This window comes from Elephas maximus, chromosome 22 (genome assembly GCF_024166365.1).
Source record: "Elephas maximus indicus isolate mEleMax1 chromosome 22, mEleMax1 primary haplotype, whole genome shotgun sequence".
Lineage (NCBI taxonomy): Eukaryota > Metazoa > Chordata > Mammalia > Proboscidea > Elephantidae > Elephas > Elephas maximus.
Genome location: NC_064840.1, coordinates 19302045 through 19414525, shown reverse-complemented (window position 1 = coordinate 19414525; position 112481 = coordinate 19302045). Strand labels below are relative to the sequence as shown.

Sequence of the window (112481 nt, the reverse complement as noted above, 5' to 3'; positions counted from 1 at the left end):
TCATAAAAGGCCATAGATCTCCTTGGGGAAAGCTATGAGAAAGTTTAACAATGTAAATTTTTGGAAGTGTAGTGGGGTCCTTCCTCAAGGAGAGCTGGCCTTCCCTTCTTTCATGGGGTTATGGGTCTGTAAACTCACTCAAGTCTGGGAATTGATTGAAGAGCCATGATGCTCTCTTCTGGCAATTAGAGTTTTACTGCTGTTCACTTGACCTAGAATTCTTCTGCTTGTACAGATCGAATAAATATTTAGTAGATTTCCTATCTGTTTCACTCCTAGGCACACCACGACTAAGTAGCCAACACCATAAGTCCCCCTACGAGTCAGAGTATTCTGATCACTGCTTTGACTCCATTACGATAACCACGCCCACCTTGTCTTTGTCAATTGAGTGCTTCCACTTGGCCCCTACTACCACAGGGTCTGATCAGCCCCATTGTAATTAGATGTCTTATTCAGTTAGGGCAGTTCCCACTGTCAAATGTGACTTACATAAAGTAGCAATAACAGCAGTCTTCAAGGATGCTAGCGTTCCCTTCACAAATTTGTTCCTCACCATAGTGGTAAAGTTGTGTCCTCTGGGCACTCCGTGTTTGGGTCTGTGGGTCTAACCTGATAAATCCACTTTAACATGCCAACTTCCCTAAGCCTTTGGATACCTTCTTCTACAGTATACCAAGGCAGGTCTGGTTCTTCAGTTGGTTTAATGTAGGCCACCATGTAATCCATGCTCCAGCGACCCAGCCAAATAAACTACTAGATCCTTTCCTAACCTCTTGAACTGAAAGATTGAAAGAAGAATCTGTGCTTAACAGGACCATATCAATAAACTCAGACTGACCCATCTTTATGTTCCTTGCACCATTAGCCCAAACCCTTAATAGCCATTCCTATACATATTCCCCAGGTTTCTGTTTGTACATATTAAAAAAAGTCAAGCAGTTCTTTTGGAGTGTAGTGTACCTCCTCTTGGCTCACACTTTGTACTTCACCCTTTGGCTTGCTGGGACTTAAGTCTAGTTATAGGTCTAAAAGCCAAACTATGTGGTGGGAATGTGTTTTTGAGAAGATTCAGTGTTGTCTTCCAAGGCATCTGCCTCAGGCGATGCCCCAGGCAATGACTCAGACAAAGGCTCTTTAGACACAACCGGGTTAATCTTATCAGATGGGGGTGGAGGAACTAATGATTTTACTGGGGAGGGTGGCTTAACAGACAAAGATGCAGTAATCTCTTCAGATGGGAGTGAGAGGGCTGGTTCTGTTGGTGGGAGTGATTCAATGGAATTGGGGGTCATTGTCCCCAGTTTCCTGATTATCTGCCCATATGTCCCTATCCCAAGTTTCAGAATCCCATTTCTTCCCAATTAATACCCTCACTTTAACATCAGACACCACGCGAGGCTGAGAATTCAGCTGGTGTTGTAATTCAACCACTCTTACAATAAGACTCTGGGTGTGGTTTTCGGCAATATCAGCTCTGTTACTACGAGAAATAAGGTTTTCTTTCAAGACACAAGTGGAAATTTTGATGTCGTTTATGTGGCCCTTGAGATTTGACTATGAAGCCCTGAGCTCATCTCTTTCTTTCACCTCATGTAAAGTGATTACATCATTATGCAACGGCCACAATACATCATAACTGCCAAACCACTGAGAATCACAGCTCAGCCTAGTTGACACACAATCTTAAAGATCACAGCATTCCTGGTTAGGTTTATTCCTAAGCATTTTCTCTTCTGGGGGGCTACTGTAAATGGTATTGTTTTCCTGATTCCTTTTTCAAAGTTCTCTTTTTTAGTGTAGAGGAATCCAACTGATTTTTTGTATGTTGATCTTGTACCCTGCCACTTTGTTGAATCCTTCTGTTGGTTCCAGTAGCTTCCCTGTAGAACCTCTATGATTTCCTATGTATAGAAATCCTACTCTCTGTTTCTTCCTTGCCAATTTGTATGCCTTTTATCTCTGTTTCTTGCCTTATTGCTCTGGCTAGGGCTTCAGTACGATATTGAATAAAAGACGTGATAAAATGCATCCTTGTCTGGTTCCCATTCTCAAGGGGAATGCTTTCAACCTCTCTCCATTGAGAATAATGTTGGCTGTTGGTTTTGCATATAAACCCTTAATTATACTGAGGAATTATCAGATGCCTTTTCTGCATCAGTTGATGTGACTGTGTGCTTCTTTTCCTTTCCTTTATTTATGTGGTGGATTACATTGATTGATTCTCTAATGTTGAACCATACTTGCATGTGTCGTATGAATCCCACTTGGTCACGATGTATTAATGTTTTTGATTTGGGGTCAGATTCTATCGGCTAGGATTTTGTTGAGAATTTTTGTACCTATATATTTTTTTTATTCATGAGGGATGTTGATCTATAGTTTTCTTTTTTAGCGATGTCTTTGCCTGGGTTTGGTATCAGGGTTATGCTTGCTTCGTAGAATGAATTCAGGAATATTACATCATTTTCTATGTTCTGGAATAAGTTTGAGTAGAATTGGTATCTTCTCTTCTCTGAATGTTTGGTAGAGCTCAAGCCATCTGCGTCACAGCTTTTTTGGGGGGGGTGGAGGAAGGGAGCAGCTTTTTATGATGTGTTCAATTTCTTGTTTTGTTACAGGTCTGTTCAAATTTTCTATCTTAGTTTGTATTAGTTTGGGTAGGTAGTGTGTTTCTTGAAATTTGTCCGTTTCTTCTAGGTTTTCAAATTTGTTGGAGTACAGTTTTTCATAGTTTTCTGTTATTATCTGTCATGGACTAAATTATGTCCGCCCAAAAATGTGTGTATTTACTTGGTTAGGTCATGATTCCCAGTATTCTGTGGTTGTCCTCCATTTTGGGATTGTAATTTTATATTAAAGAGTATTAGGGTGGAATTGTAACACCCTTACCAGGTCACAGCCCTGATCCAGTGTGAAAGGAGTTTCCCTGGGGTGTGGCCTGCACCACCTTTTATCTCTCAAGAGATGAAAGGAAAGGGAAGCTAGCAGAGAGTGAGGACCTCATACCCCCAAGAAAGCAGTGCTGGGAGAACAGCATGTCCTTTGGACTTGGGGTCCCTGCACAGAGAAGCTCCTAGTCTGGGGGAAGATTGATGAAAAGGCTGACAGAGAGAGAAAGCCTTCCCCTGGAGCTGAAGCCCTAAATTTGGACTTTTAGCTTACTTTACTGTGAAAAAATAAACCCTTTATTAAAGACGTCCACTTGTGGTATTTCTGTTATAAACCCAAAAACAAACCCATTGCCATCGAGTCAATTCTGACTCATAGCAACCCTACAGGACAGAGTAGAACTGCCCCAAAGAGTTTCCGAGGAGCGCCTAGTGGATTTGAACTGCCGACCTTTTGATTAGCAGCCATAGTTCTTAACCATTATGCCACCAGGGTTTCCATTATAAACCAAAACACTAAATAAGACATTATCCTTTTTATTTCAGTTGGTTCTGTTGTAACATCACTCATCTTATTTCTTATTTGTGGTATTTGCATCTTCTCCTTTTCCTTTGTCTTTTTGGCCAGTGGTTTGTTGATCTTATTAATCTTTTCAAAGAGCCAACTTCTAGTCTTGTTGATTCTTTCTATTATTTTTCTGTTTCATTTGCTTCTGCTCTAATCTTTATTATTTCCTTTGTTCTGGTGACTATGGGCTCTTTTGCTGCCCTTTTTGTATTTGTTGGAGTTGTATGGTTAAAGTGTTGATTTTGGCTTTTCCTTTTTGACCTCTGGTCACTGTTTTTGCTGTGTCCCAAAAATTTTGGTATGTTGTGTTTTCATTCTCATTTGATTCTAGGAATTTTTGTTTTTATTTTATTTCTTCCATTATCCAGTGGTTTTTAAGAAGGGTATTATTCAGTTTCTATGTATTTGATTTTTTTACTTTGTTCTTCCTTTTATTGATTTCTAATTTTATAGCATTGTTATCCAAAAACATGCTTTGCATAATTTCATGTTTTTTAATTTATTGAGGCTTGTTTTGTGGCCTAACATATGGTCTATTCTGGAGAATGAAACGTGCGCTAGAAAAGAATGTGTACTGTGCTGTTGTTCAGTAGAGTGTTCTGTATATTTCTATGAGATCAAGTTCGTTCGTTGTGTTTAGATCTTCTGTATCTTTGTTGAGCTTCTTTCTAGTTGTTCTGTCCTTCATCAAAAGTGGTGTGCTAAAGTCTCCTACTATTATTGTGGAGTTGTCTATTTCTCTTTTCAGTTCTGCAAACTTTGCGTTATGTATCACGGAGCTGTTTCATTGGGTGCATAGATATTTATCATGGTTATGTCCTCTTTGGATTGACCCTTTAGTCATTATTTAATGCCCTTCCTTGTCTCTTATAAGGAGCCCTAGTTGCACAGTGGTTAAGAGTTTGGCTGCTAACTGAAAGGTCAGCAGTTCAAATCCATCAGCTGCTCCTTGGAAACCCTATGGGGCAGTTCTACTCTGTCTTATAGGGTTGCTATGAGTTGCTATTGACTTGCCGGCAGTACGTTTGGTTTTTGTCTCTTATGCTGGTTTTTGCCTTAAAGTCTGTTTTATCAGAGATTAATAGTGCCACTCCTGCTCTTTTTTGATTGCCATTTGCTTGATACATTTTTTTCCATCCTTTGATTTTTATCTTTGTGTCTGAAGTGTGTATTTTATAAGCAGCATAATGATGGGCCATGTTTTCTTATCCATTCTGCCACTCTCTGTCTCTTGACTGGCGCATTTAACCCATTTACATTCAGTGTAATTATCAGTAGGTATGAATTTATTGCTGTCATTTTATTGTGCTTTTTTGTGGGGCTGATGATTTCTTTGTTTCATATACTTTTCTGTGCTAAGTTCTTATTGTTTATGGATTTTCTTTTCATTTCCTTTGTTGCTGTTGACTTTGTGTTTACTGAGTCTTTCTGATTTTCTTTTTTATTTTGGTGAGAAGATTCATTAACTTTCTTTGTGGTTACCCTGACATTTACTTTTATCTTCCTAAGTATAAAACAGTCTGTTCTATCTTGATATTGCGTTGGCTTCCTCTCTACAGGAAAGTTCTGTAACTACACCACTTATTCCCTCTTCTTGTTTTGAAGTTGTTTACGGATTGACACCTCTGGTTCCCTATTTTCAGTCTTGTCTTCCAATCAGCATTCAATCTAGTTCTTTATCCTTTCATTTGATGCTCGGTGTTCCAGGATTGTCCTCTGTATCTGTTTCATTTGGTTTTTTGGGTCTTTACTGCAGAGGGACAGCATGGTATGTTTGACTAAGCCGCCATTTTGGCCAGAAGTCCTTCATAGCATTTTCAGTGGCTGTAATCTTTTTTTTTTTTTTTTACCTCTGTGCTCAGAAGTTCTCAAAGAGCCCTTCCAGCCTAGTGCTGGAATTCTGGCCAGCTTCAGGTTGTCATAGCAGAAGAGGAGCAGAAAGGCTAGTGCACCAGCCCTCCCCGGCCAGGAACAGCCTGTAGAGATTGTTTCTAGGGACAGCCCCTCACGGCAGCTGCTTGGAGCCCTGTGCGAGAAGGATTCTGAGGCTGCATCTTTCTTTTTTTTATTGTACTTTAGATGAAGGTTTACGGAACACACTAGCTTCTCATTAAACAATTAGTACATGTGTTGTTTTGTGACATTGGTTACCAACCCCATAACATGTCAACACTCTCCTTTCTTGACCTTGGGTTCCCTATTACCAGCTTTCCTGTCCCCTCCTGCTTTCTCATCCTTGCCCCTGGGCTGGTGTGCCCCTTTAGTCTCATTTTGTTTTGTGGGCCTATCTAATCTTTGAATCTGAGGAGTGACTTCATTACTGAGCTAAAAGAGTGTCTGGAAGCCATACTCTTGAGGTTTCTCCAGTCTATGTCAGGCCATCAATGGTTGCAATCTTCAGAAAGTAGTTCACCAGGCCTCTCTTCTGAAGCACCTCTGGGTGGACTCGAAGCTCCAACCTTTGGTTTAGCAGCTAAGTGCATTACCCTTTTGTACCACCCAGGCACTAACCAAAAACCAAACCTGCTGCCATCAAGTTGATTACACTCATGGTGACTCCATGTGTTGCAGGGTAGAACTGCATTCCATAGGGTTTTCAAGGCCGCGATCTTTCAGAGGCAGGTTGCCAGGCCTTTCTTCCAAGGCACCTCTGGGAAGACACAAGCCTCTATCCTTTTGGTTAATAGTTGAGTGCTTCACCATTTTCACCACCAGGGACTCCTCAGGGACTCTGAACTTCTGGCTATTGTGAGACTTAAATGAGTCACTAGCTGTAAAGTAGTTAGGACAGGGCCTGGCACATAATAAGCGCCTTAGAAGTTTCTGTATTGATATTCTATTCCATCTTTTATGAAAATCCCTATGACCTCCAGCAGTGCAGGAAACCTTTGGCTTAAGCACTAAAGGCCCACCACTGCAGAACATGTTTTACATCTGTGCAAAGGGCTAGTTCCTCCTGCTCATCAGAAGATCCTTGGTCTCTGCCAATATAATAACAAAGCTTGAAACAAAAATATTTTTTAAAAGCAAAAACAGAATTTAAAGTGAACCTATTTTGAACCCAAGAGTCCTACAAGGCTCAAAGTGCCCCCCCCCCGCCCCCACCAACACCACCAGACTCAGGGCTCCGGCCCTTGTCTTTGAACAAGGCTCTGTCTTTTGGCTAAGGCTCACCCCTCATGGTCAAGGACTCCTCACTCACCGGGAAGGCTTCACGGAAGAGGTTGTAGCCTGAGATTAGAGCCAGGCCCATTTTCTCAGCGTTGGGAGAATGGATATGGCCCAGGAGATAGTCGAAGGTCTGCTGGTTCCAATTCCTGAAAGGGACACCCAGAATCTTGGTCACCTAATACTCCCAGCTGGCAAGGAAGCTCAGAGGGTCACCTTGCATGGAGCTGTGGCCAGACTGGTGAGGAAACGCCCAAAGCCCAGAAATCTGCCATGTTCACTCCTGCAAAGGCCCAAATGCCTACAGGTCTTCCATCTCCCCCAACTTTCTTTTATCTTTCATATATGTATATATGCATACATATACACACACACACATACATACACACAGTAAAAACTCCAAAAGCCACAACTTGTGTAAGGCAGAAACCTATCAGGGAAGGAAAACTCAAAGATTTTCCACCAAAATGAGTGACAGAAAAGTGGCAAGGCTGCACCCTGTCAAAGGTGTAAAGCTTGCAACACCTGGAAAAACAAGGCAATCCCATCGAGTTCTGGCTGTCACAGGTTTCACTGCATTTTTGTTTTGTCATGCCAGGTCAGATCCTCTGCAAAGGGCTTGTTCTTGGTGATGGAACTCTGAAAGGGGCACCCCCTCTGCAGACTCAGCCTCTCAGGCCCTCGGCCACCCTCTGGGACCCCCACTCACACCTCCTGTGGGCTGCCGTGGTCAGAGAGGTAGGGCTGCCAGAGGCCAGCAGCCACGTCGGTGGTGGTGAGTGGGGTGAAGCGGTCCGCGTAAATCTTCATGTCCAGCAGCTGATGGACAGAGTGGTAGTGCTCATGGATGCAGAGAGCAGTGGACAGCCCAATGACCCCCGCTCCGATCACCACCACACGCATCGTGCCAGCCTGCGGGCAGGAAGGATAAAGGTGACATCATCACCACCATGATCTCACCACCATCAGTACCCTAGTAGAACGCTTAGAATGTGGTGACACTGTTAAATTCATTGCCAACAAGTCAATTCCAACTCATAGTGATTCTAGAGTAGAACGGTCCTACTACAGGAGTTCCCAGGCTGCCATCTTCACAGAAGCAGACAGCCACATCTTTCTCCCACAGGGCGGCTGGTGGGTTTGAACAGCCGACCTCTTGGTTAGCAGCCTAGTGCTTCATCACTGTGCCACCAGGGCCCCTGTACACCAGTAAGCCCTTTTTATATTTGATCCTCACAACGACTCCGGCAGGTGAGAATTATCATGTTCTAATTTCACAAATGGAAAAACTGAGACACAGGGAGGCATAGTCACTTGCCAAAGGTCACACAGTTGGTAAATGATGGAGCATTCTTTGGGGAGCCTCTCCAGACACCCACCAGGCTGAGAATAAAGGCCTAGCAGAGCTCCTGGCCAGCTGTAGGCTGGGTTGTCTAGTGGTTAGGACAATGAGCTCTTGCTTTGAATCTCAGTTCTGCCACCTGCTGGATGTTGATCTCGGGCAAGATGCTTCATGAGTTTTGTTACGGATGGAATTTTGTTCCCCTCCAAATCCTAACCTTATACATGCAAATGAAGCCCTGGTGGCATAGTGGTTAAGAGCTCAGCTGCTAATCAAAAGGTCAGCATTTAGAATCCACCAGCTGCTCCTTGGAAAACCTATGGGGTAGTTCTACTCTGTCCTGTAGGGTTGCTATGAGTTGGAATTGACTTAAAGGCAACAGATTGTATACCAAACCAAAACGCAAACCAATCCAAAGCCAATCACCTTCGAGATACAAAAAGAGCAGATTTGGCGCAGAGAAGAAAACACAATGGAAAGGAAGATACACACCACATGAAGATGGCCAAGGAACTGAGGAACAGGCAAGGAACTTCCCCCAGAGCCAGCAGAGAGAGAAAGCTTTCCCCTGAAGCTGACCCCTTGAATTTGGACTTCTAGACTCCTAAAATGTGAGGAAATAAATGTGTGTTAAAAAGTCACCAACTTGTGGTATTTCTGTTATAGCAGCACTAGAGGACTAAGACAACTCTCGAATTCTTCTATAAAATGAGGGAAATAATTCATACTTCAGAGGGCTGATGGGAGATTTAGCAAGACAACAAATGTAAAAAGCTTAACCCAGTGCCTGGTGCCCCATAAGTGATCTGCTGGCATTTGTAGAGCACCTACTGTGTGCAGCCCTCATGCTGAGTGCTTCACGTGCATCATTTCATCCAAGCCTCCCAACATTCCTATGAGATAGGGGCTAGGTTCTTGGCCCGGTTTTACAGATGAGGAAACTGAGGCTCAAAGGTGAAGTGACTTGCCTGAGATCACACAGCCGGGAAGTGGTGCTGCTGGAATTTCATTTCCATTCAAATAAATTCAGCAGCCATTTATTGCACACCTACTATGTCCCAGGCCGGCAGCCAGTGGAGGCAGCATGTCAGATACAGTGCCTGCCCTCAGACCTCCGTTCTACCCGGGTGCCTTCTCATCACCTGCCTTGGGGTGCTGGGCTGGCTGGCCCTCAGAAGTTTAGACAGCTGAGCAGCTTTTGCCCTTGAAGCAGCTTGGGCTGGCCCAGCAGGGAAATGTTTTGCCAGCCCCTGCTGAGGGGGAACAAGAGGACTTTTTGTGCCCCGAATGGCCAAATTCAGCTTCCCCTCCTCTTGCCTCAAACACCCCTCCCACAGACCTCAGCTCCTGGCAACTCAGGCCTATGGCCCTGCGTGGCAGGACATTCTCAATATGCCCTAGTTTTGGAAAGGGGGAAGAAACGGCTCCAGTCCACGAGAACTGGACATCATTGGGGTTTCTTCAGCCAAGTTGGGGACAGAACCAACAAATGGAAAGGCATCCGTCTTCTACAGTTCACCTTCCAGCTGCGGTCTTGGGCTTGGTTGGGGGGCAGACCCTTCAGGGGCCCCTTGCACCCTCTCCTCCCTCTTGCCCCATGTTTGCCTTGGGAGATTCGATCTTCTTGTCTATAAAATAGGGGCACCCCAATCGCATGGGGTTGTCGTAAGGATTAAATGGCAATCTTGGTGAAAGTTCCTGGTAAGGTACCTGCCACAGAGAGGCCCTCAGTAAATAGTAAGTAGCCCCCATTACAACAATAAAGAAGAAGAAGAAACACTTGTTTTAAGTCTTCAGAAAGAAATAGTAAGTTGCCTCCGTTTGCCCCCCAGCACCCTGAAAATAAAAGTGGAAAAAGCACTGGACATAGCAAGGAGGAGTGAGGAGGCGAGACAGTCTAGCCTGGATTTCCTTCTGCCTTGCTGTGTGACCTTGGCCCAGTCACCTCCCTCTCTGGGCCTTCTGATTCTGCCACCACATCGGACTGTCTCAGCAGTGATCAAGGTGTCATCTCTGGAGAGCCAACCACTCTTGTACGTTAATGAAAAGAAAGCAGAGGAGTAGAAGGGTTTTTCTGGATTTTCCAAATTCCCTGTAACGAATCCAGGGTGGCATGGCATGGGGAGGGGCAGTCTTAGCCCAGGCCGAGAGTCCGACATTGGTATACATCAGCTGTGCGGCCTGGTGAAGTCCCTTAACTTGACTGAGGGTGACCAGTCACCCGTTTGTCTGGAATTGAGGGATTTCCAGGATGAAAAGATGTTCAGTGGTGAAGCCAGGAAAGTCCCGGGCAAACCAAGACGAGTTGGTCGTCCTGACTGAGCTTCGGTTTCCTCTTCTGTAAAGTTTTAGGGCCAACGAAGCTCCTTGCCTCTTTGTCTCCCCACCTGAATAGCAGCTCTTTTTCATTCCTCTATCCCCAGGGCTGGTGGTGTAATGGTTAAGTGCTACGGCTGTTATCCAAGAAGTCGGCCATTCGAAACTACCAGGCCCTCCTTGGAAACTCTATGAGGCAGTTCTACTCTGTCTTATACTGTCGCTATGAGTCAGAATTGACTCAGTGGCAACGGGCGTGGGGTGTGTGTGTATCCCCAGGGCCTAGAACAGTGCCTGGCCCATGGCAGGGGCTTGACAAATGAATGAAAGAATGGAGTTGTATGAGGATCTAAAGAGAAAATACTTGGGAGCTCATGAATGACAGCGGTGATTGTCATTGTTTACAAATGAGCCAGCTGAAACTCTACAGAGAGCAAGCTAAAGTGTTTGAAGTCATAACAACAGTTGGAGGAAGGGGTGAGATGTGGACCCAGCTTTGGCTTTTCCAGGGCTTACCACTTTCTACAGTCTCACACCTCCTAGAAAACCAGCAAAAGGTATATAATAAGAAAAAGGAGTCTTGTGGTGCAGCAGTTAAGTGCTTGGCTGCTAACTGAAAGGTCTTCGGTTCAAACCCACCAGCTGCTCTGTGGGAGAAAGATGTGGCAGTCTGCTTCCGTAAAGATGATAGCCTTGGAAACTCTATGGGGCTGTTCTACTCCATTCTATGGAATTGCTATGAGTTGGAAGTGACTTGCTGGCAACAGGTTTTATATAAAAGAGATGTGTGAGAGGGAAGGAAAGACCCTTAAGAAGCTTTGGGACAGAAAGAAACAGGTTTCTGACCAAAGCAGAGTCCTCACGTGGAGCATCTACTAAAACAAGGCTGGCTTAGGCTAGTGTCAAAGCTGCTGGTCAGGAGAGGTGGCACAAGCCCAAGAGGAGGGCCAAGGGAAGACCCATGCCTGGCAGAAACTTCCAGAACAAGCTGTCTAGGATAAATAGGACAAGTAGAGTGTGAAAAACTAAAGATGAGCTAGCCATTGTTATACAGATGGGGAAACTGAGGCCCAGAAGAGAGGAGCGACTCAGCCCATGTCACATGGCTATGATAAAACGATTTGTGGTGACTTCGGGTTAAAAAACAGGCATTTGGAATACCTGAAACCATTGCCCTGAGGTACTCTTTAAACCTTAAACCAAAAAAATTCCCTGAAGTCTGCTTAAAGCCAAACAACAGTTTAGCTTAACTAGTTAAAAAGGTCTGCTTTGAGCATTATGCTTTTCGAAGAACTATATGGGATTAAACTGACAACAGCAATTCTAAAGATTAGATAGGAACTTTAGGGTAGAGTGTGTTTTTGTTAATGAGGGAGGAGCAACTCAGAAAATGAGGGTGAGAATAGTTGCACAACCCAAAGAATGTAATCAACGTCACTAAATTGTACACGTAGAAACTGTTAAAAAAAAAAAAAAAAGAGAGAGAGAGAGAATGTTGACAGATTGTGATAAATATGACTAATGTCACTGTGAAATCCTGGTGGTGTAGTGGTTAAGTGCTACAGCTGCTAACCAAAAGGTCAGCAGTTCGAATCTATCAGGCGCTCCTTGGAAACTGTACGGGCAGTTTTACTTTGTCCTATAGTGTTGCTATGAGTCGGAATACAATTGTCGGCAACGGGCAACGTCACTGAAAAATTTGTGTGGAAACTGTCAAGCAGGAACCTAACTTGCTGTGTGAACTTTCACCAAAAACTCAATTAAATATTCTTATTTTTTAAAATGTTATGTTAAAAAAAAAAAAAGGCAGGCCTGTGGAGGCTGATCAACAACGTCAAGAAAACAATGGCAACGTGGAGGTAACAAAAGTAGCAACAAAAACAAGAGCAAAAACCCAGTGCTGTTGAGTCGATTCTGACTTATACCAACCCTACAGGACAGAGTAGAACTGCCCCATAGTTTCCAAGGATCGCCTGGTGGATTTGAACTGCCAGCCCTTTGGTTAGCAGCCGTAGCACTTAACTACTACGCCACCAGGGTTTCCAAAATAAGAACAGCTCCAACTTTTTTAACCCCTAGTTTGTGTCAGTCACTGTGCTAAGACCTTTATCTAATTTAATCTTCATAACAACCCTGGATGTTATTATTATGCCCGTTTTACAGATGAGGCAACCAAGGCTCAGACAAATGCAGGCCATCGCCCAGGGCACCCAGCTGGTGAGTGGCAGAGCTGGGAGTCAGGCCCAGGCCAAGCCTGGCTCAAAAGTCCATGTGTTTACTGAGTTTCTGTTAATGGTGGTGGAATAATTTGGAAACGGATCGTGGTGATGGTTGTACGATATGATGAATGCAACCAATGTCACTGAATTGTACGTGTAAAAAATGCCGAATTGCCAAATGTTTTGTTTTATATATATATATATATACACACACATACATATTTACCATAACCCAACGACTTAAAAAAAAAGCCTATGTGCTCAAACCATGCTATGCTACCCCCCCCCCCCACCAAACAAGGGCAAAACACACCATTTGAAAACTCTGAGGGTCCCGCAGGTGAAGACAAACAGCCAAGGGTTCAATAACCTACATTTGAAAGAACATAAAATACGTTTGTGGGAATTTTTGTTGTGTCAGTGGTGGAAAGGAAACCCTGGTTGCATAGTGGTTAGAGCTACGGCTACTAATCAAAAGGTTGGCAGTTCAAATCCACTAGGTGCTCCTTGGAAATCCTGTGAGGCAGTGCTACTCTGTCCTATAGGGTCCCTATGAGTCGGAATCGACTCGATGGCAGTGGGGTTTTTTTTTTTTTTTTGGTTAGTGGTAGAAACAGAATTGGAAAGGAAAAATGTGTGTCCTGACTCAATTATCGTTAAAAAACAAAAACAACAACACTATGTAAATCAAATTTGATACTGATTATGGCAACTGTAAGGGTTCTTGGGTGGGTTTGAACCCACCCAGAGGCTCCTTGGAAGAAAGGCCTGGTGATCTGCTGTGGAAAGATTATAGCCAAGAAAACCCTATGGAGTAGTTCAACTCTGTAACACATAGGGTCATCATGAGTCAGAATCAACAAATGGCAACTCACAACAACAGCAACTGTCACCATTTATTAAGGCCTGGCTCTGTCCTAAGCTGAGGAAGCCCTGGTAGTGGTTAAGAGCCATGGCTGCTAACCAAAAGGTCAGCAGCTTGAATCCACCAGGCGCTGCTTGGAAACCCTGTGGGGCAGTTCTATTCCGTTCTATAAGGTTACTAGGAGTCGGAATCTACTAGACTGCACCTGTTTTTTTTTTTTTTCTGTGCTAAGCATTTTACATTCAGCGTTTCTTTTAGTGCTCAAATTAACCCTGGGAGAGATGAGTTATGATCCCCGTGTTCCAGGTGAGGAAACTGAGGCTAGGAGAGGTGAAGAGTGGTCCCAGCCACAGCTTCATCTCTCTGCTGGAAGTCTACCCCAAGAAGGCTGGGCCTGTCCTTTCCTCTGTCACCTGCCCCAGGCTCTGCTGTGGAGCCTTCTCTGGGGACACAGAAGGACATTGAGTCCTGCTGCCCACCTGCCCCAGCTCAAAGGTGGATCTGCCACTCACCTGGTGTGCCAAATTTCTGGAGAACACAGGCAGCTCAGGCGCGGGGTCCTATTTTCTGAGAGGAGGCTCCCGATTCTGGGGCGTCCTGTCCTCAGCCCTCTGCCTGCCCAGCTGGGGCTGGCGAGCAGGGTCAAAGTCTGGAACTCTGGACAGGGCACAGTGCAAAGGGGTGGAGCTGGGCGCTGGGCTGCCCACAGGGGCTGGACCCCGGCCCAGGCCTGGAGACCTCGCCTCCTCTCATTCCCAGCCCCTGAAAAGTTGCCTGACTTTTCTGGCTGACCCCAAGTCCTTGTGGAAGTGGGGGTTCTTGGAGAGCTGATGGGCACACGGAGGTCTGGCTCCCGGGCCAGCTGGAGCCTCTCCTCTTTCTTCCCTCTTCCTGCTGCCGCCACCCTGGGGGAGAGAAGAGCTGTTCCCTGAGCCACCGTGGGGCTGGTCAGCCTGGCAGCCTCTGAGCGGAGGCCAGAGGCTCAGGATGTGAGTTCCCAGGGCCAACCCAATGTCATTCTGGGAAACTAGGTGAACAAGGCCAAGGACATACTTGAGGCAAAGTCTTTTGAGGCCATGAAGATGCATGGCTCTTTGCTGGTATATCCCAGAGATGCGAGCGGCAGGACGCCAGGTCCCTCCTCAGCCAGGGCTAGACCTGGAGCCGTGATGGTTAAAGCCCAAAGAGCATCAGGTCCCTCAGCGTGTGTGGAGGAGCAGACTAAGGCTCAGAGAGTGGGACCCACCAGCCCTGGGTGATGTTATCTTTTGAGTCAGCTACGAAAATCCAGCCTCTACCCCCCCCCCACTGTCAGCATCAAATAAAAAGGTGAAGATTAAATAAGAAAAAATATGCAAAATACTTTGCTGTTGTTAGTTGCCATTAGTAGCTTCCGACTCACGGTGACCCCAATGTGTGCAGGTTAAAACTGCTCCATAGGGTTTTCAAGGCTGAGACTTTTCAGAAGCAGGTCACCAGGCCTTTCTTCTGTGGTGCCTCTGGGTGAGTTTGAACTGCCAACCTTTTGGCTAGTAGTTGAGCTCTTAACTCTTTGCACCACCAAGAGACTCCTTACAAAATACTTAGTGTGCAGTATTTTTTATTTAAGGAAAAAAAAAAGGGATGGGATGATCTCTATTTATATTCTATATACTTCCATTTTGTTAGAAATTTTTTACAATGATTATGTAACACTTATATATCAGTTGACTTTAGGAAAGTTCCTTTTGCATCTAATTCATCAGGGCAGCACTTAAAAATTCACAGTTGTTAGATATCTTCATGCCCTTCCCATCATAGCAATGATTTATGTTGTATTAATTTCTATGTGCCAGCTCTAAATACTTCACTCGTATTATCTCATTTAATCTTGCAACAGTCCTATAAGGTAAGTGCTATTATTATTATCAAGGAGCCCTGGTGGCACAGTGGTTAAAGCGATCAACTGCTAACCAAAAGGTTGGTGGTTTGAAACCACCAGAAGCTCTGTGGGAGAAAGATGTGGTAGTCTGCTTCCGCAGAAGTTTACATCTTGGAAAACCTATGGGGTCACTATGAATTGGAGTTGATTTGATGGCAGTGGGTTTGGTTTTGGTTATTATTACTTGCTCACAAAACCCAACCCATTGCTGTCAAGTTGATTCCGACTCACAGCGACCCTATATGACAAAATAGAACTGTCCCATAGGGTTTCCAAGGAATGGCTGGTGGATTTGAACTGCCAACCTTTTGGTTAGCAGCCAAGCTCATAACCACTGCATCACCAGGGCTCCAAACTTGCTCATAGTATCTACTAAAGTTAAATGTGCTCCTATCCTAAGACCCAGAAGTCCCACTCCTCAGAATACGCTAAAGAGAAATGAAAACATACACCAGCCAAAAGGCTTGTAGAAGAATGTTCACAGATCTGGACTAGAAACAATCCAAATGCCTCTCAACCAGAGAATGGATAAGCCAGTTGTGGCATATTCACACAATTCATACAATGGAATATTACACATCAAGGAAAAAAAATACTGCTACGTACAACAACCTACATGAATCTTACAGTTGTTATGTTGAGAAGAAGCCAGACACAAGACAGAATATATTGTATGATTTCATTCGTATGAAATTCAAGGACAGGTGAAACTAACCAATGGTGATAAAGGTCAGAAGGGTGATTACTTCTGGGGCAGGTATTGACTGGAAAGGGGCACAAGAAAATGTGTCCTTTAATCTGGGTGGTGCTTACATGAGTATATGCATGTAAAAATTCATCGAGCTGCACTTTTGAGATTAAGATTCAAGTATTTCACATGTAAAGGTCCCTGGGTGGTACAAATGGTATGCATGTGACTACTGTGATCACTAAGGTTGTGTGTCAACTTGGCTGGGCCATGATTCTCAGTGGTTTGGCAGTTATGATCTAGCTTGGGAGTCATATAATGGTGTGATCACCTCCATGATGAGATTTGATATAATGTGGTTACCTCCATGATGGCATCTGCTGTGAGTAGCCAGTAAGTTGAAAGGGAGTTTCCTTGGAGGTGCAGCCTGCATCCAACATAAGTGGACTTTCTATCAAGGCTCATGGGCTTTTGCTCTCTCTGGATCCTACAGCTGGTTCCTGTTTGTCTGACCTCTGGTTCTTGGGACTTAGCTAGCTGCTTCCCTGCTGTCTTGCTTGCTCATCTTGGGGTTTATCAGTCTTCACAGCCTGTGAGCCACAGCCCTGCTGTCTGACCTGCTGATCTTGGGTTCACTAGCCCCTGTAGCTACATGAATCAGGAGCGGCCTCCAGGGTGATCCACGGACTTGGGACGTTCCAACCTCCTCAACTGCATGAGGTATTTCCTTAATATAAATCTATACATATATTCTGCTGCAAATGACCTCTTTAAAGTGTTGAAAAGCAACGATGTCACTTTAAGGACTAAGGTGCGCCTGACCCAAGCCATGGTGTTTTCAATCACCTCGTATGCATGCGAAAGCTGGGCACTAAACAAGAAAGACCAAAGAAGAATTGATGCCTTTGCATTATCATGTTGGTGAAGAATATTGAATATACCGTAGACTACCAAAAGAATGAACACATCTGTCTTGGAAAAAGTACAGCTAGAATGCTCCTTAGAAGCGAGGATGGCAAGACTTTGTCTCACATACTTTGGACATGTTACCAGGAAGGATCAGTCCTGGAGGAAGACATCATGCTTGGTAAAGTAAAGGGTCAGCGAAAAAGAAGAAGACCTTTAAGGAGATGGATTGACACAGTGGCTACAACAATGTACTCAAGTGTAACAACAATCATGAGGATGGTGCAGGACTGGGCAGTATTTTGTTCTGTTGTACATAGGGTCACTACGATTTGGAGTCAACTCAATAGCACCTAACAACAAAAATAATAATTTGCTTCTCTAGAGAATCCAGCCCAAGACAACTACTAACATAAAGGTTGGTGGTTCAACCCCACTCAGTGGTGCCGTGAAAGAAAGGCCTGGCAATCTGCTTCCATAAAGCTTACAGCCAAGAAAACCCTATGGAGTGGTTCTATTCCGTAACACATGGGGTTGCTTTGAGTCAGAGTCAACTGGATGGCAACAGGTTTGGTTTTGGTTCTTTGACATGTTAAAACATGGTTGGACATTGACAACATTATACTAAGTGAAAGACGCCAACCACAAAAGGTCACACACTGTATGATCCCATCTATATGAAATGTCCAGAACAGGCAAATCCACAGACACAGAAAGTAGATTGGCGGTTGTTCTGGCTGTGGAAGGGGGGACTGGGGAGGAACGCTATTAGGGTTTCTTTTGGGAGTGATGAAAACATTCTAAAGTTAGATAATGGCAATGGTTGTATAACTCTATGAATGAACTAAAAAACATTGAAAGAGTGAATTGTATGGTATGTCAAGCATATATCAGTACATCTGTCACTAAAAAAGAAAATATCAATGTATTTGACACAATTAGAAAGAAAGAATGAAGGAAGTAAGAAAAGGAGGGAATGAGGGAGGAAGGAAGGAAGAGAACTTGTCCATAGTCACACTGCTCACAAACAGGGGCCCAGACTTGAACCAAGACTAGAATTGCCACATTTAGCAAATGAAAATTCAGGGTGACCTTTATTTTATCTGGGGACCCCCACCCAGAAGCACTCAATCACCACAGACAGAGCTTAAATGAGAGCTGGAGAAGGGCCTGAGGCACCAGTGTCTCCCCAGGTAGGGCTGTAGGTAGGGCTATCAGACAGTCTTGTGCTGTGGGCCAAAGTTATATTCAGATTATTTAATTTTGGAAAATGGGGTGGGGAGGGGGCCCCTGTTATTCTCATAATATAAATTACAAAAAAGTTCCACAGAATCTTCTTGGCTATTGGCATTAGTAGAAAATATCCCTCAGGAGGGAAGTGAAATTTTTATCTTAATCAGGAGTGGGTATGAGTTAAAAAAAAAAAAAAAAAAGGAGAAGAAAAGGTTGAGAAGTGCTGATCTGGGTGACCCTGCCCATTTTTTAGTTGACTAAACTGAAGACCAAAGAGAGAAGGGAATGTGATCCAAATTCTGCAGGAGTGTAGAACTCACTCAGAGCTCCAGGCTGGAGCCTCAGCCTGGTGTCCGGAAGGTCCTTTCCACTGTATACTCTGTGGTCCAGAGTTCATCCATCATGCAAACGGGAGGATGGATCTCAGACCTTTGGATCCCATTTCTGTTTATCTAGCTGAAATTGTACAGTCCAAGGCCCTTCTGACCCCCTGGCTGGTTGATCAACCACATGGCCTCCTAGTAGCTCTGAAATACCGGCAGGAACAGGCAGAGGAATCATTTACTTGGAGATTTCTGTGCAGAGCCCAAATTTGGAAGGGGCAAGGAAGGTTACAGAGAAACATATTAATTCCGACTCTCAAGAGTCAGAATGGACTGACTCTCAAAAAACAACTGGTGTTGTTTTTTGCTCTCTCCCTAAAATGAAATTAGCTTTATTATAACTTTTTTAATTATTAAGGTAATAGCCGTAACAATGGACTTAGACATACCAACGATCATGAAGATGGCACAGAATCCAGACATAAATCCATCCACCTATGAGCAGCTGATATTTGACAAAGGCCTAAAGTCCATTAAATGGGGAAAAGACAGTCTTTTTAACAAATAATGCTGACATAACTGGATATCCATCTGCAAGAAAATAAAACAAGACCCATACCTCACACCATGCACAAAAAGTAACTCAAAATGGATCAAAGACCTAGACAGAAAATCTAAAATGATAAAGATAATGGAAGAAAAAATAGGGACAATGCTGGAAGCCCTAATACATGGCATAAACAGTATACAAAACATTACTAACAATGCACAAACACCAGAAGAGAAACTAGATAACTGGGAGCTCCAAAAAATCAAACACTTATGCTCATCAAAAGATTTCACCAAAAGAGTAAAAAGACAACATAGAGACTGGGAAAAAAATTTTGACTATGACATATCCGATCAGGGTCTATTCTCTAAAATCTACAAGATACTACAAAACTTCAACAACAAAAAGACAAATAACCCAATTAAAAAATGGGCAAAGGATATGAATAGGCACATCACTAAGGAAGACATTCAGGCAGCTAACAGATACATGACAAAATGCTCACGATCATTTAGCCGATCATTAGCCATTAGAGAAATGCAAATCAAAACTACAATGAGATAACATCTCATTCCAACAAGGTTGGCATTAATCAAAAAAACACAAAATAATAAATGTTGGGGAGGCTGTGGAGAGATTGGAACACTTATACACTGCTGGTGGGAATGTAAAATGGTATGACCACTTTGGAAATTGATTTGGCTCTTTCTTAAAAAGCTAGAAATAGAATTACCATACAACTCAGCAATCCTACTCCTTGGAATATATCCTAGAGAAATAAGAGCCTTTACATGAACAGATATATGCACACCCATGTTCATTGCAGCACTGTTTACAATAGCAAAAAGATGGAAACAACCTAGGTGCCCATCAACAGAAGAATTATAGTATATTCACACAATGGAATACTATGCCACGATAAAGAACGATGAACCCGGGAAACATCTCGCAACATGGATGAATCTGGAAGGTATTATGCTGAGTGAAATTAGTCACAAATGGACAAATATTGTATGAGATCACAATCATAAGAACTCAAGAAATGCTTTAAACACAGAAGAAAGCATTCTTGATTACGAGGGTGAGGAGGGAGGGAGAGGGGAATTCATTAACTCGATAGTAGACAAGAATTATCTTAGGTGAAGGGAAGGACAACACAAAATACAAGGGAAGTCAGCACAACTGGATTAATCCAAAAGCTAAGAAGTTTCCCGAACACAATCAAACACTTCGAGAGACAGTGTAGTGGGGGCAGGGTCTGAGAACCATGGTTTCAGGGGATATCTAGGTCAACAGGCATAAAAAAATTTATTAAGAAAATGTTCTGCATCTCACTTTGGTGAGTGGCGTCTGGGGTCTTAAAAGCTAGCAACAGCCATCTAAGATGTGTCAATTGGTCCCAACCTACCTGGAGCAAAGGAGCATGAAGACCACCAAAGACACAAGGAAAATATTAGCCCAAGAGACAAAAGGGGCCACATAAACCAGAGACTCCATCAGCCTAAGACCAGGAGAACTAGTTGTGCCTGGCTACCACCAATAACCACCCTGACAGGGAACACAACAGAGAATCCCTGATGGAGCAGGAGAAAAGTGGGGTGCAGGATTCAAATTCTCATAAAAAGACCAGACTTAATGGTTTGTCTGATACTAGAGGAACCCCAGAAGACATGGCCCCCAGACTGTTATAGGACTACTATTTGGCTGAAGGGTGATCTCTGGGAGTGGCTTCAATTCCGGGTTAGAAAGGTGTCTGAGGTCCATAGTCTTGGGGTCCCCTGGTGATATTTGAAATATTGGTGGTATAGCTCCCAGAATCACAGCAGCATGCAAGCCACTAGAGTATGACAAACTGACAGACAGGTAGTAGTACTCCAAATTCCTAGAACAGTGCCCAGCAGTGTAGGCACTCCGTAAGTGTTTGTTGAATGAGTTGAAGGACTGAGAAAATGATATAATGTCCAGAAAGTACCTGGAACATACTGGATCGGGTATTATATTGATTTTTTTTTTTCTAACGAGTGTATGTGTAGGTCAGGTTTTGTATTAGTTTCACATTGCTACTGTAACAAATGAGCACAAACTTAGTGGCTTAAAAACAACACAGCCTTATCCCCTTACCGTTCTAGAGGTTGGAAGTCTAAACTCAAGGTGTGGGCAGGGCTGTGTTCCTTCTGGAGTATTCAGGGGAGAATTCGTTCCATTGACTTTTCTAGCTTCTAGAGGCTGCCTGCATTCCTTGGCTCACAGCCCCTTCCTCACATCACTCCAAACTCTTTTTTTCCATTATCACATCTCTTACTACTCACTCTGATTCTCCTGCTGCCCTCTTATAAGGACACTTGTGATTTACAACGGCCCACCCAGATAACCCAGGAGAATCTCCCCGTCTCAAGATCCTTAATTTAAACACCTCTGCAAAGTCCCTTTGCCAAGTAAGGTGACATATTCACAAGTTCTAGAATTAGGATGTGGTCATCTTGGGTGGGGGTGGAATTATTCAGCTTAGGTGGGGGGGGAAGAATTATTCAGCTCACCACAGTTTTATTACCTCTGAATTTCATTTCTGAATAGTTGAGGAGGAATTGCAAATTATTTGCGATTAGGGGAAGAATTATTTGCTAGCAAAAGGGAACTATCGGTAGAGTTCTGTTCCCTTCCCCCCTACTAGGTTGCCTTGGAAGAATCTCTGTCTTTTGTCTGAGTGTTAGAATCAGAAAAATATGGGTTTGAGTCCCAGCTTTGTCACTCTCTAGCTGTGTGACCTTGGGCATTTGACTTAACCACTCTGTACGTGTGTTTCCTCATCTGTGAATTGGGAATCACAGCAATGAGACATGAAATAATACACCTAAAATAGCCCAACCCAGGAATGGGCCCATAATGCCACCGCTACCAGCAGGGAAGCATGGGGGCTGCAGGAGCACAGGGAAGGGGCACCTAACCCAGCCTCAGGCCAGGAAGGCTTCCTGGAAGAGATGGCCCTTGAACAGGGGTGAGAAACGTTCACATGTTGGTAGATAGTGTCCCCAGCACCCTTGCAAAACACTTTACACAGTGCCTGGCTGAGAGCAATCACGCAGTAACTCACCATTTTTAGTAGTTGCAAATCTGAGCTGAAACCCTAATGAGGAGGTCAAAGATAATTAGACAAATTACAATACCGAATGGAAAGGGCTCCACTGGAAGAAAAAACTAGAGAGGCCTCTTGCATTTGGTCCTCCTCTTCCCCTCCTGGGGCTCTCTGGGGCCTGCACTGGGGCCAGGGGGGCTTTCACTTCTTCTTTTTCCTCCCCACTCCCTTACCAGCCAGAGCAGTTAAGCCCACAGGCTGTTCACATGAAATGGTTTAGAACCACTGGCTTGCCACCAAGCCATATTGGAGCCTGGGGCAAAAGGAAAAATCAGTAATTTTGTATTGTTCCTGTCTTTATTTAAAAATGTTGGTGTTTTGTTCATCATGGATTTTTTTGCATTAATTTTGATTTCCTGTAAGATTGTGTTAAAATATTATTTACCTTGATTATTGTTTTTTGACACCTCCCCCCTTTAATTTTGCACCCTCACCCTGTTCCCAGCCCTGCCCCTGGATGTCACATCACCATAGAACCAGGAATGGTCCCCCATTAGAGGAGACAGACACATTATCCCAAAGTAGGGTGCCATTTACTCTGTTTGGGGTAGGGTGGGAGCAGCAAACAGCTCACTTGCTAAGCTGCTGACTAAAAGGTTGGAAATTCAGGTCTACCTGGAGGTGGCTTGGAAAGAAGTCTCGGCAGTCTACTTCTGAAAAATCAGCCATTGAAAACCCTGTGGAGCACGGCTGCACTCTGCCACACGTGGGGCTGCCGGGAGTCGGAGGCCACTTGAAGGTAACTGGTGGTGGGGGCGGGGGGGGGCGAGAGAGGTGGAGAGGATGCTGCCCCCTGCCCAGGGGCAGGGAGGACTTTCTAGCGGTGGCCTCTGGCCAGAGTTAGTGGTGGGAGAGAGGAGGTCCCATTTGTTGTTGCAGGAAGTAAGGGGAGGTGGGGTGGGCTTCCGAAAGAATGGCTGCGGGTGGGTGGAGAGGCAGGCAAGGTTAGGACACGGGGATCAGGATTTAGTTCATAGGTTATGGGGAGCCAGGGATGGGTAGCCAGATCAGATTTAGGTGAGGATTTGTTGATGGATTGGAGAGGCAGAGAATGAAAGGGAGACCAGGGAAGAGGCCACAGCATTTATCTGGGACCACTAGCACTACTACCAGTTGGCCTTTGACTCAGTTCCTACTAGTGGCAACTCTCCGTGTGTCAGAGTAGACCTGTGCTCCATGGGATTTTCAGTGGCTGATTTTTTTGTAAGTAGATTGCCAGGCCTTTCTTCCAAGGCACTTCTGGGTGAACTTGAATCTCCAACCTTTCAGTTAGCCAAGCACGTTAACTGTTTGCACCATCCAGGGACTGCCCCCAAACCCAAAAACCATTGCCATCGAGTCGATTCTGACTCACAGGGACCCTATAGAACAGAGTAGAATCACCCCCATAAGGTTTCCAAGGAGCAGGTGGTGGATTCGAACTGCTGACCTTTTGGTTAGAAGCCAAGCTCTTAACCAGTATACCACCAGGGCTCCCCAGGACTGCAGTGGGGAGACTAGGGGCACAACCTGGGAACATGTTAGAAATGCAGGCGTGACTGCAGGCTGACCACATCTGAAATCTGAGCGATGGGGTTTGGCAGTCTGTCTTTCCCAGGGACTTCTCAAACACTCAAATTTGAGATTCACTTGACCCTAAACCCTTCTCCCCTCCCCCCTTTTTTACAGCAAATAGTTTGCAATACTTATTTATTAATGAAAACAAAATTCATAGATGATAAAGCCCACCTGGGTGCTGCTCGACCACTAACCTAAAGGTTGGCGGTTCAAACCCTCCCAGTGGCACCGTGGGAGAAAGGCCTGGTGATCTGCTTTCATAAAGATTACAGCCAAGGAAAACCTATGGAGCAGTTCTACTCTCTAACACATAGGGTTGCTATGATTCAGAATTGACTCAGTGGCAAAGGGTTTGGGTTTTTTGGTCACATATCTTAAGAGGGGCCCTAGTAGTTCTGTAGTTAAGTGCTCAACCGCTAGCCAAAAGGTCAATAGTTTGAACCCACCAGCGGCTCCATGAATGGAAAGGTGTGGCAGTCTGCTTCAGTAGATTTATAGCCTCGGAAACCCTACACGGGCAGTTCTACTCTATCCTTTAGGGTCACTGAGTTGGAATTGATTCGACAGCAACAGAGTTTTTTTGGTACACATCTCTTAAAAAAAAAAAAAAAAACTATAATAACCCAACCATAACAAAAAGGAAAACAAATAATAAAGAAACAATATGTATTTCAATATGTACATGCTTGAACACAACTCCCCTAGAAGATACAGCAAACTTATAGCAATTGCATTTGGATTTGAGAAGACATTCATTATTCAACTGAATTTTGAATAATTCACAATTTTGCACAATTTTGTCATATATTTGACATTTGAAAATCAGTGCTAAATAGTTATGGCTGTGTGCCCTCCAAGCGTGCGGCTACAAAGGCAGGCGCGCTGTGCTGACTGCTTTAATACCAGGCGTGGTGTTGTTATCCGTGACCTTTTCCCAAATAGTGAACAGCTCCTGACAAAGCTCTCAAACAGACCCCAGTATCTTCTTCTGTCAATTTTAACAGGAGTTATATTCCTGGAAAATTCAGTAAAATATAGAGTTAGGCTTTGGCTTCAGGTCATCATAAATGTTTTTTTCACCTACATGGGTATCTTGTGGGGGCACTCAAAAGTCCCCTAGGACATGAAACAATTGTTTTTAGAGGAGATCTTCCAATGTATTGGAGCCCTGGTGGCGCAGTAGTTAAGAGCTTGGCTGCTAATGAAAAGGTCAGTAGTTCGAATCCACCAGCCACTCCTTGGAAACCCTATGGGGCAGTTCTACCCTGTCCTGTAGGGTTGCTGTGAATCAGAATCCACTTGAGGGCAATGGGGTTGGGTTTTTTTTTGGTCCAGTGTATTGAAGGACATTTAGCATCCCTGGCTCCTGCCCTCTACATGCCAGTAGCTCCCTTCTCCCCTATCAGTGAGACAACCAAAAACATTACCGTAACTGTCCCAAAACACTCCCCAGGTGGGCTGTGTGCCCCTATTGAGAACCAGCAGGAACATGGGCCCTACCCCAGGAATATGGAGGCAGTCAAAACCCCCAGGACCTAGAGGAGGCAGGGAGAGGGAGCCAGGAGGCTGCAGTTTCCACTTGGCAGTGAGACTATGGTGGACCACTTCTCTAAGATGGGGAGCAGGACTGGACCACTAAGTTTGGGGTTCTCATGCAGGTGCACATGAAGACAGACATGAGGAAGGGCATTTGGATAAGATCTTATGTCTTGATTGCAATCACCAAGTCCAGCCAGTACTACCTTTCTAGTATCTCAACCCATGTTCTTCTCTCCATTCCCATGCTGGCCATCTCTCCTCAGGACAACAACATCAGGAGCCTCTTCCCTGGTCTCCCTCTGTCCGTCTGTCCCCCACAGTCCTTTCTCCATGCAGTAGCCACAGCAATCTTTCTTGAGCAGACCAAGACTCTGCCCACAACCCTGCCGGCCCTGGTGCCAGCCTCTAAGGGACAACCTTCCAGTCTCCGGCCCTTGTCCAGGCAATTCCCTCCCCTTAGAGAGCCACCTCGTCCTCGTTATCCTACTCATCGTTCAGGCCTCAAGTCAAACGCCACTTCCTCAGGGAAGCCTTTCCTGACACCCCCAAGAAGTTAGCTAGGCTCCTGAACACATACCAAAAAATCGTTGCCATTGAGTCCGACTCATACGGACCCTATAGGACAGAGTAGAACTGCCCCATAGAGTTTCCAAGGAGCACCTGGTGGATTTGAACTGCCGACCGTTTGGTTAGCAGTCGTAGCACTTAACCACTATGCCAGGAGGGTTTCCTGAAAACATAGAAGTAATTAATATAAAAAGATTTACCAAAAAAAAAAAAAAATGTGTTTAATCATTTGATTGACCTCCGTAACTGGGGGCGAGGTCTATTCGGTTTTGTTCACTGTTGAACACTCTACACTTAGCCGGTGCTAAGTAAACATTTCGTGAATGAGTGAATAAACGAATACGTTTCTGTAAACACTGCATTACGGGTTTTATTTTCTTGACCCCGAGTGCCCCGGGCGCAGGCCAGGCTGCGCGGCCGCCGGGCCTCAGTTTCCCCATCTGAGAGCCCCCGGGGCGGAAGTGCTCTCGGACGCGCGCCCGCCGCCCACGCGGGGGCGCGCGTGCGTGGGTACGGGAGCGGAGGCATGCGTGTTTGGGTGCCCCGAGGGCCCGCGGGACCGGCCGGGCTTCAGCAGCCTCTCGGGCCCCTGCCCCGCCTCGCGCCGCGCACGCGCCCAGGCTCCGCGCCGCCCCGCCTCCCCGCCCCGCGCTCCAGGCCGGGCGCGCGCCGGCGCCGTGGTGGGGGGGCGGGGGCGGGGCGGCGCGGCGGCCGGAGGGGGAGGGGGAGGGAAGGGGGAGGGGAGGGGCGGGCCTGGCCCGGCTCGGCCCGGCCGCCCGAGCGCGGCTGCTGGAGGGGCCCCGGGCTCGGCCCGGCGGCGGCGGCGGCGGCGGCGGCGGCTCTAGCTCTAGCCTGGGGCCTCGGCGGCGCCCTCACGCCGCGCCGCAGCCATGGCCTTGGTGACCCTGCAGCGCTCGCCCACGCCCAGCGCCGCCTCCTCCGCCAGCAACAGCGAGGTGAGCCCCGGGCCCGCCGCCCCAGCCCGGCCGAGCTGCCGCCGCACCAGGCCTGGGCCGCCGGGCCCCTCGCCCACCACGCTGCCAGGCCGGGGCCGCGATGCGGGGCGGGAGGGTGTCGGGGTTCCGCGGGGGGCGGCCGCGAGGGCCGGGGGCCTGGGAACCCCGCTGTGCGAGCCCGTCAGTGCAGCCGGACTGGGGTGATGGGGCTGAGACTGTGTGCGGGTGTGACCCCCGTTTGGGGTGACTGTGTGTGACGCTGGCGTTGTGATCCCTCATCTGGGGGTGACTTTGACACTGCGTGGTTGTAGCCCCATCTCGGGGTGACTGTATGGACAGTGTGTGTGGTTGTAGTCCCCATCTCGGGGTGACTGTATATGACACTGGGTGTGTGGTTGACCCCTATCTCGGGGTGACTGTGTGTGACCCTGAGTGTGGTTTTGGGGTTCCTACTGGATAACTGAGATGCTGGTTCTGAGGTGACCCTGTGACTGTTCTGTCCCCCTCTCCTGCATGCCTGATCTGTGTATGTGAGACTATGTGTGTGACTCTGTGACTTCTCTCCTGGGGATGGTGCTGTGTTATGCTGTGAGAGCTGTGAGAGAGGCTGGTAGGGGTGACTGTGAGTGTGTGAGGTGGTCGTTCCTGAGTGTGTGAGACCCTGTGCCGCTGGAGCTTTGGCTGTGTGTGTGGCTGTGCTTCTTGGGTGATGTGTAACTGTGTGACAGTGACTGAGTGTGCTGTGGACGCTGTGTGACCGTGTGTCTTGTGTCGGTGTGTGGCTGAGTCTGGGCTTTTCCCTTTTGTAATATTTATGACTGTATGTTTATCTGCGTCTGACCATGTGGCTGTGACCGATTTGGGGGTTTTGGAGGTTCATGGGTGCATTTGGGGACTGAGAATGAATCCCTTGATTGTAGTTGATTCTCCATTTCTCTGCACTGGTGTGGGTTTCTGTGGGTCTGTCTGCCTGTGGAAGTCCCTGGGTAGTGCATACAGTTGATTTTCTCAGCCACTAACGTAAAGGTTGGAGGTTCGAATCCACCCAGCCATTAAAAATCCGATGGAGCACAGTTCTACTCTGACACAGATGGGGTCATCATGAGTTAGAGTCACCTTGATGGTACTGGTTTGTGTTTGGTGGGTCCCTTTACTCTGAGGCAGATTGGGGGCTTGGCACCTACCTCTGAGGAGCCCTGGTGGTATAGTATTTACCAGTGAATGCTTGGCTGCTAACCAAAAGGTTGGTGGTTTGATCCCACCCAGCAGCTCTGAGGGAGAAGGACTTGACCTGGGGATCTGCTTCCATAAAGGCTGTAGCTTAGAAAATCATATGGGACAGTCCTACCCTGTCACATGCGGTCACTCTGAGTTGGAACAGACTCAATGGCACAGAACAGCAGCAACGATAATTCTGCAGAAACAAGCTGGAATGACCTAGGCTGTGGCCTCTGGGGCCGCTGAGCAGGTCACCCCTCTGCAGTGGCAGGGCTGACCCTCCTGCGCCTCCCCCTTGTACACCTGCTTTTGGAGAAGACTTCAAGGCCTCTCCGGTCTAAACTGGAACCCATGAGCAGACTGTGTTGGCCTGAGGTGAGGGCAGCTGGAAAGGAGATCATTAACTGGGTTCAGAGCAGGAGCAGGGACAAACAGCTGGAGGAGGAGCCCCGAAGGCCCAGGAAGTCATCCCACCAGCATCTGGGCTGCACAGGCTCTTTCCCTGTGAGAGAGAGAGGGGGGAAGCTGACTGATAACACTAGAAAGGGGTGGCTGTGTGTATGTCTGTGTGTGTGTGTGTGTGTGTGTGTGTGTGTGTGTGTGTGTGTGGCAGGGAGAGGTGTACTTGGTAGAGCAGCACTATCTGTCCTGCTGTCTCCTGGCCTCATTTTGCTGTGACTAACAGGAATGTTTGCAGAGTGGCTGTTAGGTTGAAACTCTGCAGCTCCCTCCTCTCCTGGGAGAGGCCATTAACGAGTTATCTTGTCTATAGACAGAAGGTTCTAGTAGTTCCTTCTCTGCACGCTGACTAGAGGCAAAGGAACACTGGTGGCGAGTTGCCTGCAGCTGAGAAGTTAGATTGCAGTAGCTTCTCTCCTCCCCACAGCGGCATCTCTTCTCTTGCATCATTCCTATGACTGCTGTCTTGCAGTTTGCAAAGCAGTGCGTGCACTTAACCTCATGTTCTCAGCACAGAATTGTGATACATGGTGAAGAACCTGGGTTCAGGCAGGGGGTGTCCAGAGAGCCTCTCAGCCAGCTCTTCTCACGCAGAAGTCCAAGATGCTTGCATTACTTAAAAAAAACAAAAAAAACTCATTGTTGCTGAGTCAATTCTGACTCATAGCAACCCTATAAGACAGAGTAGAAGTGCCCCATAGGGTATCCGAGGCAGATATCTTTATGGAAGCAGATTGCTACATCTTTCTCCTGTGGAGCACCTGGTGAGTTTGAACCACTTTTTTCAGTTAGCAGCCAAGTGCTGTAACCACTGCACCATCAGGGCATTACCTGATCTGTTCCTGTCTTAGACACATTTTTTTTAAAAAGCTATTTTATTAATTTTTCATTGAGATATGATTCACATGCCATAAAATTCACCATTTTAAAGTGTACAGTGGTTTGTAGTATATTCACAAGGCTGTGCAACCATTGGAGGCCTGGTGACACAAGTAGTTAAGAGCTCAGGCTGCTAACCAAAAGGTCGGCAGTTAGAATCCACCGCTGCTCCTTGGAAGTCCTGTGGGGCAGTTCTCCTCTATCCTGTGGTGTCACTATGAGTTGGAATCAACTCGATAGCAATGGGTTTGGTTTTTTGCTTCGTGCAACCATCACCACCATCTAATTCCAGAACATTTTATCACCCCAAGAAACCCTGTACCCTTTGGCCCTCACCCCTCATCACCCTCCAGGGTCCCCCCTTTCCCTGTTCCTTGGCCTAACCCTAGGAAACCATTGATCTACTTGCTGTCGCTGTTACCTACTTTGGACCTTTCATATAAGTGGGGTGGTATAATATGTAGCCTTTTTGTGTCTGCCTTCTTTCATGTACCATCGTGTTTTCAAGGTGTGGGTCCTTGAGTAGTACAGATGGTTCTCTGTTACTCATCTAAAGGGATTGGTGGTTCGAACCCGCCTGGCGGCACCATGGAAGAAAGGCCTGGTGATCTGCTTCGGAAAGGTCACAACCTTGCAAACCCTGTGGAGCACAGTTCTCCTCTGCACACGTGGGGTCGCGGTGAGCGGGAATCGACTTGATGGCAACTAACGACAACAGTACTCCGTTGTTTGGTTATGCCACGTTTTGTTGGACATTTCGGTTGTTTCCACTGGATGCATCTTTAATTATTTAAAGCATTATTTTAGAAAATTTTTATTGTGGTGAAATACATGTAACAAAGCCATTGCCAGTTCAGCTGTACGTGTGAATACAATTCAGTGACATTAATTATGTGCACCATGTAGTGCGACCGTCACGACTGTTTGTTTCCAAATTAAAGCATTATTTTTACTAAGTACCAGAACCCGTTGCTATCGAGTCGATTCCAACTCACAGCAACCCTATAGGACGGGGTAGAACTGCCCTGTGAAGATGGCCATGGTGGCGTCAGAAGTCTTCTAACTTCAAGATGGAGACAATCACTATCAACATTAGCCCTACGCTGATTCCTGTGAAGCGAAAGTCAAACATACTTCTACCTTCGGACCTTTTTACCAGTCCTGACACAAGCTGTCCCTCCCACGGCAGTCTCTGTTTCTCTGCTGGGTTCGATAATTTGTTATAATGGCCACACAGAACTCACAGATCATGCTCTCAGTTATGGGGTTTATTAGGGAAGTAACGGGTTACAATTCAGGATCAGGAACGCCCAGGATACAGTTCTTGGACAGGACAACCTTTTCTCGGCTGTGCCTGTAGGTAGCCCTTTCCAGCCCTCTGCCTCTCAGCCCCTTGGCCTGGCCCTGCCCTGCTCAGGCAAGTGTTACAGAGCTCTTTAGCTTGACCAGTAAGTGCCCAAAGGACCCCACTTCTGCCAGGAAGCCACCTGCCTAAAGGCGCTCAGCTCTCTAGCTCCGCAGGTTGGCATACCCGATGTAACTACCTTGCTCTATGGGCTTGCAAGCCCACTGCTTCATCTCACACCACTGCTCCTGGTTCCGCTGCCGCTGTTTCTCTGCCACCGCTTGTCACTGTTTTGCACCATCTCCAGTGTTACTGCTCGGTCTCCTGGGTCTACGAGGTTCTCCCTGCAGGGACCCTGGGTCCAAAGGATGTGCCCAGCTCCTGTCTCTTCTCGGTGGTAATGAAGTCCCCCCTTTCCGCCTCTGGGATGGCTCATGTTAAGCCTAATGGGATGTCAAAACTGACCAATCCCCTTATTAAGGTTCCATGCACCTTATTTGCATGGTCCTACCCCAACAAAGGTGCCACGTCTCTTATTTGCATTATTAGCAAGCTGTCTAATCCCCTTGGTGGGCCACAGGCACCTTATTTGCATAAAGCCACCCAATCATTTGGTGGGAGTTACAGGCCATGGTAGAAGAGCCATATAAAAGTGATCTGTCACACCGCATGCCCCGTAGGGTCTCCAAGGCAGTAAATCTTTACAGAAGCAGACTGCCACATCTTTCTCTCAGGGAGCAGCTGGTGGGTTCCAACCACCAACCTTTCGGTTAACAGCCAAGTGCTTTAACACACCAGGCCACCAGGGCTCCCCCTAAGTGCCAGTGACTTGATAAACATAGAATAAAACTTACTTGTCTTCAGGAGATGGTCAACATTAGGGGCTCAGCAAATGAGGGAGGCTGGGATGTTCCCGGGAAGGTGAGGCTTTCTTCCAGGCGGGGTTGAGCCATGAAGTGAGATAGAAGGGAAAGAGCCTGTGTGTAGGACCAGGAGACCTGGGGCCTGGCCCGGCCCTGCCTCTGGTCTGGCTTTAATCAGGTTGCCTCTCTGAGTCTCAGCTCAAACGGGAGGAGGGGACACATGCCTTGAGCATGAGAAATGGCGTGGGAAACCCAGGGAAGTCACCACAAGAGTAAAGCACCTCTCTCTTTTGATTTTTCCTCTTCAATCCTTAATCTCATTGACGTCATTTTACTGTTAACCACCTGAGCTCCTTTGTGAGACTAGGCGGAGCACAGAAGAGATACATCAATAATTTTCAGGAATGGATCATAACATTGTTATTTTTGACAAACATTCAAGGTGACTCATTTTCATGGGCAGATCTCCAGGCACTTTTTGGGGTTGGACCAGAGTTTCTCAACCTCAGCACTGCTGACATTGGAGGCTGGAAAGTTCTCTTTTGTCAGGAGCGGTCATGTGTATTGGAGGATGCTTAGCGGGCCCTACCCACTAGGTGCCAGTATCAGTCCCCCCAAAATGTCTCCAGACATTGCCCAGAGAGAGTCTCCTGGGAGGCAAACTTGCCCCCCTGGCTGGGAACTACAGGGTTGGACCCAGCGTTCACTTAGAGGTTGTTGTCGTGTGTATTGTTTTGTTTCATGTTTCACTCCAGAATCGAAGGTCCTGGCCCTATAGCTAGCAAAACTTTCCCGGGTTTTCCCACTTCCCCTTCAGTGTGGGTGGGGAAAGTGGGAACTAAGTAGCTACCAGCTGTGTGCCTCTGCATAATGCTAGACTCACACCGTTGGTTACCATGGAGTCAGCTCCGCCTCATGGAGACCCCACGCGTGCCCCGTAGAACTGTGCTCCGTGACGTTTTCAAGGCTGAGACCTTTTGGAAGCAGATCTCCAGGACTTTCTTTTGATGCACCTCTCAGTGGGTTCGAACTACCAACCTTTTAGCTAGTAGTCCAGCGTTTAACCGTTTGTGCCACCCAGGGACTCCTGCACCTACATCATCTTAATAAACTTCAGGGACTCTAGGCCTCTTTAGTTACGCCCCCTTTGGTGAAATTGCCACCTCCTGGTATGTGTCCTTGCTGCCCAGGTCCCTCCTGGCATGAGTTCCGTGTCCTTTTCCCATCACCGTTGGCTTCTGTCTCATTTCTGTCCTCGGTCAGCCTTGCATCTCTCCTAGCCATCGCTGCTTTCCAGGTTTCTCGTTCCCGCTCAGTGGGCGCCTCTGTGTAACATACAAAACATGCCAAGTCCCAGCGGTGCAGAGTTATTTGGGGTGTGTGTGTGTTCTCTTCTATTTCACTTTTCTCTCGGAAAGGAAAAATAATAAAGAAAAATCGCTATCGGGGCTTAAGTTGCAGCTACTTTTGGAGTCTAACCTCTTGGTCTTTTAGCTTTTAGAAAATATTAAATGTCCCTTACTTTCATTTATACAAATAAAGCCATTGCCTGGAAAGGTTCATATTAAACATTTAAGCCTGTTTGCAAACCACCAAAAGCTTTTGAGATCCACAGACATACCGTTGGACCCTGGCCACCTTCCATGGTGGCAGACTTGCCTGGAATCTTTTTTTTTTTCCAAATATATGATGATGATCACTTAGCTCTTGCCTGGCTTGCAGGAGAAAATGGATTCTTTTCAAATACTTTCCCCTCCCCTTAAAAAAGAAAAAAACAGGATAAGATCCAGAACAACTCTGGAAAGTTGAGACCTGTGGGCTCAAAGAGTCTGTGAGTAACAATGCCAGATAGGAAATGTTAAGTTACAAGGATCAATTCCCTCTACTGTGGCAGGAATGTGGGGAAACATTGGGGAACCTGAAAAATTCCTCCATGGAAATTACTCAGAGGAGTGGCAGACCAGGATTGGTAAGGAAAGGGCATGGCTGCTGAGAAATAGCCAGGTTTCCGGGACATCTTTATCTTTCTCGGGCACCAGAACAGAAAACATGACACTTGTGTCCTGGAGTTGTCGAGACGGGTGTCTGTGGTGTGACATTCTCTTTCTTTTCTCCGTAGCTGGAGGCTGGCAGTGATGATGATCGAAAGTTAAACCTCAGGTAAGCAGAATTTAACTTTTTGTTCTTAAGTTTTTCCTCCTAGCAGGTAAGAAATACACTTATTCCTTACTCCAAGGGAGAACATTCCATAAGAATGTATAATTTAAAAATTATATGCATAATTTAAAAATTATACATATAATAAGAAACTAATGAGCTCTGTAAGCCTTCATCTAAAGCACAGTAAAAAAAGTATATATATGTTTCATTGTAAGCAGACTTTAATAACATTGCATATCACTTGCAAAAGATATGTAATTGCCTGTCACCCTTCCACCCTTACATTATCATGACAGGCATTTTTATACATTTTCTTCTAGGGTTTACATCTACTTTTTTTTTAATTTATTTTTGTTGTTGTTGAAAATAGATGAAGCAGAGTATACACCGATTCCACAGGTTATCTGTGTACAATTCAGTGACATTGATTACATTCTGCAAGTTGCGCAATGGATCTCCCTGTCCTTTTCCAAATTGTTCCTCCCCCGTTAACATAAAGTCAGTACCCTCTAAGCTTCCTGTCTAACCTCTCTAGTTGTTATTGTCAATTTTTTGTTGTGGTGAAATATATATAACATAAAATCTGCTGTTTTCACTATTTTGAAATGTGTAATTCGGTAGCTCCTGTTTATTTGAAAAATAATCATACTACACCTTCACTTGGAAACTCTGTGGGGCGGTTCTACTCTGTCCTATAGGGTCGCTATGAGTCAGAATCGACTCCACGGCACTGGGTACTGGGTCACACCTTCACTTAAGGAGCCCTAGTGGCACAGTGGTTAAGTGCTCGGCTGCTAACCAAAAGGTCGGTTTTTCCAAGGGAGAAAGATGTGGCAGTCTGTTTCCATAAAGAGTTCACCCTAGGATACCCTGTGGGGCAGTTCTGCTCTGACCTGTAAGATCGCTGTAAGTCAGAATCGACTCAATGGCAATGTTTTTTTTTCAAATACCTTCACTGTTTCATTTTCCTTTGGATAGGGTATGCCTTTTTAGATAAGCACATCACTGATTTGAAACAGGCACACAGCCCCCCAAGTTTATCAGTTCGAGGTGTTTTTTGTGTATGTGCGTGCTTGTGAGAAATCTTTAGCTATGCTTGTTTTTAAAACTCCCGAAGCTGCAGTCCTCAGTTGCTTTATTCACTAATAGACACCAAAGGCATTTTTTGTTTTCTTTTATCAAAAAGAGTTCCTGGTGGTGCAGATGGTTAACTGCTTGACTAGTAATCCAAAGACTGGCGGTTTGAAACCCACTAGAGGCACCTTGGAAGAAGGGCCTGGTGATCTGCTTTGGTCAAGGTCACAGCCTGGAAAGCCTTGTGGAGCGCAGTTCTACTCTGTAACACATGGGTCGCCATGAGTCAGAATTGACTCAAGGGCAACTGGTTTTGGTTGGGTTTCCCTTTCTTTGGGCCTTTTGTTGGTTTTCCAAAGATTCAGCACTCCTTTTTAATTCCTCTGGAAAAGGACGCCAGTCTTAAACTCTGACTCTCAGAATTTAAAACAAGTAGACAGTTAAAGGGATATTGTTTGTTTACCAAAATGTCTGTTTCGTCTTGTGAGGAGGAGGAAAATTAATTGAAAAAGGAAGCATGTGTTCAGAAACCAGGGTCAACCATCTATTACCAAGAGCAGCAGGTTGTCTTGGTTAAACTCGTATGCAGAGGTGGTAGACGTATCCTTAGCCTTTCTTTCAAGTTTCTGTGTATTTAAGTAAAGGGAGGGAAAACATCCATTTTTATTGTGGCACCCATTATTTATAAAGATGATATGAGTAGGGAAATAAGAGGCTGAAAAACTCAAAGCATCATCTCAATTCAATTGCTGGATCCCTGTTTTTAATGCTACTCTCAAGAAGAAGGCTAGTGAAGGTGACAAATTTGCTCTTTGACCTCAGGGTTTTCAGTTGATTGGGGCTTAGAGCTCCCTGCAGGCTGGAAACAGCCAGACTCCCCATGGGGGCGGTAATGGGCTGAGTTTCTAGAAGAGACTCTGGGGGGGCGGGGAAGCGGAAGGGGAGAAGTCGGCTCTGTGGAGACTGTGGGAGGAGGAAGTAGAAGAGGAGGAACAGGGTGGGGGACTTGCTGACTGCGGCATGGGTTCATCAGCCTTCTCCAGCTTCCCTCTAGCCTGACCTGGGTTAGGAATCCCACCCACCCCTTGACCCCATCCCTTTCTTTTGGGGTACTTGCCCAGGAGATAGCATTTAGCTCTCTGATTTAGATTGTTTTGGGGGCAAAGAACTTTTTTTCAGAGAGGAAACTAATTTTTATTAACCCACACAAACAAACCCCTTGCCATCGAGTGGATTCTGACTCATAGCAACCCTAAAGGACAGAGTAGAACTTCCCCATATGGCTTCCAAGAAGCACCTGGTAGATTTGAACTGCTAACCTTTTGGTTAGCAGCCATAGCTCTTAACCACTACACCACCAGGGTTTCCAATTTTTACTAAGCACTTATTAGGTACTAGGTGCTTATTAAAAATTAGTTTCCTCTCTGGAAAAAAAATAGCCTTCAGTATGGATTACACCTCAACATAAATAAAACAAAAATCTGCATAACTGGACCAATAAGCAATATCATGATAAATGGAGAGAAGATTGAAGTTGTCAAGGATTTTCATTTTACTTAGACTCACAATCACCGCCTATGGAAGCAGAAATTAAGCATTGCATTGGTCAAATCTGCCGCAAAAGATCTCCTTAAAACGTTAAAAGGCAAAGATGTTAGTTTGAGGACTAAGGTACACCTGACCCAAGCCATGGTATTTTCGGTCGTCTCATATGCATGCAAAAGCCGGACAAGGAAGACCAAAGAAGAATTGATGCCTTTGAATTATGATGTTGGCAAAGAATATTGAATATACCGTGAACTGTCAGAAAAACAAACAAATCTATCTTGGAAGAAGTACAGCCAGAATGTTCCTTAGAAGCGAGGACGACACGACTTCATCTCACTTTGGGCTTTCTCAGGAGGGATCAGTCTATGGAGAAAGACATTATGCGTGGTAAAGTAGAGGGTCAGCGAAAAAGAGGACCCTCAAGGAGGTGGATTGACACAGTGGCTGCACCAGTGGGCTCAAGCAGCAATTGTGAAGATGGTGTAGGACTGGGCAGTGTTTTGTTCTGTTGCATATGGGGTCATTATGAGTCGGCGCTGACTCAATGGCTTCTAACAGCAACAACATGTACTAAGTAAAGAGCCTTGGTAGTACAATGATAAGAGCTCAGCCTCTAGCAGAAGGGTTGGCAGTTCAAGCCCACTAGCCACTCCACGGGAGAAAGACCTGGTGATCTGTTCCTGTGAAGATTACATCCCAGCAACCCCTATGGGGTAGTTCTGCTCTGTCCTGTAGGGTCGCTAGGAGTCAGAATCGACTCAATGGCATACAGCAACAACAACAGCATATATCAGGTACTTCATGCTTATATCTTTCCTCTCCTTTTTTTTTAATTGTAGTGAATATATAGATAGGAAAACATTTGCCATTTCTGCAGTCTTCACATGTACAGTTCAGTGACATTAGTTATGTCGCTTGTGTTGGTTCAACCATCACCATTCTCTTTTTTCCTTGATTTTTATTAGTTGACAGCATACCACTTTGAGTTGTTTACAATAAATAAGAATTTGCAAATGGCAGTGATTTGAAAATGTGTATGTGGCCCTTGTGGCTAATAAAAGGCCTCTTTCTGACTAGAAGAATCTCAGCGGTCATGGTCCCCAAACCTTCTGTTGGCCCAGGACAGGAACCATTCCCGAAGACAACTCATCACAAAATGGAAGGGACCGGACAGTGGGTTGGAGAGAGATGCTGACGAAGAGTGAGCTACTTGTATCAGATGGACACTTGAGACTGTGTTGGCATCTCCTGTCTGGAGGGGAGATAGGAGGGTAGAGAGGGTTAGAAACTGGCAAAATTGTCACGAAAGGAGAGACTGGAAGAGCTGACTCATTAGGGGGAGAGTAAGTGGGAGTATGGAGTAAAGTGTTTATAAGCTTATATGTGACAGACTGACTTGATTTGTAAACGTTCACTTAAAGCTCAATAAAAATTATTAAAAAAAAAAAAGAAGGCCTCTTTCTGGTCATAGTTTGGGGCTGCAGGGAACCTGAAAAATGGAAGGGAAGTAATACTCCTTGGCTACCACTGTATGGCAGCCTTGCACATTGCCGTATTTCATCCTCATAATAACCCTATGACGGAATGTTTTCCTAGTCTACAGGTAAGGAACCTGAGGCCCAAAGTCGTACATACCTATTACTCATAGTGACCCTATAGGACAGAGCAGAACTGCCCCACAGGGTTTCCATCTTTCCGGAAACTGACTGCCGCATCTTCTCCCACGGAGTGGGCTGGTCAGTGGGCTCCCACTGACTTTTGGTTGGCAGCCAAACGCTTAACCCCTGTACCACCAGGACTCCAGGTTGTTCATAAAAAAACAAAAACCAAACCCATTGCCACTGAGTCCATTTTGACTCATAGCGACCCTATAAGGAGCTACTGTATTGACACCAAGGCCTCTGTTGCCTCTGACACTCAAGTTTATCACCCCATGCTGCCTTGCTGGAGACCAGTTTAATTGTACAGTTGAGTCAGCCGTCTGGGACATACAGGTGAGGGAATTTGCCTAAGGTTATCTAAGTTGTTAGAGGAAGTGCCTGGGCCAGAACTGGGGACTCCTGCTAACTTAGGGTGGGTACCTTAAAGGATGTCAAACAACTCTGACCACTGTTAGTCCATCTTTGCTGCTCTCAGCAGGTCGCAACGCCATTGTGATCACTGGGAGACCCTGGGCTGGAGTCGGGGACTGGGTTCTTGTTCCAGGTGTGATGTTGCCTTCTGAGCTTGTCCTTTCAGGTTCTCTTTTAGGTCTCTTTTCAGTCATATTTCATTCCCTCTCTCTGCCCCCCTGCTCTTTTTTAGGCAAAGGACCGGTAAACCAGTTGCCACTGAGTCAGTTCTGACTCATGGCAACCCCATGTGTGTCAGAGGAGACCTGTGCTCCATAGGGTTTTCAATGCCTGATTTTTTGGAAGTAGGCAGCCAGGCCTTTCTTCTGAGGTACCTCTAGGTGGACTCTAACCTTTCAGTTAGCAGCCAAGCATGCTAACCATTTACACCACCCAGGGGCCCTCCTGCTTTCTAACCTTTCAAGCCAAACAAGAAAAGCTCTTGTGTCCCGGCGTAAGCTTTGGCTGAAGCGCTGTTACACTTGCATGTTAACATGCGTTTTCAGGCCTTTGCTCTCTAAGCCCCTCCTCGTGGAGAATTTTATGGAATAGTAAGTTGTTTTTGTTTGTTTAGAGGAAGGAAGTTTAGGGAGAGGAGATTCTCCTTGCTTCAGACGGATCCTGAAGGTAAACTGACATTATTTAGTATCTAAGAAGTGCTGTCCTTGTTGTTAGTGGCCATGGAGTCAATTCTGACTCACGGCGACCCCATGTGTGCAGAGCAGTTGCTGTATAGGGTTTTCAGAAGTATATCACCGGGCCTACCTTGCGAGATGCCTTGGGGTGGGTTTGAACCACCAACCTTTCGGCTAGTAGTTAATCACTGAACCATTTGCACCACCCACGGACTAAGGAGTACTGGTAGTAAGGAAAACTAGAGGTAGCGGGGTATTCCCCTCTCCTCCTTGCCCCCCTCCTTCTACCCTGAATGAGTAGTTTCATTGTTCTGGTCACCCAGGAAGTCATCTTTGACTCATCCATGTGCAGTACTTGCTGAGCCATGTGGATCAGCTCTTCCCAGTGCCTCACCTGTCCTCCTCTTCCCAGTCCCCCTGGTGACACCATCATTCAGGCCCTTGTACCTGCCCTGTTCCATTGCAGGCCACCCTTCCCGACTGATCCTTCTACCGCAGTACCATTCCCCCATTACACTTGAAGCACCTATCTCGCCTCCTCCTTCTGGTCCCCAGAGCCTTCTCCACACTCTGCATTCACCGTATGGTGCTGGACATTTCCTCCTACCACCCTCCCGTGTCTGCTGTTTCTCAACCTCGAGTTCAACCCCCTGCTCCCTGACCATGCTCTTTCCCTAAGCCGGGTCCTTCTTCTGAGAAACCCTAGGGGTCAGCTAAACGTTGGCTCCCACCCCACACCTTTGTGACTTCTCTCTTCAGAGAAAGCATGTCGCTCTTGGTTTATCTCTGTGTGACAGATGCCACACTTGCCTTATGTGGCAGGCACATGTGCTTTTGTCCCATCCTAAACCCTAGATGCTACCATTAGTGATGGGGCCTCAGCTATGTGCCTGCGTGTGTGTAGCATTTAATCAAGTGAAGTCTGTCAACTTTGTTGTAACTGTACAGTAAATGGCACTCACGTATGAGGAATAGAGGAGGCCCTGGGTGGTGTAAACAGTTAAGCATTTGAGTACTAACCTGAAGGTTGGCGGTTCACACCCACCTAGAGGTACCTTGGAAGAAAGGCCCGTGACCTGCTTCTGAAAGATCACAGCCTTGAAAATCCTCTGGAGCAGCCGTACTCTGTATATATGGGGGCGCCATGAGTCGGAAGTGACTCAACAGCCGTGAGTTTTTACCATGAGGCATAGGAAGGTAAAGGAAAGAGCATAGAGTTTGGAGTTGGGGACATCTAGGTTTGAAATCCGGCTTCTGCACTAGTGGACAAGTTACTTTACCACTGTGAGTTACTAGACTTCTGTACGTCTTTTTTCTTTTTCATTTGTAAAACAGAGATAACGCTACCACCTGTCAGGGTTGTTGGTGGGTAGTTTGTGTCAAGATCCTTGTACAGAGTCAGACGCACGATGGGCTCTGGGAACAGTTGCTACGTTCAGTCGTTATGAGGTGCTGCTCGTGTACAGGGTTCGTTCACAGCGTAGAAGAATTCGGGGGGCCGTGTCCACTGCGTCATGGTGGGTCCGAGCCTGAGAGGGCACCCTGTGGAGGCCCTGGCACTCGGAACAGCCTGCAGGCTTTACCCTGTGACATTCCTAGAAGACACGAATAGGAATGCATGCCTTGTAGGATCACTGTTGGAATCCCATCAGTTTCTCTTAAGGCCTTCTGGGAAATGCCTCAAGAATTGACCCTCTCATGCCCAGAACGAAGATGCCGAGTAAGGAACAGCATAGACCCAGCTCTCTCTCCCTTTCTCTGCTTTCTGCATGCGCAGACTGCTGCCGGCCTCCATCAGTGCCCCGTCGGAAGCCGTGCTGCTCAGACTGTGGGAATTGGTGAGCAGATGGCCCCGCTGGCAGCTGCTCCTGGCTCCCGCACCATCCTGGGAGCTGCCCCAGTCTGGCATGAGACATACGTGATTGTGTGCCAGGCCAGGCACTGGGGAGATATTCTGGCTGTGTTCTCCCCAGAGTGTGGGTCAGGAACGAATGCTGCTGTTGCTGTTTTCATCTAGTGTTTCCAAGTCAAGCACATGAAAATGTTCATTGGGATTCTTACAGTTTTTTCTTCTTTTCAGTCACCTGGCCGGGCACACATTTGGGCCAGAGCAGCAGAATTTTGCCCTTCTCTTTTATTTGGTTGCTTTGGTAAGCTGTAAACTCCATTACACCTCAGCCTTTTCTTCCTCACTCCCTTCTCCTTTCAGTCTGAATCTGGAGTTCCCAGGGCACACCATTTTCCTTATAACCCGACAGCATCAAGATGGTATGGGGCTGGCATGTCCTTGCTCTTTAGATTACAGTTCCCCGGCCTCATTCATCATGCCTTCTTTTGATGCCTTACCACCTTTTTGGGTTTCTCTCTGCCCATCTTTTTTTTATATATATATAATTTTTAGTGTGCTTTAAGTGAAAGTTTACAAATCAAGTCAGTCTCACACACAAAAACTTATATATACCTTGCAACACACTCCCAATTACTCTCCCCCTAATGAGACAGCCCGCTCTCTCCCTCCACTCTCTCTTTTCCTGTCTGTTTCGCCAGCTTCTAACCCCCTCTACCCTCTCATCTCCCCTCCAGGCAGGAGATGCCAACATAGTCTCAAGTGTCCACCTGATCCAAGAATCTCACTCCTCACCTGCATCCCTTTCCAACCCACTGTCCAGTCCAATCCATGTCTGGAGAGTTGTCCGTGCCCTTCTTGACGGTGTCTCTTAGCCTGAACTGTCCCTGTTGATGTTGTCGTTAGCTACCGTTGAGTCAGCCCGCCTACTCATGGTGACCCCATGCACAAAGGAATTGGACCCTTGTAATCCATAGTGTTTTCAGAAATAGATCTCCAGGCCTTTCTTCCTAGTCTCTCTGAGCTTGGAAGCGCCACTGAAATCTGTTCAGCATCACGACGACGTGTAAACCCCCACTGACAGACGGGGTGGTGGCTGTGCATGGGGTGCGTTGGCCGGGAAGCAGGCCTGGGCCTCCCGCACGGAAGGCGAGAATTTCACCACTGAACCACAGCAGCCATCCCCCGTTGATGGTCTGTCCGATTGAGTCCTGCCAGCAGTGGATGAGTACGTGCCCACTCCAGGTTCTGTAGATGGAGAAGTGTGTGACTGATTTAGTTTTCTAGCGCTGTGTAACAAGTTACCACAAACTGGGTGGCATAAAACAACATGCACGCGTTATCTCAGTTTCCATGGGTCAGGAGTCGAGCACGGCTTAGCTGGGTCCTCTGCTCAAGGTCTTACAAGGCAGCAATCAAGATGTCAGTTGGGGATGGGGCGTCATCTGAGGCTCGGGGTCCTCTTCTAAACTCACATGGTGGTTGGCAGAATTCATTTTCTTGCAGCTGTAGAAGTCATGGTGGTTTCTTCAAGACCAAGAAGGGAGTCAGCCACTATGGCGTCTTATGTAATGGAATGTAATCTCAGAGTGCTTCTCCCATCTCCTCTCTATGCAACACAGGCTAATTAAGGAAGCTGCTATCTCATCATGTTCACGGGCCCTCACTTACAGTCTCAGTCTGTGTGTGTGTTCTTTAGTTGCCCCCAGTCTATGTAGAGAAAACAGACATGTAAACAAGTAGGCTTCCATTCAGAGTTACGAATATAATGGGGATGTATTATGTAACAGCCCTAGGTGGCACAGTTTGTGCTCAGCTGCTCACCAAAAGGTTGGCAGTCTGAGTCCACCCACAGGCACCACAGAACAAAGGCCTGGCACTCTACTTCTGCAAGATCACAGCCATTGAAAACGCTCTGGAGCAGCTCTGCGCCGACTCACAATGGGTTGCCATGAGTCAGAATCGACTCGATGGCAATGGTTATTTTTGTTTGTTTGTTTTTATGTAAAGGTAATGCTGACAGGTGTGCCTAGTCTTTGTGGGAAGAGGCCAAGTGGCATTGGGGTGCCCCACAGCGTTTGACTGCCACACTAGTGAATGACAGTCTCTCCTCTCAGCAAGCTGCACGCTTGTTTGTACCTAGGGTCACAGGATCTCTTGGCGCCGCCCCCACCTTGAATATTTCAGCCTCTGAAATATCACCTCCATTGATTCTTAGTTTTTCCCATGGGAGAGACAGACCTGGGTTTGGCTACCCCGTCACTTCACCGGACCATTGTGTGGCCTTGGCCAAGGCTATTTCAGATGGGTGTAATAATATGCAGGTTGTTGGGTTGCCGTCAGAATTAAGTGTGAGAATCTCATGAACTTCTCCTCACTTAGCAGACATTGCACAGGCACCCCCTGCCCGTACCTCCTCCAGGGGGCCTCTTCTGGAGGAAGTGCGTCATCAGGCTTCCTTTTTCTCCCACAGGCATTTTCTCTCACTGGTGTTCCCTTGGGACAATATACTTGACCTGTAGTATATTTATTTAAGTGCATGAATGTCCCTCACCACCAGGACCAGCTTCATCACTTGCGGGGCCCAGTGCAAATTGAAAATGTGGATCCACTTGTCAAAAAATTATTAAGAATTTCAAGATGGTGGCCAAAAAAAACCAAACCAGTTGCTGTCAAGTCAATGCTAACTCATCGCGACCCCATAGGACAGAGCGGAGCTGCCCCATAGAGTTTCCAAGGAGCGCCTTGTGGATTCAAACTACAGACCTTTTGGTTAGCAGCTATAGCCCTTAAACACTGCGCCACCAGGGTTTCCAAGATGGTGACAGCAGAACATTAAACCAAGTGTAGAGCCTTCTGAGGGCGGGGCCTCGAGCGTCTGCTCAGGGTGCCTGTCCACGGACCTGGCCCTGCCTGCTAGGCTGTGAGCCCACCCTGAGCACAGGTCCTTCTTCGTCTCTATCCTCACAGTGCCTGGCTTGCACTGGATGGGCCAAAAACCAACCAAACCTGTTGCCATCAAGTTGTTTCTAACTCACAGCTACGCTATAGGACAGAGTAGAGCCACCCCATAGGGTTTCCAAGGAGCAGCTGGTGGATTCGAACTGCCGACCCTTTGGTTAGTAGCCGAGCTCTTAACCACTCCGTAGAAGTCTGTAAATTGAATTTTCCATTGTTTCATGTTGAGGAACTCATGGTGTTCTTGGACAACAGGAAACAACGGAGAGATCTCCCCTACAGTTGAGTGATATACATAGGCTCTGTCAGAGCAGACTCAGCAGCCCTCTGTTCTGATCTGTCTGCTTATGAGTAACTAGTCATTTGTTCAGTAAAGAATTATTGAGCTCCTGCTATGTGCAAGCACTGGTCTTGTAGCTGGGAAGATAGCAGGGAATCACATGGACAAAATCCCTGTCCTCAGGAGCTGACATTCTGCTGGGGGATACAAGACAGTAAGACCACCAAGTATGATAATAGGGTGTAACTAAGTGCTGAGGAGAAAAATAAAGCAGGGGCAGGGGATATGAACACTTTTAAAACACAGTCCAGTTTGTTAGTTGCCTTATGTGTATTATTTTATTTAATATACACAAAAAAATCGTGTAAGAAATGCACCGTTTTTGGTCCCATTCTGCGGATGAGAAGACTGAGCCTCAGAGAGTTCAGTAACTGGCCTAATTCCATATAGTAGTAAGTGCTAGAGCCAAGACCGCCATGTTTCATGTCTTTTTAACTCTAAAACTTGTGCTTTTAGCCCCACAAGCAAGAGCCATCTCCGCTTACCCTCTGGATGGTTCAGATCTCTCACTAGGAGGCAGAACCATGGCTTTGCAGTCTTCTTGCTCCCGAAACCCAGTGGTACCACCGTGAGCTGTGAGTTCTAGGCAAATCCCTTCACCTTCCTGCCCTTCCTTCTATTTAAAACGAGAATTGTTGCAGGTAAGCTAGGTGAAACCAAAAAACCAAACCTGTGGCTGCCACATCCATTCCGACTTACGGCAACCCCATGTGCTACAGAGTGGAGCTGCTCCATGGGGTTTTCTTGGCTGTAATCTTTTACAGAGGCAGATTGCCAGGCGTTTCTTCCATGGTCCCCCTGGGTGGGTCCAAACCACCAACCTTTAGGTTAGTAGTCGAGTGCAAGGGTAACCTAGCTAGTTTCTGTTAACCAGGTGCCTGTGTAGTGTGGGCATTATGCACTTTATCTGGCTTTGACATCACAAGCCTGCAAAGAAGGGACTCTCCTCATTGTAGGAAACTGCAGATCAGAGAGCCTGGTGAGAGGCCAGAGCCAGGATTTGAACACAGGTCTCTGTGCCTAAAAAAAACCCATGTTCCTCACTTTGGCTGCTCTTCCTCATGGCAGATGTGCAAATTCTTGCTCAGGCTTGTCCCTTCCCCCCTTTATAGGTAATAGCCTCCCACCGACTCCCAGTTTTAAACACTGAGATAAGATATACAAAGTGTACTCAAAATTCTGGGTCTGTTATATGGCTTTGCCGTTTCTTTCAGTTTAAACAGGTATTTGTTCTGGCAGTTTGTTGGGACATTTGATTTCTTTTTTTTTTTAGTAATATTGTGTTTTCGGTGAATGTTTACACAACAAATTAAGTTCCCATTTTTAAAAATGTATACAAATGGTTTTGTGACATTGGTTACATTTTTCACAGTGTGGCAGCATTCTCATTATTTCCATTCTGTTTGTTCTGTTTTGGTTAATCTAGCTTCCCTGCCCCTTCTTACCTCTCCTCTTTGCTTTAGGGTAAATGCTGACTGTTTGATCTAATATAGTTGAAGGGACATTTGATTTTTAGAATCAGTTTGGCCTCAGTATAAAGGAGAAACTCTTGACACCCCTCACTTTTTCTTTTTTTATAAGAAAACTCATTCTAGACAAGGGACAAATGAGAACAGAGAGGAGAAGAGTTAATTTTACGTTGATTCTGTTGAAACTTAATTAAACGTATTATTAAGGTTAACTTTAAATGAATCGCGCTCCGAGTCTAGTAGGTTTCGTTAAATGTCCGGAGTACCAGTGCTTAGACTTCAGAAGAATGCCATGGGACCCTGGGGTCCTTCTTCCTAGGTACTGTGCATGCCAGGAGAGTGTGTGTGCACGTGTGCAAATACCAGGAATGCTCATGCCAGCTCTGTGCAGGGAGGTGGTGATGGTACCAGTGATCTTCCTCATGGTACATGGGACAGAGGTGTGTGGGAGTGGGGTAGGGGGGTGTCAGGAAACCTAGATTTTGTCCTGAGGTGTACCATCTGCTGTGCAACCTTAGGCGAGTCACTTCACCTCTCTGGTCCCGTTTCCTCCTATGTACTATGAAAAAAAAAAAAAACTATGAAAAGACAGGATTAAATTATGGCCTCCAAATGCAAGATTGAGAGTCCTTGAAGCCACCAATCTGGTTCTGTGTTTATACGGTACTTCTAATCCTTCGCTGTAGGTTTGTAGCAGACCGCCGAGAGTCTTTGTTTTCCCTAAGTGAGTGAGAGCAGGTCATGCATTTGTGGGATATCCATCTGGGTCAAGGTCATGGTCTGACCCTGAGACAGAGAATTCGTCTGGCCACTGAAAGAAAGTGGGCCCCTGACTTGGGCTCTCCTCCTCCTCGGCTAAGCGGTATCAGCCACGCGTCACCCTTGGCAGCAGAGTCACACACCCTTTAGGAAGAAAGGACTCCTGCCTTTAGATCTTGTCTTTGGCATCATTTGTGCTGTGGACAGATGTCTGGACTTGGATAGCTTCTTAGGAAATTCCTTAGAGTAGGAGAACATCCAAACGGGTTGTTCTGCGTCAAAGAAAACTGAAAATGAGAAAACAGGATTAATCAAAGCACCGATGAGAAGCCATACGCAGGGCGTGCTGAGTGGTCGGGTGAGGGCAAGGGTGTGAGTCTGGACTGGGGGCTCCCACAGCCTTTGGGGGCTCAGTTGGGGTTGCTGATGGCTCCCAAGACTGAGACGAATGTGCCGATGAGAAGATTGCACTCACCTCTCTCACAGTGCTGGCATGAGAATCACCATGAGATATACAAGGGCAGTACACGGCCTTGGTGCTTGGGAAGAGCAGGGCCTCTGGAGTGAGGTTCAGGCCAGCCTCCTCCCCTCCCTGAAGCGGAAGAAAAGTCCCCTCTCTCAGGGCTGTTGTAGGCTTTGAGAGGCTCTTATACTGATAGAGTGTCATATACTCCTATAGTGTCTTCTCGTTGTTGGCCGCTGTCACGTCAGCCGCTGACTCATTGGGACCCCACGCACAATGGAACAAAATGCTGCCTGGTCCTGTGCCATCCCCACAACTGATTGCAGACCTGACCATTGTGAGCCGTAGGATTTTTATGGCTGATTTTTAGAAGTAGATCCCCAGGCCTTTCCTCCTAGTCTTAGACTAGAAGCTCCACTGAAACCTGTTCAGCATCACAGCACCACACAAGGCTCAGCTGACAGATGGGTGATGGCTGTATATGAGGTGCATTGGCTGGGAATCGAACCTGGGTCTCCTGCATGGGATGTGGGAGTTCTACCACTGAGCCACTGTGTCGGTAGGCCATCATTTTCACTGATGGTAGCAAGTGAAAGCCCTTCCTGGGTGGCGGGCAAAGCAGCCCTTCCTGACCTTCCCCTCCATGGTTGGACTTGAGACAGCTTCACCACACAAGACCCAAAGGTTAACCAAGTAGAACCTACGAGGGAAAAAGAATGAACGCTCGACCTATTTTCCCTCCAAGCTCCACTGAACCGTTCAGGCTGCGGTTGGCGCTGGACCGCAAACACGTGCTGGAAATTGGTCCAGGGCACCATGCTTTTTATCTGGGAAAAATCATGTCTCGTTTGCCATTATTTTTACAGATTTTATCTTCCTCTTTTTTTTTTCCTTGAATGGCTACTTTTGAACTGTTTTTTAAAAGACTTTTGAAGAAGGCTGTCCGGAGGCCCTGTGTTAAAACGTGTCTGGTCTTCCCCCTGCTAGGGGCCACTCTGCACCCACAAAAGTGATTCCTAGTTGAGGCTGGCCACTTGCTTGCCAAGATTTCTCAAGACATGTTTCCCCAAATCTGGGCCCAGTCAGAATTCCCAGACGGGAGGGCACCATTGGTGTGGTTTGGAGAGAGGGCCAGGCTGGCTACCACCTTTGGAAACCACTTGTCACTTCCCAGATGGCCCAGCCCTGCCTGCCCTGTGCTGTGTCTATAGCAGGTGGGGGATTTGGGAGTGGCTTTTCAGGCCTGGGGCTGAGGCCTGCCGAACCATCAGCCACCCTAAGCAGCAAGAGGCTTCCCTCAGGAACCTGCACCCCAGGCCCTCAGAACTCCCGTGCAGCCGTGCAGGTAGAAGGGAGAAGTATCGCTTGCAAAGCAACTTGAAGACAGAAGCAGTTACTATTTAGGATTATTTGCTTTATTTATCAACTCAGCCAACGTGTATTTACTGTCTGTATATGTGTTGGGTTCTGTGCTGAGTGCTAGGGATTACACATTGAGTAAAAATAAATCTTTACCCTCCAGGGGCTGATGTGCCTGTTTTCGTCTACCAGTGCTCATTCTAAAAGGAATTTGAAACAGCTTATAAAATTTATAGGGAACAATAAAACGTTAAATTAGAAAATTGGGGCATGGAGAAAGCAAGGGGAAATACGGTGAAGCATGTGGAATGCATGGCCGGCTGTTGGTAGAGTTACTGGAGCTTGGCTGCAGGTCTGACTTGGAGCTTCCTAATCGGCAAAGATGATTGGTCCAGCTGCTTATTGGACCAGTAAGCAACATCATGATAAATGGAGAAAAGATTGAAGCTGTCAAGGATTTCCTTTAACTTGGATCCACAGTCAACGCCCATGGAAGCAGCAATCAAGAAATCAAACATCCCATTGCAGATGTGGTGCAAAAGACCTCTTTAAAGTGTTACAAAGCAAAGATGTCACTTTAAGAACTAAGGTGTGCCTGATCCAAGCCATGGTACTTTTAATCGTCTCATGTGCATGCGAAAGCTGGACAACGAATAAGCAAGACCGAAAAAGAATTGACTCCTTTGAATTATGGTGTTGGCAAAGAATATTGAATATACCATGGACTGCCTGAAGAACTACTCTGTCCTATACGGTCACTATGAGTCGGAATTGACTCGACGGCACTGGGTTTGGTTTTGGTTTTTTTTGGCCTGGAGAACGAACAAATCTGTCTTGGAAGAAGTACAGCCAGAATGCTTCTTAGAAGTGAGGATGGTGAGACTACATCTGACGTACTTTGGACATGTTATCAGGAGGGGCCAGTCCCCGGAGAACGACATCATGCTTGGTAAAGCAGAGGGTCAGCAGAAAAGAAGAAGCCCCTCAATGAGATGGATTGACACAGTGGCTGCAACAATGGGCTCAAGCATAACAACCATTGTGAGGATGGCGCAGGACCAGGCAATGTTTCATTCTGTTGTACGTGGGGTCGCTATGAGTCGGCACAGTAGATCCGTTGTGTGATTCGTGGTGTCTTTAAAATGCAGTCAGGTCAGTTCCTCTAAGGAACCCTTCCCAGTAGGTAAGTCTGGGGTGTTCGAAAGGAGACCCAGTGTGATGGATGGACAAGCAAGTTGACTTCGGTTTGGCCCTGATGCCCACAGGGAGAGCTGTTGCTGCATGCCCATCCTGCCAATTAACCAGGTATTTGTGGTCTCCGAGGTGAAGTCAGCAGCAGCACTTGATGCCAAAGCTGCCGGCTGCCCAAACATTGAAAACAGGATGCTGAGTCATATCCTGGCAGGGCTGCAGTATCCTGGCTCCGCGTGCCCTTCACAATGGAAGGCCTACAGGGCAGGCCAGCCCCCGCTGTTCCAGGAGTGTGGAAAAATGCTAAAACGAGGTCTTTCATGAGCCAGGGCTGTGTATGCGAGAGGCTCTCAGAACGTAGACATACGTACAGACCAGCAGGAGCAGGAGAGCGGAGCTTCCCATCATGCACTACTGCTTTGTGTGCAGAGCAAAGCTCGTTCCTGCTTCCGTCTTGGAAAACTCCAAGAGGGAAATGGTCCCGAGGTTGGTGAGGGGTAGAATATCCAGAAGATGGAAGGGGAAAGCCACGAATATGTTAATAACATTGGTTAATCGAATGATATTAAGGTCTCATGTGATATCTCCCAATAGAGAAAGATTTCAAGTAGTGTTGTACCAAAATCCAATTAAGTGGAATTCTAAAAAAACATATTTTAAAAACTTTCTGAAACCATTTCACACTCGAAAGAAAAGTTGCAGATACTATACAAAGAGCTTTTTTCTGAACCGTGTGAAGGGTAAGTTGCCAGCCTGATGCCCCATCCATCACCCTTTGAATACAGACAAGGACATTCTCCTACGAAACCACAATACAGAGAACTTGTTTTTGGGAAAAGATGTTGTCTTTTCAATGTAGGACATTAATACCATCTCATCCTCAGACCCTGATCAAGGCTCACTGTTTGTCCCTATAACGTCTTTTGTAGCAAAAGGATTCGGTCTAGGATCTCACGTTGCATTTAGTTGTCCTGTATATTGACTCTCATGACCTTGACACTTTCAAAGAGGACAGGCCCATCATCTTATAGAGTGTCCCCCAATTTGGGTTGACTGATGTATACTTAGAGTCCCTGGGTGGTATCAGCAGTTAACGTGCTCGGCTGCTGACTGAAAGGTTGGCAGTTCCAGTCCACCCAGAAGCACCTCCAAAGAAAGGCCTTGCAGTCTACTTCTGAAAAATCAGCCATTGAAAACCCTATGGAGCACAGTTCTACTCTGATATACATGGGGTCAGCAACAGGTTTGGTTTTGGTTTGGATGTTTCCTTGTGATGAGCTTCAGGTCGTGTGTCCTTGACAGCAGTGGCCCAGAGGTGCCATGTGATTTGGATTTGTCCCTTCACTGTGATGATCCTGTGACTAAGGAGGCATCTACCTGGCTTCTCCACTGTGAAGTTACTCTTTTTTCCTTTTTCCCTGTGCATTAAGAAGTATTTCAAAGTAAGAAGATACTTTGCAGTTTTGTTACTGTCCTGTCCTCTATCAACTTTCCTATTTATTTATGTCTGTAAAAAATCTTTTTTTCTCTTTTTTTCCTGTTTTATGCAGTGGCTTATAACGTATAAATTATATTATAGATGTTGGTGTTTACATTGTCCTGGCTTTGGCTAGTGGGATCTCATCCAAGCTGGCTTCTTGTCCATTTGCCCTGCCCGCATCATTCTTTAACCACTCCCTTGCCTTCTGGCACCAGATGTTCCAGGCTCATCTTGGACTTTCCCAGCTCCAACCCTGGAATCAACTAATTCTGCAAGGAGCCCTGGTTCCTGCTAATGGAGAATGGAGTTTAGAAGCCAAAATAGGTGTGCTCATTGCTATTGGGGTGTCACTGTTCCCAGATAATCTCAGTGGGGAGAATTAGGGAATATATGTTTGTATGTGTGTGATATATATGTGTGTATACGTATCTATACATATATATTCATGTGCACGTTTGCATCTATATTTATTTAACTTTATTGGAAACCGATACCTTCGGTTCCAGTCCATCGTCACAGGGTTCATTCTAGTGTTCTCTCTTTCCATATTTGTAGCTCCCTTCTCTTGACAGTGGGAAACCTGGCTCTCATTGTCCTTAAAATATATGCTGGTGTGATAACCCCCCTGAACGTAACCAACCTCCCATCTCCGCTGCCACCCCTCTTTTGCAGGAATGCCCTCCTCACCCTGCTCACAACCAGAAACCCCAGTCTGGACCACTGCACCCCCTCCCCAGCTCAGACACCCACTTTGCTCTGCCCCACTAAACGCCTAGGACTGAATTGTTGAAGAAGGTAGGGGAAAGAGGAAGGGAATACTGTGTTTTACCAAGGTGTCAGCTCAACAGATGGTATAATGTTTAAGAGCAGGGGTTTCAGAGTCAAACTGCCTTGTGTCCTCTCCCAGCTTCTCCACTTCTCGGCCGTGTGAACTTAACTTCTCTGAACCTCAGTTTCCACATATATTAAATATTTGTAGATACACGCCAAGGATATATTTGGAGCCCTGGTGGCGCAGTGGCTATGGCTGCTAACCAAAAGGTCGGCAGTTGGACTCCCCAGCCGCCCCTTGGAAACCTTATGGAGCAGTTATACCCTGTCTTGTAGGATCACTATGAGTCAGAATTGACTCGACGGCAGTGGGTTACAGGGTTGTGCCAAGGATTAAATTAGTTAACACGTGTAACATGCTTAGGGTGACACTCAACAAAGGTATTTATTATTAGCATTATATTTATTGCCTTCTGGGCACCAGGAGGGATCCAGAGATGGAAAAGTCACGGCCCTAGCTCCAAGGTGCTCAGGGTGATGTGGAGAATTTAGCCGTTGCTGCTGTTGTTTGAAATAATTGGCTGCCAGCAAGATCTGACCACCAGGTGCCCGTGGCTAAACCGACAGCATTTATATGCTAAGTCTTATTTGTCCAGCTCATCCTGTGTGTAGTGAGTGACCAGCGTTTCTGCTGCTCAGAGATGACCAAGGTGAGTTAGTCAAGGAGTACCTTGAGGCTGTAGAGGAGGACAGCTCCATCCATTTGTTCCACCAGTATTTACTTGGAATCTACTCTATGTCAGGCACAGGAGGAGATGATAAAAAATTAATGTGCTTTGGCCTGGTGTTCCATTGTGAAGCTGAGATATATCAGCACGAAGGTAACTTCACCACCAGTTAATAGGTGACTAGGTCAGGGAACACGGTCTGGGAGTCAACAGGCTTGGATTCCTGCCACTTTCTAGGTGCATGTGACCTTGGGCAAGTAACTTAACCTCCAACCGCTCAGTTTCCTTATCCGTAAAACGAGAGAAGGTTGATAGGGAGGAACCCTAGCACGGGTGGCATGGGAAGGCTTCCTGGAGAATGATGACCATTGGAAGACAGGCGTGACCTGAGTAGGCAGACAGGGGAGGGGGAAGGCTGTGCACAGAGACCCAGAGTATGAGGGCAGGCATGCAGTTAGAGACAGAGCAGAGAAGACGTGGGGTGCAGTAGGGAAGAGACCCCGAGAGGTAATATAAGAAAGGCTTTCTTTATAATGTACTTTTTCTAACCATATCATGAGAGTCCCTCGATGTTGCAAATGGTTAAGCGCTGGACTACTAACCAAAAGGTTGGCGGTTCACATTCATCCAAAGGCACCTAGGAGGTAAGGCCTGGCCGTCTGCATCTGTAAAGCCACAGCCTCTGGAGCAGTTGTTCTCTGCACATGTGGCGTCCTCATGAGTCAGCATCAACTGGATGGCAACTAACAAAAACTGTATCATAAGCTTCTTGAAGTCAGGGAGTGTCGGATGAAGGCTATGTAATGGCTCACCATGACTACCATAGGCAGCCAGCATAAGAAATCTGGGCTCTGTAGATAACGTCACACCCTTGGAAGTTGCTGGGCTGGGGACTAATGTAATGAGAGCAGTGGTTAGGAACGGTGCAGGTGGCCTCCAGGCAGAGAGTCTGCATGCGACTCCTGGAACTGCACCGTCCAATATGGTAGTTGCTAGCCACATGTGCCTAATTAAAATCAATTTTACATCAATTAAATAAAATGACAAATGTAGGTCCTGACACTAGCCCCATTTCAGGTGCTCAGTAGGCACACGTGGCTAGTGTGACCACAGTAGGCAGCACGGATAGAGAGATCCCCAGGCTCTTGGTCAGTGCTGTCCTGGAGGGCCATTCTGAGGACCCAGCAGAGAGCCAGGTACACGGTGGGGCTGGGCGGGGGTGCGTGGCTCACCGGCCTGAAAGGGGACTGGGAGACTAGGAAGGAAGGGGCCCCTGAAAGGTTAGGACTCGGTGACTAATACCTCGGGGATGAGGCTGCATACCCTGGAAAGGGCTAAGAACCTGGGGCAGTCGAGAGACAGTCTGTTCTTGGAATTTCTGAGTTGTTTCAAAAACATTCTCTTCGTGTGTCTGTTATTTCTGGCTGGCTAGGTCGTATTTGCTGCCGTTGCCTTTCCCCGAACAATGCAGCCCTTATAATTCCTGCCCCTCATTAAGGCCTTAGTTCCTGGGGTACCAGAGGCACAGAGGAGGACGCGCTGGCTCTCTCCTCCATGGGGCCCGAGAGCCCTGGGGGACCGTCAAGGAGCAATCCTAAGGTCTGTCGTGCCAAGTCAAGGCACATCGCTTGCTATCTTATTTATACAGGCAGAAAAACGCTGCTTTTGCAAGCTTGCTGGCGGATTCAGCCGCTCCCACCCGTTGGTGTGAAGGAGAGCTATGTCGCTGGCTCAGAGACTATCTCTTACTGTCTGAAATACTTCTGGACATTCCTTCTCTCTGAGAGAAGCCCACGCCTTCTCGCCAAACAATGCATGCCCCAGCAGCAAAGACATTGTAATGAGCCCTGCCAGCTTTCTTGTTTGTGACCCCTTTTCCTAAGTATAATGCCCTACGGAGCTGGAATTCCCTGTTCTCAGCTTGTGGAGGGGAACAATTTGGGAGCTTTGGCTGACAGGTGTGTCCCTAAAGTTACTTGTTTTCTTTTACTCTGAAGCATGGTGCTTTGGAACAAGACCCTGCCAGATTGCACTGTGAAGCACGAAATAAAGAAAGAACAAGATCTTGCTGCACCTCAGGGTCTTTGTGACTTTTGAACCTGAGTTCAGAATGAGGGAAGAAGCTTTGGGAGAGCAATGGAAAGAATTTTCTGTCTCTCCCTGTAGTCTTTAGCTAATCGCTCTCCAAGAAGTCGTCAGTCTTCATTTTTGTAGTTAGCTGATGTGGAGTTGGTCCCCGGCTCATGGCGACTCCCTGCACAACAGACTTAACCGCTGCCTGGTCCTGCGCCATCCCCATATTCTGTTGTGGATTGGACCACTGTGATCCACAAGGTTATCACTGGCTGAATTTCAGATCGTCAGGCCTTTCTTCCTAGTCTCTTTTAGTCTGGAGGCTCAGCTGAAACCTGGTCAACATTATAGCAACGGGCAAGCCTCCACTGACTGACAGGTCTTGGCTAAGCCTTAGGTGTGTTGGCTGGAAATTGAACCCAGGTCGCTCACGTGGAAGGTGAGAATCCTACCACTGAATTACCACTGCCCATCTTTACAAAGCTCGCTTTCCAGGAATGGGGCTGTAAATCACCGCCAATGGTTTTGAGGTAGATATGTCTCTGACGAGGTATCTCCGTACATACAACCCGCTGTTGCTCGAGCTTGGATAATGCCGCCCTTTGGCATAGGTACGTAGCAGGAGATGCCCATGATTGGAGCCCCCAAGCCCATTCTGCCACCCACTTGTTAGCTGCGTGAACACAGACAAGTCACTTTCTTTCTTTCAGTCTTCGTTGTTTCGTCAGAAGAATGGAATTATAAGAATTAGTGAAAAAACGTAGGGGCAAATTCTCTGTAAACTATAAAGTACCGTTCGGATTAAAGGTATCATTTAGTTATTTTAAAAAAGACTCTCTGAGTGGCGTAGCATTTGGGTGCTGAGAACATGTTACGTTGACAGGCTTGATGACTCCACCAAAAGCCCAAGGTCTGGTCTCAGCTTGGGATGTTCCGAAGATTGAAGTTATTACGATTAGTTCACTCAGAGATGATCATGTCCCGAGGGACCAACTTATGCTAACCAAACTTACAAGAAACTGACTTACAAACCAGAATAGACATTTCTAAATCGCAGTGGGGTCTTTTACAGCAGAGACCAAGTCCTCCTGTGCTCACTGTAGAGTACATGGACTGTAATCTCCCTTCCTTTCTATTTCCCTTTTCTTTCCTTACTGAGCCTTCGAGGCTTTGTTGGTGCCGTTTTTTCCAGGGAGACCCTTGGGCTTGGTGTCCCTCCCGTGTGTGTCTGCAGCATCCTACAGATTCTTCCACTGTGGAACTTTCTGCACTTACTGAATTCCCTGTCCTGTGCCTGTCTGGGAAACCCTGGTGGCGTAGTGGTTAAGTGCTACGGCTGCTAACCAAAGGGTCGGTGGTTCAAATCCACCAGGCGCTCCTTGGAAACTCTACGGGGCAGTTCTACTCTGTCCTGTAGGGTCGCTATGAGTCGGATTCGACTCAATGGCACTGGGTTTGGTTTGGTTTGGTTTGGTGCCTATCTGACCCACTGGTTGTAACGTTACTCCAGGGGAAGAACCAGTCTCTTCCATTTCTAATTCCTTAGCAGTGACCGGGCACCATAGAGACTGAGCAAACACTTATTAAACCAGACTGAATTAATGGAACCTCTTTGGGGTTCTTGTTAGCACCAGTCCTTTCAGTGGTGACAACTTCACATTAGTTTCTGTTTTTTCTGGAGTTACCACCAAGGCCCCTGATGAGCACCAGTCCCTTCATAATCACCGTGTAGAGCTGAGTACAATCAAGGGTTAATTTTATCCCTGTAAAAGTAATTCGATTCGTTGCAGCCAGTCCAGTCAATGTGGGACCCTTTTTAGGGCTTGTGGACTCCCTGGGTGATCCAAAAAGTTAATGTGCTTGGCTGCTAACCAAAAGGTTGGAGGTTTGAGTCCACCCAGAGGCACCTCAGAAGAAAGACCCAGTGGCCTGCTTAGGAAAAATCAGCCACTGAACACCGTATGGAGCACAGTTCTCCTGTGACACACATGGGTTGCCATGAGTTGGGGTTGACTCTACGGCCACTGGTTTTGGTTTTAAGGCCTATGCTGTAGGCTCGTATTCTCTTTTTGTGTGTGTGTGTGAGATGTAGTGTCAGAAATCCTAAAATCATACCCCTGAAATAACTTTCCAGTTCCTCATCTGTAAAATGAGTATAATAATGCCAGCTGTCTGCCTCCCAGAGTTTCATGAAGGTCAAGTTGAGTCAGACTTTTCCCGAATGCTTTGTCAACAGCAAAGCTTATCAAAGGTCTGGTCTTTTGTTGTTGTTACTGTTATCACCTCATATAATCGAGATGCAGAGCAGAGCGTCTTTCAAAGGGCAGGAAGGCTTGTGACTCTGAAGGATTTGCTAGTAGATGGGCAAATGCAGTTATCAGCTAACTTCTGTTTCGCTGCTTCCATAGGAGGCTATTATTTTGTTCTCTGACCCCTAGCATGACCTCCCTTCATTGTACCTAGTTGTGTGAGTTCCCTTCTGAGAGAACCTTGGTGTTTTTTCCTGGTGATGTCTCTCACCAGCAGAAAACATTTATTGTACAACAACCATATGTCAGGCATTTTTATGAAACCTGTAGGGAAGCCAGCTTTCTTTGTAATCTTCTATTATTAAGTTCTGGGGTTCTGAATCCTGCCTGTGTGCCAGAAGTACCTGTGGAACTTGTTGTTGTTGTTGAGAATATACACAGCAGAACATACACCAGTTCAGCAGTTTCTACACGTACAATTCAGTGACGTTGATTACGTTCTTCAAGTTGTGCAGCTGTCCTCACCCTCCTTTTCTAAATTGTTCCTCCCTCATTAACCTAAACTTGCTGTCCCCTAAGGCTCCTGTCTAGTCCTTCAAGTTGCCGTTGTCAATTGGATCCCATTGGCTGCCAGCCGAAAGGTTGGCAGTTTGAATCCACCAGCCACTCCTTGGAAACTCTGTGGGACAGTTCTACTCTGTCCTATAGGGTCGCTGTGAGTTGGAACTGACTCAGTGGCAAGGGTTTGGTATAGATAGTTCTTTGAAAGAACACAGTGTAGAGGGATGCTGGTGAGGAGTGAGCTGTTTGGATCAGGTAGACACTTGAGACAGTGTTGGCATCTCCTGCCTGGAGGGGAGATGAGAGGGTAGAGGGGGTTAGAAGCTGGTGAAATGGACACGAGAAGAGAGAGTGGAGGGAGGGAGCGGGCTGTCTCATTAGGGGGATAGCAATTGGAAGTATGTAGCAAGGTGTATGTAAGTTTTTGTGTGAGAGACTGACTTGATTTGTAAACTTTCACTTAAAGCACAATAAAAATTAAAAAAACAAAAACACAGTGCTCCAAGCAGACAGTATTTACTATTAAAATTTGGTTTGAAGAATACTTGAGGCGGTATTTTTGTTTAAGGTTAAAAGATTATATCAGGGCAGCAGTTTTGGGGGTTCACCCAGCCTTAATGGCTCCAGAAAGTCTGGATTCGATAAGAATTTGAAATTCTGTTCTACATTTTTCCCCTTTTAACTAGGATTTTTCTGTAGAATCTTTGATCCAAACATTCAGTAGTGGTAGCTGCCTCTGGAACTTTTTAAAAAGTGGTACAGACTTTCCAAATTAGAATCTCATTGGTTTGAACCTTGGGCGTGCATATGTTTTAGAAGTTTCACTGGTCATTTGGATGTATAGGCAGAGTTGAAAATCAGAGGCTTTAGCATAATATTCTGTAATGTGATGTTTTTATATCTACTATTTCTTGTTCTTCAAGGAATTGTGTTTCTAAGTGGCATGGCACACATCCAGACGTACAGCCGTCTTTTAAAGAGGATAGTTGTCTTTGCCCTTATCGATGATTGGGAAGACCTGGCTTAGCGCTGTACTCCGCAAACATTGGGATATTTGAATGAATGAATAGAACCCTGTAAGTTAGTATCAGAGCATACATATAATAGAACATAGTTAGAACCCAGAAATATGGGTTCCCAGGCAGAGTTTTTTAATTAAACTTTGATGTGCAGTAGAGTCACTTCAGGAGTTTGATCACCAAAGAACGTGGTTGCCCTGGCTGTCCCTGGAGATCCTATATCACAGACTTTGACCAGCTTCCTTCATTTGTGGTATGAAGAAAATAATACTGAATTGCAGAGCTGTGGAAATTAGATAGTGTGGGAATAGCTAAGAGCCTCCTACAGTCTCTGCCACATCGTCAACCAAAAACCAAAACCATAGCAACTGTTGTGAATTGAATTGTGTTCCCCAGAAATGTGGGTCAACTTGGCTAGGCCATGACTCCCAGTATTGTGTGGTTGTCCTACGTTTTGTAATCTGATGTAATTATCCTATCTGTTGTAAATCATAATTTCTGTGATGTTAATGAGGTATTTATGTTAATGAGGCAGGACTCAGCTACAGGATTAGGTTGTATCTTGAGTCAGTGTCTTTGGAGATATGAAAGAAAGAAGCCAGCAGAGAGGAGAGGGTCCTCATTACCATCACACAGAAGAGCCAGGAATGGAGCACATCATTTGGACCCAGGGTCCCTGCACTGAGAAGCTCCTACACCAGGGGAAGATTTGTGACAAGGATCTTCCCCCAGAACTGACAGAAAGAGAAATTCTTCCTCTGGAGCTGGTGCCCTGAATTCATACTTCTAGCCTCCTGAACTTTGGAATAAATTTCTGTTTGTTAAAGCCATCCACTTGTATTTCTGTTATAGTAGGACTAGATAACTAAAACAGAATTTGGTAATGAGAGTGGGGTGCTGCTCTAACAGATGTCTACAATGTGGAAGTGATTTTGGAATTAATGGGTAGATACTGGTAGAGTTTTAAAGTGCCCAACAGTAAAAGCCTAGATTGCCTTGAAGAGACTTGTGGGGAAATCATGGACACCAAAGGCAATTCTGGTGAGGGCTCAGAAGGAGGTCTGCAGAGCTGTAACACTGGAGACGGCGCAGTCGATGAGAAGCAGCAGCAGAGAAACAGCAGTAGCAGAACCAGGAGACCAGTGTGAGACAGTGCAGGAGCTGACCCATAGAGCAAGAGAGCTAAGTGCCTTCAGGCCGAGGCTTACGGGTGGACTGGGATGCCTCCAAATTTATTGGTAGAGCTAAAGAGCTTTGTAACACCTGCCTGAGCAGGAAAGAGGTCGGGCCAGCCTGAGGGGCCAAGAGTCCAAGGAGCCAGGAAGCAGAAATGGAAGAGACAAGGAGCACAGCAAGCAGAGCTGCCTCAGTCTCAAAGAATGGGGCCATGACCTCTGAGATTTCAAAGGGTGGGGCCACAGCCTCTTAGGTTTCAAGGAGTCAGATCCTCATCAGCTCAGTTCTGGAATATGGGGCTGCCTTTCACAGGTGCCAGTGGGGTGGAGCTGGATCCACTGCCTGAAGCTGAGGGGAGTGGGGCTGCCATGCCCAAAGGGCAGAAGAATGGGGCCTGCCAGGGCCGGGGGGTAGGGTTGCCACTCAGACAGAGTAGGAGAATGGGACTGCCCAAATCCAAGGGAACAGAGCTGTTGTCCCAGTGGGCTTGGAAGGCGGAGCTGAAGCCCACGGCCAAGGGGCCTCCAGAATCCAGAGAGTGTGGTCAACACCCAGAGTCTGGAGGACAGGTCCATTGCCTAAATGGTCTTAGGATTATTTTTCAAGCCTTGGGATCTAATGTAAATTGTTCTGCTGGGTTTTTTACTTGTTTGATGCCCTTTATTCCTTTTTTCTGTCCAATTTCTCCCATTTGTAATGGAAATATCTACCTTGCACCATTGTTCTCTGAAAGCAGATAACTTGTAGTAGATTTCACAAATGAAGAAGAATTCTGCCCCAGGATGGAATTTGGACTTGGAGTTGATTTAAGACTTTTGGAATTGATATGATGGAGTGACAGTGTTTTACATGTGGCAAGGACATGAATTGGGTAGGGGGCAAAAGGTGGAATGTTATGGATTGAATTGTGTCCCCCCAAAACGTGTATCAATTTGGCTATGCCGTGGTTCCCAGTATCGTGTGGTTGACCTTCATTTTATGATCTGATGTAATTATCTTATGTATCATAACTCCTGGAAACCCTAGTGGCATAGTGGTTAAGTGCTATGGCTGCTGACCAAAGTGTTGGCAGTTTGAATACACCAGGCGCCCCTTCGAAACTCTGTGGGGCAGTTCCGCTCTGTCCTAGAGGGTCGCTATGAGTCGGAATCGACTTAACAGCGCTGGGTTTGGTTGTTTTTTTTTTTTTTTTTGGTCATAACTCCTAACCTCTACGGTCTTAATGAGATAGGACACAATCTATAGGACTAGGTTGTATCTTGAGTCATCGTGTTTTGAGATATAAAAGAAGGAAGTGAGCGTGAGCAGAGAGAAGAGAGACCTCATTACCATCAAGCAAGAAGAGCCAGGAGCAGAACCCACCCTTTGGACCTGGGTCCCTGTGCTGAGAAGCTCCTAGACCAGGGGAAGGTTGATGACAAGGACCTTCCCACAGAGCCAACAGGAGAGAAATACTTCCCCTGGAGTTGGTGCTCTGAATTCGTACTTTCAAGCCTCCTAAACTGTGAGAGAATAAGTTTGTTAAAGCCATCTACTTGTGGTATTTCTGTTATAGCAGCACTAGATAACTTAGACAGCGATCCTCTAAGGCAGAGTAGAACTGCCCCATAGGGTTTCCAAGGCCGTAATCTTTATGGGAGGAGACTGCCACATCTTTCTCCCTTGGAGCGGCTGGTGGGTTTGTTCCATAAATGATAGTCCTGATGACGAGAAACCTGCCTGGAAAGCAGCTTCTTGGCCCGCGTGGCCGCGTGGCTCACGAGCTCCTCCTCCAATCCCCATTCAATCCCCAAGGATCTAATAGTGCCCTGCCCCGTAAGTGCAGTGGTGGCAGTGGTTAGGGTAATTACTGCAGGTCCCCCAACCCTTTGGATTGCCCCTTGGGCTGTTGGGAACAGTCTGACGGCAAGTCTCCTCTTCCTCACGTTCTAGTTTCCTGAATTGCGCCTCCCTGCCCCTCCCCATGCACAGTGCGTTTGAGTTTGGGAAGAAGGCCTGAAGACGGGGTCCGTATCCTGACCCCGCAGTGACACACGCTTTAGTGGAACCCAAGCGGCCGCACTGCAGCTAGCCGTCGGGGCCCCACAGGCAGGGGGGCCGCCGGATGAGCGTTCTGATACTCACTCTGGACAAGTAGAAACAGCGTTCTGGGGCTTAGGAACGTGGCCTTGGGACAGGCAGGCATTGGTCTAGTCTCCTCTAAAGATGTGAACCTGTCGTTTCCCAATTGCAAGATAAGAATAATTGTAGTACGCGTCTTATTTAATCCTTTTGTGAGGATGAATTGATTTGTTGGGAGCTGGGGAAGCTTCCAGACAAGGCTTTTCCAGAAATGCCTACTCAGGGCTGCCTCCTTCATGGTATGTTCCAGAATCCTGAGGTGCCCTCTCTTCCCTCTTCTAAACTCCAGCAGGGTTTCTCTCCTAGGGTGCTTATTCGATTCTGCTTTGCATTATGGAGATGAGGCGTCCTTAATTTATTTCACATCTGGGCTGAAAGCAGCATTAAAAACACAGGTGGTGCTCATCTGGCTCTGTCCGAGTGGCTTTTGGGATCACGTCCCGAGCCCTTTGGAAGCTGGGCCTGCTTTCCCTTTGCAGCCTGGGCTGCCCCAGCATTGGCATCTCTCAAAGCACCTCATTTGGCACCTATGGTTATCTCTACCTGGAATGTCTGATTTGCCTCCTCGGATGGCTATTAACATGACCGAAGAATTTTCAGAATGTAAAAGTGCTTTGAAAAGGCGGAAGAGCTAATTGTGGCAGCTGCCCGTGTCACTGTGTCACTGTTGAGTAAAGGGAGGGTGGTTTGAAAGAAAGAAAAATCCTTCAACGTATCGATGTTAACGAACGGGCACCTCGTGGCTTGGGGTTTGCTCCTTGTTGGCCAGCTGTGTGTCCTTACAGCCCCTAATCCACACCCCATGGCTTGTCCCTAAGCCCACAGGAAAGCCCGTAGGAGTGAGTGGTTAGGGAACTTCAGCTGTTTTGCTCCCTCTGAATGGCCTTCTTTCATCAGGATGTGCCGGGACAAGGGCCTTTTTAAGCCAAAATATCAGGGGAAGACAAGAGTTCCACAAGAGCCATTTGCTCTTTGGGTGGAAACATCATCTGACGAGGGACTTCCCTGATCCTCGCCGCAGGACCCGCCAGCCATCTCCTGGCCTCTCCTGTTGCCCGCCGGGAATGGAGGGCCGGGGCGCCAGGGGCAGCTAGAGGTAGCGGTAAGGTTGTGGACGCAGCAGCCGTGAACCTTTTTTATTTCACTGACTTCCTGCGTCTCCCTGCAGCCAGCTCAGGACTTCTGCTGTTCAGAGGTTTCCAGCCCAGATTAGTATGTATCACCACCGCTGATTTCTGTTTTCCTACCATGTACCGGTTTCTGGGCGACCCTGGCTGTTTATATCCTGAGGGTTGGGGTTTTTTGAGGAGTACTGATTGAGGTTTTTATCTGTCTTCAATGCTTTGTAGAAACTTTAATCTTGGGTGATCTTCTAAAATGGCAGTAACCAGTGTCTGAAAACATATTTGTATTGTGGAGATAAAAGCATGGAGGATAGAACGGGGTAGGAGGGCCACCGCTAAACCTTTTTTTTAATCCTTCATCAAGATTTGTCTTAAAGTGATAGAGAAAAACACTTCAATTTTTTTCCCCTCTGGGTCTGACCTTAAAAAGGTCTCTGGGTGGCACAAACAGTCTACGCCTAACCACTGACTGAAAGGTTGGCAGTTTGAACTCACCTGGCGGTGCCATGGAAGAAAGGCCTGGCAGTCTCGTTCCATAAAGATTACTGCCAAGAAAACCTGATGGAGCCCAGCTCTCCTCTGTAACGCATGGGGTCGTGTGAGTGGGAACTGCCTCAGTGGCAGTGGGTTTGGTGTTACCGGTTAGGTCTGATCTTCGGTAACTTAGTCGTTAGTTGCCATCGAGTCGGTTCAGACTCATGGTGACGCCACGTCTGCAGTGTAGTACAGCTCCATCGGGTTTTCTTGCAGAAGCAGATTGCCACGTGTGGCTTTCAAAGTGCCTCGGCGGGGCGGGGGGTTCGAGCCACTAACCTTTCAGCTTGTAGTTGAGTGCTTAACTTTTTGCATCACCCAGCCGCCTTTCTGTAACTTTAGTCACTCTCTTTTTAAGAGGCTAAAATCCTTTGTGGGAAGGCTGGCTTTTCTATAGCTGGGAGGGTGGTTTGTATTTCCTTGCCCTGACTGCCTAAGATCTGCCACATGGAACAAAGTGTGTGTGTCATCACCAACATGGGTTTTTAAAGGGCTGCCCCAGCGAGGAGTTTTGAGACTGATGAATCGGAGTCCTGACGTAGGGAACCGCATGACGTCCTGGCAGTGGGAAGCAGTGTTTGAGTCAGCCATCCAGAGGGCACGTCGGGAGCTGGGCCTGTGGTGAACTCAGTCCTGAAGACGGAAAACAGGGTCACCAAGAATCTCTGCATCTTGTTTTCATAAGTCCTGTGACTGTGTTCTGTGGCCTCCTGCTCAGCATCCCCCCTCCCTGCCCCATGAATCTCATCCCCAGGAGTCGTCTTGTGTGGCTGTCCCCCCACCGTATCCGCTTACTGTATTCCCAGGGCACAGGCTGACCTCACACAGCTTTGGTTAATGTGTTTTCTGGGCTTCCCTGCAGCTCGGACTCTTGCTCTTTACAGTAAACGCCTGTTATCGGCCGTCATGAGGAGAACAGAGGCAAGGTGCTCCAGGGCCCTGATCAATACAGTCCCCCTGACTTCATATGTAGGGGTGAAGGCACTGATTCTTATCAGCCCCGGGGACACTGAGGAACAACTGGCCTTGTAAGTGATCGTGGGATAAAACTTGCCTCCTCTTTCACATTGTTCCTTTTTTTTCCAAAGGAAACGTAAGGGACACCGAGGGGAAATTTTTGCCTGTGATTTCCAAGGGAAAAGCCACTGTTAGTGGTTGGCTGTTTCCAGAGCGCTTGGGTTTCTGGTCACTATGGGCTCCCCCCCCACCACCTTTTTTTTTTTAACTCATGAACAAAAGAGGCTGATGTTGCGCCTTGGAAGGATTTCCCCAGCTGCTTCGACGAATGGATTGTTGATTTTAAATTTTACGGATTTTGGAGTCCCTTGGGTAGCTCTTTCAAGTTTTGATGAGAATAAATAGTAATCTTGTGTCTGGAGCCCTGGTGGCACAGTGGTTAAGAGCTACAGCTGCTAACCAAAAGGTCGGCATTTCGATTCCACCCTTATGGGGCAGTTCCACCCTGTTCTATAGGAGTTGACTCAACAGCAGCAGGTTTTTTTTGTTTGTTTAATCTGTGTCTAAAACAGAAGAATTCTGAAAACCAACTTGGTTGTCAAATCTGAAGGAAGGAGAGGCTGACATTTTCGAGGTATGGAAGGGAAAGGTGTTAGGTGATTCAGCAGCCTGTTGAAAGGAGACAGTCTGGATCTTGGACTGGCCAAGTGGGTGCTAAAGAGCTTTTTGCTTCCCCTGAGCAAGGGTGAGACTGCAAAAAAGGGTGCTTCTCGTTTCTTTCATTGTTTATAATCCTGAGCTCCTCAGCCCTTGAGATTTGCAGCACAAATATACAGCTGTCGTAGAGTGGTACGAGCCCCGGTGGTTCAGTGGTTAAGTGGCTAACCCAAAGGCTGGCGGTTCAAACCCATCAGCCTCTCCACAGGAGAAAAGACCTGACTGTCTGCTCCCGTAAAGATTAAACCAGAAAAACCAAACCTGACTCACAGCGACCCTGTAGGACACAGTAGAACTGCCCCATAGGGTTTCCAAAGCTGTAATCTTTATGGAAACAGTCTGCTGCATCTTTCTCCTACTGAACAGCTGATGGGTTTGAACCGCGGACCTTTTGGTTAGCAGCTGAGCACTTAACCAGTATGCCACCAGGACTCCTTCCTATAAAGATTACAGCCTAGGAAACCCCATGGGGCAGTTCTGCTCTGTCACGTGGGGTTGCTATGAGTTGAGATCAACTCGATGGCACAGGACAGTGTGAACAGAGTAGTTTGGCAGCAGGTTGGAGACAGTAGATGAGGGAGTGCTCTACAGATGTGAAGTCTTAGCATTATCAGGCAAGACCAGTTGTCTGTCACTCAGAGGCCTGAACAAGAGAAGTCAAACTAAGCCATATCATTTAGCATTTGAACAGTCACTATGGGTAGCATAAGAATTCAGCCAGACAACTGAGCAGATTTTATTGTGGACCCATATTGTAGAAGATCACAGTTTTCCTGATTCGGCTACATTAAATGCTAGTTCTGTGGTGTGTTTTCCTAGTACCTGAAGTGCACTTGTAGATTTAGCTGAGTTTCTTATTCCAGGATTAGATGTTTACTAATTTTAGATGTCTGGGACATAAGTGATCTTGTTTGGTTTTGATAGCACAGCAAACACCTTTGTATTTTTGGTGGGATTTTATTTGCTTAGGTCCAGAGTTCTGTTTTACAAAAAAAGAGACTTCTCTTTCTTAGAGATTTTCCCCTCAAATCATTTGTATATTGCATGGTTGCTCAAGAGGGAGTTAGTTCCCCATAATTTGAATTGTGATCTTCCGTAAAATTAGTAAAAATAAAAATATTTTTTACTGTACTTTATGCCATTGTAAAGTATAGTATGTGCTTTCTTGGAAAATCAAAAATAGTCATCTAAGAAAGTTAATATTTGCTCAGTATAGAATACTTGGGGAATACTAAGTAGTAGAAAGAAAATAATTGGAGGTAGTTCAACCCCAAAGAATCACTGTTAACATTTTGGTGTATCGTGTGGGTAATGTTTAGAGATAATAGCATTTTTTAACAATTGGTAGTCATTAAGAGCCGAAGATTTCTCTTTTTATACCATCTAAATTTCTGCATAAGCCAAAGTTTTTTTCTTGATAGACAAATCATGAAAGTGAACATTTTTTTAATTATAATTTTAAAAATATAGGTTGCACGTAGATGGTATTACTAGTTAAAATAACAAACGCCAAAGATTCATTTCACTGAGAGATTCATTGGGCCAGCTTTCAATTTTCTGCAGGAATAGAGGACAGAGCCACTATGACTAAGTTAAATCACAGGGCAGTAGCTTTCTTTAACATGCAAACAAAGAGTAAAAATGTCATTTCACCTCCCTTGTATTTCATCAAGGAAAGGCACCAAGAAGCAATGAAGTTGCTAAAAGTCAGGGACTTTCTGGAGCCACTGAGCCTGGAAGAATCCCCAGATCAATTGCCCTGAGATAATCGTTAAACCTGAAACCAGAAATGTCTCCCAAAGTCTTCTTTAAACCAAGGCATAGTTTAGCTTAATTAGTAAAGAGCGTCTACCTTGAGCATTGTGCTTTTTTAAAGAACTATCCATATGGGGCCAAATTGACAACAGCAGCTCGAAAGGTTAGATAGGAAACTTAGCAGGTAGTGAGTTTATATCAGTGATAGAGGAATAATTTGGAAAAGGTGGGTGAGAATGGCTGGACAACTTGAAGAGTGTGATCGATGTCACTGAATGGCACATGTAGAAATTGTTGAATCGGTGTATGTCCTGATGTGTATGTTTTCAACAACTACAAAAACAAAGTAAATTATTTTTTTTTTTAAAAAAAAGAATTACATGCCAAGCACTATTCTGAGCACTTTGTACGAGTTTAATAACAGACAAAAAGTCAGGGAGTTGGAAACAAAGATCAGCAGCAAGAGTGTGAAAAATTCACAAAGCGGCTCACCGTCGCCCAACCAGAGAACTGTTCTCTGTTTTTGGAAGAGGCCGGATCACAGTGAGCTCCTTTTGCAGGATCCTGTCGGGTGGGTAGAACCCAGAAGGAACTTTGGGTGTTTAAGCACTTGGCTGGTAACCAAAAGGTTGGCAGTTCGAACCTCCCAGTGGCTCTGCAGGAGAAAAATCTGGCAGTCAGCTCCTGTAAAGATTACAGCCAAGAAAACCCTACGGGGCAGTTCTACTTTGTCACATAGGGTGGCTATGAGTCAAAATCGCCCCAACGGCACCCGACAACCTTGTCTCATCATATACGCTCTGCAGCAGCAAGCTTTTAGCAAAGGTTTCGTACGACGCGAAATTTTATTAAAACCAATTTCATTCCGTTTGCATTTTCCATGCCATTTGTCCCCTCTCAGGCTTTTCCTTTGTAGCATGTCTTTGTCCATCTTGCTCCCTGAATTCCAGACTAACCGTGCTCTGGTTTTGTTCTTCACAGCTTAAGTGAGAGCTTTTTCATGGTGAAAGGAGCAGCCCTCTTCTTACAGCAGGGAAGCAGCCCTCAAGGCCCGCGGAGTCTTCAGCACCCCCACAAGCATGCAGGTGATGGCTCTCGGTTGATATGCTTAAATCGGAACTAACTTTCTGTGCAGCGGAGGAGCCTTCCACTATTGGTGGTGAGCAACTTGCTAGTTTTCAAGGCCAGAGAACGAGTGGAATCCAGGTTTGTCATGACTGGGGCAGGTAGAGGCTCTTCCAGGTGGTATTGGGAGCTAGTGAGCCTTTTGAACCAGGTGTGTCTGCATGAGAATAAGGTGGCCAGCAGTGTCCTGTTTGGGTGTAAAGATTTCCTACACTCATTGTGTCCCTTGACTGCAGATTTTAAGTTAAGTTCTGACTTTTTAACGAAGGCACCAGAACACGTTACAGCCACAGGCTGTCCCCTTAAAGGAGCCCTGATGGTGCAGTGGTTAAGAGCTCAGCTGCTAACCAAAAGGTCAGCAGTTCGAATCTACCAGCTGATCCTTGGAAATCCTATTGGGCAGTTCCAATCTGTCTGATAGGGTAGCCGTGAATCAGAATCGACTCAACAGCAACAGGTTTAGTTTTTAGGTTTTTGGGCCCTTTGAAGATGACCACCCAGGGGTGCTATATACCTAGTCCGGGGATGCTCTCATTTCCCTGAGCACTTGGAAAACTCCCACTTGAGGAATTCCTTTAAGGGCCTTTGACAGACACTCTAAAAGCATCCACTGTGGTGGAAGATTTGGTTTTTGGAAGTGGATAAAAGTAATGAAAAGTACTAAACTGAGTATTAGTTTAGGTCAAAAAGCAAACAAATTAGAAATACCTTTGAAGTAATAGGACTGGTTTTCTTAGGTGGCTTGGCTCTGAAACTGAAGGCAACTGGAAAAGAGGAGTTCAAAAAACATTTGCATACGAGTGAATCTTTGTAAAAGGCCACAGCCTGTCGAGGGAGGGAAGGGCTGCACGTTTTGAATGTTGAATGTCTGAGAGCTGGAAGGGCTTGGACTTGGAGGACAACCACAGGCGAAGCCAGCTAACAGTAGGGGCCCGCTTTCTTGCCACCTGTAATCGCTTTGCTTAATCTCAAGTCGTCCAACCTCATTTCGGATCTGAGTGCATAGGTTAGAATTTCATGTGTTACAGGTAATAGGGAACCAGAGGTCGAGAAGGGGAGAGTGTTGACGTGTCATGGGGTTGGTAACCAATGTCACAAAACAATATGTGTACTCATTGTTTAATGAGAAGCTAGTTTATTCAGTAAACCTTCATCTAAAGTACAATAATAATATAAAAATAAAATTAGAATAGCGACAAGGCAGTCAATATCTTCACAGACTGATATTTGTAATTAATCAAGACTTAAGTCTGTTTGAAGCTAAGAAATTATCCTCCTGCCTCAGGAGGCAGATGGTTTGTGAAAAGAGTATTTGCTTGGTAGCAGTTAGGACAGACCTGGCTTCTGATCCCAGTTCTACAACTTAACTAAGCAGGCGAGGTCAACTCTCCAACTGCTCATTAGCCTTAGTTTCCTGACCTTTAAAATGGGCTTCCAGTACTAGTACCTCACACGGTTTTAGAGAAATTAAGAATTATGTATATAATTTGCGTATCTCATAATAGGTACTCAGTGTGTGGTAGCTATAATTATTACTACGGCGACTCCTAGGACAGTAACACTATAAACACAGCCTTCATTCTCGGGTTTCTTAATGGCTCTGCCCTGTTGGAAATGTAGCCATCATCCAGGTCTTAGCCGTAACACATACAACGAAGCGGCGCTCGGCGTTCACTAGGTATAACAGGTCTCCGTCCTTTAATTCAAAGGATGTTTTCTTTTTAATATTTTTTTATTGTGTTTAAGGTAAAAGTTTACACAGCAAATTAGGTTCCCATTTAACAATTTCTACACGAATTACTCAGCGACATTGGTTACATTTTTCACAATGTGTCATCATTCTTGTTCATTTTCAAAGGCTATTTCTTAGTGAGTGTGAGCTTGAAGAAGTGCAAAACCACTTTGTAAAAATCCTTTGTAAAGCCGGTTCCTGTATCTCTGGAGGAACCCTAGTGGCACAGTGGCTAAGAGCTCGGCTGCTAACCAAAAAGGTCAGCAGTTCAAATCTACCAGCTGCTTCTTGGAAACCCTAGGGGGTAGTTCTACTCTGTCCTGTAGGGTCGCTGTGAGTGGAATCAACTCGACAGCACCTGACAACAACAGTATATCTCTGGAATGTGCCAGAGAGGAGGAGGAAAGCACCGGCTGATTGGCTCTGTGCCCTTGACACGTGGACAGGGCGAGCTTGGGAGGGTCAAGGCCGCCACCTGTCCGAGTGTGGCAGTCAGCGACCCTGGGGAAGGCACCATGCGGCCCTGCATGTCCGTGCTGAGTGACCGCAGCTACAGAGCCTGGTGTGGACATGAGACGGGCTGGGATTCCTGTGTGTGAGCAGTTCCACACCTCAGCCAACAATCCCACAGAAGGAAGTCTGTGTGGAAAATGTCCATTTCATTTCAGCATTTATCAGACAAGGAGTTTGTTTTTGCTTTCATCTGAGCAGTCCTATGACCTGAGGTGGAATGGTGGCAGGTAAGAGCCAACCCAGGGTGGTGGTGGTGTGCCACCCTGGGGCTGGTTACACAGCAGGCAAGGGTGCCATTTAGGTGTGGGAATGGGGGTGGCAAGCTCATGTCCTTCTTCGATTGTGAACCACTGTTTCCAAAGTGTTCCTGACTGAACGTGGTGCCAGTGTACGGTGTTTTATACTGGAATCCTATCACTGGAGAGAACAGATAAGATACAGAGTTTCTGATGACCTGATTCCAATCATGCTGCCTTAAAATGAAAAAGACACTTTTTTTTAATTGTACTTTAGGTGAAAGTTTACAAATCAAGTCAGTCTCCCATACAAAAATTTGTATATACCATGCTATGTACTACTAGTTGTTCTCCCCCTAATGAGACAACACACTCCTCCTCTTCACCCTGTATTCCCATGTCCATTCATCCAGCTCCTGTCCCCCTCTGCCTTCTCATCTCCCTTCCAGACAGGAGCTGCCTACATAGTCCCATGTGTCTACTTGATCCAAGAAGCTCACTCCTCACCAGTATCATTTTCTACCCCATAGTCCAGTCCAATCCCTGTCTGAAGAGTTGGCTTTGGGAATGGTTCCAGTCTTGGGCTAACAGAAGGTCTGCGGACCATGACCTCCAGGGTCCCTCTAGTCTCAGTCAGACTATTAAGTCTGGTCTTTTTACGAGAATTTGAGGGAAAAGATACTTTTATAAGAGGAGCAAACACGACATTTCCTTTCGGAGAGTTTGGGCGCATAAGCAGTATTGATCCTTCTGGGGTTCTAATTACGATCTCTAGGGTAATTTTTCAAAAGAGAGTTTTATTTTGGGGGGTGTTTCACAAAATTGTATTTGATAGAGATTTTCTGTGAACTAATCCTTAAACCTTCTAGATCAGCATTTCTACAGCTGAATCGTCTCTTCAGAAAGAAACCCATGCAGGCATTCAATAAAATGTATACGATAGGAAAAGAGCTCTGGATTAGAGCCACACCTGTTACATTGTCATTGTTAGTTGCTGTCCCGTTGAGTTGGAAACCCTGGTGGCACAGTGGTTAAGTGCTATGGCTGCTGACCAAAAGGTTGACAGTTCGAATCCACCAGGCGCTCCTTGGAAACTCTACGGGGCAGTTCTACTCTGTCCTATAGGGTCGCTATGAGTCGGAATCGACTCGACAGCAGTGGGTTTGGTTTTTGGTTTTTGGGCCCAGTTGAGTTGACCCTCATGCACAACAGAATGAAATGCCGCCCAGTCCCATGCCATCCCCATGACGGGATGTGGATTGGACCATTGTGATCCGTAGGGTTTTCCTTGGCTGATTTTTGGAAGTAGATTGCCAGGCCTTTCTTCCTAGTCTGTCTTACCCTGGAAGCTCTGTGGAAACCTGTTCAGCATCAAAGCAACACACAAGCCTCTGCTGACAGACAGGTGGTGGCTGCGCATGAGGTGTATTGGCGGGGAATTGAACCTGGGTCTCCTGCATGGAAAGCAGGAATTCTACCACCAAGCCACCACTGCCCCCAAACCGGTTGCCATGAACTCAGTTCTACCTCCTGGCGACCCCACGAGTGTCATAGCCCTTGGGTGGTGCAGATGATTCACTCACTCAGTTTCTCACTGAAAGGTTGGAGGTTCATGTCCACCCAGAGGTGCTGCAGAAGAAAGGCTTGGTCATCTACTCCAGAAAAGTCAGCCGTTAAAAACGCTGCGGAGCACACCTGCCGTGCCGCTTCCTGACGATGCCGCTCTGCTGGGACACCCGGCCCTTTAGTTAGGCCGCTCCCGCTTGGCCGCAGAGACTCACCCCCTGTAAGGAACTGTCCTGCCCTCACTGCAGCCCAGAGGCACCTCTTGAGGCAGCTCAGAGAAGTTCGAGAGCCGCCTCTCTGGATTACTGCCTCTTTTAAATAACAGCAACAGCAACAACAAAAAGTACATAATTTTTAGCAAAAAAAAAAAAAGAAAAAATGATAGATTGTTTCTACCCAAAAGGGCATTCATGTAGCTGCTATCAATAGAGTCATTTAAACGTGTTTCCCCCCAAACCCTCTCCAAAACCCACCGCCATCGAGTAGATTCCGACTCATAGCGCCCCTATAGCGCTGAGTCAAGTTTGCTCTGCAGGGTTTCCAACGCTGGACAGCATTACAGAAGCAGACTGCCACCGCATCTTCCTTCCACTGTTTTCCTCTGGTTGTAGAAATATCTTCCTCTTATGGAAAAATGCAGAAAAGTTTAAAGAGGCAAAATGATGTCCATGACACCAGTCCCAGGCTGTTGTTGTTGGGTTCCACTGTGTCGATTCCAACGCATGGCGACCCCGCATGTGCAGAGTAGAACAGCTCCACAGGATTTTCAAGGCTGTGGCCTTTTGGAAGCAGATCGCCAGGCCTGTCTTCTGAGGCACCGCTGGGTGGATTTGAACTGCCAACCTTCAGCTAGTAGTTGAGCACTCAACCACTTGTGGCACCCAGGGTCTCCTGTCAGACTCACTCTTAACAAATCCATTACTCGGGGCAGTGTCTCTACTTCTTGCTGAAAAGGCAGGTTTGCTTGAATGAAATAACACTTTTCTCTAGGCTTGTCTGTATCTTCCAAATTTTGTATAAAAACCCATATTGCAAGAATTTCAGAAAATGAAAACAACTATTCAAAGCTCGACACAGTAAGCTGCATCTCACATGTCCATATTACACAGTGTTCAGGAGTGGACCAAAAGAAATGGAAATTGTACATTTTTGTGATGTTTCTCCGGTGATGTAGCTAGAGTACTTTTCACTTCTGAATCTTGTCCCGGGTCCTCAAAAGTCAGCCTTGCATAGGTTTTTGCCTGGGAAGTAGATGGGTGAGCTTTAAACATTTTCTTTGTTGGTCCAACAGGCGACTTGCCCCAACATCTTCAAGTAATGATCAATCTCCTGCGTTGTGAAGACAGAATCAAGCTGGTAAGGAGAGATGAGAGGGGCAAGTTTTAATTGGGAGCTTTGGCGGGAATCATTCGTGAACAGTGGGTGGGAGGAGGGAAGCTTTTATGTCAAAACGAATTCTCCCAAATTGTTCACAAAAGCCAAAGCCACGTTTGCTCATCACTAACCCACAGGGCTGGTGAAGGAATGTATCAGGTCTCTCCATCGTGGATGTTAGTTGCCCCTGAGGTGGCTCTGACTCACGGTGCCCTTACATATAACAGAACGAAGCGTTGCCCAATCCTGCACCATCACCGTGATTGTTGGCGATGGGACCATGTTCTGTTGTGAGCCACAGGGTTTTCTTGGCCCTATTTTTGGAGATAGATCACCAGGTCTTTCTTCCTAGTCTTAGTCTGGAAGCCCTGTTGCAACCTGTCTACCGCGGGTGACTGCGTTGGTATTTGAAACGCCAGTGGCATAGCTTCCAGACGGGCTGATAAGAGAATGTATCAGATTTTAGCCTGGGTTAGGTTAGAATTTTCCATTTGGTCACTCACTTACCAAACTTCGAGTGCCCCTCAGAACCAGCCACTGTCCTTGGTGCTGGGGATCTAAATGAGACATGGCTCTCGCCCTCAAGAATTTCATCTTAATTCCTAAACTCACAGGGGGAAAGGTAGAAAAGAAAACTTCATCATGGTTTGGCGAGGGATGTGGGGTACAGCCTTGAAAGGCTGACCATGGAAGGTCTTTCCCCGGTCTAGGCCGTGCGCTTAGAGAGCGCCTGGGCGGACCGCGTCCGGTACATGGTGGTGGTGTACAGCAGCGGGCGCCAGGACACGGAGGAGAACATCCTACTGGGAGTCGACTTTTCCAGTAAGGAAAGGTGAGTCTGATGGGGAAGGCAGCTCCCTTCTGGCCTGGTGGCTTAGTTACCTAGTACTGCTGTTATAAAAAATACCACAAGTGGGTGGCTTTAAAGAACGGAAATTTATTTTCTCACATTTCAGGTGGCTAGAAGTCTGAATTCAGGGTGTGGCCCTGGGGAGAGGTTCTTCTTTGTCTATTTCAGCTTCTAGTAGCGGCTGGCAATCCTTGGTGTTCCTCGGCGTACGGAGGCATCGGCCGTGTGTCTGTCTTCACATGGCGTCTGCCCTCTGTGTGTGTCTCTGAGTCTGTTCTGCTTTTTTTTTATAACTCAGAAGTGATTATGTTTACATCCCACCCTATTCTGGTATGGTCTCGTTAATAAAGCAGATAAACCCTGTTTGCAAACAGGATCCCATCCACAGGTACGGGGCCAGGACTTCAGTATGAATTTGCGGGGGCACAATTCAGTCCGTAACAGATGGGAACAAGAGTTGCTATTGGAAAAAGTTCTCCATGGTCCCATCCCTGTGGAAGATGATGGTGGGAGGCATAATGATAAATGGAAGGGTGTAACCATGGCACCAGGAACAGGAGGGCCCACCAAGTCCACTCTTGTGTGCCAGGCACTGTGGTGGACCCAGCCTCCGCCCTCAGGATGCTCAGAGTCTACTGAGAGGCTAGAAAAGTTACACAGTGATTGGAGATTTAACACAGCGTTAAATACATGTGATTTGTAGGCATCATATCAGGCACTTTATCCAGGATTGATAATCCATGGATTCTGTTATGGACTGAATTGTGTCCCCTAAAAATATGTGCTGTAAATCCTAACCTCTATGCCTGTAGTTATAATCCCATTTGGGAATGGGTTGTCTTTGTTCTGTTAATGAGACAAATTAGCGTGGGTCTTGAGTCAGTCTCTTACGAAATACAAAAGGTGCAGATTAAGGAAGTGGAGATGGGGAAGACAGATGCCAAGCCACATGGAGATCTCCAAGGAATCAGGAACAAACTGAAGAGACAAGGACCTTGCCCCAGAGCCAACAGAGAGAGAAAGCCTTCCCCTAGAGCCGGCACCCAGAACTCAGACTTCTAGACTCCTAACTGTGAGAAAATAAAAATTTGCTGTAAGCCATCCACTTATGGTATTTCTTTTATAGCAGCACTAGATAACTAAGACAGATTTCCAAGTACTTGTTACCAGATCCTTTGTCAGATGCTTTAACAGAGGCTTGTTTCCCAGTAACTGTTTGGAGGCCAAGTGAGTTATATCATAGCCTCTATTATGTGTGTGAAATGAGGGTGAACAGCTCGTTTCTTCTAGGATAAATTAATGTGTGTGAGATCATTGCAAAACCTTGATTTGTTAAAACTAGATTCAAGTAAACTCCCTTTATTCATCGTTCATTTGCCTACTCATTCATTAAGCAAACAATGTATTTGCATTCCCCAGCGTATGAGGCAATAGGCTTGGCCCACATAAACAAAGAAACACTAGTACACATCGTTCTTGACCTCAGAGAGCCTATGGGCTGCGTGAGGAAGACAGCCATAACCACCAGGTACTTGGAGTCTAGGGTGATAACGCTGAATGATGGAGAGACGTGAGGGGCTTTGTGGGAACACAGGAGAGGTCGTGCCAAGGGCTTCCTGAAGGACGTGGTGCCCAGGCCGAGTTTTCAAGGACCAGTGGACAAGCAAGCAAGCTCCAGGGTAGGAGCAGAGCAGGGAGATATATGAAGAACCCTTCAGGCAGAACTGATAGAAGAAAAAAATGTCGCGGAGGCCGTGAACAACATGGTAACTGTGGGGTCTTGTCTTGTTCCTGTGAGAGAGCTGACCGGCTGCTGGTAACCACATGCTCGTAAGAAATAAGTGAATGCAAAGGCGAGGAACTCAACTAGAAGCAGATACTTCTTTCATGACTTTAGTTTCCAGTAGATGATAGCAAAATGAGAAACTTCTCTGTGGTACACAGAGGGAGATGGGGTTTGTGCTGAAATCTGTGGCCTTGGACTGGTTGGCAAATCTAGAAGGGTCTGGAAGAATGTGTAGCATAACATGTCTTTGGAAGTGAGCTCCAAAGAGCTACATGGAGACTCAAGAGCTTGTTGCTTTATCTAGGGCTCTACCCAGGACTTGGTCCTTCCTGTGGGGACATCACTGGGCAATACTCTCAGAAATGATCAGAGCCCTGCCTTTTTGGCCATTTTCCTTACAGTTGTGAGGTAAAGAGGCGTTTAATATTTCACACTGTCGCCATTATATTTGTTCTTCAAATGATTATCCAGCCTTTCTGAATTCCTCCAGGGGCAGGAACTTTCCTCACCCTGTATGGTTCCTTCTGACAGTGCTCTCTGATCCTGAACTGAAATCTGCCTCCCTGTAGAGTGTGCTCAGCTCCATCCTGTCCTCTGGAGTTTCACAGAAGCCTTGCTCTCCTCCAGTCTTCTCTGTTGCTTAAGCTGTGGAGCACAGAATAGTTTACAGAACGCCTTCAGAAACATCTCATTTAATCCTTAAATTGCCCTCTGGGGGTACCAGTTGTACCATTTGCTGTCGATTCTGACTCATGGTTACCCTACATGTGTCAGAGCAGAACCGTGCTCCATAAGGCTTTCAGTGGCTGATTCGTTGGAAGTAGACCTCCCAGTCTTTTGTTCAGGAGCACCTGTGGGGGGACTCAAACCTCCAGCTTTTCCCGTGAGCAGCTGAGTACATTAACTGTTTGTGCCACCCAGCAGCTCTTCCTAGGGGTAGGTACCCCTAACTCCTGTTTTACAGATGAGGAAACAAGCTCAGAGAGGTTGAAGTGACTGAGCCAAGAGCATCTCAGCAAGTAGCAGAGCTGGGACTCAGACTGGGGTCTTGTACTGTAGCTCTGCAGTGTAGACCCACCCACTCATCCTTTCCCGATACACTGAGCGGAGGTCTCTCGTCTATACCTCCTTGTTCGTGGATTCATCCGTTCATAGATGGATCCTGTGTGTACTTACTAGCACTTGCAGTTTACTGGGCACCCTGCCAGGAGCTAGGTTGCATCAGGAACGTGACAGAGGTGGCCTGTGCTCTCACAGAGCTTGCAGTCTCACAGTCATGAACGTATTTGTTAGACACTCAGATGTGTACCCCAGTTCACTCTTCAGCCAGCTGGGTCGGCAGGCCTGGGTGCTCATTCCCACGCACTCTTAAGTCCCCTTCCCTTGGCCCTTTCCTCCCCTCTGCACCTAGGCTTTGAGTCCCACTCCCCACCCTCCCCCCATGTTCCTCCTGCCCCCACTGCACACTCTGTTCCCAGGCCAGCCGCCCCCCTCAGCTCCCTGAGCCAGAGCCACAGCCTGCTGCAGGCACACACCCAAGGCCAGTGCTAGAACCCCATGGTTAGAGGAGGGGAATCAAGGGGTCACCGAGGGCAAGTGGGGGCTGAGGGGGCCTTCCTGCTATTAGGCCTGAGCGCTGGGGCACTACAGGGCAGTGGGAACTGGGCAACCTTCTGCAGCTCCCACCCACCCAGTGTCAGGCCCTCATATTCACCCCTGGCTTGGAAACAAAGTCCTGGTCCTCACTAGAAGCCTTTAGCCTGCAGAGAGCATGATATGCTTGTTTTTCTAAATTCCTGCCATGAGATTTTGTTACCCTATTCCAAAAAAAACAAGAGAGAGATAAGCATTGCCCCCAAAGGGCGGTGTCAGTGGGCTCCAGCGAGAGGGACTCCAATACCGTGTTATAGAAGCTAGGAGCATTGGAGTGGTGACTCCCACAGCAGGGCCACGAGTTTGCTTCCAGAGTTTTCTGTCTGCACCTGCTACCTTGGGAGACCAGAGCAGCCACGCTGTGGGCTCCGTTTTAGAGATTATTTTTTTGTGTCAGATGTGGGAATGTTTTGTGGCCATGGGCATATGAAGCTGTCCTCTTTGTTAGTGTTTTGCAGTCTGTTGGGACCTCCACAAATGGGACCTCGTGACAGGCCTTCTGCTTGGACCTGAGTCCTGTCACAAGCCAGCTGACTTCTTTCTCCCTGGTGGTCCAGGCCCCAGGGCCTTGGAACCTGGTTTCTTCTCCTATAGTTGTCCCCACCCTCACTTCATCCTTTGAGGTCATTCTTCTTCTAAAAGGGACTCAGTTTCCCTAATTGCACGTTCCTTCTTTCTTCCCTTGTATATAAACCCACAGGCCCTCCTTCATTGTAAAGATTGCCCTCTTAATCACTGAGGGGACCGGGCAAGAACAACGTTTCGTTCTGTTATACATGAGGCCTCCCAGGCCGGAGCCGACTCAACGGCAGTTAATGATGACATTCACTAAGGAATGCTAAACCCAACCCACTAGAAACTGTCAAAATAACAACTGTGGGAATGCTAGGGAGTTCACAGAGTTGTTGTGGTCACATCCCTGGTCTCAGTACATGGAAGCCCTCCGTGAACCCACACCCCCGTGTGCACCCTCAGCAGCCCCCTCCCCATCGCTGTGTCCAGCGGAGGCAGTTTGGATGCTGTCCTGGTTTTACATGGGCAGCTTGACCTCTGAGCCCTCAGCTTCTGCCTGCCTAGGAAGGCTCCCCTTCTGGCATTTCCTGCTCAAATGAGGTCTCCAGCGAGCAAACGGGAAAGCCAGGCTCAGCTGGGCCTGGGCTTTGGGCTCCCAGATCCTGTGCATCTCCTAGCTCTCTGTGCTGTTTTCACACCTTGGTTCCAGCCTCTGGTGTGGATGGTCAGTGCTGCAGAGAGGCCTGCCCACCGTGGTTCAGAACATTCTCTGCAGGCTCCCCAGGGCTCTTGCAGGACAGAGCTGGGCTCCTCACGGTCCCCTCCCTGCCTTCTCCATGCACTGACACAGCTGAGCAGCCCCAGAAGCTGCGTGAGCCTCGATGTCATTTTTATTTTGCAGCTCTGTGGAGGAAACACAATTCTTACCCACCCAGAACGGGTAGGACCGCAGGGCGGGACCTGAGAATTTGTCGTAATCTAAAGGGCTAGAAACCAGTTCACCCACTGAGACAGAGCAGAGGGTGGAAAAGAGCCTGCCTGGTGGGTGCTGCTCTGGGGGAGGGTCTGGCTCAGAGAGCAGGCACAGAGCATTCCTCCCCAAAGCGCTGTTAAGTGGTGGCGGAGATGTAAGTTCCAGATTGCTGGTGGGTGTCAGGGCTGGCCCTTGGCACAGTTACAGCGGCCTCTCACAAGACGACTCTTTCATAAATGCCTGGAGGGTTTTCATCATAATCTGAGGAGACCCTCTGATAAAGCCCTCCCTCCCCCATCTGAGTTCTGTAGTGGCGCCAGTCTCTAGTGTCCTTCAGTATCATTTCACTGTTAGGATGGGCAGAACAAAACTGGATTAAGCTGGTTTTTAAAACGACAGCAACACAAAGGGCTTTATTTCCAAAAATGAACCCCGATAACGGTGTTAGCATTCTCCCTATACTGCCGCTCTAGGGCAGAGGATCACCGTGCCTTCCTTTTGTGCCCCTGAGGGCGAACAGGCTTCGGCCAGCAGCACGCCCACCCTGAGTGGCTTCAGCCCCCGCTACAGGGTGGCCATGAGGTCAGCTGGAGCTCCTTGGACCCTGAGCGCCTTGGCTGAGGCCCGCTGCTTCTGGCACGATGGGGTCAGAGCACTCTGTGCCTCTGACCATGGGTGGGAACCAACCTGGGGGCAGCGGTCGGAGAAGCAGGTCCAAGCAGAGGTTACAGGGCACCTCCTTCTAGAGCTGCCATCGCAGACCTGTGTCTTCTAGAATTCAGTGATGGGCGGCCCCTGCCCAGACAGCCTAGGAGCCTCTCCCAGATACACTCCCAGCAGCCTGCCCCCAGTGGAGTAGTGTCACCCATCGTGGGCTGGAAGGGCTGATAAGAGACCAAGAGAGGGCAGACTGTGAGTGTAAGCCGGTGATGCTAACTGCAGACATCTTTTCTTTCCTCCCACATAGTAAAAGCTGCACCATCGGGATGGTGCTCCGACTGTGGAGTGACACGAAAATCCACCTGGATGGAGACGGGTGAGGAGGGTTTTCTGAAAGATTCTTTCAGACACACCTTTGAATCACAACTTGGTCTGGGTATCCTCAGATTAACATTAGCGGCAGAACCACCCATGTGATGTGTTAATCACACAACCAACAAAACCAAACCCGATGCCGTTGAATCCGTTCCGACGCATGGCGACCCCGTGTGACAGAGGGGAACTGCCGCACAGGGTTTTTTGGCTATAATCTTTAGGGAAGCAGATCACCAGGCCTTTCTCCCACAGAGCGGCTAGATGTGTTCAAAGCGCCCGCCTTTAGCTTAGCAGCCTTAGGAGAAATAATATTGGCCTGTCGTGATCTGTGCGAGGAAGGGTATGTTTTGGATGCTGTATAAGGGAGTTCAGGTCAGGAAGTATCAGAGGAAGCGAGTTATAGGAGACCTGCCACTGTACAGGGTTGAAGAAAAGCAATAGGTAAAGATACTCATTCATTTACCTTGATTTGCGAATCGAGGACTCCCAACGTGCCCTCCACATGGCAGGTGCCTGAAGGCCCCTCGATGAATATGACACAGCACGTGCTCAGTCTTTGTGGGAGTCTAGGGGCAGAGACATACAACCAACAGGTACAACAAGGTTTCAGGCGCCACCTCGAGGCTACAGAGGAAGAATTCTGCTGTATGGCCCGAGCAGGGGGACAAGGGATGAAGGGCTGTCTGGGTCCAGGTGCGTTGGCTCCCAGGGGAAACGCATGCATAGAAAGAAGCCACATAGGAAGTTGCCCCTATACTGGGATTGCAAGCAGGTAAAAGTTACGTTGCCTCATAGATAGGACTAGAAGGGAAAAATTAAGTTTTGATTTGTTGAAGTGGTGAAATTAGGGGGAAGTACTGCTTTTCAAAATTTAGTGTTTTCCATTCATATATCTTCAGTGCAGTTACCCAAAAAAGCAGCTGGGGTGTGCAAGGCGGGAAGAAGTGGGTCGGGTGGGACAGCTGTGGGGAAGGAAAAAGAAGTTGTCACATGCAGCTGGTACCTTGCACTCTTCCAGGCTTTCAGTTTTTGGTAGAACTCACGTTACTGTGTGAAAAACAAGCCTTTCTGGTTTGAGAACGTATCTCTTTCTGCATTGGCAGAGTTCACAGAATCTCGCTAGACAGGAGGAGTCACTCTTGCTCTCAGGGTGCCCACGGTGGGCCTGCTCCCATTGTCTTGAGGTGGTTTGACTGCAGGGTCTGGTTTCTCACCACGCTGTCTTTCCTTCTGTTTTTCGTTCTCAGCGGATTCAGCGTGAGCACAGCAGGAAGGCTGCACATCTTTAAGCCTGTGTCCGTCCAGGCCATGTGGTAAGTGTGGTTCAGGGACAAGGCTATTATCAATCACAGCCACTGAGACACTTTCCTAGCCGACGGTATGGATAGAAAAACGCAATCTACTTAGAAGCTTGCTTAGGTGTGTTGTTCTTACACGTTCGTCTGTCAGTTTGTGGTACTGTGGTGACTTGTGTGTTGCTAGGATGGTGGAAGCTGTGCCATCAGTATTTCAGAAACCAGCAGGGTCACACACGGTGGACAGGTTTCAACAGAGCTTCCAAACTAAGACAGGCTAGGAAGAAAGGCCTGGCGATCTACTGCTGGAAATTAGTCAGTGAATCACAACAGCATTGTCCAAGGTGGTGCTGGAAGATAAGTCTCCTTGGCTGAAAGGCACTTAAAATCACAATGGCTGCAACAACAGACTCAACGAACGGGAGCATGTCAGCAATCATGAAGGTGGCACAGGACCTGGCAACCTTTCGTTCTGTTACACGTGGGGTCGCCACGAGTTGGAGCCAACTCGATAGCATCTAACAACAGCAGCACAGCTCCCGCTGGCAAAGTGTCCGGCGTCAGTCCACTCATTCCGTGTAGCTGGCCCCCAGTGGAGGGTCTGCTCAGTGAAGGGGATGGTCCAGAGCATCTGGGAGGCATAAAACGGACACAGCTCCTGTCCTCCTGGCGTTTACAGTCTGTTGAGGGAAGTGCTGTTGGGGGGGCATCCACACAGGGTGCCGGGCCACAGAATAGTGCAGTCTGGGGGCCTGATTAGGGTAGGCCCCCACTGGGACACTCTGCTTTTTGGGATGACGTAGCTGTGGGTGAAGGCCACACTGGGTGAGGTAGCCGCATCCACAGCTTCCCCCGTCCCCCGTGTACCTGAGAGCCTGCCTTCTTCGTGGAGCGTCGCACAGACCACTGAGGCAGCAAATTCAGCACAACAGCCTGTCTCGAGTCATCTGGAGGAGACTCAGGAGAGATCTGGTGGCATCTAACGAGCAGAGCTCTGCCCGGTGTTTCAAAATAACGCCCTTCTCTGGGACCATGAGACTCACGCAGCGTTCTCCCACGGGCATGAGTGTCGTGCCTCCTCTTCACCCCATCTGTTACTCCCCACTGCAGTCAATTCAGGATCATTTTGGGAAAACTACGAGATCCTCATTTTCGGGCGGTGAACCAATAGGTGTCCCCAGATAATTTGTTCTCTTTTTCTACAGGCAAGTAAAAAAATACAGTGTTTTTCTAAAAACTTCTGGACCAGATCTAAATTTAGCACTCAGCTCCAGCTTGTTCCCTCAGCCAGCCTAGAGATAAGACAAACATGTAAACCTGGGAAAGTTGAGTGGATTGCAGCGTATTCTATCCAGCGGGTGAGCCGTTCTCTGATCACGCGCCATCTATTCCAAGGCCTCACTCTTCCCCCCTTGACTGATATGTACTTCACCCCATGCACTGAGAAATGTTCAGCCTCTGTTTTTGTAACAACAGGTCAGAACAGAGTGACTGAATTGACCATTAATATTTACATTTTCGATATTGTTTCTTCTGCCCGCCACTCCACACGTCTCCTTCAATTAGTTTCTGTGTTACAATGGGTTTCTAGAATTCATTTCCTTAGGAAATCTAAGCATCTATGCTATTATCAGAGTCCCTGGGTGGCACAAACAGTTAAGCACTTGACTGCTAGCCAAAAGATTGGCGGTTTGAACCCACTCGGAGGTGCCTTGGAAGAAAGGCCGGGCGATCTGCTTCCAAAAGCCTTGAAAGCCCTGTGGAGCAGTTCTGCTCTGCACACACGGCGTTACTATGAGTCTGAATCGACTGGATGGCAACTAACAACAACAACGATGCTACTATCACATTGATTGGGGGGGTCAAGGATACAGAAAGAGAATTATTTAGAATGCAGTAAAATGTCTGCCGCGTATTGAAGACTCCTTCCAACTTCTAGGCTTCATTATGGCTCCTGTGTTCAAGGTCACCACAACTTCTGAGAAGTAGATCTTAATTCTTTGGAGTTAAATGAGGGAATTAAAAATAACAAGCTAACCAGGTTGATCTGGGAGAGCTGTGAAGTTTTTTCCCATCTTGGAAACGGTGAGGAATGTTCTGTCTGCCCTCTTGACTCAATGCATGTGTCACGGAGACTGAGGGTGTTAACTGGGAGGTGTCGGCTTAGGTCTGCCGTGTAGCCCCCCACCCCACCGCGGTTCCATGCAAGGACGAGCCTACTAATGAGTCCTTTATGACCTGCCCTTCCCTCAGCCCCATTTACACACCGAGTCAGAGCGGAGAACCCAGCATTCCCTGTGCCTCCCAGGCCTGACCCTCTTGCCTTCTCCCCCCAGGTCTGCCCTGCAGGTCCTCCACAAGGCCTGCGAAGTAGCCCGGAGGCACAACTACTTCCCCGGGGGCGTGGCTCTGATATGGGCCACCTATTACGAGAGCTGCATCGGCTCCGAGCAGAGCTGCGTCAACGAGTGGAACGCCATGCAGGACCTGGAGTCTACACGGCCCGACTCCCCAGCCCTGTTCGTGGACAAGTAAGTGCGGGTGCATCCTTCCGGGTAAGTGCACCTGTGCCCACAGACACCTGCTGCCTTCGTGCCCACTCTGTACCCCGAGCCCCAAGTCTGCACCGGACATCCGTCCTTAGAGTTGTGACTGAGGGCTGGTGTTCGCAGATCCAGCATTGAAAGCAGGGGTTCCTGACCCAGGGCCCATGGGGCGTCTTTACCAGGGGGAAGGGCCTGTGACCCCCTCTTAAAATGCTAGGCACATTTGCGTGTGAGCACGCCTTTGGGGAGCAGGTCCATAACTTTTCATCAGATTCTCAAAGCGCCTACGTATCTCACTGGCTCCTTGGCAGTGCTTTGTGGTCTGGCCTTCCCTCTTCAGGTTGCCCAAGACTGACGTTCTGGAGTCTCTTCCTCTGCCATTAGGAGAATTTGGAATGTGAATTCTGTTCCTCAGATGAGGTGTAGCTGTGGGTGAAGACTGCTCTGGGTGAAATAAGTCATAGCCACAGCTCCTCTGTACCCTCCACATCTTGGAGCCTGCCTGCTTCCTTGGAGTGTTCGTGCAGTGCCCCAGGGAGGAAGGCAGGCCCCGAGATGTCCTGTTCCTTGGATCCCAAAACGCAACCGTACAAACACAAGCCGAGGGCAGCCTGCCTTAGCAGCACAACAGTGAATCAGGAGCGTTACATGGCCACATCAGAGCTAACGCGATCCGAGGCCATACTCGTTAAAGCCTAGTGCAAGAAGAAGGAAGCCGTTCTCCCCTTCTCTCTTGGTCCGGGTGTTTCTTTCCCTCCACTGTTTGTTCCTCTGGGACACTGCATTCAGAGGACCGTAGACAAACTACAGGGTGTTCAGAGGGGAATAGAGGCTGTGAGTGGCGCAGACAGTTAAGCACCCAGCAGCTATCCAAAAGGTTAGCAGTTTGAATTCACCCAGAGGTGCCTGAGAAGAAAGATCTGGCAACCTGCTTTTGAAACATCAGCCATTGAAAACACTATGGAGCCCAGTTTCATTCGGACACACATGGAGTCCCTGTAAGTTGGAATTGACTCGTCGTCAACAGGTTCAGGGGGGAGAAACCTGAGTGAGGAGAGAGCGCGAAGCCATGTGATACAAGGCCTAAAACCACCGAGAAGGGCCAGGGAAAAATGAGTTAGCTTTGAATATTTGAAGGGTTGCCATGTGGAAGGATTATCCTGGTCTGTGTGGCCCCTGGGGTCTCTGAGTGATGCAAATGACTGACGTGCCTCAGAAGAAAGGCCTGGCAATCTCCTTGCAAAAAACCAGTCATTGGAAACCTTATGGAGCACAGTTCCACTCTGACATATATGGGGTTGCCATGAGTTGGAGTCAACTTGATGCCAACGTGGTTACTGATGTGTGTGGCCCGTAGAGTTACTAGGGCTGATGTGTAGAAGTTACCAGGAAACACAGATTTTGATTCCATGAGAGAAGGCACTGATGGGACAAGCACAGTGGCTTTCCCGTGCCCAGTTGCACTTGAGCAGAGACTGAAGAACTCCATGGCGTGGAGATGCCATACCGGCCACTCCGGCATTCGTGCCCTGAGCGTCTCCGCAGGACCTGACGGAGGAGCGAGTCCATAAACCAGTGTCTATCCTCTGGGTCTGTTCTCCACTCTCTTGACCCCTGTGGGAATTCTCCAGACAGGGCTGGTTTTCTGTGTACCTCTCTCCTCTCCCCTGCCACCCCAGGAACACACAGGTAGGAGTTAGCTCTACACACCCAAACCACATGTTTAGACTCGGGAGCACCTGGGGTTTCTGTCTGCTCTGACATGAGGCTGCCAATAGTTCTGTGTTTCTGTAACGGGAATTCCTTTCCAGGCCAACTGAAGGGGAGAGGACCGAGCGTCTCATCAAAGCCAAGCTCCGAAGCATCATGATGAGCCAGGATCTAGAGAACGTGACCTCCAAAGAAGTAAGAGAACTTACCTTCCTAGCGGGTCACGGGCGTCCGGCGTTCATTTGTCCTGTTCCCAAGAGCATGACGGAAGCATGTCCAGCCCGTCTATTTCCCCCATCGGCCTCCCCCATCTGCCCCCTCCATCTGCCCATCCGCTTGCAGGGGCTTGTTTTTGCCTCCTTCTACCAAGGCAGCAGGGCTCAGTGCAAAGAGCACAAGTCTCGGAGTCAGACTCAGCTCTGCCGCTTACCAGCTAAGAGACTCGGGCAGATTCTCCGAGCCTCATTTGTAAGACTTTTGTGAGAATTCAGTGAGGTACATAGGTTGCCTCTAGAAGCATTTACACCTAAGCACCCTCTCCTCCTCAGCCCGACACCCCTTTCTGTTTTATTTGAGATGTAGCAAACCCTTGTTTCTCCACCCGATGACAACTGGACAAGCTGTGAATCCTGGACAGCCTTCCCACCTGCCTTTTAATATTTCATATGTGCAGAAAGTACAGAGAGTTCCCACAGATGACTTTTTTTCTTTTTTCCGTTGCTATTTGTTCAAGGAATTCAATGTTCAAGGAATACAAAGAATTAAACAGAAATAACGGTTGAAACTAGGTGAACCTGAGAAGTTGAAGTTGCCATTCTAAAAAGTCACATAGGGCCTTCTTACCAATTAACAAATAACAATAAAATCCTACTGGGTTACCTCGTGAGGCAAGATAAAATGGATCTTCAATTTTCACTTAGCAGTGTTGAGTGCGTGACGTATGTATTTGACATGTAATTGTAAAAGTATGGATGTTTTAAATTCAGCAGGAAAGAGCTCATGGGAGTCACGTGTATCCTGTGAGAGACTAAACCTCCCCAGCCAGATTTAGTTTTAAGCGAGTAGCCTGCGTTCCTGCCACCCACGCCTGTACTCTGAGTGTGTCTAAATGAAAAGGCTTACTCAGGGTGGGGAAAAAGAAAACACGACCTTTTTTGAAACCTGTTTGCCTTGAGTCTTTAGTTCTTTGTAGGTGAACAACTGTTTTTTTTTTAACAAATCACTCTTCCTAATATTTTCCACTCCACAGATACGTAACGAGTTAGAGAAACAGATGAACTGTAACTTGAAAGAATTCAAGGAATTCATAGACAACGAGATGCTCCTTATTCTGGGACAGATGGACAAACCCTCCCTCATCTTCGACCACCTTTATCTCGTAAGAGGCACCTCACACAGCAATGTCTGTTGGGGAACATAAATCAGACCTCAGTTGTTTGGAGCTGGCAGTGATTAAGAGGGGAAAAGCAGGCCCAGAGCTTGAGTTCCTGGAGGCCTCGATCTCAGCTCTTTAGGGGCTCCCCCATTGACCCTCTTCTCTGGCCTGTAGCCCTGCTGCACTGCACTTGAGCCAGATGTTGGAGAAGCGGCACCCAGCTGAGCTGCGGGCAGCTGTTTGAAAGCTGTTTGGCATAGTCAGCTGGCAACTGTTCTCAGACTCTCACAGCCTTTGTCTCCTCCAGGCATTCACACAGGGACCCCATCATGTTATCTCCAAACAGTAGGGGGTGGGCTAAAAATCCCCAGTTACTAAACGGAGCATACTCGCCGAACCCCAGAGCATGCCTGGCCTTCCCAAAACATGAGAACCAACAGGGGAGACACAGCAAACAACTGAGACGCAGCTTCCCCTCTGGGCTCGTCCACCCTGCCACTCCCTGCTCCCATCCCAGAGCCCACAGCGAGAACAGACCCTGGTGCTGAAACCTCAGGGGTCACAACCATTCCCTTTAGTGCCATGTCTTGCTCAGATTCTGTGGATGGTGTAAATTTCCATAGGAGGCAACTGGCACGTTTTCAGAGAGAGACCATGGGGAAGGAGGCGTGTTTCTAATAATGTCAGAGAGGCCGTATGGCATGGTGGAAATCAGACCCGCCAGGCCCCAGTGCCTGCCACGCTGGGAGCAAGCCCTCCCCTCTTGTCTTCATCCTGCACCTCACTGGTCCTTACGAGGATGAGACAAGATACATGTACAACCCCCGAGTACAGTTTCTGTAGGCACTCGTAAATGGTAACCATTATTACTAGAGGAAGAATTGCCTGCTAGGGTAGTTGAGAAAATGTATTTGCCACTGAAGTTATGAGTAACTGTGCTTTCTACCTGTAGGAAGTAATTAATAGTTGTCCAAGCGTGTATCCGATAGATGAATAGATGGACATAGGTATATAGATACACTGAGTCTCTGGGTGGTGTGCACGATTAAGCCCCGCATCTGCTAACTGAAAGGTTGTCAGTTTGAACTCACAGATGCCTTGGCAGAAAGGCCTGGGGGATCTGCTTCGGAAAGGTCACAGCCATGAAAACCCTGTGGAGCACAGCTCTGTTCTCTACACATGGGATCACCATGAGTCAGGATTGACTTGATGGCAAATGGAAAAAAAAAAATTGTATAGATATTTATTTATTTATTAAGTATGTAAATATGTGGCTTTGAAGAGTATATCTGGAAAACTCCCTGGGGACCCCTGGGCACTGGTCTTCCACCTTAAAGGAGATTGTTCTCCCAGTGAAAATAGCAGAAAGCGCCTCCTCCTGTCTCTCTCCACTAGGTGGCGGTCACGGCAAGAAGGACCCTCACAACCCTAGTGGTGCTTTCCTTATTTTCTTGGTGTGGTTTGGTCCTTTCTGTCACTTTTTCCATGAGAGATACTAAAGGAATTTTTATGTTTGGGCCTCTCCCTAAAATATGAAAGCCCAGCTTGCACTAGAGATTGCTAGCGCCATCAGGGGCCCTGCAGCCCTGGGCCCCGCAGGAGTGGCCCCCTGGGAAAGGAAGTTTGTGGGGAGACTAGGCTGGGCTCTCCCGTTTTTCTGTATTTCTTAAGAGCAAAGCGACCGTTTTTCCCTTCCGTGTTCTTTGAACACTCAGCAACAGAGTTTGTTTCTTAATGATCTCATTTAAAAAGTATTCAATTAAAACATGTTGTAGAAAGTTTGGAAATATAGATCCGTCTAAAGAAGAAAATAATAAGTGTTCTCAGTTCCACAAGATCCGGCGATAATCACTGTCGACATTTTGGTATATTTATTTTCCCATCTTTTCATTTTTGTATGCATATATAACTTCTTTAAAAAAGAAAGAAAAGGAATCATACCGTGTAGTTTTCTTTCCTGCTTTTCTTTATGTTTTTCATTATGTATTGTTTCCCCATGTCATCAAATATTCTCCAGAAGTGTGACTTATTTTAGGGGTTCCTTCATATGGATTAGTCATAATTTATGTTACTAATTTGCTCTTGCCAGGCTTTTGTGTTATTTCCACAGTTTTGTTACTATAAATAACTGTAAACGTCCTTGTACATAAATCTCTGTGTGAATGCTAATGATTTCCTCAGGAGAGCTTTTCGTAAGCGCAATTACTAGGTCAGAGGATGTGAACTTTTTTTTAAATTGCCAAAATATTTCCCAGAAAAAGTGTAAGGAGCCCCACGTTAATTAGTGGCATGTGGAAGTGCCTCTTTCCTGAGTGGGAAGTCAGAGGTCCTTATCTCTGGCTCCGGGACCACTTTGGAAGCTGAGGAAAGGGAACAAACAAGAGACAGGGAGCGGGTCTTCCTGGACTTTCTCCTTCCCTAGGGCCTAGGGGCCGGTGAGGGCCTGTTGTCTTCCCTCCCTGTCGCACACGTTGTTGCACCTGGGGAACCTTCTGTGGTAGGAGCCTCTTCAGTCCTCTGTGTTCTCTGAGCCCGAGGCCCATGAAATGCCACCCCCACCAGGGCTAGGGCAAAGCGTGCCTCCCGCAAGCAGCGCTGAGGCCGGCATGTGACACTCACGGATCTGTGTGGTCTGTCCCCTAGGGCTCTGAATGGAATGCATCCAATCTGGAGGAGCTGCAGGGCTCAGGGTGAGTCTGCGCCCCTTGTCTCCCATCATCCTCTCAGGTAGCCCCAAAATGCTAGGCTCTGCCAGCACCCAGGTCTCTCAAGTAGCTGGCAGGGCTGTTCTGTGTAGCAAAACAGATGGGGTTCAAAATGCCACCTCCTGAATAATTCATGAGTTTCAGATTTGATTGGGGTCTGTGTGACTGTGTGTATCAGAGAGGACGTTTCTAGATCATACCAAAATGGTAAAGACAGCCTGGATGCCGATAAGCTGGGTATCCTCTCCCGCCACCGCCCCGTCCTTCGGAGATACTGAGAGTCCCCGGTGTGCACACACGGATCTATTGTCCGTTTTGGCAGTGCGCAACTTGGATCCCTGAATTGCTTCTGCTTCTCAGTGTATACGTCTGGGCCTGGTGGGAACCTTGCCGCCAGAAACGTATGCCTGTTTTAGTCTGAGCACTGGATGCTCAGCGGCAGGGATGACAATCCGGACCTTCAACAACAGATGTCTGGACTTTTTTTTTTTAAAACAACAAAGCCACAAAATCACCATCCTGCGGGCCTGACGTGATGGCCTTCTTGAATTACTGCATTTAAAAATCAAGACTAAACAAATCTTAAAATACATCTTGAGAGTCACTGGTTAAGATGTGTTCTTTCAGCAGAACGTATTCTTAAGATGTAGGGTGGTAATAGTGTGTATAATGTCCATCTTGCTGGCAATAAGTAAGTCACTTTTACAAGGTCTTCAGGGAGCACTGATGGTACAGTGGGTAAAGCCTTCAGCTGCTAACTAAAAGGTCAGCGGTTCGAACCCACCAGCCACTCCACAGGAGGAAGATGTGGCAGTCTGCTTCTGTAAAGATGACAGCCTTGGAAACCCTATCCGGCAGTTCTACCCTGTCCTATAGGGTCGCTATCAGTTGGAATTGACTACACCGGGTTTTAAAAGGTCTTTTTAAAGAATTTATAACTATTTTCTTAGAAAATCTGTTTGAGATGCTTTCTAACTCCTGAAATTATTTTATGTGTTCTGAAAATGTAAGTACTGATCTGAGTTAGAGAAATACCAAACCTGGGCTAGTGGACCCTCTCAAGTTTTTATTTATTTAGATCTTGCCTGCCTTCAAAAAGAATTTAAGGTGATTCTCAAGGACATAATGGGTGTATATCATCTACTTTTTAACTCTTTACAAGTGGAGATCGTGTTTTTTCCTAAAGCCTCTGTATACTCCTTATAGTTACACATTTTGAAGCTTTCAGAAGTTTGGAAATTAATATATTCCTTTACTTTGCAGAGTCAGCCAGCGGTGCTTTGCAATACCTTGAAATGATTTTTTCTTTTTGTAAGTTTTTTAAATAAGGACATTTGGAGTGTTTAGCATACATATAATACATTCTCATTCTACAGAAAACATTTAGAAAAAAAAAATTACTTCTAAGTAAAAATAAAAGCCCCACCACAACCATACGCCCTTTATTAACGTTTTGATGTATTTTATTTTTTCTCTGCCCAGTGTTTTATTACATTATTTTTTTTAAATTGTCATTCCTGGGTCTGATTCTCCAAATTCGTTTGTTTTTTTCTCATTGCAGCGTTGACTACATTTTGAACGTAACGAGAGAAATAGATAATTTTTTCCCTGGCTTATTTGCGTACCATAATATCCGAGTCTATGATGAAGAGACCACAGACCTTCTCGCCCACTGGAATGAAGCGTATCATTTTATAAACAAAGCAAAGTAAGTGGAGGGAGGAACAACAGAACAGGGCCTGAAAGATACTGGTGGGCAGACGTTGGTTGGACAGCAATGAATGGCGGTCCCAGACTCACAAGTCTGAAGGGCCTTCCATGTCTGATAGACCTTTGACTTCAGACCACAAGACCCCAAGTGTCAAAGGGGAGACGTTGTTGGTCTCCAGATGAAGGCCCTCGTGATCTCTCCACCTATTCTTGACCACAATATTGGACCCCAGCTCCGTCATCAGCACTGGCTCAAGGCAAGGAGCCAATACGGAGCTCTGCCCCTTGGGAGCTGCTGACCCAAAGGCAGGAGAAGGGAGAGAAGGGCTCGGACAGGGACAGAGCTCCCCTTTGGGACTGCTTTCCCCAAAGAAACCTGCTCGTGGCCGACGCCCTGCGCCTGTCGCTTTCTGTCCCTACCTGAGTCAGTGCCGTCTTCCTGTTTGCGTACAATGGGGCAGCTCTGGCAGAGGATGCGGACAGCCCCTCCACCTGAGCCTGTCATCGTTCTCACCCTTCTGTTGTCCTCAGGTTCTCCTTCCATGGAACAGTTCTGTTTTATGGAAGTCAGGGACAGAGTGATAAACCCTTTGAGATGCTTTCAAGAGAAACACCACCTTCATTCTTGCAGCCCCCTGGGTCAGAGCTATGTAATGTGTCCTTACCGGATCTTAGCTCCTAGGGTACAGAGTTGGAGCCCTTGATGGAGGGAGACCCCAGAGCAGCAGTCATAAACGAGCCCCGCAACTTGAGAAGAAGCACTGTAAGCACGGGGTGTAGGAAGCGAGTCTGCTACCACCTGACAGGTGGGCTGCTTCTGATGTAAACAGGCAGGCTGGTGGGTCCACCCGCTGTACAAAAGAAGTTGCACAGGTGTTCGTAGCAAGCGATATTTAGAGATACGCTGTTCCCCAGCCTTGCCTTGTCTGTTAAATCAGCCACTCCTGGGCCAGTACTGCCTCCTTACAAATACCGTATCAGTGCCATCTTCCACTGGCTCCACTCTCGCTTGGCCCACATCAGGGTGTTGCCCTGCCCTGCTCTTGCTCTTTGACCCTCCTGCCTGGCGAGTATCTTGTTCTGCCAGGGCCCTTCCAGCTTTCTGTTCCTGACAGGAGCTCACTCCCTGTCCGAGAGAGCGGCTGAGCTGCTTTGGTAGAAATCTCCGGGGGCCACCCAGTTGCTTCCCTCAGCAGGTCTTTTGAAACCTCCCACTCTGTCCCTGAAGGCAGCCCCCTTTTTGGAGCTGTCCCTGAAAAACTTGGCTAGGAAAGACCAGGTTTATCTTGCTTTCCCGTTGTGCGCTAATTGCTTGAGCAGGTGCAGTTAGGCTGTTTCCTTTCGAGGGTGGATGGATGTCTGCTCCATAAATATTAGGACGCAGGAGGATCTGGGCCAGGAGAGAGAACTTCAGGGTGTAAAAAAAAATCTGTTGGGTGAAACTTCAGCGAAGGAAGTTGTTTCAGCTTCTTAACCCTCTCGCCCCCTCCCCACCACTGCAGAAGGAACCATTCCAAGTGCCTGGTCCATTGCAAGATGGGCGTCAGCCGATCGGCATCCACCGTCATCGCTTACGCCATGAAGGAATTTGGCTGGCCTCTGGAAAAGGCGTATAACTATGTGAAGCAGAAGCGTAGCATCACGCGGCCCAACGCCGGGTTTATGAGGCAGCTGTCTGAGTATGAAGGCATCTTGGACGCAAGGTGGGTGGGTGGCTGTCTGGAGAGATGGGTTGGCAGAGCTGTGTGTGAGGAGCCTGCAGCCATGTCAGCCCCGGGCCAGTCGGCATCAGAGTGTGCTACCGTGCATCCTGGCACCAGCTTCCCCAGCTAAAATCCTGCCTCTCAGGGAGAGCTAGCAGGAGAAAAACAACGATTGTTTGGGATTTAATGAGTAGTTTCCAGGAGGGATCCATTTTGATTTTGTTGGCACACGCATACAGGGAGTTTGGCTGCTGGAGAGACTGGCACCTAGTTTCTAGCCCAGGGTCGGACCTTGTGTGCAGCAGGGGTGTGTTTATCTCCCATTTCAGGAGTGTATGCTTCATGCTGGGGCCCTTGCGCAGGCTTTGCCACAGGGCACACACAGGGGCAAGCTGGGCACTCTTCCCCACCCCTCAATTTCCTCTTTTGAGTTGGAATTATAATACCTATTTTTTTTTACCTGGTAGGTCGTTGTGAGGCTTGCGTGAGTACCTTGCAAGCTTAACTTGAGAAATACTTTGCCAGACCTGGCACATCACGTGGTAAACGTTCAGTAAACCTACCTGGCGTTTACATCTCTGATCCTGACCCAAAGAAGTCTGCAAAGTGGAGCCTCTGCCCCTTTTGCAGATAAGGAACTGACCCTGAGAGGTCAGTGTGTCCCACGTCACACAGACACTGGACAGCAGAAGGGAGCTATGTGCCCAGGCCTGTCTGCCTCCAGGGTGGGGGGCACTCCATGCAGGGGGCCTGAAATGATCTTGCCCCCTCATAGGGTCCTACAGAGATCCCAGGAAGATCCAGACACACCACACGATCCAGTCAGGAGCTAGCAACTCAGACCCCACTCTCCCTGCTCCCTTCCTAGTCCATCTGTGTATGAGAAGCAGATCTCTGGCTGGTATTGGACGGAAGCCACAGTCTAAGTCCACCCTGCCCTGGCTGTCAGCTTCTTAGCCAAGTTTGGGAAAGCAGGCGCGCCCTGGCAGGGTTCAGTAGAGCCCAGAGGATAGGTCTGGCATTTCTGGACTCCTCCACCGTCAGCCAGAGAGTCCTGGACAGATCCCCAGGCTGGCTGGAGGAGGGGCGGCAAGGAGGAGGAGGGGTGTGCAGCCTGCTCAACTCCCTGAGCCCATCCATACCCTTTGCAGCCTTAACCACAGGCTTCCAGGGCAGGTTCAAACAGCATGACATTGACCTTGAATTGCAGCCCACTCTGAGGGCCCTCTTGGCCTTGCCTGGAATGCGCATGGGAATGAATCATCACGGTACTCCCTTGCCTTGAAGAACAGCAGCAAATCCTTAATTTACACTGCGCTTTTGAGTTTACTTCTCTCTTCCTTGCTGCAGTTAACCCTTACAACCCCAAGATGTCGGCATTCCTCTGTATGAGGCTCCCGAGGTGGATTATTTTCCTTATGTTCCTCTCAGCCCTTCTCTCCCTTTTTTCCCTTTTAGCCTAATGTTTGAAAAATGTGTTAGAAACAGACAATACTACAGTCTAGAAAGATAGTGTAAAAACTGACCTGTAGTCTCTCCAACCTGTTTAAGTATTTTCAGTTTTCTGGCATCTTCCAAACTTTATTCCTGTGTCTTGTATGTGTTTAAATAGTTACCTTAGTGCATATGCATTTTTGCGTGCTCTTTGCTCTGATCTCCATGGAGCCCTGTTGGCACAGTTAGCTCAGCTGCTAACCAAAAATTCAGCGGTTCAAATCTACCAGGCGCTCCTTGGAGACCCTATGGGACAGTTCTACTCTGTCCTATAGTGTCACTATAAGTAGAAATCAGCTTGACAGCAATGGGATTTTTTCTTTGCTCTGATTCCCATACCTTACTTACAATATAGATAAACCAGAAAAAACCAAACTTGTTGCCATGGAGGTGATTCTGACTCATAGCAACCCTATAGGACATAGTAGAACTGCCTCACAGGGTTTCCAAAGCTGTAATCTGGTGGCACAGTGGTTAAGCATTTGACTGCTAACCAGAGTTCGGCGGTCCAAACCCACCAGCTGCTCTGTGGGAGAAAGATATGGCAGTCTGCTTCTGTAAAGATTTATAGCCTTGTAAACCCTGTGGGACAGTTCTGCCTTATCCTGTAGGGTCGTTACGAGTCAGAATCGACACAACAGCAGTAGTTTTTGATCTTTGGGGAAGCAGCCTGCCACATCTTTCTCCCACAGAGTGGCTGGTGGGTTTGAACCACCAGGCTTTTGAGCAACAGTCAACTGAGTGCTTAACCACTGTGCCACCCAGGCTCCTCCCACAATTTAGATAAAAACCAAACCATTGCCGTCGAGTCGACTTCGACTCATAGCGACCTTATAGGACAGAGTAGAACTGTCCCACAGAGCTCTCAAGGAGCACCTGGTAGATTCGAACTGCCATCCTTTTGGTTAGCAGCCATAGCACTCAACCACTACACAACCAGGGTTTCCACAATATAGTTAGGAGAGGGTGATTCTTCCCACTTTGCAGATAGGGACACTGAGAAGGAATGTAAGTGACCTGCCTACAGTGATGACAGGACCCACCAGTGACAGGAGGTGGGACTAAAACACGGATACGTAGGTTTCAAGTTTAGACTCCTGTCACGCACCTGCCACCTTGTCCCACGGAACCAGAATGTCGTTCAAGATGAATCACGATGATTTACTGTCTGTTCTAGTTTCCTTGTTTTGCTGTAACAGAAAGACCACAAGCAGGTGGCTCTAAAGACCAGAACCTGATGGTCTCAAGTTCTGGTGGCTGGAAGTCCACATCAGGGTCATGGTGCTCTGGAGTCCTTCCTTGTCGGTAGCCCCAGGCGTTCTTGGTTCCTCTGCTAGTAGACGAGTCTCACATGGCATTTCTTCCTGTGTGTGTGCGCGTGCACACGTGCTTGCACACGTGTACTCTAATTTTTTAAATCTGTTCTTTTTATGACTCAGAAGTGATTAGATTTAGAACTTACCCTACTCAGGTATGATCTAACTAGTATAACAAAGAAATTGTATTTCCAAACAGGATTATACCCAGAGGTATAGGGGTTAGGATTCCAGCACGTATTTGTGGGGACCCAGTTCAATCCATAACAGTGTCCCAGGGCTATTTCTTGCAGCCTTGCCTTTCTGCAGAACAAATGAGTGGAGAGGGACTTGACCTGAAGGAGCCATGCGGTCTGCACCTGGCGTCTGCCTAGCCTCGGATGGCCTTGGCCTTGCTCCCTGCCTTCCATCTTCCAGGCACCTCTGGGTACTCTACTCCCGCTAACCCTCGCCTGCCCTTTCTCCCCACAGCAAACAGCGGCACAATAAGCTGTGGCGCCAACAGACCGAGAACAGCCTCCAGCAGGTCACAGAGGACCCTGCGGGACCTGGGGACTTCTTGCCAGAGGCTCTGGATGACTCCCTAGAGCCCCGGCTGCCGGGCCTGGATTATGCCGCCCAGCGTGGGCTCCCAGGAGGGCCCGCTGTCCCCTGCTGTTTCCGGCGACTCTCAGACCCCCTTCTGCATTCCCCCGACAATGGAACTGACGGCTCGGTCCAACTCGACAACCCGGAGAAGGACACCCTGCTCGAGGAAGCAGCTCATCCAGCAGAGGCGCACATGCCTGCCAGGCAGTCCCCGGAAGGCTCCGGACTCTGCGAGAAGGAAGTGAAGAAGCTAGAGTTTGGGATTCCCAGAGCCCGGATTGGCTCCTTGCCGCAGGTGGAGGAGATGGAAAGGGAGGAGGGCCCAGCAGCAGGGAGGTGGGGGCGGCCCCATACCCAGCTCGAGAAAAACCTGCTCAACCGGGAAAACCTAAATAACAACAACAGCAAGCGGAGCTGCCCGGAGGACTTTGAGGTAGGCATGGGACCAGCGCTTGGGGGCAGCACTCCACCTCGTTCCTGCCCGCCTCACAGAACAGCCCCTGCAGAGCCCTGCCTGCTGCTCCGCTCTGCCAGCCCAGTCTTCTCACTCCAGCTGCCTCGGGTGCGGTTCAGAGAGCGATTCTTGCAGGCTGATGGAGTACAGAGCTCGCCTATGTTGGGGGTCAGGGACCCATAGGGGTAGCCCAACACCCTACTGTCTTCATCCAGGCGGCCACACCCACATCTCGGATATCACCTCCAGCTCAGTGTCTTTTCTCCTTTTATTATGTAAAATGTAAACCCTATAACTTATCACCCAGCTTCAGGGTTGATCAGTATACCATACGGCTATTTTTTTTTTTTTAATAATATTGTGTTTTCGGTGAAAGTTTACTATGTGGTTATTCTTGGTTCATCTCGCCTTCTATCCACTTCTCCACACACTGGATTATTTTGAAATAAACCCCAGATATATCATTTTATTCATAAATACTTCAGTATGTAACATAACCATGGTACCATTTTAAAAAAAAGCAGTTGCCATCGAGTCAATTCCAACTGATGGCAACCTCATGTGATAGAGTAGAACTGAGCTCCATAGGATTTTCTTGGCTGTAATCTACAATAGCAGATCGCCAGACCTTTCCTCCGAGTGCCACTAGGTGGGTTTGAGCTGCCAACTTTTGGGTTAGTAGTTGAGGGCAAACCATTTGACCAGAGACCTGTACCCATAAAAATTAAAAAAAAAAAAAAAATTGCCATCGAGTCAGTTCCCATTCATAGTGACCCTAGGGGACAGAGTAGAACTGCCCCATACGGTTTCCAAGGAGCAGCTGGTGGATTCAAACTGTCCACTTTTTGGATAGCAGCCAAACACTTAATCAGTATTCCACCAGGGCTCCAACCCATAGATCCTGTGAAACCTCTTTGCCCAGGACAATGGAGCTACCGTTAGTCAGTCACTCCATAGCAGTGAGTCATAGAGTGATGAACAGGAGTGGAGCCTAGGTAAGAGGTGGAATGAAGGACAGAGCCTGCCTTTCCTGGGCAGAATTTGGTTGAGGGAATGATGTTATTTAGGGTCTAGGTCCTAGAGATGAGCACTCATTTACTTAACTCATCTTCGTGAACTGCGACCTGCAAGGCGGTGAGGGGTACACCTATGGGTAAGAGAACTTGGTGCCAGGGAAGTCTTGGGTAAACAAGCAAGGATGTAGCAGATTTAGACAAAAGCAAGTTGTGCTTGGTGTGACAGCAGAAAAGCAGGCAGCATGATGGAGAATAACTTGTGAGGAGGGGGGTAGGAAGGAGCTGGTTGTGCAGAACAGGGAGAGAGCCTTCTGGGCCCAAACAGCAGCTAGTGCCAAGCGCTAAAGTCAGAGAGAGCTTGGCATGCCAACCAGCTGGATGCCATGGTTGAGGGACAGTGGTTGGAGAGGTGGCAGAGGCATTGAGGTTCTCCAGCCAAGGCCCCCATTTTCCAGGGGTAACAGGAAGCTTTGGGAGAGCTTTAAGCAGGGGAAACCCTGGTGGCGTAGTCATTAAGCGCTACGGCTGCTAATCAAAGGGTCAGCAGTTCGAATCCACCAAGTGCTCCTTGGAAACTCTATAGGGCAGTTCTACTCTGTCCTGTAGGGTCACTATGAGTCAGAATGGACTCGAAGGCAATGGATTTGGGTTTTTTTTTTTTTTTGGTTTAAGGAGGGGAGTGACAAAACTGCTCTGTCCAAGGTCCACAGGCAGCTTGGGGGAGTGAGAGTGGCAGTTGGAAGACTGAGAAGAGGGTGTTCAGAGGACAGGGGAGGATAGAGAAGCACACCACTGGGGGGCACTCTGGAAACCTGTTGCCCCTCCTGCCATCCCTCCTGCCTCTTGCTGCCCCTGCATGTTGCATCCTGTGAAAATATACACAACAGAACATAGTCCCGTTCAACAGTTTTTACATGTGCAATTCCATGGCAGAGGTTTCGTACTTCACATTGTGTCACCATCCTCACAGTCCACCCACATTGCTTCACCACTGTTACCTTAGGCTGTCTGCCCCTTGAAGCTCTCGTCTGTGCTTTAGCGTTAACAGTTGTCCATTTGACTGCATACAGACAATTCTATAAAAGAGCACAGTGCTCAAGGCAAACCTTCATTATTGAGCTAAACTCGTGTTTAGTTTAAAGATGACTTCATGGGACAGTTTTGGTTCAAGGTTTAAAAATGGTTTCCAGGCAACAGATTTGGGGGGTTCCCTGGGTTGTGATGGCCTTTGTTTTGCTCCCCTGGCCTTCAGTGCTGTCTCTCCTCCCCTGTGCCCAGGCAACACCTGCATGTCTTCAGTATTCTCAGCTGAGATGTCAGTTCCTCTGGGAAGCCTTTCCCTCTCTATTCTAGAGCTTTCCACATGCTTTTCTGGTCCATTCCACCAGAGGACAGTGGTCTTCTTGAGGGCAGGGACTGTGCCTTGTCCATGGTCCTGTGCCTGGGGCAGCTCCTGGCACGTGGTAACAAGTGCTCCACGAGCGTGCTGAAGGAATGATTTCTCTCCTGCTCCACCCCACTGGGTTCTGAGAGGTACTCTCTTAATCTCCTCCTGTGGTTGATGTCAATCCCACACCCTAGAAAGGTTTTAGAAGAAAAAAATGTAGACACTTTGGCAAGAGCTTCAGAAAACTTTCTGAGTCAAGAATTCAGACCTTCACCCAGGGCCACAGGTGATTTGTCAGGACGGAGGGCGCACTGGTGGACCCAGAGCTGGCCCCAGGATTCCATTTAAGATCTGACTCTGCGGAAGACCCTCTTCCCCCATCGAACACCCCACCCATCCCCCAGGATCCCCCGCAGCCTCCCAGAGTCATGGCCAAGCCTTCTTACTCTAGGGACCTCCGTTTGCCACATAGATCGGTGCTAGCCCCTCATGGTCAGCTGGCATCACCCTAGTTTCCCTTGGCAGGGAGACGTCCCTGTGAGAAAACTAGGCCCCAGCTCTCTGCCAAGAAGGCTTCATTTTAGACCAGCCTAGGAATCTCACAGCTAAACACCTCAGAGAAAGTTGGCTCCCTCTTGCTTTCCTTTGCTCCCTCTCAGAGTCCAGAGGAGCAGCTCTTGTTCCTGTCAATTGGCCCATAAGGGACGTGCATGGCTGAGCTGCCTGTCCTCAGGGTGGGGAGGTAAAGATGCGTGTCGTGTCATTTAGACCCCTGGTAACCAGAGATGAAGGAGCCCTGGCAGCACAATTGTTCAGCATTCGGCTACTAACCAAAAGGTTGGTGATTTAAACCCACCAGCCACTCTGTGGAAGAAAAAAACAGGCCATCTGCTCTCCTAACAGTTACAGCCTTGGAAACCCTATGGGGCAGTTCTACTCTGTCCTATAGATAGGGTTGTTATGAGTTGGAATTGACTCAGCAGCACACAGTAAGAACCACCACCAGAGGCAGGGTGGTTTTCCTTGGGAAACAATGTAAATGCATGTTCCCTTGGAATATGAAAACCACTGTGGCCTAAGTCACTTTTTCATCGGGGCCTGTGGCACCTGTGTTTGGCTCTGTTGGATTCTTTCAAAACACTGTTTTAGGCCTTGGCCTTCGCTCTTGTAAAGACCACTGCTGGATGACAGTTATTTGGAACCATGCTGGGTTCATGGTAGACAGGAAGGCTTCCGTTGTCTGGCTACAGACTCCCCAGAGCAAATTCTTTCTGAGAGGGAAAGAAAGGCGGAGGCAGCTACTGTGCCAGAAACTCTATCTTGCTCAGGTCTCACAGTGTACAGGGTAGGGCCTGATACCTCTGGTTTCTAGGTGAGAGCAAGGCTCAGAGCAGGTCACACAGTGAAGGTGGCAGGGGCAGGTTGAAAAGGGAGACCCTGCTCCCTTTGACTGCTGGCTGTGGACCTTGGGCACCTAGCTTCCAGAAAGTTTAGGTGGACATCTCTAGCCCATCTCTAACCTACGTTATTCACAGCTGAGCAGGTTCTCAGAGGTCTCTATTCCTGTACCCAGTGACGTGAGAGCACTCCCTCTCCAAGCCTGCCCCCAGCCCGACCCAGCACCCTCCTTAGATTTTTTGGTCTTTGGCTTTTTAGTGCCGTCTCTCATGATGCTCTTGTCCCTTTTCAGCATGATGCTATATTTGGGATCCTTAACAAAGTGAAGCCTTCCTACAAATCCTGTGCCGATTGCATGTATCCTACAGCCAGCGGGGCTCCTGAGGCCTTTGGGAAGCAGTGTGAGGACCCCAGCGCTCCCGCCATCTGCACGCAGCCGACCTTCCTGCCCCACCTCACGTCCTCCCCCATGGCCCACATGTCCAGCAGGTGCCGAGCTTTGGAGAAGCTGGTCTCTGGCCCAACCGAGACTCCTTCACTTTTACCACCAGCAGGCGCCAGGCGGCCAGACACCAGTGGCTCTGGGCCTGGAGCTGCCCCGGACCTACCAGCTAGCCTTTTGGAACCTTCCAGAGAGACCCAAAAAGTCCTACCAAAGTCCCTCCTTGTGAAGAACTCTCACTGTGACAAGACCCCTCCCAGCATGGAAGTGGTAAAAGAAGAGCCACCACCCAAGAAAGACCTGAAACCAGCTAAGGACCTGCGGCTCCTGTTCAGTAAAGAATCTGAGAAACCGACAACTAATAGCTACTTGATGCAGCACCAGGAGTCCATCATCCAGCTGCAGAAGGCAGGCTTGGTTCGCAAGCACACCAAAGAGCTAGAAAGGTTGAAGGGCGTGCTGGCAGACATGGCATCCCCCTCCAGAGACGGTGTCACCAGCAGGCTGGAGGCCAGCATTCCTGAGGAAAACCAGGAGCTGGCTCCGTCCCATCCATCGGGGCCCCCGGCTTTGCCCCGCCAGGCTGGGAGCGATGAGAAGTCAGAGGCCGTCCACCCGCCATTGGAAGGAGCCTCTCTCAAGAGCCCCACTCCCTGGCTCTGCCGCCTAGATCACACCAGTCATTTCTCGAAAGACTTCCTGAAGACCATCTGCTACACCCCCACCTCATCTTCCATGAGCTCCAACCTGACCCGGAGCTCCAGCAGTGACAGCATCCACAGTGTGCGAGGGAAGCCAGGCCTGGTGAAGCAGAGGACACAGGAGATCGAGACCCGGCTCCGGCTGGCTGGCCTCACGGTCTCCTCCCCACTCAAGCGCTCCCACTCGCTCGCCAAGCTCGGGAGCCTCAACTTCTCCACGGAAGACCTGTCCAGTGAGGCTGACGTGTCCACCATCGCCGACTCCCAGGCAGCCAAGTTAAGCGAGTTGTCCTTCTTGCACGAGCCCCAGCCAACCCCAAGGAACACAATCGCAACCTCTAAGCCATCAGGGAAATCTGCCCCAGGAAACTTGACAAGCCCCTCGCCAGGGGGCAAGAGCTGACCCACTCTGCTGTGTTTGGACTTTCCTTCTCAGATGATCCCTCCCTTAGTTTCACTGTGGATTCCGGTCAACCCCGTACATCTTGAGTTCTCCCAAAAAAACTGAAGTTGCCCTAACTTTTTCCCCTCTCTTGCCATAGAGAGGGGGAGAAACAAAAATAACTAACACGCAGCACAAGTTAGAAGGGGAGATTGCCGCCATGTGGCCCGGGAGAGCCAGAAACCCTTGGCCACTCCAAGCTACACCAAGCTACTCCTCAAGACCTGTTTTGTCAACAAGAAGTATGTTTTAGGAAGAGCGTGTCCAGTTAAACACACACGTCACAAAGACTACATTTCCAAGAGTAGTCTTGACGATGGCTTCATGGTCCGGGCGGGGCGCTCTCGCTCATTCCGGCCCTGGCGGGAAGCCTCTTGGATGGCAACATAAGTCCTACCTCTGTTCTTGCTGTGCTTTTTGTTTTTAAAATACAATAATGACCACAGCTCATTCCAGAGAATAATGCTGTGTCAGAAAGGGTTTTTCCGGGGGGGAAAAAAAAAATTTTTTTAGTGGGGGGGTTGGGACCCCAAAAAGTGTTAAGACTTAACTTGACTGTACCAAGCGCTGCTGGATGAAGTTGAATGAAGGCGTTGAATGCTGTGGGTGAACTAAGTGTGCTGTGTGGTGTCTTCCGTGCGGTTGAGGTTCCCTGCCCCGGGGGTTGGTGTTACAGCCGCAAGCTGTGTCTTTGGCCAGCACTGGGATCACGTGGGGGGAAATGTACGCGATGTTCTCAGTTGTCGTTGCTAATTTTTTTGTTGTTGGTTGCCGTTGAGTCCATTCTGACTCATGGCGACCACATGTGTGTCAGAGTAGAACTGTGCTCCATAGGGTTGTGGCTTTCGGAAGCAGACCACCAGGTCCATCTTCTGAGGAGCCTCTGGGTGGATTCAAACGGCTGACCTTTCATTTAGTAGCCAAGCGCTTAACCATGTGCCCCACCCAGGGACGTTTAAGTTGCCCCCTATTGGGGGGAAGGGCCCATGAAACCTGCTGTTGAACCGAATTGGTTGTGCTTAGGTTTGGAAAGTGCCAGTGTGCCCGCTAGGGGCAGTGGCTCCAGGATGCGGGTTGTCCCACCAGGAGCTCTGACACTCAGGTTTGTTAGGCCGCTTCCTTTCACCTCTGGGGAGAAAAGGAGATTTCAGCAGCGAGAATCCCTACCAGTCCTTCTCCAGGAGCCGCCCAGCAGCAGCTTCTCTGAGGGCAGTGAGCCTGTTGAAAAGCCTCACAGATGTTTACAGTCACCCCTTCCTGCAGTGCAGGTACTGCTTCCGGTTCCTCTCTGGCTCTTGCCAGCATAATGGTGGGGTAAAGGAGGGACCTGCAGACCGAGCCTGGATCTGTGGGCTCCCTGCAGAACCGAGGACGCTTAGCAAGTCACGGGCCACTCATGGCCTCAGCTTGAGTCAAGGGACTCGACTGGTGTTGGTCAGCGAGACAGAATGGGAAAACATTGTGAAGACAGAAAACGCTTGGTAGAAAGACAGAAGGATTTCTAATTCAGGGATCAGCAAACTATGGCATATGGCTCTGTGAGCTAAGAGTGGTTTTTACATTTTTAAGCGTTTATAAAAAATAAAATAACATGCAACAAAGACCATATATGGCCGGCAAAGATAGTTACTATTGTTGTTGTTTAGGTGGTATTGAGTCAGTTCTGACTCATAGCAATCCCATGTGACAGAGTAGAACTGCCCCATAGGGTTTTCTAGGCTGTGATGCAGGTTGCCAGGTCTTTCTTCCATGGAGCCCCTGGGTGGGTTCTAACCAATAACCTTTCAGTTAACAGCTGAACACTTAACCCTTGCACCCCCAGGGCTCCTTCAGGTGGTTACTCCCTGGCCCTTTACAAAAACAGTTTACCAGCCCCTGGTTTTATTTGATAGCACAGAGCTGCCCACAGACTTCCAGAAAGAAACTGGGCAAATTCGAAGGCCTCACCTGCTTCTCTGACACCTCAGGCCGCGCTCCTCTTGACCCCAGTCCTTGCCAGTGCCCGCCTCTCGTGCAGTATGGCGTCACAGTGTGTGTGAAGGGAAGCTGCTGGCCAGAGCTTGTCCACAATGGCACCTTGCCCTCAGCTGGGTCAGCCAGATTAATTCAGAGCCTTTGAGGACTGGTCACATTCAGAGGGGAGGGGCTGAGTTGCCTCCTTACATGGGTCAAAAGGAGACTGCCAGAAACTGCTGTGCTGGAGAGCCCCCTGGGGCAGGGCCTTCAGGAACAAGGTTGTTAGTTCATATTTCAACTAGTGGGTAGAGTTTTTGCAGAAAACCCTCTCTCCAGGAACTTTTTCTCCCTGACCTTCTCCTTTTTTGAATATACATTATTTTACTTTATAGGAATTTGTTTTCCTACCATTGTCAATTGAAATCACTTGAAAAGGTGATTATCCACTCATTTCTGAAAGCCCTGTGGAGTTTTTTTTTTTCTTTCTTTCTCCCTCAGCCAACAAAAGCTTATTCTCCAAGAAATACCAAGCTCAATACATTTTGCCAAATTAAATTTCATGCGGTAGATCGATTTTTGTGTCAAAATATATATATTTTTTTAATTTGGCAGTGACGGGCTCATGTTGGTTTTTCAACCAGGTCTGTGTGTGAGAGTGATAAGTTTTTGAAAACTTTTATTTTGAAAGTTGTAATTTTTCTTATGCAGTTAAAGGCGGGGCGGGGGGGAGGGTTTCAAATACGAGTGACTCTTGGCTTTTGGCAAACTTAGCCATTCGTTTTTGGAAGCTGTGTCTGGTCCCCATCGTGAGAGCAAAATGATTTGATGATTAGCACTCTGGACCGAAGAAAAAGATAAAGACTTTTCTCTGAGACCCGAATCAGTTGCATGTAAACAGATGGCGAATTGCTATTTAAAATGTCACACTAACTAGACCAGAAAGGCATTCAGCCCAGCTCAGGGCACCTTGGTAAAGACAGATACCCCGCTGGTCTCTAGAAAGAAAACTTGCTCCGTAAGATCTCCCATATCTTGACTGATATTTGTATGTGAACTTAGCTGATGGTGAAAATCCCAGAGTGACAGAAGGGTTTTGAGGGGTGGCAGAGATTTATGCTGTGAAAGGCCTTCATTTGGGGGACAGCCATTTTTATTGACTGCCTCTGGTAGAATTAGGATGGCAGGAAAAATTATCTCAGTCAGCTTGATACCCTGTGCTTTTGGCCATGCTTCACCTTCCCCCTCCCCTCTCCCTCAGTTTTCCTTGAATTCATATGGCATGCCAAAAGTTAGACTGAAATTTTCTAGATCTTCGTCTTTCACTGATGCAGGGAGGCCTTGGTGTCAAGGTCTTTCAAGTAAAAGGGGGAAACTGGGCATGGAGAAAGGGAAACACCATGCTGCCCCCCAAATCATAGTGTGACAATGCTGACTTCTATTCCTTTGTCTTAGAGTTTCTTCAGAATCTTCTAGAAATGTCCCTGGTTGCATGAACTTCTTAAGATCAAGCTTTTTTTCCCCCTTGTTTGCATTCCCTTGTATTCCTCCTTGTTCTCTATGCAGGGACCCATGCCAACCTGTGGGTTGTCATCAGCTCCATGGTAAGTAGCAAACCCTCCTCCTGGGCACCCTGATGCTCAAGCATGCAGATTACACACAGGGCGCAGGCGCTACCCAAGCCCTGTCCTGCTGCACCCTGCCCTCCAGCTAAAGAGCATTCCAGTCCTTTCTGTGGCCCTTCCTTCTAGAGGAACCCGGAGGATGCCGCAGGGTGGAGCGAGGTTGCGATAGCGTTAACGCCTTCAGCGCCACCTTGTACTTCTGCACTCTTGTCTCCTCGCACAGGGCTGATCCCCAAAGGTTGCTGAACCCCCCCTGCTTCCCTGGGGGCCATTTCTCCCCAGCGGGTACCAATGCAACATCATATAGTCAAGATCCTGTAAGTAACCTCTCTGAAGTTTCTGAAGAGGGAGTTGCTTTCTGTTAGCTGGAGATCCTTGGAGCCAGAATACATTCCACCCACCCTGACTCTTGGGCTTGCCACCTAGCAGGGCTCCCGGCAAACCCACACCACCCATGGGGGGCACCCACCTCACCCCTGGCAAGAGGTACCATCTGGCCAGCCACAGTGCAGATTCACCCATTCTGGCCCCCCACCCGGGTTCTTGCTAATGTTACATGCCAGACAAAGATAATTGATTACCCCCTGCTCAAGTCGGTTTTTTTATTGTCTGCTCCACAATTGCACACTTGTGTGTCCGAGTTCATGCTACACATGTATTTTTGAATACACAGAACTTGAATCCAGTTATCACGCACATCCTGTCTCTCTCACCCACACCACGCTGGGTCTCCGGAGCTACAGAACAATCAGAAGCGTTGCTGTCTGGTGCCGCCCTTGGTAGAGCTGGGGGCGACTGCGTTGTCTGGGTTTTGCAGTAGGTGGTGCAGTTCGGCTCCAGTCACTGTCTTCACCAAGAGTCTTTCTAACCAGACCACCTGTCCTCCGCTGGCCTGTCTCTTGGCCTAGCTGCATGAGAAGGTAGCTGCTTTCTCCCCTCTTTTCTTTTCTACACTGTAATTTTTGTTTTACAATTGAGTGCCTTAATAATCGTTTACAAATACTATGTATTTATGTGAAACTGTTAAGCTCTTACCTTTTGTGATTGGATACTTGGTCTTGTCAGTGGTAGTTGACTGTTAGGACCTGAGCGGGCCCTACTCCTTACTTGTGTTTATCCTGCTATGCAGTCTTACCTTACGTGTCCATAAGTGTCCAGGGAGTGTCACTAGAAACAGCACTGGTCCTCCCTGCAGGCAAGGAAGGCATAGGCTGGGACGGGCCTCACTGTAGCCAGTGAGAGAATGTGATTTCATTTGCTAGCCAGCTGAGGGGTGGCGAAGTCCGGACCACCTCTGAACCACAGCCCAGCACCTTGCCCATTTCCCTCAATCGCTCTATTGCAGCCTTGGGTAATAAAATTTTATAACTACCTGTTGTTGTTAGTTGCTGTCGAGTCAATTCCAACTCATGGCAACCCCATGTGTGCACAGTAGAACTGCTCCATAGGGTTTTCAAGGCTGTGGCCTTTCCGAAGCTGAATTCCCGGCCTGTCTTCTGAGGTGCCTCTGGGTGGGTTTGAACCATCAACCTTTCAGCTAGTAGTTGAGTGCTTAACCATTTGCGCTACACAGGGACTTTTTTTTTAGGCCACCCTATTTTTTCCTCTCTGTTGGTGTCCTGAGCTCTTTTGCAGCAAAATGCAGGTACTGCCCCCCTGCCCCCCTTAGGTCACACCTGGAGCCCCACAAGAGTTGCTGTTTGGTTTTCAGAAGCTGCCAGTAGGTTCCAGTGTGTTACGTTATCAATGATTTTTTTTTATTCTATTGTTTTTTTCTTGTTTTTTTATATTCCATATTTAAAAGGCAGTATCTTTTGTACTGTGAATTTGCAGTAGGAGAGGCATAATGCACTTTTTTTTACATCTGTTGATGTGTATTGTATATAGTCTGTGTGCTTCTTGTGATGAAAATAAACTTTTTCTTTACAAATGCCTGATGACTTATGGACTTTTACAAAAGGAAACTGCCTCTTCTGCCCTTGCCAGGAGAGTCTGAGTCTTCATCATTAACGTCGTCAGTGGTATTTGTTGAGCACCTACTATGTGCTAAAAAAATCTGGACACATTAGGCCAAAGACAGAACCAAGGGGAAGAAATGTTAGGTCCTCCCAGCAATAGTCTTTTTCCCTCTTGATTTTGTCAAGAAGGGAGAACAGGCCCACCTGTCATTTGTATAACCCCCAAAAATGTTACCTGCCAGGAGGGGACTTGGACTTGGGGTGTGACCTAGAGAGCCAGCTAACCTACTCACCCCACACCCCATGGGAAAGGAGGACCGTGAAGCCTCACTAACGTGAACTGCCAAAGTAGGACTCCTGGGAAATCTTGGTCCCTGAACACGGTGAAAGCTGATCTTGTGCCCGAGTTACAGTCCACTGCAGGTCAGCAGCTCTTGGTGGCTGTCCTCCCCAGGTGCCTCAAGAAGTTGGCTGCTTCCATCTTGTAATTCTCCCGTCTTGGAGCTCTTTGCTTCTAGCATGAGGAGTATGAAGGACTGACATTTGCTCTTCACTGCCTTTGGGTGAGAGACATCGTCACTTCAAATCAAATCCCACTGGTGAGACCTAGTCACACGGCCCCAACCCAGCTGACAGGGAGACCAGGAGACATAAGGTGCACACAGAGAGCGGGTGAGCACTGACTGGCCACTAAATCCCAGCACCAGTGGATCCAGAAAGTCCTTTGTTTAGTTCATCTAAAGCGGCTCTGTCTCTTGACTGGACTCACAGGAGACTGATGAACAAACCAGAATGCAAGCTTCTTACTTTACAACAGGAGTTGTAACTGTCAAACAGACCAGATGATCTCGTTTGCCACCTAGCACTTTCAGTCCTTCTAGGTAAATCTATATGTGATGCCAAATTTTATGGTTAGAAATTGCTTATTGAGTATGAGATCCAAAAGACTTCATGGATGATTCTAATGGTTAGTGTGACCGAGCTGCAATCACCTGGTATAGCCTGTCAGGGAGATGTTTTTTAAAACTAAAACACAGGCTCATGGTTCGGGACACTCCCTTCCTTGGCAAGGCTAGGGACAATGAACAAATCTTTGGGCTCCAAACCTGAATCAGATTCTGGGGATGGGGCCCAGCCATCGTATGTTTCTGATAGATTCTCTGGGAATTCTGACGGCCAAATTTAGAAACCACCAAAATAAGAATGTGACGCAATTAAGTAGGCATACATTTTCCTAGTTACAATCACATTCCACTCATGCTCGTTGGAGACAACACTCACATCACCCTAATAGAATGTGGGTGTTCCCAAAATTCAGATACTCGCTCATTAGGGCTCCAGAGTGCCCCTGTCACTGGTTGTTTTTGCCCTGATTTCAGCCTCTGAGCAACAATCCCAGGGTTGGGTGTGATCCCAGATTGCCCCTACAGAGGGCGTGGCTTTGCAGGGGAGGATCCACATGCCCATGCATATTCATGTTTAGAGAAACCCTTTTTGGCAAACTGGCATGGAAGAGGCTCCAGACAGCAGAACTCAGAGAGTGCATTGGAATTTCCAGGGTTCACCTCATTGTAGGTACACTCACTCTAAAGGAGATGCCTGCCAATACAATGGCAGTGGAGCCACGCACAATGTTAGCCCTGCCCAGAAATCACCACCATCCACCCCTCCACCGTAAATCGAGGGGACAGAACTATATTTAACATGGGCTTCAATGCACCAAGCACTCCTACATAAGAAATCCCAATGAATCTTCTAAACGATGTTGAGGGTTCACTGACATTATCCCCATTTCACAGATGAAACAGGGCTGCTGAGGCCATCTAAGATGCATTAATTGGTCTCAACCCACCTAGATCAAAGGAGAATGAAGAACACCAAGGACACAAGGTAATTACGAGCCCAAGAGACAGAAAGGGGCACATAAACCAGAGACTACATCAGCCTGAGACCAGAAGAGCTAGATGGTGCCCGGCTACAACTCATGACTGCCCTGACAGGGAACTCAGCAGAGAACCCCTGAGGGTGCAGGAGATCCATGGGATGCAGACCCCAAATTTTCATAAAAAGACCAGACTTAATGGTCTGACTGAGACTAGAAGGACCCTGGTGGTCATGGCTCCCAGACCTTCTGTTGGCCCAGGACGGGAACCATTCCCAAAGCCAACTCTTCAGACATGGATTGGACTGGACAATGGGTTGGAGAGGGATGCTGGTGAGGAGTGAGCTTCTTGGATCAGGTGGACACTTGAGACTATGTTGGCATCTCCTGCCCAGAGGGGAGATGAGAGGGTAGATGGGGTTAGAAGCTGGCAAAAGGGACATGAAAAGAGAGAGGGGAGGGAGGGAGCGGGCTGTCTCATTAGGAGGAGAGCAATTGGGAGTATGTAGCAAGGTATAAGTTTTTGTGTGAGAGACTGACTTGATTTGTAAACTTTCACTTAAAGCACAGTAAAAAAAAAAAAAAGGGCTGCTGAGTCTTAAGTCATTGGCCTGAGGTTACAGCTAAAAAATGATGAAGCCATATAGCTACTGCTCCCTCCCTGTGCAAAACCTTCCCAGAGCTGTGCCTCCCACCCAGAAGTAGAAGAAAGCTAAATGGGCATCCTGATTTCCCTTTAGACATCAGCAAGATAACCGGAGTCCAACATGAAGCCTCCAGCCCTTAAGAAGTCTGACCCACTTGACGCTCCAAAGACTATTTCAGCCACTCAAGGTGTGTGTCCCTCCCCCAAATCGGATTCACCACATTTTACCTTTAAAGGGAAACCACTTATAAATCCTGAAGTAGACTTGTAAAGAGTTCAGCTTCAGCCTGAAATTACTTTTTTGGCCGTTTCAGCAACTAAAATGTCAACATTTACATTAGCAGTCTCCCACCACAGGCGAGGATGCACCTGGATTGGCACTGAAATAATTCTCCCACAAGTGATACACGTGAGGAGCACCGCTCCCTCTGGACCTTGAAATTGGATATCAAAACGGGTTGAGGACCAGGCTACCTACCTCACAGGGCCAATCGTTGGAGAATTAACTGGTAGTGTGTGAAATACCCCTTCTGTCTGACACATGCAGAATAAATGGCTGTTAATTGTTGGTAGGAGTCCCTGGGAGGCACAAACTCTTAAGAGCTCAACTACTAACCAAGAGGTTGGCAGTTCAAATCCGCTCAGAGTTGCCTCAGAAGAAAGGCCTGCAGATCTACTTGTGAAAGATCACAGTCATTGAAAAATCCTGTGGAACACATGGGGTCCCATGAGTCAAAATCAATTTGACTGCAATTGTTTTTTTTTTAATTGTTGGTATGGGCAGAAGGGAGGGGAGGGAGGCGGGAAGGAAGTAACCTATACTGACCATCTCCTGGTTGCAGGTGTTCTGCTTACATTACCAATTCTCACAGCCAATATGACCCTATTTTACAAATGAAGAGACAGAAGCTCAGAGAAGTTAGGTAGCATGGGTCAGGGTCACATAACCAGTCTGGGGTAGAGGCCTCGCATGCCTAACCCCAAATTCCTTCACTTCCCACCCCACCATCTTCTCCCCAGTCACTCCAATCTCTGCCTTCGCTTTTATGTGATAGTCTCCCTGTGTGCCCGCGGTATAGTGAGTTGCTTTAATATGGCTCCTTTAGCTGTGACCTTGTGACTTCCACAAAATAATTGGATGGGAGTATGCACCTAAGGTGCCTCTGGCCCACCAAGGGGACTAAACAGCCTGCTAATAATGAAGATAAGGTGCAAGGAACCCTGGGGAGAGGGCAGGACTATGCAAATAAGATGTACGGCATCCTTGTAGGGGATAGGTCAGTTTTGCCATCCTGCTAGGTTTAAAAAGAGCCAATCCCAGAGAGTGAGAAGGGGATCTCACTACCATCAAGAAGAGCCAGGAGCGGAGCGACTCTTTTGGACCCAGGGTCCCATACCCAGGAGAGAGAGAGGAGTAACACCGCAGGGAGCAGTGGAACGAGATGCCAGGAACCAAGAGACCAGTGTGAGACAGTATGGTTGGCTTCCCAGGCTACTGAACAAGAAAGCCGAGACCCTTCTGGCCAAGGCTTACTGGTAGAGTGGGGTGCCTCCAGGCACTTGTTGGCAAAGCTAGGCATGCTGACCCAAGGAGCGAGAGTTGAACACCTTCACTCAGGAGGCTTGCTGACAGAGTGGGGTGTCTCCGGGCACTTAACTGCAGAGCTAAGGAGCTTTGTAATACTTACCCAAGAAGGGCAGGGGCCAGGGCCAAGAGGGACCTATCCTGAGGGGGCCAAGAAGAGCCTGTCCTCAGGGGGCCTAGAGGAGGCCTGTCACCAGGAGGCACGCATGGCAGAGAGAAGGGCCTGCTTGCTTGCACAGCCAAGAGGAACTGAGAGAGCTGTCCTGCACTGGAGAAGGGAAGGGTGTGCTCTCCACTTTGGGGGAGCCTTCCAGACTTCGCCTACATGCTTCCTGATCTTGACCCTGAGTGGTAGCCTGTTGATTCTGATCCCGAATTGAACCTGTTACTTCCCTAATAAACCCCATAACTGTCAGTATGATCTGTGAGTTCTGTGGGGCCACTGCAACAAATTACCAAACCCCGCAGGGAAGCAGAGGGGCGGGGGGATGCCTGGTGTCAGAATTGGTA

At 47.6% G+C, this 112481-nt stretch overlaps 2 protein-coding genes across 5 annotated transcripts in view; one reads left to right on the top strand and one right to left on the bottom strand.

The window, feature by feature from the left end:
- DAO (D-amino acid oxidase) overlaps positions 1 to 7530 on the bottom strand; it is a 25349-nt gene extending 17819 nt beyond the window's left edge. Inside the window, exons 1-2 of the mRNA XM_049866999.1 lie at positions 7337 to 7530; positions 6662 to 6776 (exon numbers count right to left, since the gene is read on the bottom strand). Of these exons, the coding sequence (XP_049722956.1) occupies positions 6662 to 6776; positions 7337 to 7530 (309 nt within the window). The remainder of the gene's footprint in view (positions 1 to 6661; positions 6777 to 7336) is intronic.
- A 19045-nt stretch (positions 7531 to 26575) lies between these two features.
- On the top strand, positions 26576 to 104989 carry SSH1 (slingshot protein phosphatase 1). 4 transcript variants are annotated; one of them, XM_049866994.1, is made up of 16 exons: positions 26576 to 26742; positions 33626 to 33666; positions 64140 to 64283; positions 67666 to 67769; positions 73148 to 73212; positions 73941 to 74062; positions 79973 to 80041; positions 81288 to 81353; positions 83672 to 83866; positions 85693 to 85786; positions 86841 to 86969; positions 89610 to 89656; positions 91233 to 91379; positions 92884 to 93084; positions 96366 to 96915; positions 101030 to 104989. In XM_049866994.1, the coding sequence occupies exons 1-16, from the start codon at positions 26677 to 26679 to the stop codon at positions 102281 to 102283; spliced, it is 3294 nt and encodes a 1097-aa protein (XP_049722951.1). In that variant the 5' UTR covers positions 26576 to 26676; the 3' UTR covers positions 102284 to 104989. The 4 variants fall into 4 exon arrangements, with proteins under 4 accessions (XP_049722951.1, XP_049722953.1, XP_049722952.1 ...); XM_049866995.1 differs by having other exon boundaries at positions 26698 to 26742; positions 64118 to 64283; XM_049866996.1 differs by lacking the exon at positions 64140 to 64283.
- The last annotated feature ends 7492 nt before the right edge of the window (positions 104990 to 112481 follow it).

What these genes read in the sequence shown, in the direction of transcription:
- SSH1 (XM_049866994.1), top strand. Translation starts at nt 26,677, where the DNA reads ATGGCCTTGGTGACCCTGCAGCGCTCGCCCACGCCCAGCGCCGCCTCC. An exon ending in GTGTCCGTCCAGGCCATGTG is followed by an intron (nt 81,354 to 83,671) that starts GTAAGTGTGGTT and finishes TTCTCCCCCCAG; the next exon opens with GTCTGCCCTGCAGGTCCTCC. An exon ending in GAAGGCATCTTGGACGCAAG is followed by an intron (nt 93,085 to 96,365) that starts GTGGGTGGGTGG and finishes TTCTCCCCACAG; the next exon opens with CAAACAGCGGCACAATAAGC.